At 40.1% G+C, this 144,179-nt stretch overlaps 3 protein-coding genes across 8 annotated transcripts; 2 read left to right on the forward strand and 1 right to left on the reverse strand.

Moving 5' to 3' along the window:
- Positions 1-18,498: 18,498 nt before the first annotated feature.
- On the forward strand, positions 18,499-120,540 carry gria4a (glutamate receptor, ionotropic, AMPA 4a). 5 transcript variants are annotated; one of them, XM_069689065.1, is made up of 18 exons: positions 18,499-18,888; positions 22,257-22,415; positions 63,157-63,396; positions 66,575-66,627; positions 66,883-67,014; positions 69,432-69,485; positions 70,446-70,604; positions 75,310-75,477; positions 76,288-76,392; positions 77,349-77,459; positions 85,520-85,726; positions 86,966-87,181; positions 88,132-88,292; positions 100,513-100,711; positions 104,060-104,307; positions 107,332-107,446; positions 112,055-112,192; positions 117,026-120,540. In XM_069689065.1, exons 1-18 carry the CDS (start codon positions 18,795-18,797, stop codon positions 117,188-117,190), a joined length of 2,724 nt encoding a protein of 907 aa, XP_069545166.1. In that variant the 5' UTR covers positions 18,499-18,794; the 3' UTR covers positions 117,191-120,540. The 5 variants fall into 5 exon arrangements, with proteins under 5 accessions (XP_069545166.1, XP_069545136.1, XP_069545147.1 ...); XM_069689035.1 differs by lacking the exon at positions 107,332-107,446 and adding an exon at positions 109,104-109,218 and having other exon boundaries at positions 18,699-18,888; XM_069689046.1 differs by having other exon boundaries at positions 18,699-18,888; positions 112,055-112,302; positions 117,026-117,117.
- Positions 120,541-124,120: 3,580 nt separating this feature from the next.
- On the reverse strand, positions 124,121-131,921 carry msantd4 (Myb/SANT-like DNA-binding domain containing 4 with coiled-coils). The gene is made up of 5 exons (XM_069690817.1): positions 131,882-131,921; positions 129,673-129,863; positions 128,525-128,620; positions 128,102-128,398; positions 124,121-127,125 (listed from the first exon to the last, which is right to left on the reverse strand). Exons 1-5 carry the CDS (start codon positions 131,919-131,921, stop codon positions 126,376-126,378), a joined length of 1,374 nt encoding a protein of 457 aa, XP_069546918.1. The 3' UTR covers positions 124,121-126,375.
- A 6-nt stretch (positions 131,922-131,927) lies between these two features.
- On the forward strand, positions 131,928-139,372 carry aasdhppt (aminoadipate-semialdehyde dehydrogenase-phosphopantetheinyl transferase). 2 transcript variants are annotated; one of them, XM_069688905.1, is made up of 7 exons: positions 131,928-132,281; positions 132,389-132,502; positions 132,894-133,014; positions 133,726-133,847; positions 134,671-134,832; positions 137,604-137,672; positions 138,713-139,372. In XM_069688905.1, the coding sequence occupies exons 1-7, from the start codon at positions 132,138-132,140 to the stop codon at positions 138,878-138,880; spliced, it is 900 nt and encodes a 299-aa protein (XP_069545006.1). In that variant the 5' UTR covers positions 131,928-132,137; the 3' UTR covers positions 138,881-139,372. The 2 variants fall into 2 exon arrangements, with proteins under 2 accessions (XP_069545006.1, XP_069545016.1); XM_069688915.1 differs by lacking the exon at positions 137,604-137,672.
- The last annotated feature ends 4,807 nt before the right edge of the window (positions 139,373-144,179 follow it).

Consider the following 144,179-nt stretch of genomic DNA (forward strand, 5'->3'; position numbering starts at 1 on the left):
TCATCAAACTTCTTCATTGCCGTCTGTGCCTTGTATAAAACAATCTGCAGTTGCTGTGCTTCTCCATTCATTTATCCAAGTGTCTAATTTGAATTGTTCACCTATCTATCGCAGTGCCAGTGTTCAGCGAGCTCCCGGTGCAATGATCATACAATGGGACATAGTTTGGCTCATTCTGATTGCGACAAATGGTTTATGGACGTTTTAAGTAGACTCTTTTAAAAGGCCGTAACAAATAGAGGCTTTTATTCATGAAATGAGGAGGAGGAAAACACCGCTAGAAATCAAAGTATACCGCTACTATCTTCTGTTTCTAAATCCTTAAAAAAAAAAAGTATTATTATTTTATTGAATGGATTTGTGATGTACTTGCAATTAAATGGGGTCTTAAATAGTATGGGCTGTTTTCAGTTCATGATGTTAATTATGATTATCTATTTATCAGCTGAAAAATACCTGCTCAGAGAGAGAAAGCTGATTGCACAGCAAATAAAGGTCATGAAAGGTTAGCGACTTCTCCCACTGCTCACAGCCAGTGCTCAGTTCTTAGTCAGAGCCGGGGGGAGGTGTGTGTGTGTGTGTGTGTGTGTGTGTGGGGGGGGGGGGCTGGAAAGAAAAACACGGTGAGAGAGAGAGAGAGAGAGAGAGGAAGAGAGAGAGTTTCACACGGTAGACCACAGACGGATGGTTGGCATTTAGCTCCACCCTACCTACGGAAATAAGTAATTAAGCATGGTGTGTGTGTGTGTGTGTGTGTGTGTGTGTGTGTGTGTGTGTGTGTGTGTGTGTGTGTGTGTGTGTGTGTGTGTGTGTGTGTGTGTGTGTGTGTGTGTGTTTCTGCATTCGTACAGTGCTTGCAACTGGGAATTGAGAATAAGTGATTTTATTTGAACAGTAAAAATGTCATGATTATACTTCTATGGAAACCCACTAAAAGCTCAGCTGGCATCTCAGAGATCAGAAGGGGTTTGAGGTTTAGGAACCAAAACCCCGTGGTTAGCTTTAGGAAAGATCGGGTTTGGGTTAAAATCAGTCTGTTACTTACGTTAGTGACGTTATGTGCGTAAGTTGTGTTATGTACATTGTTATGTACGTTAAATATGAATGTTAACTTACTCACTTCAATGAAAACACATCCACAGTCTTTTTTTTTTTCTTTCTCACACACACTAACACCTGTGTCCTTGGTGAAAGATTCGTGTTTGAGCATCCAAACACCCCCAGACTTCCTCCCTATGCTGACTTTATCGCTCTTATCGTCACCTGATGACCTTCTTGAGGTGGTAACTATGGCACCGATGCCAACAGCAACTTGTGCGTTTCTCTGTTATGCCAACGACTTTGACAACACGGCAAAAATTGACGCCCTGGAAATGAGAACGGGCTGTTGCGTCTGTTTTTTGTTTTTTTTAAATGTATTTTTTAAAAGGAATCGATTCTAAAGATATCTGATCACCGTACAGCAGTCATTTCCAGAAAGCAGCTCAATAAAATAATAATACTTTTTTCCACTAAAAACTAGAGAGTCTGTAAAGGAGTCAGAGTGAGAGAGAAATTAGGCTGAAAATTTGATTGGATTTGGATTCTTTAAAAGGTTTTACGATGTTTAATTCAGCTGTACATGGTGAATAATGTTCTCTGTTCAAGGTTTGGCACCCCACTGTCCAAACTGAAACACACTAGTTCAATGATTGATGTTGTAAAGAGTGAACAAAGATCCAAAACATAGCAAACTGCCCATCAGTTTAAAGAGCCTCACCTCAATAAGGAAAGGCTCTAACTTTAACTTAGCCAAACACTGCAAGTTCAAGCTTTTGTTTTGATTACTTTTTCTGTCGAGTCCACCTTTTGTATTTTCAGACTAAACCCTTCTGAAATATATATTTTTTTTCTTTTCTTTTCTTTTCTTCTTTGCATGCACGCCACAGAGTCTCTCTGTGGTCAGTGAGTCTGAGAGACGTGGGATTGCTTTTGTGGAAGTCCCCCAACACAATTACAGTGAGCCAGCGGTACACAGCCTCCTGGAAAGTCACAAGGTGATTTTGAAAAGACATTTTCATATTCAATCCCCTTTCCTTCTGTTTTACATTTCTGACATAAACTCCAGGGATCAAAGTCTATTGATGAAAAACTGTAAAAAAAAAAAATAAAAAAAAAATACTGACTTATAATCATAAACCATTAAATACTGAAAACCTAGATACTGAAGCTGGCCATTTTTTCAACAGAACGTTAATATTCTCAAGTATTAACGTGCCACTGGATAGATGGCATTGTTTCTGCTACATGGGCATTCGAGACAGGAAACAAGGAAAAAAAAAGAAGAAAAAAAAAGTGAATAATTAATTAATTCAAATATGCTAGATTAATACTTTTGTCATCATGAAGAAGTCTGTTCCTGAGCTAATTAGAGGAAGAAACAAGCGGATACCATATACTGTTAGAGACTGACTTTCCGCAGGGTAAAATCACTCAAGATATTTTTAGTTTGCACACTGTGGCCCTGCACTTCTTCAAGACACCGTATGCACCACCAACAAATAAACCGTATCTTTTCCTTTTTTTGTTTAACATCCATCGTTTAGTCATTAGACATCAAAGCAAAAGACTCATGAACACAGCAGATTGCATGTTAGGAAACTGTTTGTTTAGCAAATGCAGCATGTTGCCTTGCAAATACAGCTTTTATGTCACTTTCACAGAATGCTTCCAAGTTTTATTTCATAAACAAGAACAGACATTGCCTTGATTCCATGGAGCAGCTTATTGTGGCCAATGTTTATGTTGTCCATTGTGATTGTCAAGTTTGTATATTTTAACCACAGGCTTTCTTCTTTGATATTTGTTTCTGTCTCGTCCATCTGGTATCTCTTTGAGTAGCTTATTTGTGCGGTTGATTATATGGAGGATTGCCAGACTCGTCGTCAAACACATTTTCTTTTAATAATGAGAGGAAGTTCATCAACACAATTTTTATCTATTAAAAGTACCAGATTCAGACTGCAGAATCAGCTGTTGGTTTATGGTTCAGCAGCACGCTTTCCAGAGAGTAATTCCTCCTCAAACCCGCTGTACACACAGTAGTCTGATTTACTGATCCTAAAGTCTTTTAAGATCACAATGTAACACAATGAGCACAAGACATGCCACACAGTAGCCTACAAAGATAAAGATTGACATTATTATGCCTGCTGAAAAAAAGCATGTACCTTAAAACATTTCTACAGAGTTTTATACAGCAATTTGTCTCTTAATAGACAGTTCTCCATACAGAACGTGTGTTTACCGGTTAAGTAATTCTCTCAATGACACATTGTAGTTTCACCAGGAGAATTTTTTTTTATTTATTTATCTATCTAATAACAGAATTAAGTAATGAATATTTCTAAATTGTTAGTTTCCATGAAGTAAATTACATTCCACTGACTTAATACACTATATAAATACGGTCTACAGTGTTGCCATTGATGCGTGCTTGTGTCTAAAACAAACCAGGCAGTAATAACTTTGCCCCCAACAGACTGAAGAAATAAATTTAGGTGCAGACTCAAGTATTCGGGTGGGTCTATAAGTGCTTTTAGTGGATGATGACTGATGCTGCTGCTCCTTTTTACCTGAGTGCAGCCCCTATCTGTGTGGCTTTGCTCATGTATGCAAATTTGTGTGCACAAAGATGTGGAACTAACCTCCAGAGCTAATGGACCTCCATCAGAGGGTTCAGCCTGTGTAGATCTGCGACCTGGTGCTTCAAAAGGCTGAATCTATATAGGTACACCACTAACAAGCATGAGTTTGAGTCCTTTATTATAGTCAGGCATCAGTGGACAGATTAAGGTAACCAGTGATTAGGAATAACAAACTACTTGGTTTTGTAATGGCCCATTACTGAGATATAATAGGTCCTGTTAGAGAGCAGGGGTGCAGTTTTAATGTCAGAAGAGGGGTTGGGAACAAGAATGAGAGACATCCAGACAATTGACAGGAAAGAAGAGATGAAACAGGACACGCAGACAGAAAGCTTTTTTTACCAAATACAAGTGCTCTTGAGAAAGAGGGGTAAAAAATAGTCCAACACAGATGAAAAGTGACAGGTACAGCTTTCCTACATACCACGCCCAAAAGAGTTAAAGTGCTCCTTAAATATTTTGAGCCACTGGCAAATACTTCTCATGCCCACACACACACACACACACACACACACACACACACACACACACACACACACACACACACACACACACACACACACACACACACACACACACACACACACACACACACACACGCACATACGCACACGCACACGCACACACATCGACACAGTCCAAAGCTCTATGGATAAATTAAACACATTTACAAACACATGCACACCTAAGCTTTCTAGGAGGGGATTAGACACAACGTGCTCGCACCTTTACTTTACATGGATCAGATGGTGTTAAATCAACACACACAACCTCCATGGTGTTACTTTTTTTTAAATTCAGAACAGACCAAAAATAGCCAATGTGTCATGTTGAGAAGAGTTTAACTTTTTAAAGAAAGCACAAAAATAGTTTTGGAATAATTAATTGTGTTTATATTTTATAGATTTATACACAGATTGCTGATCACTCATGCATGAGCAAATATTGCCATGCAAGACTGAGCGCACACTCTCGCATACGCACCAGCTTCTCTTTGTGTCTCGCACATACACACATACAGTACATGTTGAGGCACGGGTAGAATACAGACATGATTTTCTGTTTACAGTGAAAACAAACAAGTGTTCCATTATTCATGTTGATTAGGAAGCAGCTCTGTTTCTGTGTTCCACTAACAGGCCAAACAAGAGGACAGGAAGAGAGGGAAAACAGCAATTGTGTTCATTACCATCAGCACATTCATAGTCAGAAACTTTCACAGACTGTACAACACACACACACACACACACACACACACAGCCACTTTCACCACTTGCCATCTGTAAATGACAGCTGAAGTTTGGCATTGTTGTGTTGAGTTGCTTGGAGCATTCTTTTGTCTTAATTGTGTGGGTTTGTCCGCGATACGGGCGACGTTTCCATCCAAACCGAGAGCGAAATTTTAATTCAGATAATCTGCAGAGGACAATTCGATGAGTGCATTTCCATCCACCACTGTTATGCAAATATTAGGGGTCGGTTTATTGAGAGTAATAGTCCAATTGTGTGCCGTTAAACCGCTGCGGAGGAAGAGGATGCATCAACATGACATAATTTAAGGATGACAGGAAACAATGTTGGAAATATAGATATGAAAATTATTTTGGTTTCATCAGTTTGAGTAACAGTTTTATATTTTATATATCTGATTAATTTAGATTGTTTTTTGGGGTCAATCTATTTTTGACAATAATGTGGCTTTGTCTGCTGATCACTGTCAGATGCTACTTTAAATCAAATTCCAGTCATTGACCCCAGGGCAGGGACCACATAGAACAATAGATAAATATAATTATAGAATCCAAATCTTAACTTTCTGCTGTAGTCACAGACACTCACTTTACATCTCTGGACCACTGTTGTGGTCCAGCCAAACATTTTGTATTTGTTATTTAACAAATTTATGATCACCCTTTTCTTTTCAGCTCAGTGGGAGGGTCTGTCGGATCTCTGTGTTTCATAAAGGTGCAGAGCTCAACCCTGCCTGTCCACGTGGACAGGTTAGAAAGTAATCAGATTACAGAAAAGACTGAAACTGATCGCCAAATATACTTGGGCGGCTGTTATTAAACTGGGCACACCGCCCAAGTAAGTCTATGTATGGGAAACACTGCATATTCTTCGAACCTTCCACGAGCAACTTAGAAACGGGTGTCGAGCAACGGGTAGGGAGCTACTAGTAGCTCGCGTACAACAGTTTAGAAATCCTCTATAATCTAGTTAACATTAACCAATCTGAAAATGAGTCGTGATACTTAATATCTTATTCACAGAATCGTGTTGTATGTGTGTTAGAGAATACAGAAGAGGTTTGTATTTGCTGTATCTTTGCTCCATGACAGTAGCAGAAATTTTTGTCAGCACTGGAAAAAAAAAAAAAAATCTCAAGGAGACCTTGTTGCGTGATCAAATACCAATATGTATGAAATGATCTTACAAAAAGTGGAACCGGCCGTCCTGACAGATCATGAGAATTCATACCTGGCATAATACAATCTATCAGAATCTGTCATCTGTCAGGATCATAACAGTAGGGAAGTAACCTTGAAATATCTGAATGACTGCAACGATGCTGGCACAAAGAAAACTCTTACAGTTTCCTGCCTTCTGGCAGACTGTTGTGAACAGTTCCAGCTAAATTGTGTTTCCCATTGTGAACCCAACCGTGCATACTGATGAACGGCAAGATGTTTGGAAAAGAAGAAAAAGAAACTGACCCAAAAACATGTGTGCTCACACGTGGCGGCATACATGGATATTTATTCTTCACGTTTTCACTTCAAATAGCCTAAAAACACTTCCACCCACACGCATGCTTATGAGTATTGTTTGTTAGCTTTTTATGAATATGTATGAGCACATGTTCTCTACCAAACACTCATGAGATCACCAACATTTCAGACATGTAGTATGTGTGCCTCTGTTAGGCTTTGTTCTTATGTGTATGCATCTATTTGGATTAAGTTTAGTTGAAGAAGAGAAAACCATTCGAACTTGTAAAGATGGAAGAACTGCCCTAAGAGAAATTGCTGTATGACAAAGAAGAGAGTTTTTTTTTTATATGCATATTCAACCACATGCCTGATACTTTCATTTGTTTTGTTTTGATGTCCAGCAAAGGTAGGAGCTGGACTAAGGCAAAGGCATTGTTAAAGTAGCCTGGGATTTTAGCATGAGCAAAACTTTTAACATGCAAGTTTTAATTAACATTTAATCTGAGTAACAATATATTATAACCAGAGAAATGATTCAGTATTGAGTCTTTTTCTGATCTTATCCACACTTAGTCTTTATTGGTTAATTCCATGATTAAAGTAGTGCTGTGTGGCACTGAACAATAGCGTTGACTAATCTACTTAATGCCAGGAGCCACAATTGTCTAATGCCTAAATTGCAATGCTAAATTGCATTGACATTACTCCTTGCTGTGAGTGTGAGGGGATGGGATGCAGTTTACTTGTGTGCATTTTCAAAGAGAAGATATACAATGCTTTTGTTGAATAGTCCAGTTACATGCATTATTACCAAAATATTACACTTCTTTAAAACATGACGAGCACATTTAGGCATTTAATAATCCCCTCATGCTTTTTTTTTTTTTGAGACATTATTACCGTTTTAATCACATTTGTGGGCTCCTGGTCACATTTACAAAGTTGTGAATGCTTTGGCCCAGCTGTCATAAACACTTTCCAAATGCGGTTTATCTATGTGCAGCAGTGTTGGAGGGATGGGCTGTGCCTTTTTCAGTTATCGTGACTTTGCTACCATTTTGCCCCTTTTAAAAGCAGCGGTTTGCTTACAAGGCACGTTTTTAGAAATTCACAATCATTGCCAACATTACTTGAAGGGACCATTACACATATTATTTTGTGCAGTAAATACAATTCCAGAGGGTTTCACTTACTAAAATTCAGAAGAAACAGTATACTAAAAGCATGATAAACTCTGCCAGATGACGTGATTATCATTAAAACTGAATTTGCTTGGGATTTTAGCAATATTTCTAAATCATTGAGAGGCCTGGATGTTGATCTGTGGGAGCAATGAAGATTGATTGTAAAGTTCCAGGGAATGAATTTTGACACACTTTGTGTCAACAGTGTCAGTGGGGTATATGTGAATGTCATTATTTTTTAGATTGTTTAAATGTGTAAGCTTGTACAGTCTGTGTTATATGACGGCTTATAACTCCCCCCGTTACACACATATACACCCGCGCACGCACGCACGCGCACACACACACACACACACACACACACACACACACACACACACACACACACACACACACACACACACACACACACACATGGAATGTCACATTTGAGGGAAGGGCTCTTAAACATCCAAAAATGTGTAATTATATGCACACACTGACATCGGTGTTAATAAAAATCAACCAACCCTGTGGTGCCAATAAGACTTGTAACACATACTTTCCAAACCCATCCTTGTGATCTCAATAATTAACACAAATTCAAGCAATCTCCGCAATTTTGCTATATTCCTGCGATAGTTGCAAAATCAAGCATTTGTGATCAAAATCACAAAAATCAATCACAAAAAAGCAACGAAACATTCTGGAGGCACTGACTTAGCTAGATCACAAGTCCTATTCAGCTGAGACAAAAGCCTTGATATAAACCCCATACCACTCGCCCATCCCCCTCCCAATCAAATAATTTCTCTGAGGTCAATTTTCAGCAGGCCCAATCACTTCATAGAAAAAAACCTATTCTCACTCCCTCACTTACTCACTTACCCAGCTGTATGTTTTGGGGTTAAGCCTTGGCTTATTACTGAGAGAGGGTAGAGGGGTGAATGGAACATGGAGATGGCCAGATGCGCTGTTTGTGAGAGAGGACGGAGGACTTTTGCTTTTAAATCTGCTCTATAAATATAAGACTCCATAAAGATGTATTAAAAGGACCTGAGGCTACTGCAGGTCAGATGATTTCCCTGGGGCAGATGCAACAAACCCATAAGATTATATGTCAAATCATGGGACTACATGGATAACTCCTGTTTATTCCCACATGAAAACCCATATATTTAACTATATGAAACTCACGTGCATTGCCATGCGACATCCATGGAATTAAATGACAAATCCATAAACCGCGACAGAAGAAGATAAACAAAAACTAAAAAAAACAAGTTCTTAGTTTCAAACATACAATTCAAATGTATTGACAAAACCATAAAAATGATAAAAATGTGTGCACTAAAATGTAATTAAGTGGGCAAATAACTCTTGGTTGGGCTGTATAAATACAGCATTCAGAATCTGACGTAGACCCTTCATTTGAAAATAAATGTATTTGCTGATAATATATTCTGATAAACTATGTTTCAAAGTGACACATCTTCATTGAGTAAAATGTGTGACATTCCCAAATGTATACAAGTAAAAGCTTAATCTTTATGTAGTACTCGTAAATGACTTCTACAATGTGAAACATAATTTCTTTTTTAACCTTTTTTTTTTGTTGTCTCCTATCAACAGCAAATCATGCAGATGACATGAAATGATGATATCTCGGTGACAAAATGCATTCCCTCCTTTTGGGTGAATAAGTACTAACGACAGAAAGAGGAGAGGACAGAGCCAGAGGTGGATTGAGAGACGAGCAAGAGATTGGGAGATGATCAGGCTAGCATGGAGGACAGAGAGCTAGAGACATGGAGGCAGAGGTTTGTGACCGCTATATTAGCCTCTGTGCTTGTCTCCCTCCAGCACCATTAGCATATCATTAGAAAACATCTGAACTCACAGATGTTGGACTCTTAGCCTGGCAGGCTTGCTGTGCGGCCAACACAAACGAGCACGTGCGGGCGTAGGCTCACTGCAAATCTAGCGCGCTCACGGGGTGAAACCACACACAGATACACACAGTGTGAACTCCCAGATGTTTTCTGTTGGCCCCTGGCAGGATCTGAGAAGAGGAAGAAAAAAAAAGAAGTTGGCACAGATCTCACTAAGAGACTGATTGACAGATACATAGAGAGATTCTGTGTGCATCCATTCGGTAAAAGCTTCAGTAAAAAAAATAAAATAAAAGGATGGATGTGCAGCCCCCACAACATGTGCCAAAGTCGGCCTATTTTTATGTTCTTACTGTATGTGTGCTCAAATGGAAATGGACTTGTTTAGATCCGTATTTATATTCATAGATAACCATGCATTGGCATCAGTGCACATTTGTGTGTGAGTGTGTGTATATGCCTGAGTGTTCATATTATCAAGGCTTTTTATAGCCATCTGCCAGCCTTTAGGGACAGTGCTGTCTATGATCTGTCAAACAGTTTGCTTTTAGTCTGCCTTGCCAGAACCCGGGCAGAGCATTTAGACAAGGTGTGTGAAGATCCAGGACCATCGCACAAGAGGGTAATCATTATCTGACAGGCACCCAGGGAGAGAGTTTAATGATTTTGGCAACTAGCCCAGCAAAGTCATTTGCCTACCGGCTCCATACCATCTCCACAAGGATTCCTCAAAATGGAGGTGAAGAGGGCAACTTAAGACGCATGCACACTCAAGTTCAGCAAGTGCAGGTCTTTGGGAAGTCACATTGAAAATTCAAATAAAACAATTTCAAAACTTACTTTGAAAACATGAATCATCTTCATGTAGTGTCTGTGTATATATACTAATATAATATATATATATACACGTGTGAGTGTACTGTATGTGCATGTGTATTGTCTATGCACAAATACTGCGCATGTGTTAATTAGGGTATCCAACAATTTCTTCACACATTAGACAATGTCACTCCGTGAAAACAACAATAATTTGCGTCTTGTTACGATAACGATGAGCTGCTTTAATCTATGTATTACTAGCTACCTCATAATTTTAGCTGCCCGTAATTTAGCCTGACGTTAATTCTCGCCCAGTAGTCATATTGATGTGGCACACAGCCACTCTATCGACTGAATCAAACCATAATACCATGTGTTTACAAGTCACAGTTTACTGGCACAGAGGGCTCTGATTTCACAGGTCTGGGAGAGAGCGAGTCTATACTTCAGTCAGTCATCAGTTTTGTTCTGCAAAGACCTTCAAAGTTGCTCAAAGGTTTGTGAAACCTCACGAACTGTGGGCGCTTGCTTCAGCCTTGCACTGCTATAGAACACTTTGCGCTTCAAAAAAAAAAAAAAAAAAACATAAGGGCCATCAAAGCCCTACATTGAAACTCAAGTTTTAACCTGTACATCTACATTTGGTGGGGTTTTTTTTTGTTGTCGTTTAGTTTGCTACAACACATTACGAGCAAAATAAGCAGTCAACACCATGGCTGAGAATTTTTGTTTTGGAACTACAGTGAAAGTCTGACAGTCTTAAAAACATGGGTTTGCACAGTCTGGTTTTATTTTTATATGTCCCATACCTAAGGAACCAATCCTGTTAACTTGCAAGGAGGGGCTTCCGCTATCATGAAGCTACCAGCTCTATTTGTTCTACTATTCATAGATGTGCACGGAGTGAGTGAAGGCAAAAGCATAGAGTTACTAAATTTCCCCAGTGTGGGATTAATAAAGTCTTATCTTATCTTTAAAGTATTAGAGGATTTTTTTTTTTCTTAGCAAGAACTTCTAAATATGTGATTTTGATGAGTTGAGTTTGGTTTTCAGGGGTTTAATCAATGCCAGAAGAGGAACTTCTTTTTCTGAAAAGAAAGCTGTACGTTATCCAATTTCAGGGAAATTGTGGCTTTACAATAGTAAATTCATTCATTCGTTACTAAAAATCAATTTTAAGGAATCAGCCTGAAGTCACAGGGGCTTAACAATAGCTGCTGCATGTTATAGATGTACTGTCACCCAGCTGCCAATGACTCGCATTGATCCTCACCTTACTTAGAGTGATGCGACGAGTCCCCAGCTGTAACTTCACACTGCAACATCAATTGATTTCTATCTGCTAATGTTCTTTTCGCCTGTTTCCAATAAGGTACAACATAGCTTGTGTGTGTGTGTGTGTGTGTGTGTGTGTGTGTGTGTGTGTGTGTGTGTGTGTGTGTGTGTGTGTGTGTGTGTGTGTGTGTGTGTGTGTGTGTGTGTGTGTGTGTGTTTGTGTGTGTGTTTGTGTGTGTGTGTGGGGGGGGAATACAGAAAATAAACAACTGTTCTTGGCACAGTGGGTCAAGTTGGAGGAAACGAAAAGCTTGGGGGCAAGAAGGAGATGAAAGGATAAGGGTGAAAGAAGAGTACAGAGAACTGGTAGATTCTGACATTGCCCTAATCATATGCTTAAGGAAAAGCAGGAGGGTTAAAAGAGGGATGGAAACTTGCAAGAATACTGTCGAGAGGATGAGTCATAGGGCACATTGCTAAGGTGCACTACAAGGCAGAAAAGCTGTAGGATGAGGAGGGTGGGGAAGGAGGAGGTGATGGGGAGGAGGAAAAGGACATTAAGATTGATGAGTCATCCCACGCAGGGGATGGAGAAAGAGAAGGATGGGTGAATGGATGAACAACCAGACATGAAAGTGGAGGGTTATTCTTGTAACCTTTCAAGCAGGAGTGGTGAGAAGTTGGTTGGATATCTGCTGGAATGAGATGGATGGATGGATTAATAGATGGATGAAGGCAGCAAAATAGTCTCTAATCACGCTAGCAGCTCTGTGAGGCTGCATCTACAGGTACGGTGGTGTTTAAATGGCCGGTGTGCAGCAGTTGTATATAATATTCATAATTACGTTTTCTGTAGTGCATTAACAGCTGAAACTAAGAATCGTTGTGGTTTTGTTCCCTTAGAACGAGTCCCTGATAGCTTCCACGGAGGCTGCCGTGCTGCGCCAACATTTTTCTACAGTAGCTCAGAAGGGACATGCCAAACACTGGATCTAGAGAGGGTCTTTTGCATTTTTCACAAGCTTTGCGGCCATCGTATAGATTCCCTACATTTTTGGAAGGGGACGATGAGGCGAGGCATGTTTCGTTGGTTGTGATCTGCAACTTCAGCACGAGATGCCACTAAATCTTACATACTGCTCCTTTAAATACAAAAACTCAATCAGCAGATGAACATACTCAAAAGGATAACATGTGGATGTTTTTAGTTTGTCATATTTATCATGTTGACTGTTTCAGTTTTGCGTATGCTAGTTGCTAATTATTACACAGTATTTGTCTACTGATGGCAGCGCTAACCAATCGACCCTCGGCTTCCCCTGTCTGCCTGTTGAAGTGTTCTTGGCCATGAATTTGAACGGTAGCTTTCTGTCATATGTTTGAACTTTGGCCAGCTGAGACTTGGCATTAGACTTGTTAATGTTTTCTCCAAACATGTACTGCTCTACTGCCATATTGATTGTAAACGTAATCTGATTAAAGACATTTAACAACATGAAATGGAGCACCGGTGTACAAAATGGGATCTGATTTGTCAAGAAATGGACCAAGGAAAGGTAAATATTTTCTCCACACTGCTATATTGTTAATATAGTTGTAGTCAGCGTAGAAAGCTGACATGAGTGTCAATAACCACATGCCTGTTGATGGATCTTTATTACCAAGGTGGCATATTGACCGTGAACTAAGCAGATGACTTCAATCCAGCAGACGAAGAGAATGCCTGGGAGGCAATGTATACATGGATGAATGGATTTAGGTATTAGATACAGATATATAGATTATTCAGCAAGATATGACAAGATGAGCAATATTTTTCTCCTGTGACATCATTCATATTGACTTGCTATGAGCAAAGAAGAAACGTACAGCCAGAGACCAAAGAACTACCCACTCTGTCTAGCTATTCTTCCTGTTTTAAATTCAAAGAGTGGTCATATCAAATGTTACTTTAATTCAAGTCGCGGTTTTGATTTTTTTTTTTTTTTTTCCAGTTTGCTGCACTTAGCTACAGGCCATGTGACAATATTTTTATTGATGAACTAGTCATGACATTACCTGTGAAGCATCTTTACTTTCCTTTGTCTGCCTAACTGTGTACTGTGTAAATTTTAGTCTCGTGGCTACAAGTTCCTCGTGTTCATTTCAACTCATCTGATTTATAAAGGAATACGATGATGTACTGCGTGTTATGCATTAGCAGTTGCATTTGTTTTTTGGCAGCTTTTACAATGAACTTCCCTGGTATTACCAGGCCCACATTCACCGTGAATATTTTTGTTTGTTTGTTATTTTTATTCTACCATTGTTCTTGCTCTGGCTTCGTATGCCTCTGTATTTGTTAGCGTTGCTACAACTGTACATATGGCTTCATTAAGCTCTACTGTTTTTGCCATTGTTGGAACAACATCTCGAAACAAACGCTTGAGTTCAACATCATCACCCTTAGCCAACTGCGCTGGTTACCGACTGGTCTGCGAGTTTCCAGACTATCACACCAACAGTTGAGGCTGTTGAACAAGGGAGAACCAAATGCAGGACGCAGACATCGAGTTAGAAAGAAGAGAAAAGGGTTGTTGCCTGTTCTACAGAGTGAAATTGGATGGAGGTGAGTGTTCGGCCATTAAGCGCTGAGGGAAAGCTGGTGGCTGGCGAACAGGTCAGAGTTGGATGAAGACTGAGCTGCGAGCATGGATGGATGAAGGCAGAGGACTGATCATCAGGCAGGGATATGAGCAGGAAAACGGGTAAAACAAAATCTTTTTTTTTTTTTTTTTTTTTCAAAGTGCAGCAACAGTGCTGGCACAGGTTCTGTGCTGAAGTATAAAAGAACAATTGTTTGGTGGTGTCTTTCTCTACTGATTACTTGAATCTTTCATTTAATTCCTCACAATCCCAATATTTGAAAAAGAATCCTCTCAAGGTCAAGATTCAAAGTGTATGTCACATAGGTTTCCTGTAGAGCCCATTATCCTTTATCCATCCTTATCAGTATTTATCTTTTATTTACAGTATTGTGTTGTTGATGGCGGGAAACTTATGCGCATTGTCATTTTGGATAACCCTTTTCCCAGCACAATACAGTTTAGATCATTTCCAATGAAAACTTTCCCACTGATGCCTCAGAGCATCACAGTAGAACTAGGTGTTGACAGTCTGACCCTGAGGGATGAAGTCACAGTGCACAACCCTGCGGATTTCACAGAAACCGCACCTGGTTGTGCCCCTGACCTGATGCACCTTTTTCAGTCTTAAACAGTGAAATTCTGCCTTTCTTGAAACAGGAATGCCACTCAAAACACCTCGCCAGGCTCATTGCCTCTTTGCTGTAGATATTCTGAAGCATTTCAAGGGTCACCATTGCAGATGACCCAAGTTTGACATCAAATTTCATGTGTGCCTTCCGCTCAAGTGCATGGTGGAATCCTAAATGCACTTGTACCAGTGGGCACAAGGACGTGCGAAACGTGATGTTGATCAAAAAACGTAACTTGGAATAATTACTGAAGAAAGTTGTAGCATTCCCCCGATCTGTGCTGCACTTCATTTGTGCACAACAGGAACAGTCTTAGAACTTTTGTTAACACCTTTGTGCAAACTTTTGACATTTTTCTCTTTGAAACACACCAAGCTGCAACTGTTATAAAGCTATAAATTAGTCACTGTTCTCTAAAATAATCACAATCCTTTGTAATAGTATTTTCACTTGATTACACACACGCATATGCGATTGTTAACATTTAGCCATCACTTTTGAGAATCCTTCTGTACTCTGTTGCTTGTTTTTTTTTTCTTTCTTCTTTTTTTTCTACATAACAAAAAAAAAATCTTATTATAGAAGTTTATTTTTTATGGTTACTATTATAGATGACTAACGGAGGAAAAAGCTGAAAGAATATGTCTCATATAACCACTGATGCCATAGCTTGACTTCTGATAGCATCTTGTGACGCTGCATCTAGAAAAGCGGCCTGCCTCCCTTTAAAGGCACCTTTGAACTCTCAACAAGTCCCCCACTTTAAAAGGAACATATATCCACGGGGAGGCCTCATAAAGGTTCTTCATGTACTGTACAGCAACTCTCTGCATGTGTGTGAGTATGAGAAAATATACATACACAGTTTGTCATATTAATTGGGCTTATGAAATTTTAATAGGAAAAATATCATTGAGCCTTTTTCACGGTCATATTTTGGCACGTCAGAGCAGAGAAAACACCGGTGGATTAACGATGGCTGTATTCCACTTCAGGGAGGTTTCTGCTTTTGTGCATGTTGGGTCACTGTTATGACTCACTGGGACACTTAATCGAACTGAGCCATCATTATCACAAGTCAAAATATCTGCTGTGAAAAGGATCTATTTATAGCACCACTTGCATTAAAATCTGCTATCCAAGAGTCGACTCTACAAGCATGAATAAAGCAACAGTGGTACAAGTCATTATCACATTCAGTGAGCATTCATGGATAAATAACAGCTGCATCAATGAAATGCCTTTACATATTTTTTTAATAAAATTTTAGATCGCCAGTGATTGTGGGCTAAAAATAAAACCGCAACAAGTATTCATAAACATCAAACTGATTTTGGTGGAGATGATTTAACCCTGTTAAGAGAGGCTTGAAAAAAATGGCTTCAGTTGATTGTTCCTTCATTGCATCCTGCACACTCTGCTAAGCAGCCTGTTGTACAAAGCATCCCATAGTACAGCGGATCTATCATGTCTGCAGACTTTGTCTTATTCCAGTACTGCCACAGTTTTGTAATACGTTGCAAGCAGGTGAAATGCTCCCAGCAGTACAGTTATACTCCTGTTTGTACTGGAAATTACAGCAGATTATGGGCCGAAGCCTTTCCAACATGCTCATCAGTTATTTTGCATCACGATTAGGAAAAAACAACTTCACCGTAATAGCCTACTTTTAAATTATAGTGAATAAGCAATGCTACTGTATTTCTCAGAACGTGAGAAGCCTTCCACACTTCCCATTACAGCCACACAGTTGTTAAAGTTTGGTGTAACTGTTTGTGAGTGTGGTTCAGTCTGCATTTAGCTACACATTTTTTGATATGATAATGATTGAAATGTGCATACTTTGCCAAAATGAGATGTAAGAAAAGATGCCACATACTATACAATAGATAAGTATGTGATTTTAGGCAGACACATTCATGTGCCATGGAGGCCAGGTAACAGTCACACCTGGGGGCACCTGGTGTTTTGACTAATTAGCACACCTTCATCCGGAGGGAAGTAACTCATCAGTGTCATCTCGGGGTGTGGTGATTGTTTTCAGCTCTACCTGCCGTCGCTGAGCTCTCAGCGGCACATGGTGTTAGAGCAGTGAAGGGGAGCCAGTTCTCCTCTTCACTCTTCTGCCCGTGGAGCGCAGTGTGACTTCAGCACCATGGACAGAGTCAGTCAGTGTTAGTGGACGTGAACAGAAATATGTCTGAAAATACTATGGATGCCGTATTGTTTGAGTACATTTTGAATATGTCTCAACCCGTGTTATCTTATTGTGTATGACATACTCTTGACAGTGTACAAGTAGTGCACACATGAACGTATGTTTATGATATAACAGTTTTTGGGCTTAATATGTAACTTTAAATTATAGTCGGAGCCGACAGGGCATGTTCTGTTATAGGAGGGGAACTGGGTCTAAATCTCTTTTTTTTAAGTTAATTAACATTCTCGTGTGTAAAACGTAAGAGATGTTGAACTTGCATTTTTTTTTTTCCAGGCTATTAGATTGTTTGATGTACTCGTATGCTCTGCAGGCAACCGGGAAAACCCTTTCGAGATGGACAGACCGCATCTTTCACTGGGACAAGCCGTGAAGCGTCCCTTTCGTTTTGCCATCTGGAAGAATGAAACCGTGCTCTCCACCGTGTAACTGCGCGATCCCAGACCGTCTGTCAGTTTTACCGATCTGCTACCGGAAGGCTAGATGAAACGATTCTGAACGGGATACGGCTGTAACATCACGTACTCTAACAGAACAAGACCTTCTTTGGGCAATGCTTCTCTTTTCACCGTTTTATTTTCCTATTTTAAGATACTCAGAACATCTCATTATTTCAGGCTCGTATGACTCTGTGCCGCTAAATGGTCGCGCTATCCTTGTGTCTTTTTTTTTTTTTTTTTTTTTTTTTACCCCCTCCTTTCCGTGGCCAGATGTTTTCGCTCATGAGGTCGTGACGTTGAAATAACGATGATTTTAGCAGGTCCCCAGGGCGCCATCAGCGTCCCGCAGCGGAAGGCGGCCTGAGGTTTCCCTCTGTCAGCTGGCCTGAACGCTGCTGCCTTAGTGGGACACGCACCAGGCTAGAGTCTGCTTTGACAGCAGAGCGGACCGCTGCGTAAAGGATGGATTGGGTTTGTAATGCAATTAGTTATGGGCGCAAGAAGCTCTGTTACTCATTCTCACTTTGGTCTGCCTCGCCAATCAGAACACAACAAATCAGCTGCACTCTTTTTTTTCATCTCCACTTTCATTTGAAACACTTTCTCTTGCTTGATTAATTTCCTGTGCGCGCACACGGATTTATTTTTAACACAAATGGAGGGAGTGGTGACAGTCAGATATAGAAAATATGAGTTCTGTTTGGCTTAATGCGGCCAAGCGCACACACGGGGTCCAGGGGGTGCGCGTGAACACGCATGGGAAACACACAGGGAGTCTTCTTACCCTTGTCTCAACAACTACCACCAACAAACCTTATCACAGGCAGTGTTACAGCAAGTTGGAGACGGTAGACTGGGAAGGACAAGTAGGAGATGTAGAGGAGGAAAGGTGGTTCAGAGAGAAACGGACCATCTAACCCAGAGCGAGAGAAAGAGGGGAAAGAGGAGGGGATGGGAGGGTGAGTGGGACAGAGAGAGAGAGAGAGAGAGAGAGAGAGAGAGAATGAGAGACGGCACGCGCATGTCCAGTTCCACCATGCAGACTGTTCTCCCAGCTCGCCAAGCATTCTAGCGACTTTCCCCACTCTTTCTCTCTCCCCGTCTTCACATGTGCACCGGACACACAGCTCTCTCCCGAGCGGACACTGCAGGGAAAGAAACGAAGGAACCCACCATGGAGTAGGAATACTACTGGGAAAAACGGGGGAAAGAAACCTCTCTCATCTTTCTTCCTTTTCACCTTTTTTCTGACGCCTTTGCTCTCTTTCGCATCTCCCCCTGTCTCTCGATGTCTCTCAACAGTTTTTGAAGGGATTGAAGGAAAGAGAAAAATGAGGATTATTATTTTTTCTTGGCACTTTCTCGGGGTGTATTCCGCCCTTTGGGGGCTGGCGACAGGGGCTTTCCCCAGCTCAGTGCAGATAGGTGAGTTGGAGGATTACTGATTTTACGCACGGACACTCAGATCAGACACGCAACACTGAAAACCAGTGGATCCTTAGCGGGCAGCAGGACCCTCCAAAACACAGCAACAGTAGAAAATACAAGAAATTCACTCAGGAATAATGGAACAGAAGAACACACAACTATAGAAACATTTTCTGCTGCAGCCTTCCCCTCTTGTGTTTTTTACCCAACGCATCCTGCTTCACTCTGTCACTCATACGGTTTATTAAGGCGCACAAACTCTTTCACTCTATGTCCATCCTTTTACTGTATTTGCGTGTATTTTAAAAGCTGTTCTGGGTTCATGAATGTTTCAGCGAGCTTTGTTCCTTCTAGTCTTCTTCAGTGTTTAGACACTGCAGCATTCTCTCTCTCTCTCTCTCTCTCTCTCTCTCTCTCTGCCCTTTTCCTGTTACCCGGTGTCAGTGCGGGATAAGCCTGTCTTTCAAAAGATCAGAGACAAAGTTAACTGAACCTTGATCATCTTTGTTTTGCAGAATGCATGTGGACCACACATGCACGGAATCTCTTTTCTTTTTTTTTTTGTATCTCTCTCTCTCTCTCTCTCTTACACACACACATTCATGCAGGGTGTGTGTGATAATGAATGCACTGCATCACTCCTTGTGGGGGGCAGCTGGGAGGTCCTATAATGAGATTCGGTTCCTTGACTCTGTCTCCCTACAGCTGCCAATAAACTTAATGCGCTAAACATTTTATGCTTGCTACACACACATCGTTTCAGTGATGTTCAAGCATGCATGGTTACATGTACACGGTGCACATGCAGTCATTGAAATGCACAAATGGTTTGTGCTATTCATTCCCACAGTTACAAATATCTGGCATAAGGGTGCACACATTTACACTGGCAGGAACACAGACACACATTGAACATGCTTGCTTGCACATACAGACTCTGTAAAATGTGTGATCTTGCAGAAGCACATACATGCCGTCTTCCCTCCCACCGCCCATCCTCCTTAAACACTCCACTGTACATGCACGATCATTCACTTGAAGAGTTATTTGCATATCTCTGCATTACACACAAGTGTAAAGTCAGTGGAAGCACAGACAGTTTAATTTTACATACTGCACATATGTGTGTGGGAGAGAGACAGAGACTGACACCGATGAGAATATGTGAAAAGTCTTTGAGAAATGGGTGCAATAACGTGTCATGTTGGGACATATCAAGACTCCTGAGCTGAAGTGGATGTGTGTGAACATGTGTGCTCTACGGGGGAATTCTACCCTAAAATGAAAACCACTTTTTTTTTTTGTCCTCAAAACCTACACTCCCAATTATTAATTATAAACAAGACAGCGTTTAATGTTATTAAGTTGTTTTTGCACATGGCCCACACACACTCCAGCTGTAAGGTCTCTGTCTATCTGTGCAGGTATGTGTCGCTAAGTGACATGGTATGTAGTGACGATTGCTTCCTTCAATATGTTGTGCCTCCCAACTCCTCCCCCTGTCATCTTTTATTCTCCCTCCCAAAGCAATGTCAAGGCTTCGCAGTCTCCCAGTGTAATCCAATTTAGTTGAATTGAGTCTAAATCCATTAAACTTAAGTCACATCAGTTAATTTCAAGTCATGAAGCAGTGTAGAAGCAATCTAAGGGGCGAGCATTTGAAAGAAAAAAGATCACGTTCATATCCACCACAATACAACAACAACAAAAAGGTTCATTCAGTTAATGTTAGACGTACAAAAGGACCTTTAGTTACACTGAAACATACATAAAAAGTTTAAATCTCCAGTGTACCTTGTGATGGTTGGAATCAAAGGCAGCTGCTGTACTTTAAGTCCTGAAGTCCACCCGAACTTCAACACACGTTTTGCTGATTGTTGCATCCTTTGGGTGTTTGAGCTTCACTGTGCAGAATGAAGCTGGCACAGAGTTTGACACTACAAGGCTCTTTTCAATTCAGCTGCTCAATGGAAAAATATTTTCTGTGCTCACCTTGAATTTCAGTTTCGCACCTGCTCATACAAGCACGATTTGTCGACATCACAACTATTTGGGAAGCAGATGAGCTTCAGCGTTTTAATGTAACTTACACAAGTGTGATGCGGAAAGTGAAAAGTTGAGAATCATAGCTGTAAAAAAGGAGTCTTGTATTCAGTTGTTTAACTCATAAAATAAAACCTTTTTACATATCCATAGAAGCTGTAATATCCAATGATTTTCTGAAGTCATATCAGATAAAAAAAAATAAAAATTTCAAATCAAATTCTTTTTATGTCTTCAATCATATTTGGACAGGATCTTTATGTTTTCCCAGAAGCTTTTAGTGTTTTGTGTTATTGAGATCAATATATGACTTATGGTTATTTCATCTTCTCTTGATCATTAAATATCTCATTACAAAACTCCTCCTCAGTATGGGTAATTGTTAACAGTTTCAAAAAGCATGGATCTAAACGATTGTGTTTTTTCTTTTCCTTTTAAAATTTTGCCAAAGGCAAATAGCAAATTTATATTACGTTTAGTCTATTTTCAGCTGATTGTAGCAGTGACTGGTGTTATATTACGGTTCTCGATATCTGTCATCAGGCTCAGGTAATGGAAGAGGTCCCGCTCTCGGCAGAACATGTAATGTGAGAACGCCCTAAAAAGATCCCGTGACTCTTGAGCTTTTTTGTTTCTAGTTTTTCTTAATTTCAAGCAAAGCTGTGTCTTTGTTTTTGTCATCTCTTTTCTCACATACTTTCAAGTGCTCATCCTCTTTTGAAATTTTGCAGTGGTTACCTTTATTCATTTACTTTATTGTTTCTAATCATCTCTTCTTTCCCCTCTCACACACATCTTTAACTGTACAAAGGAATGCTTTCATTTTTAAAAGCCAATGACACTTAGCAATTGCCTCCCTCTGCCTTTTTGATCACACGGCCCATGCTCCTCCTTTATTGAAATTACACTTTTTGATCTGGCCTTCCCCCTCTGTATCCTTTTATGTCCTTTCTCACTCATGATCTCTTTGACGGCTTTCCTGCCAGCTTAGTTGTTTCTCTTTTCTTCGTCAAAGAAATGTGCCGTCCGAGCCTCCACAAGTGAGTTTGTATTCATGTTTGTGCGTGAGAATGTGCTGAAAGACAAATGACTTCCTGTAACAAAGCTAATGAAGATCTTGGCTTTATTCTCTCTGTCTCCTCTGTTTTTCTCTGCCCTCCCCATCTATCTTTCTTTCCCCACATTACTCACCCTCTTCCTGTCGCTCTCCCTTTCTCACCACGTTCCAAACTGACCCCACTCCGCCCTATAATAACTCACTTCCTCTCCTCTCCATCATGTTCTTCGCCTTTCTTGACTTCCCTCTTTGTCCCTCTCTCTAGGTGGATTGTTCATTAGGAATACTGATCAGGAGTATACAGCATTTCGACTAGCTATCTTCCTTCACAACACCAGCCCTAATGCTACAGAAGCTCCCTTTAACCTGGTTCCACACGTCGACAACATAGAGACCGCCAACAGCTTCGCAGTCACCAATGCATGTAAGTGCTCAAACGTGTGTGTGAGACTCAGAGTGAAACTGAAACATGCATGCAAGTATTTTCTTTCTCTCCGTCTCTCTGTGCTCTCTTCATGATGGATTTACAGCCTCACTGTTGGATAAAGATTGGTTTAGTTAAGAAATCAGGTACATTAAAAGATCAGACTCCAATTTTATCATTTAGTCGTGCACAATGCAGCAGCTGAGTGGTCTTTGGCAAACTTAGTTTGAAAACTAACTGCAACAAATTGCCATTTTCAAATGTTGATTTCAGACAAGGTAAAGTACGATTCAAAAATCCTAAATGCAAACACTCCTACTGTGTGGCATTTTTCGGCAGTGTGGCTCATTTTGCTGACACTTATCAGACTGATACTTTGTTTCTCCCATGTCATTCACATCTATCCACATTATCCCTCCAATCTGCAAAAAGTTAATATTACTCATCATTAGTGTGGGAATAGTTGCAGGCAGTATTTAAAACGGGCCCTTTGTGTTCAGAACAGAGGGGAACAGATGGTACTTGTGTCCTCTCTGATCTTTTGAAGGATGACAGCTAATCTGTCACCATCCCTGTCTGTTCTCTGGGAGCTGAGATCGAATCTTTCACGCTACCCTCTCGACCTAGAAGCTTGTGAGAGAGATTTTGTGAAATTTGTGCTGGCAAGTTTGTGTTAACAAGGCCACGAGGGCAGCTGGTTGCCAACAGTTCAAAACAGCTCAGCATCCTACAGGTGTCTGCGTTTCGAAAGTTAAAAAAATATTATCACAGTAAAAATCCAGATGCAGTGGTGTGAAAAAGTGTTTGCCCCCTTCCTGATTTCCAATTTATTTGCATGTCTGTCACACTTAAATGTTTCAGATCATCAAACAAATTTAAATATTAGTTAAAGATAACACAAGTAAACACAAAATGCAGTTTTTAAATGAAGGTTTTTATTATTAAGGGAGAAAAAAATCCAAACCACACATGGCCCTGTGTGAAAAAGTGTTTGCCCCCTCCTGTTAAAACACAACTTAACTGTGGTTTATCACACCTGAGTTCAATTTCTCTAGCCACACCCAGGCCTGATTACTGCCACACCTGTTCTCAATCAAGAAATCACTTAAATAGGACCTGCCTGACAAAGTGAAGGAGACCAAAATATCCTCAAAAGATAGACATCATGCCGAGATCCAAAGAAATTCAGGAACAAATGAGAAAGAAAGTAATTGAGATCTATCAGTCTGGAAAAGGTTATAAAGCCATTTCTAAAGCTTTGGGACTCCAGCGAACCACAGTGAGAGTCATTATCCACAAATGGAGAAAACATGGAACAGTGGTGAACCTTCCCAGCAGTGGCCAGCTGACCAGAATTACCCCAAGAGCGCAGCGACGACTCATCCGAGAGGTCACAAAAGACCCCACGACAACATCCAAAGAACTGCAGGCCTCACTTGCCTCAGTAAAAGTCAGTGTTCATGACTCCACCATAAGAAAGAGACGGGGCAAAAATGGCCCACATGGCAGAGTTCCAAGACCAAAACCACCGCTGAGCAAAAAGAACATTAAGACTCGTCTCATTTTTGCCAGAAAACATCTTGATGATCCCCAAAACTTTTGGGAAAATACTCTGTGGACTGACGAGACAAAAGATGAACTTTTTGGAAGGTGTGTGTCCCATTACATCTGGTGTAAAAGTAACACCGCATTTCAGAAAAAGAACATCATGCCAACAGTAAAATATGGTGGTGGTAGTGTGATGGTCTGGGGCTGTTTTGCTGCTTCAGGACCTGGAAGACTTGCTGTGATAAATGGAACCATGAATTCTACCATCTACCAAAAACATCCTGAAGGAGAATGTCCGGCCATCTGTTCGTGACCTCAAGCCGAAGCCAACTTGGGTTCTGCAGCAGGACAATGATCCAAAACACACCGGCAAGTCCACCTCTGAATGGCTGAAGAAAAACAAAATGAAGACTTTGGAGTGGCCTAGTCAAAGTCCTGACCTGAATCCTATTGAGATGCTGTGGCGTGACCTTAAAAAGGCGGTTGGTGCTGGAAAACCCTCCAATGTGGCTGAATTACAACAACTCTGCAAAGATGAGTGGGCCAACATTCCTCCACAGCTGTAAAAGACTCATTGCAAGTTATCGCAAACACTTGATTGCAGTTGTTGCTGCTAAGGGTGGCCCAACCAGTTATTAGGTTTAGGGGGCAAACACTTTTTCACACAGGGCCATGTGGGTTTGGATTTTTTTTCCTCCCTTAATAATAAAAACCTTCATTTAAAAACTGCATTTTGGGTTTACTTGTGTTATCTTTGACTAATATTGAAATTTGTTTGATGATCTGAAACATTTAAACGTGACAAACATGCAAAAAAATAAGAAATCAGGAAGTGGGCAAACACCTTTTCACACCACTGTGTATTCGTCCACAGTGTCTCTCAAAGCATTTTAAAGACAGCATTTGGAAGAATCCCCAGTTCTCGACCAAATAGGCAACATAAACCGTAGCCAGGCGTAGCCGTTCCTCATCTTTGTTCAGACATATCTCAAAACTATTTTGTGTTTGACAATGAACAATAAAAGAAGAGGAACAATGAGTAAATGCAAGAATGTTCATATATGCAATCCTGGAAAGCATTTTTTTTTTTTTTATCAAAACACCAACTTAAGTTAAATATGTTTATTTAATTTTCTTTTTTCGCACTTTTTTTTCAGTTCTGTAGTGGTTATAACGTTGTTTGCATATTCACAAAACTCTGTTCCTTTAATCTGATTGGCGTCTTGGTGCCATGATCATTTTATGTTATAAAACAAAAGATTGCTGACATAATCATTGTTACTGTTTCACCTGTTAGGACGATGAGATGACTGTTTTTTGGCTGCCAGTATGTGTTCACCCCACAAAACTTTGGTTGTTTGTTTTCTAATATCTGCTGGGTGACACTGGTTTATGCAGCTGTAATCTAAAAGCTTACATTGCTGATAGGTGTGTGTGTGCTTGCGTGATTTTGCCCCAGTCTGTTTCAGTTTTGTGTTTAAGATGGGAACAATCTTCTCTCACTCATCTGCCAAACAGTGTCTTTTAAGTCGGTGCATAAAAGGAGATAGTCGATACTCTCTATAAGTTTGGTTTCTGAGAAGCGGCGCTGAGCGTTAGTGAACAGTGTGTGGTGCTTATATTTAAATGATCAAAAAGGAAAGCAACATGAAAGTCTGTCTGCAAAATGTGGAGGTGTTCAGTGAATGAGGTAGACAGCTTTTTGTGCTGAACGCTGAATTTCTCTCACAGGTATCATATCACATCCGCTCGTTAACACAGCCCGGTGGTCCATCCATCTTATTTTAGGGAAATATTCAAGTGATTGTGTTGTAATGTTTTACCTCCTTATCTCATTAAGCTTTAACAAATCGACTACTGAGGCTGTTAACTATAGGCAGGGCGAACAAAATCAATACAGTATTATACAACAATACAGTGCTTCTCCTCACAATGTTATATCAATGCGTATAACAAGAACAAAATAATGCTTCTCAAAAGAGTGCCTCAAAGTCTGAGAGGTTTGGAGGATCACCTTAGCAATGGATTTTTGTTGTGTTTCACAAGAGTAAAATAAATGTAGACGTTTAACATCACTGAAGGTTATTATTATGAAATTTACTGCAGCCAAATGGAAGTCACATTATAATCATAAATCAAAACTGTAATATAATTTCCAAGTTCATTTGTCTACTACCCCCACTGCATTATAGACCCACATTAATAAATAGGTTAGTTAATCCAACCCACAATGATTGTAAAATTAATAATCCATCTTCTACCTTCCACCCACAAATATCATAACATGCTGCATCTCTTTCTGTTCACTGTGTGAATGGTACACAATGAATTCACATCAGGTTTCTTTCTTATCATGTAAGGGGCGGAGTAGGATATCAGTGATGAGTAAAGGGGTGGACTCAGGGGAGAGGCACAATCATTTCTGACAGTATGAAACAATGCAGCAGGTGTTTTATAGCCTGTGTGCATTCACTGAAGCCTGACAGGCTGAGATATGTTTCAGTGACCACCGGAAACCTTCTTTTCTCTTTGTAGTCCCCCCCCCTTTTTTTTTTTCTTTTATACAATTTCTACTTAAATCCCTATGACCTACTTGTAGTTCAGTTAAAGGAGTTTCATAATTCGTATTAGTAATCCGAAAGCTTCGATAGATTTTGTTTGCGTCAGGTTAAATATGAGAAAGTATAAAAAGACGCCGTCATCTCAAATATATCTATTTGACAGAATGGTGCAGCCAGGGATTTTAAGTTTGAATATTTCAGTTTATGCATCATACAGTATAGCTTCAATGGAGAGCTGAAAGACTATGATACAGAATTTATATATTATACCGTCAGTGTGGAGTAAGAGGATTTTTCTCTCGTTAACAGAAAAAGACTGAAAACGGAAAAAGGCAGCGATATTTCTATTATTGTCATTAAATCAATCACAACCAACAATGAACTGATCCTCCTAACACATTTCTATTCGTCCAGAAACTATTACCAGAACAACAACAACAAAAAACACAACAAAAGACTTTGCAAACGGATCACCAGAGATAATATAATTTTCCCTGCTGACGGCATGAATGTCTACGTGACGTGTCCAGTAGCTAAAGAAACATTTTAATCTAAACCAAAGGTATAAACCTCCCAGGGGTGTTAAATGAAAAGTTAGGGAGTCACTAAGGTCAATCACATTGGAATTAAATGTATGGCAATTAACACTTATCAGCCTGGCTGACATGTTCCTTCCTTCCCATGAACTTTACCACTAAAGTTTGTTTTCAGTGAATCCCGTGTAATGTGCATTCACCTGTGGATGGTAAATAGTCCCCGATGAATGCACAATGCACTGTTTGAGTAAAGTTTGCTAACAGCTGCAATGTCTGCATGTTGAAATTAGCCTATTTAACAATAAAGAATTAGACATTTTTGACCCAATTCGAAGGGTTTATGTCTTCAATTGAAAGAATGGGCTTCGAGGCAAGTCGGACAGTTCTGAGAGATGGACTTGTGTTTTTGGTTTTCTTTTCAAGGGACTTGTTGACAACGAGAAAAGTATAGTAGCATATGTTCCTTCTCCCTTTGGAGAGTATGGTTCATTTTCTCCTTTATTTTACTCTTTTTCAGCTCAGCTTTCAACTGTCTTGCTGTTTCTCTTCCCGTCTTCATGTATCTACCTTTCTATCGCAGGTGTACGACACACGCACGCACGCACGCACGCGCACACACACACACACACACACACACACACACACACACACACACACACACACACTAACATCCAGGCATTGGAATATAAAAGACGGAAGTGGTCGGGAAATGAAGCTCTTCAGTGTGAACAGTCTGCTGTCTCTCTGTCTTTCCTAACAAGTGGAACCACTTCTCCCTCTCTCTCTCTCTCTCTCTCTCTCTCTCTCTCTCTCTCTCTCTCTCTCTCTCTCTCTCTCTCTCTCTCTCTCTTGCCCACCTTCTTTCTGCCTTGATCCATCTTTCCCTCTCTCCCTCTCCTCTTCTTCGTCACTCCCTCCTTTGTCTCCCCATCTCCTCAGACTCTCCCTCTCCTCCTTTTCTCCTCTGTTCTTCATCACGTCTTGCCGTCCCTCTCCTCTTCACAGGCGTGGTGAATGGATCTCTAAATTAATCCCTGACTCTTGCTCCGGGTTGTGAGCAACGCTCCGAATTAGAATAGGGAATTCTGCCTCTGACCTTGGCTAGTTCTTCTCTATTCTAGTATTCAGAAAGCGTGAATGGATCATAAAAATCCCTGGTCCCCATCGTTTTCCATATTCACAGAGGAATACAACCCACTTTCTTGTACCAGGGTCACACGGTCATACGTCCTCGGCTGCTGTCAATCTCCGTTGTTTTCCTGCGTGCGCATGCATGCGTGTCTGTCTCTTTGAGTACGTCGATACGTGCAGGTTTGTCTGACTTCGTTGCATTTGTGTGTATGCGTGTGTCGGTTTGATGAGCCTCACTGAGAGAAGCACACTATTCCACTGAGCTCGCTGCCGCAGCTCTATTCACTGGCTTATAGAAATTAATGCATATGGATTAGCGTGACCAACGGCTGCACGGTGTGTGTGTGTGTGTGTGTGTGTGTGTGTGTGTGTGTGTGTGTGTGTGTGTGTGTGTGTGTGTGTGTGTGTGTGTGTGTGTGTGTGTGTGTGTGTGTGTGTGTGTGTGTGTGTGTGTGTGTGAGACTGTGTGAGTGTGAGTATGCATATGTGGTGACATCTCTGTCTGCACAGAATGCATGTGTGCAAACCTGTGTGTCACTGAGGTGCATGAGATCATGTGAACTTGGCTGTGTGTGTGCTGTGAATAAAAAAAAAATCCATTGACAGAGTGTGATGAAGATAGACAGAAAACGATAAGGTGAATTAGGGATGGAGAAGAAAGAAATGGAGAGAAATGGATTTGTAACAAAGAGGTGGTTATGCCTGGTTTGTGGTGCCAAAGCAGAGAGACATAATGTTGTGCCTCCATGGCTGGAAATAAGATTTTATATATGTGGATAACTTCTTTTTTTTTTATTGATAAGCTATTCTATTCTATTGTAATGACGATGATGAGTGATTTGGTGTCGTTTGGTTCTTTGATTATTGCGGTGATGTATAACCTCATTTGCCATCTAGATCTCGTATAGATTGTCCCTATAGTGAATCATTTGCAAATCAATACTGTTTACGTGTTATTGACTGCCACAGATTGCATTTACACGCAGGCTGCACCTGATTATCTTTTCAGCCCGACTGAGACAAACTGCTGGAGTCAGAATCTCCTTCGTGTGTCAGTCTCGTTTCGTCCTCCCATTGTTGAGACTTAAGGACAAAATTAATCAACTCAAAGATGTGACCGCTATTAGACTTCTGAATAAGCCAACGGTTGTAACACCTACACTCAGGACAAATAGTTCCCATATTATCAGTCATCAATTACTACATTTAGTCTGATATAAGATTCTGATATGAAGATAATAAAACGTCATGTCAGCGTGACCGTTGATACGTTGATGTTTGGTGTTTTTAGAAGAAATCGTATAATTCAGAACTCTGTCAGCAACAGTACTGATGCAGTGTGTTTACGGGGGTGGGTGTTTCATTCAGTCAGGGTGATTGCCATGAAATGTGCAAACTCAGCGCTGTACAGTCAAAGAAACACAACAGGTTCATGTGTTAAAAACAATATCAAAACAGTAAACAGCTCAGATGTCATTGGAGGAGTTATGATGTGGAAGCATCAGCGTCTCTTTTTCAGAGGTTTAGTGTATCATTAAAATGCAGAGTTCTGGCAACAGAGGCGATGTTCAGACTGCAGACAAATCTGATTTTTTTTTTCAGATTATTTGCAGGTGAACAGATCGGATTAGGTGTGTCACGACATCACCAATTAATCAGCATTGGTTGCTGTGGTAACGACGTACGCACAGCTACACCGGTGATGCAGCTTTCCAACATGGAAGCTGCTGGCTGCTGGCTTCTGTCCGTGGAGTGTTGTTGTTGTATTTACAGCGCAAAAAACAACACTTTCTGATAGCGCTATGCTAGCGGTAGCATAGATTCTGCTCACTCTGTCTCTGTGAAAATGACGTTGTCACCGTGTGTCCGACTGAGATGCATCTGTAGAAATCCGATTGGAATTGCAAAATAGCATTTCATGTGGGGTTTTTTTGCTCTTCGATTCGATCTGGATACAATCTGGATATGACCAAAAAAAAACAAATTTGGGCTTGCAGTCTGAACACAGTCATAGAGAGCATTAGTCGCCATTTCTTCAGTAACACATTTCTTGCAAAACCATGCAAACCTCCTGTTCACCACGATCGCTGCCCTGATACATGTTGGCTGCATGTAAACTTATCACTTCTATATCGCAAAGTTAACAAAAGAATGTAAAGAAGGCAATCAAAGCTGCTGTAGCCTCATCCCTTGTAATACATGCTCGTAGTGTTGTTGTGGTGAAACCATTGATGACTGCAATGCTCAGCTATAAATTTAAAAGCTCTCTCATAGTTACTTGCAGATGAACTCTGACGTTTTAGTCAAGCAGTTAGACATTTCCTAGTAATACAATTATGCAATTGTAATTGTCAAAGCTCCAATTAGCTCAACTTTTTAATGACTCCTCACAAAGTGACCAATCACAGTTTGAGGTTGATTGATCGCGTTGTTTTCAGCGGCTCTTAGAGCTGTTGTTTTTTAAAGGCTTGTTACCAGTATGTCTCATTAATGATGACACGTGGTGAGAAGTATTCCCATGATGACAAGAAAATTGCTGTTTCTCACTCGAGTTGTTAATTGAGAGGGTGTTTACACACTGATGACCATGAAGACACACACGTACACACGTTGAGCGTTAGTGTGTGCACGCGTTAACACACACTTCCCAAGAGTTCCTCAGGGTTTCACATTTACTCCACATATCCAGCCTTGGAACTTTGATTAAATAGATCTCTGGAACAGGCAGCTACAACTCAGCAGCACACACACAAATAAATAAATAACATTTTGTACACAGTCTCCCTCTCGCTGTCTCTCTTTCTGACACATAGACACATTGATTTGCCAACCTGTCTGTATATTTCGGACTTCCTCATATACAGCATGCCGCTGTGCCTTTGCCTCGCTCATGTCTTCCCATTAAATGGCTCAGTCATCTTGTAGATGATTTGAGACGCTCAATAATAGCACCGTACTCTCATCTTCATTGGTGACGTTTTGCATGGTTGTATGTCTTCTTAATGACCACACTAGGGAAAATAGAGTGAAATGAAATTTGAAACCCCGGCAAGGCAGGGAGATTTACTTTGCAGCAAACCTTCGTTTATTCATGTTACTAGTGGTCGATGACTGTGACGGCACCCTCAATGCTTTTCCTGGAATCAAGATACATTATCTGGTACATTGCTAATAGCGAGGCAAAAGTTGATTCATTTCATTGAAACACCACAGGTAGCTTCCCTACAACGTTATTTTGTTAGCCACCAGTAAATAATAGGCCTAAAGCTGTAGTTTAGGTAATTAATATGTCGTAATAGTAGTAGATTAGAGATGAAAACACAGTGAAGAGCTACTGAGCACAATACAACCAAGGCATTCTGCACCTTCCATTATATCATGAGTTCCTGAGCCTTTGAGCTATGTACGGCAGATGGTGGTCATGAGGTTTTGAAGTTGCCTCGTGAATTAGTATCTTATCTTATCCAGTTAAGTACATCTAATAGACGTCATCACATACAGTAGGTGTTTGGACATATATTTGCATTAACAAACTACAGCAACTGGTTGAAAACAACCAGTTCATCCACTATAATACCTCCGGGGGTCATTCTAAGCTGCACTCGACCAGTTTACAAAGAGCTGCTGTGACTGAGGAATAATAATAGCATTAACACAGTGGTTTATATTTATCTTGTTCATCAATGATGTTGTGACTGAAACAGACTGAGTTTTCTTGTAGACCTGTGAGTGATCAGCTGTGCATGGAGCGCAGTGGACACCGACGGGTCAAACATGTTGGCACGCACTCGTGCGAACAGATGTGGTATTCACTGTGGCACGCCGACATGAGCGCTGCACCGACATGAAGCAGGAGGAATTCAGTGAGCATTCAGTGTGTTTTATAACTGCATTTTTTTGGGGGTGGGGTGGGGGCCATGTTCACATGTTGCAGTCCTCATACCACCCGTATTAATGAGTCACACTTTGTAAATGTTCATGCATCTTTAAAGGTATTCATTAATATTTCCGCTATATTTCAGCCTCACAGGAGTCACAGAAGTTCACACCCTTCACTTGTGAAGGAGTTCATGAGCAGATCACTCTAGCAGTAGTTCAAAAACTTCTGGACTCTCTACAGTATAGGAAATCCTGCTTGTAGTACCGTGTAGAGATAGATGTTTGCTTTTCATCATCTTTCTGTCCTTCGTGACATTAAGTTCAGGTCACTTTTCTGAACAGCAGGGATGGGCATTTCAAGCAAAACTACTGTTCGATATTTGCGGGGAACCAGTTGACTATTATTCAAACAGCCACTGCTTCACGTACACACAGGAAGAGAGAGAGACCCACTCACGCTCACCACCCACAACTTGAGCTCAACAAATACCATCAAACTTTGAAAACCCTCGGCTTTCACAAAGCTGATATCTTTCATCTTTGAGATGAGGGTTGTTCGCTCCTCACGTCTAACATCAAATTGACTTTGTATGATAACAAATCTCGTTATTGATTGTTGATCTCTTGATGGACCGTCTGCTTGGTGCTTCCCTCTCAATTGACTGTGTATATTTATGGTAGACTTATGATGCTTTACCTTGAAGAGTTTCTACGGTATTTTTTTGAAATTTTTCCCTGCAGAATTATTTGACAGTTTTAGCCTTCGCAAGTTTCTCCTGTTTGCATCAAAGTATCTAAGCTTACGCACTAACAAAAAATGAATTCCTTAATCGCAGTAAATGTCCTATCTGGTGTTGAAAGCTGTGATGCACAGGCAGGATTGGACTCAATTAGGACATTTTTGTTGTTGTTGTTTTTTTGTTTTATTGTGTTAATAGTGACTAACTAGGCAATAAACATGCAGACTTTTTTTTAAATACAATTTGTTAGACTAGATCGGTGAATCGTATTACACTCTATACAATCCTTACTCCCCTCTTAATGTTGTCATGCTTATGATTTTAGTCCTGACGTATCTGTTGACCCCCTGTGCTTATCTTGGGACAGCAAAAACTCTTTGAGTAGCTACTTTGTCCGAAATAAAATTGAAGAACTGATGTGTCTGCTTACAGGACAGCCAAACAAACTGAAATTGCTTGAGTGATAAAGATGAAATCAGAAATGGAGATCTGTATGGGATTTCATACCACACTTGATAAAAGTACTTTTCCACTCTGGCAAGTTGGTTATTTGCCGATGAGTTGTACGTGTACTGGCTTCTGCAGCTCTTCATCTAACAAGTCACCGTGGCTACGTTTCCTTTATCTATTATTCTGATGATCTGCTGCCAAATGTTATGATGTAGAACATACTATATAGCAGCATCAATGTAACATTGTAATTTTTCGATACCAGGTCTCCAACTCATGGCTCGCGAAAAACCAATAGCCCGCGACCCGCTTCTAAGTAGCTCGCTGATGCTTCGAACAATTTGCAGTGCTTCTGCCCAAGTATATTTACGGGCGGCCAAGTGAAGTTGGCAATCCATTTCAAATCGTTTTGTCTGTTTATTTATTTTTTAAACCTGTCTGAGAGAACGACGCTATCAACCCGAACAATTAACAAGTGGACAATCTCCCCTCGCTCCCTTCACGTGTGTCTGCCCTGCACCATGTCAGTGCAGCAGAGGTTGACCTTCGCCCTGAGTGAAACACACAGAGATCAGAGGACAGAAACTGCGACCGTCAATGTCGCAGCAGAAACTCTCATGCTGAGCTGAAAAGAATCCGATGCTCAAACATTAGGTAAATAACAAAAATACAATATTGTTGGCGGGACCGCAACAGTGGGGCGGAGCTATGGAGTCACTGAGTGAGTGAGAGATCAAAAGTTACACCGCAGTTCACCTGAATGCAGGGACTTTTCAAATTAAAAGCCATCCAGTTTCACACAGGATCCAGCCATGCACCAGCTTTTGACCTAGATATGTTTTTCTTTCGGGAGGGGCAGGGGTCTCAGTCAAAGGGCCACTGGATTGTCCCCGTTAAATCTTCTATTAGAACACTTGATTTGACACATTTAAAAAAGCTTAAAACCAAAGGGTAGAGCTTAGCTATGGTAACAAATGTTACTAAACATGAATAGCTCTCATACACTTTCATTTTGTCATCGTAGCCCTCAGAGGAAAGAAAAGTTGGAGAGTTAGGTTACATACTAAAATAATTACAGTGACCTGCACAGTCTGTTAACTTCAACAGGAATGTATCTTAAGGACATTCAATTAGACCTCTATATTTCACAGAAATGCAAAGGTATCTTTGCTTGTTAAGGTGAAAAAAGGACAATAGATCTGAGTTTAGGGAGCCATACTGATACTAAAGCTGCACTGAAACTCACGTTAATGAAATTCTTTTTTGTGGGTCTGCAGTTTCTTGAGGCAAAATGAAAATAAGTGAGACATTCTTATTGCAGGTTTTACAGACTACCAGCCCTAAAGCTGGTTGAGTTAAATCCTCCCACAGCCTACTGCAGTGTTTTTTTTTTCTGCCAAGTGATATAAAGTAACAATGAGAACAACATTTGAATTAATTTGCTGTGGTCAGGCAGAAAACATCAATCAATTGGATGGAGGATTTTTTTTTTTTTAATGTGGACATGATTTGCGGGTCAGCACCGCATTGTCTTTCTTGTTTGTTCAAGCCTCAGTAGTAATGAAGAGTGAATAATATTATTAAGCCATGCAGTATATCCTCCAGGTAATCTGACTTCGCTAGGATGAAAGGCTGACTGTGTCTCTTAACACACACACTGACCCATACCTACACACTTGTATGCACTCTCACAGTAAGATACTCTGTCTGTATAATGTGTTTCATTAAGACCCCTGTTTTCCCAGTGGGCATGATAGTTATGCTGTAAACAGAAAAAAAACAAATTGTCTGTTTCCTGTGTGTTTGTTTTTCACGCTGTGGCGTTTGGAAGATGAAAAGCATGAGAAGAGATGACAGCGGATTTTAAGTGTTGCGCGTTGCCTTAGCAAAACACAGGGGTGTTTATACTGAACAGAGCCATGTTCGCAGTAATTGTCTGTGACGTCTTTTTGTTGTTCTTCACTCTCTTGGCTTGGCTGCCGTTGTTTTCATGTCCTGATCAAATGATTTTCATTTGCAGATTTTCTTCTCTTTCTCTTTTATTCCTCTTGCTTTTTTGACAGTCGTAAGTATGCACTCGGACAATATCACAAACACAAACACAGAGCTTTTCTGTTGTCCTCTCCTCCTCTCTATATTTCTCACTTCCAATTTCACGGTCACCGTTTATCATTTGTTTTCACATCACTTACAATATTTCCTTCCTCTCTCAGGCTCCGCGGCTCTCACACCTTCCTCCTGTCTGTCATTAGTCATTCTCATCACTCATTAGCTGCTAAAAGGCTTGTGGTGTAGGACAATAGCTGCAATGTGGTTGTAGTGGGTTTATAAACTCAAACTGACACATTAACGGTGGAAGCGCTCACTGAACCTACACCTACATATTCACGTGTGTCACCTGCAGTATCAATCTGTCCCTCTGTTTGTTTTGATTTCCCTGTAACTCTCCACTTACCTCACCTGTGTATTTTATTTCATATATCTCCCACATACTGAAACTTGGAATCTCTGGAAATAATAATAATTTCACACAGATTTATTCTTAATTATGAAGCTCTCAATGCAATCCAAGTCTGTTTTTCTCTCTCTCTGCCTTTCTTGCGCACACACACACACACACACACACACACACACACACACACACACACACACACACACACACACACACACACACACACACACACACACACACACACACACACACACACACACACACACACACACACACACACCCTGAGACCCACATGAGTGTTTGTTTCCATGGATTTATGATGTGGATGAAAGGAAGGGCTTTAGTTAATATTGATGAGTGCTGCCACTCAGCCCTTCTCACTGAGGCTCACTTAGAGATGAGAGGCATGACCTTTACACACACACACACACACACACACACACACACACACACACACACACACACACACACACACACACACACACACACACACACACACACACACATTTGTTTCGGCACACACACCCTAAAATTGTGTGGATGCACACAAAAAAACCACAAAGTTCAATCATTGCTGTATTATTCAAGCTGAATTATTCCCACTCTTAAACTATTCCCACTCTCCCTTAATTGGAGTAACATACGTTGTTTGTGTACCCATGCAAGTTTGTCAGCATTGGTTAAAACCTTGTTTGCTCATCTAGAAGACTGAAATTCTGTCAAACGTTGAGGAGAGTGTCGGCCTTGAACCAATTCATCCCTAATGGCCCATTGGTATTCAGCAAGGGTAATAGATTCATTGGTAACCAGCAGGTAATTCATCACACTTACAAATAGGAAGAGACAGAGTAGGTAGCCAAAAAGCCATTAAACTGATCAGAGCAGGAACCGAGCTCATTTGAACAGAGAGAAAGGATCTCATGGAAATAGAAGAAAATAGTTAATTAGGCACCCCATGACAATTATCATAGGGGCAGATTCACATAAAGAGGCAGGGAAGGCAGCCCTACATGACCACAGGAGTATTGACACGCACACATACACAGACTCAGCAATGCAGTAAAAGCAAGCTATAGAACCTTTATGCCAGACAGAGATGGCTACTGTATATGTTCGTACGTATTCTTGTTTATGTGTTTACTGGCCTTAGAGGTCAATTTTTTTCTGACAGGATTGGTATTTATCTCCTTAAGCTCACTGGCTTACCTGTGTGTGTTCATGTCCGTGCGCGTCTGTGCGTGTGAGAACAAGGCAAGATGTGTGTCTGTGTTTCAAAAGTCACATCACAGGTTGCCCACTCACATTCTGGCTCTTCTGTCTGAAGTAGTGGAGTGCATCAAATAACATGCACACACACACACATACGCACACCATCGATCTGGCCCTTCAGACAGTCACGGTGATGGATGGACACTCCCTTGCTTCTATTTTTACCCCCTCCTTCCCCCAGCACTCTCTGTGTGTCTGCCTTCTTCATTTCTCAAGTATAGAAATCCCTGTATCATAAAAACAAACCAGTCTGTACAGGGAGGATATGTGAGATTGACTGCATTCCTGGTGTGTCTTTTCCACCCTGGTAGCAGCCCAGCAGGTTTTTCCTGGCAGGACCCCATTCAGACTTCGGACTGCTCTACTCGCCAGGCAGCAGTTAGCCTCAGCACCACATGGCAAAACTTGCAGCCTCACACAGAGGCTCCTGATGAATTTTTCTTCTTTAATCACACAGAAACATGTCAAAGAACAGTGAAAGACATTTGCAGACTCTTGTGGTGCTTTGATGTGCAGTGCTCAGAATGTGTCTCATTGTTCTTCCATCTCAGCTTGTGAGCAAAGGCAAAAGAAAAACAAAATTAAAATATGAAGCCTCAAAACTGCACAAACATCATCTCATTTATTATATTGACCAGCTGCCTATTTTAATGAAAACAACTCATCAGAGTCAGGATGGATAACCAAGCGCCATTCAAGGGGAATCAATGCCAAAGCAAAATGTAAATTGTAATTCCTTGTATTTTTCTGAATTTCAATGTAATGCAACTTCATAATTTTACTTCATTTCCAACGTGAATTTTATACTTTTCACGTAGCTGTGTATGGAGTGTTATCAATCTGGCTGATTCAACCTCTAGTCAGATGTACGTTCAGTAGAGCTATAGGTTATGAATTATGTGATGTCACTATACCACTATATACTCCATGTACTAGTAAAATAAACTACATAGCTGTCCTTTAGATAAAAATAAATAAATAAATAAAAGTCTGAAGGCATTTAAACTGGCATGTAATTAGTTCAAACTAATTTGAGTCTGGACCACAAGGCAAACTGTTAGTACTGAATTCAAATAGGCCATCACAGTTTGAATATTTGTTTTTTTTCTACCTTCAAATGCATAACAGTTTGTACACACCCACAGAGGTTTAATTAGTTTAAAAGAGGAAATACATGTTGGGGTGGTACATGAGCGTGCAGGGAGCTGCAAATTCAACACAGAAAATATGACATAACTTTGTTCTTTGATTGGACAGCATTTGCTCTTCCTCAACCAAATACAACAATAAAAAGCTGTCTATACTGTGTCACGTACAAACAGTAACAAATCTATGATACCTAAAAGACAGTGAAGAAAGACTAGTTTTGTGAATATAACTGCATTTTTGGTTAAAATTCTGTATCATACCATATGACATTTAAAGTGCAGTATTTTTTACTTTAAATAACACATCTTAATACTTCTTCCACCACTAGTTATGGTCTCCCTGCTATTGATATAGGTGCTCATAATTACCAATGACTGTGGTATAACCTCAACTCTGTTTACTGTAATCCAAAAGCTCTTTTGAACAAGGGGCTCCAGCTTAATTAACTCTAGCAGAATCCTCCTTACAATATATAAATTAATTAAGTTTAAACTTTGTGTGCCAAACATGTTCAGTCTGTGTTCTAATCACAGTGACACTTACTTAATCAAAACTCCATTTAGAGAGGCATTGAGTTGGGAAATCTAAAGTAGCTGAGCATCCACATTACCTTTTGGCAGTGCAGACGGAGTTCAAAACAAGGTCAAAGTCTTCCCATCTGGGACTATTTTCGTTGGAGGAGTCACCAGAGGGTGCTTACTAAATGGGATCACAAACTGCCTGGAGAATCCCACTGCTGTTACCCCTATCTTTTTTTTTTTTTTTTTCTTTCTTTCTTTTTTCTTTTTAATAGAGGGCACTTTTTACTGTTCGTTCCACATTTACCTAACGGTGTCTAGACTGTGTATCTAGAATGACAATAAGAGGATATGTTTGTATTTTTTTAAATTCTATTTTCCATCTGTCTGCAGTACATACTGCATTTTAAATTCCAGTACTTACATACCATTCACGAGCATCCGTTATTGACTGTCTACTGAGCAGCTGGAGGGAAAAAGTCCACTCTGAAGCTCTTCATTGCAATACTTGTCAAGGTAAAGTTAGTAATTACACTTAAAGAGCTCCAAAAGATACATGTGAAACTGTGTATGGTATGGGAGTGTGTTTGGTGTGTCAAGACAGAGCCTACTACTTCTCTTTATAAATTTTGCCCTGCAGTCTTTCTTTCTTATGTTCGGAGGAGGTTTTGGTGTTTGGTGAGGCTAGGTAGAAAAGATTTGGGTCAGCAATGCGTTTGGTCTGCTCGAGGGTGGAAGGGGAAAGGCTAGAGAGGGAGAGAGATAATCAGAGAGAGGCCGCTCTCCAAGTGTCAAAGGGCTTATAGTCAAGCAGAATCTTAAAACACATGAACTCGTGTTATGAGGTGATTGGATATTCTGACATTGCCTTCCTGCCACATAAACCTGGAACAGGTCTGCTGCCATCGATTATCTCTCCCTTAGCTTTAGAAAATACAGTTGTGTTGTCTGTAGTGCATGCATAAGAGTAACAATGATAACTGTGTGCACGAAGACACTGAAAGAGTCCGGAAAACGCTTCCACAGACAAAGAGCAGCTACTATGACAATCAGCTCTTGGTGGGGATTATTACACTGTGTCTTATCATGGCAGTGTTATGCAGATTGTGAATTATTGGCACCGATGCACATGCACTTAAACTCACTCTCCAGCTCTCTCATTCACACAACTACAGACATGCACACACACACACACACACACACACACACACACACACACACACACACACACACACACACACACACACACACACACACACACACACACACACACACACACACACACACACACACACACACACACACACACACACACACACACACACATGTCCCACTCTTTTCGCTCATTTTCCCACAGGCGCTAGTTCTCACACACACACACACACACACACACACACACACACACACACACACACACACACACACACACACACACACACACACACACACACACACACACACACACACACACTCAGTGACACGCTCAAGGGGATGATAGGATGATAGTACAGATGGCATACTCGAGTAATATTCTCCATATGGGAAGGTAATATTGTCAGAGCAGTTGTGTGGGGAGAAGGAGAAAGGAAGATTAGATCTGCAGAGGGCGAGAGATGCTGGGTTTCTGTTGTACATGGTCAAAGGATCATGCCCATAGGCCAAAGGATGCATTTGGCGATGTAGAAACATTTCTGTTTAAATATAATCAGTAGATAGCAGTAAATGTAGTTATAAAAATCTGTTATTTTTGCATTTTAAATCATCATCATGTTTTCATGTCTCTCCCATGACGTGGTATGTAGCTGAATATATATTACACAGCCAAGAACACTTGAGAGATCACGGGTGCAGTTGTTGATATTCCTTCATCATCTGTTGGGATGTGAGCATAGACCGTATTTAATTACAGACAAGGTCTCTGGGTCTGAAGATAGAGGCCAATGCGGAAGTGGCCTAAAGTGCAATACCACAGAAAGCCACTAGGGTATGGCTCCAAAAAAACCTCCAAAAGACTCCCATTCAAAAAACATCAACTCTCAATTGGTAGTCAATCATTTTTTTTTCTACAAGTCACTGTGGTGTCAGTAGCTACATTTACTCTTTCTGATCAGTGTCCTGTGCTCCTTCTGGAAACAATTACATAATTCATTATATAGTAGGTCTCAAAGAGAGGTATGTTTGGGGGCGATTGACATACCTGGAGTACAGACAGGTTTGCGCTACAGGCGGGTGGCCATGGTGTCCTCGGGTTCTCGGTCAGATCCACCCCTCGCGCTCCTGCCTAGCTCGTCCAAATATGGTCACTTCTGGCTCCAAAAAAACAAGATGGCGACAGCTTCAAAACAGCAGTTCCCAAAACAAAAGGTGGGTTGCTGCCTGGACGTGACACAACCAGCAACACGGATAGCGCTTGCGATACTGCAGCATCTCCATTTAAGTCAGACTTTGAACTCCAGTTAAACCTAAATATCTAAACCCCTTATTTGGGCGTGAATACAAAAACAAGAGTTAAATTATTCCCTAAAATTGCCACGGCAATACCCTGCGGGACTATTCTGTTTCAAAGTGAATTGGTGATCTGACATAACAACTTCAAAGTTTTATTTCACATTAACATTCGTTTCACCTTTTGCCAAACTGAGGGCATTTTTCACAAAATGTTGCTCAAAATTTTCTCTGTCACAACACCCCATATATATTCCAACCATTGTTGAAGCAACTCAAAAAGACTTCGGGGTATATATTGTAGGTTCTTTTTATAGAGCAAATCTATTTTTCATGAGAAGACTTCTGCATTTTGAGCTCCCTGGACTTTTTGAGTGTTTTCCTGCTGTGTATGCTCCATACAATGCTGACAACTGATATCAAATGAGAGATAGATGAAACAGATACCGAATAGATTGGTAAATATGTCTTTTGTTATTATTTGTAACAAGAAGGGATATTTCCTAGTCTGCAGATTATAGGCCGCACGTTACGGTATCCACTGAATCTGTGTTCCTACATTTGTGTTCATCCAGCTATCCATCTAAGCAGTTGTTTGAATCCTGCATTATTTGACATGCGTTTGCACATTCTTCCTCATAGTTCATTCTGTGTGTGCACTTGTCTGTCCTGTTTGTTTGTAGTTATCTGCATGTAAACAGCTTAGCCTCAAGAAAGAAAGAGGCTGAGTCATCGTCAAACGCAGCTCCTGAAAGCTTGATGTGCCGATAAGGCTCTGAATGCTATTTACATACACCACTGGGCATATATGTTATACATGCATCATCACACATATGCAGATACACAAGGAAACTTGTGTACCGCATAAGATAGAAACACTGTTTATCCAATAGAAATGAACAATAAATGAGTTCATCCCTGCAAACGAGATGCAAAAGGATGTCAGTGTCGTAGCCAGTTTGAGTATGATTTGTAATGTATGAATAACAAGTAACCCTTAGCTGTGCATAATGACAAATCCCTTGTTCAACAGAGTTGATCAACAGTGAAAAGCACTCTTCCACTGGTCTTCGTCATTAGTGTTCTCCAAGTTTACAAGCCAATTACTTCTAAATTGATTGTTGTCTGAACGCTGAGGGCTAAACCACCTATTTATGTATTTGCTTTGGTGTTTAATGTTTGTTTCACTTGCATGTGTTCTCTGTGGCTTTATTACTAATTAAAAACTTCAGTATTAATTGCTGCAATGTCTAAACTGGAAAAAAAAAAGAAAAGAAATCAACTTCACACTTTGCTTTATAGAATTTCTATTTGAAGGACAAATGTGTTTCAGACCGCTTTGGAAGTGGGACATTCTGGTTCTGTACGTCTCTGATAAACTTTATTAATTGTATTCTTTGGACAAATCTTCAGTATTAGATTCCCCACCCCAAAAATAAACAAATCCCTGACAAACACAAAGTGAAGAACATGTTAAAGAGAAATCTGTGTCCACTGCTGCACATTGTGACTCATTCTGTAACCACAAAAGCTGTACAATGCCAATGCAATGCAGCCATAGTCTATGTATTTGATGACTCGACGGCATTCTGGTTGTCATAACTATGGACATTAGAAACTACAAGCATCAGCGCTTCAACCGCTGATGTATCTACCTGAGGAGGTGCAGCAATTAAGGCAAGTGTTTTTGCACTCTCACCTCACTTTAAGACATTGAACACTGGATCAGCTGCTTCCAGAGATTGTACTGCTGCTCAGTGTTACTTTTTTCCTCATCTGTCCTTGTACTTTGTTATTATCTCAAATATATTTTTTTTGTTTTTGTTTTACTATAATTGATGTTGCTCATGACAATGTTGAACTCTGATTTTGCTTTGTGATCCTCTCCTGAGACACTAGCTGTGAATTCTCAGGGTCTTTATCCCGTAGAGCAGGGGTCTTCAATGTTTTTCAGGCCAACGACCCCCAAACTGATAGAGAGAGATATGGAACACTACTGTAAATATTGTATAAAATTGTGTTTTATATTAAACTGCGCATAGTGCCATGTATAAACATACCTTGTTATTGTGCATTCAATACTAAGCTATTCAAATAATACACATGCTCATATATTCATGTTTTTATTTTAAACATGTGCAAGGTATAGTGAGTAGGGTGGCCGTGCCACCGCCATTAATAAACATACCTTGTCAACTGATACCAATGCCAATATCAACATTGTCTGCCAATTGCATGATAATCATGCATACAAGCTATTCAAATTGACGTTTTTAGCAGCGTGCGTCCTTGTGTCTGGGATCTTAGTCAGCTCAGGACTGAATAGGCTCTCGGTCAATCACGGGGAACCTGAGAGAGCCAGCATGTAACATGCAGCCTTGTGATTGGCACAGCAGTGATAGGGGCGGGTCCTCCTCTTTGTGTGCAGCAGGCTCGGAGGAACAGGTCCAGGTTAATCTCGTGCTGTGAGTGAACCGGTGCCCATCTTGAGAGAGCTCCTGTGTGTCGCTGAATGTGTGCATTTCTGACTGAAAGATAACATCTTCTGCCTCCATTTATCCATTCGCTACAATATATGTTGGATTCATGTTAATGTATATTTAAAGACATTTAAATTTGTAAATTATTATTTTTTTTTTATTTTTTTTTTTAATATGAAAAATTGTCTAATCAACCAAAAGTTTCACGGACTCCCTGCAGTACCTCCGCGGACCCCCTAGGGGTCACGGACCCCCTGTTGAAGACCTCTGCAAGAGAGGGTTTCTCTTATTGGAAAGTTAAAACTAGGTAATACGGTTGTCAGTTCCTTCTTTTAAGCTATAACAAAAGTGCTAGCTGCTGTATATATTGAATACAAGCAAGTTATAATTTTTTTCCATTGCATTTAATCCCGGAGAGTCACTGAAGTTGCCCACGCTAAATAGCAGATATGTGGAGTGTTACATATTTTACTTTCAGTTTCTTTACTGGGAAGTTAACGAGCATTTCCTTATTTTTAATTATGTCGCTCTGCCTAATCATTAATTGGGTGCTTTAGAAACTTCTGTCTTCACTGGAGCAATAAATACTGAGTGAGAAGCTTTTCAAGGGCATCTCAACAATGGTTGTTGAGAGAAGTTATAAATAACTGCTCATTGCTTTCACCCTAACGATGCTCAAATGAGCCGCCATATCAGTCCTGTCTCTAAAATCTGACACCATACCAACTAGTTTACGTTAACATTTAAACATGTTTTGCATGGATAATTACCAACTGTTTTCTGTCCACTGTTGCTGCATGTTTGACCATTTTATTAAAGTATTGTTATTCTCCAGATAAAGGCATCAACAAAAGGTTGAAGTGTAGATGTGTTGTAAACATGCAGCAACCTCAAAACTTTTAAAGCCAGTTCACTGTCCTCTCTGAAAAAGAACAACATAAATCCGCATTCATGATTTGCAGACAAAATAGATTAGGTTCACAGTTATGTTTTAGAGGTAAATCCATATACTCATGTGGGCAGAGCAGAGTCTGTCCTTCACGTGTGTTTTGGTCGTGGTAGGACTTAGATGGCTGATAGCTCGTACAACCATGACTGCGTGGTCAAGTCTGAAGTGAACCCGTGTTTGTATAAGCATGACTTTTGTTGGTGTGTTGGTATATATATCACCAATGCAGTGAATTGTTAGCAAGTTCGTCTTTGATTATGCTCGAGTGTCTCGAGGGAAGGGGGAAATTTATGTGCATACAGTGATAGTGTATGAGTGTGCGCATGTGTGCGCGTCTGTTTAGCTTTCATCAGCAGAGGTTGACTTTTTGCTTGGGGACAAGGACTGTTCACGGTGCTGCTACCCTGCAGCGTGTCTGTGTGTGGAGACTCCCGGGGGGGGGGGGGGGACAGAAAGTGTACTTACACTCCGGGCAGAACTGTGGACAGTCCTTGGAGCAAGGAGAGGGAAAGGTCTTGTTCTCTTGCACACACTCTCTCTCTTCATGGCTTTCTTTCTCGTTTTACTTTTTTCATGCAGGTGCACTTTTTCTAAGGCTTGTGAGCCAAATTCGGTTTTGTGCCGGTCCGTAACAATTCAAACTCAAGGCAATTCCAATGTTTGTTAAAAAGAAGAAGTCTCAACAATAATCACTAATGTTCTATTTGACTTTTAAAATAAAATAAAGGCTTTAATTTTAATAAATCAAACATGTTTTCAAAGTCATAATCCAAACCCTACACCTACTAAACACATTGCAAGGAGCTACACAGATTTCTGTGAAGTGTAAATATTACCTTGATCAGTACATTATACCATTAAAACTGCGACAGACTGTAAACAAATTGGGGATAAAGTCACCCGTCACACACGCAACATCACTAGCATTCATATTGAATTGGAGAGTCCAATATAGAACATAATGAAACCACATACTTAGTTACTGACTGTAAGTGCATTGCCATCGGACATGCAAATTCCCTCATTTCCCTACACATGATGGACATTAGGTACTTTACTATAATATGGACCTAAGTCTCTCCCTTCCAGCTTTGATACGGTGCTCTGACAGAGACAATAAAAACATAAATGAGTGCTTAGCTTTTCTGTGACAATCCTGGTTTCAGCCTGAAACATGGGGTCTAAGAAGGGCTGGGTATTGGTCAGAATTTTTAATACCAGTACTGATACCTTGACTTTCATTTCATTTCAATTGAATTCAATTCAATTGAATTGAATTCAATTTTATTTATATAGCGCCAAATCACAACACAGGTTATTTCATGGCACTTAACACATTAAAGTCCTTAAAGCAGAACTTTACAACATTATACAGAGAAACCCAACAATTCAACAATTCCCACATAAGCTAGGAGGGAAAAACTCCTCTTTAAGGGAGAAAAACCTCCAACAGAGGGAAGGAAAAACTCCCTCTTAACAGGAAGAAACCTCTGACAGAACCAGGCTCAGGGGTGGGCGGCCATCTGTCTCGACCGGTTGGGGTGAGAGGAGAGCAGAGAGAGAAAAGGACAGCATAGAGATACAAGACATGAACTGTTGGTGGGGCTGACAATCCCAGAGCAGAGACATGCAGCTCCATGGCCGGGACATCTGCAAAATAAAGAACAGAAACTACGCGAGCGAGGGAACTGAATGGAGACAACAGACAATAAGAAAAAACTATGGGAGAGAAAAAGCATGAAGTTAATGATATGTGATGGTGATATATGAGTCTGATATGAGATATAAGTCTACAAGAGTGAGGAAAGAAGCTCAGTGTATAACAAGGCCTATAACAGCATAACTAAGGGATGGTTCAGGTCCACCTGAGCCAGCCCTAACTATATGCTTTATCAAAAAGGAGAAAACGAGAGAAATATGATCTCTAAATCCCGTCAGTACTCTTCTGCAGCATTTTGGATCAACTGCAGGGTTTTTAATGAATAATTTGGACATCCTAACAACAAGGAATTAAAATAATCTAGCCGAGAAGTAACAAACGCATGAATTAGTTTTTTTGCATCATGTTGAGGAAGGATTTCCTTGATTTTATTAATATTACATAGATGAAAGAAGGCAGTTCTGGAGGCTAGCTTTATCTGGTGGCTAAAGGACAAATCCTCATCAAAGATGACTCCAAGGTTCCTCACGGTGGTGCTGGAGGCCGAGACAACATCATCTGGAGTAACTATGACTTTGAAACCAGTTCCTCAGCGATACTTTTTTTGATACCAAATTTATAAGATCCATTTTAACGAAAGGAAAATTACAATACACATTACAGTTCAAATCTTACATTTTTATGAACTTCAGGGTGTAACCCAGGTTATCTTCTATAGCTACAATTTACAGCTATCCCCTAAATGCCTCACATGCCGTAGACACTACAGTTTACCAATGTTCCCTAAAGGCCTCACATGTTATCAGAAGATGTTAAGCTGCGCAGAATGAAGCCTCTAGTGCCAGTCACTGCAGTGCATGCAACCCAGATAGGTGTGTGGCCAAAAATAGTCTAAAAAGAGTGAAATGAGGCGTTCTAATGTAAGATTTATCTCAGTTGAAACTGAGGGATTTTTAGCTATGTGGGCAGCTAATGAGATGTATTCCTGTTTAAATGTAGTAAAAACTATGTACAACTATTTTAAAATAAAAACATACAAGTGTGGATGTAGCTGAAGTATCAAAGTTAGTACCAAATATGAGGCTAAATTATACTATATCATATCAATGCAATTTGGTTGGTTTCAAGAAAGTATCAAAGCTCAGTACCCAACCCATAGATCAGACCAATTCACCTAATATTGACTTACAATTGTACTCTGTGAGGAGAAGTTACTATGAATAAACTACCCACCCCTATGATTCAGCAGATTTTGCAAAATGTTAAATAGTTGTACTCAGTTTTTAGACTAACTTGTCAAAATTATTCCCCCGTGTCTGGGGATCATTTTAGTCCTGAACAATTACATTAACACTGGAAGTAGCATTACATTACCAGAGAAGTTTGTTCACAAGTTTTCTTTAATGATTTATGTGTTGGTTTTGGATTCCCAAACCTTCTGTCTTAGCCAGTCTGTGTTTACTCATGCTGGGAGTTCAGCAGACACAAACAGTAGCCACAGTCTGGAGACTAGTTTTGTGAGAATTCAGTTTTAGTCAACGTTTTTGGCACTCTGTGAAAGTGTGTGTGTGTGTGTGTTTTTTTATGTGGTTCAACCAGCCTTTACATTAGTGTGACTGTGCCTGTGTTCCTACATATTTTTTTTTTATATATATATATATTGTTTTTGTGCCATGTAACATATGGCTTGTTATACATTACTAGGGTAAGAAGTGCCAAGTGCAGATAGTCAGCTGTCTATAGAGGAAATTGTATTAATAGTAGCTTCGAAAGTACAGTATATGCTTATTTTGTTACTATTGACTGAGGAATAAGTACAAATCGTTGCATTTGGAGTACAAATTGTGAAGCTATAGTATGTAAATTATATTTAAAACTGTAAACAATTATGTTCATAGATAGTCAAAGACTTGACTGAAACATTGTTCTATTAAACTGACCAAATTTATAAGAGCCTATTTTGTTGTCACATGAATTTTTGTTTGATGACTTAAAGCAGACAGGTCACAGTACTGATCCAAATTCACAGAAAGACAGAGATACTTATGCAATCCCTGTGCAGAATTGATTTATTTACCTCTATCAGCAGGTCAGAGACTGCAGGTTGAGCTGTGCTACAACACTCCAGTGTCTGTGGGAGCAGAAGGCATATCACTGAATTGGAATAAATACAAACAAATATAATTTGTTAGTTCTAATTAAATAGCCGTCTTCGCTCATTCTAAGAGCAATTTGAGGCACTTAAGGCTTGTGTCCACCAAGCAACTCTTTTTTTAGCTAGCAGCAGCACTTAGCAGATGCTTGGCAAAAGTGCTCGCCATGGTTTCTTCTGTTGCTTAGAGACGATATGAGACTTCTCGAAGCACAAAGCTCTTTGGGTGAAATTGGTTTTTAACTTTAATCACACTGGCACATTGAGTAAAAATATGCCCAGCTCTTAGCACTTTAAGAAGCAAGCCTTTTTTTTCCTTGTGCAAACAAGGCAGTAAAGAGGCCAGCGAGGAAGGTTTCAACACACTGCTTGGGTATGTGCATGAATTTACTGCTCAACCTCACAGCAAACTTCAAACATCTGATGAATCCTAATCAGATAACACTATTTATATCAGTTTCAATAAATAGTCTAATTGCCACACTAGGTCATATAAGTGCTACTTTAATTGCAAATTAGTAATGAAATAGCTGCACATTCTATTCATGCCACTCATGGAGTTCATGGTATGTGGCCTACATATCAAACAGAGAATAATAAGCCAGGTGCTGTTTTTGCTGACTGGATGTGTACTGAATAAAAGACTACAAATAAGAAGGGGAGAAATCCCCTAAAGTGCATCAATCCAAAATGAATACTTTCAAAATGAAATCACTAAACTAAAGTGATACAAGTGACGCTTTGTAGACAGTTATTGACTTATTGATACATATATGTTGGGTTTTTTCATAGTACATTTTAGGATTGAGAATAATTTCTCTTGGCTTTTTAGACTTTCCTTGTAAAATTCACATACCATATAAACTAAGACACTCATCCATGTCTTATTGAGCTTGTAGCACAATGAAATGCTTTGCATGCGTTTCTACATTTTGTACTGCAAAACTGGTAGGATACCTGCACTAACCTGACCACATGTCTGATTATTTTTTGGTTTGAACAATGGAAAATGTAGCATTATATTTAATAGCCAATTCTACAATTATCCTCTCATTCACCCACCAATGGCAGTGGAGCTGCTGTATAATGGGTGGGTGTAGGAAGAAATTTGGAGTACCGTTTCCTGCTGAAGAACACTCAGACATGTGGACATAGAGAGGCAGAGTAAAACTATGAGGAGCCAAACAATGGACAGAGATGAAGAAAAAGACAGAGGAGACTGTGAGGAGGGTGAGATGGATGGACTTGGGGAATATTGAGGAATAATGATAGGAGCAGCAAGACACCAGGAGAAATGGGTTGTGGGATGTCATTTCCTCTTATATTACAACTCTGTTTATCTTGTGAGCACACTCAATCACTGTGGACTTACTTTGCTGGAAGAGCAAACACACACACACACACACACACACACACACACACACACACACACACACACACACACACACACACACACACACACACACACACACGCACAGGTGTGTGCGTATCTTCGGACATACACAGGTACCAGGGTGTTTTATTACGTTTTGGGACATTTCATCAGGTAATATTCCTCCAGTCCTTGTGGTTATAAGGACGGGAATAGATAGATGTACACACACACACACACACACACACACACACACACACACACACACACACACACACACACACACACACACACACACACACACACACACACACACACACACACACACACACACACACACACGTGCCTATGTGCAGTTTTTGGCTAGAATGTTCATCTGTCTCATCTCTGTCCTCCACTTTTCACACTTATGATGTCTGTCTCCCTCCTGCTCATTCCTATTCATGGTATACCCACACATTTTATCATCAGAGAAAAAGAGACAAGGTCAGAGATAAAAAAAAATAAAATAAAAAAAAAGAGATAGAGGCACAGAAACATTTTGTATTCTTTACAGCAGCAGCAGGCAACAGTCGCTGAACTTTAAGAGATATTATTCCCTGACGGTTTCTCAATCTGTCGTATTGTCTGGCTCATTATGCATCAGTCAGTGATAATTTTTTTGTTGTTGTCACTGCGCAAAGAACTTCTGAGATAAGATCGACCACTTTATGTTCTTTTTTTTTTTTTTTTTTTTTTTTACAATTTCCCAGTCAATACTGGAAATCAGACAAGAAACCTTCATTGTTTCTGAATGACATCTTTGGCATGCAGTGTAAAACTGAGCTATTGTTCTTCTGGAAAGCCCACCAGATGCAGGACTACCTTTGGCACCGGACACTAATCCAAATCCTCACTGATATATTTGAGGTTGAAATTACAAAAAAAAAAAAAACGGACACATTTGGAGCTGCCATTTCAGGACTACATCTGCCCAAATGACAGCGTCAGTTGTTTCAACAAATAATCAAAAAATATATTTGTTTCCATTCAAATGACAAAGCAGCCAGTAGCAGGTCTGAATTATAACTCATTTCCTCTGGGACCTAAAGAAGAAGTAAGTCAACATTATTGTAGAGCCCCAAAGTCCACAAGAGTAGGTTGGCGCTGATGGTCGCCTCAACAAAGTGTGATACTTTAGCACAGCAGACTGCGGTTCCTTTCCTGGTTCCCCTTGACAGTGAACATGGGTTTCTTTTAACCATGGCTATGATTGTTCCCTAACCTTAGTTAATTGTAACCATGATAACAAAGATCCCCTGACTTCAACAAAGCAGTTATTTAACTCAGAAACAAAATGTTTCCCTGAGCTCAACGCTGTACTTATTTCAACTCAAACCATTATAAATGTTGTTTTTGTTCTTAAACCAGGTGTCTCCAACCTTTTTTTCCTCTGAGAGCTACTTTGATTCTGAGGACTCTGAGGATTCAGAGGCGGCCGACCATGTCCGCCCGAGTCAGTCTATGTATGTAAAGTACTACATATTGTTTGAACCTTCCTCGGTTCCTACTGGGTCACGGGCTACTAGTAGTTTGCGAGCAACGGATTGGAGACCCATGTCCTGAACCTTTACCATAGTTTCACATCAGAACACCATTTCATCATTTAACCCTGATTGGTAAAGGTTTTAGAAAGCACAGACAAATGATTTTGTTCTGCTCACATGTTTAGACATTGGGTAAGGAGATCGCTCAAAGAGTTTCCATCTGTCTATGAAATATATTCAACATTTCATGAATGCAGACCGCCTAATAAATGTGCCTGAGAACATTTTATAAACGCTTCAGATACAAGATGAAGAACATGGAGACATGTTGGTGACAATGATTAGTTAGTTAATCCAGTAATAGTTTAATATTTGTAGCCATTCTGCTACAGCACACCTCTGTAATAATGTACCTATGACCTAGTTAGGTCTCTGTGTGTTTGCTGTACAGAACACTTATCATGTTTTCGCAGGCACTCTTAAGGCGCAATCACACAGAGGCATGTAACAACAGAGGCAGACACTTCAAAAACATCTATAGGTAAACCACGTCCGGCCAAATGGCTTTATGCACCTGGGGCTTTCAAACCCTGGTGTGAAATTAACAAGCTGAGAATATTTGAAGGTTTATGCACGGCTACAAAACTGCAAGGTAAATAAAAAGGAACATCACAAGAGAGAAGTGCACGTCAAGTATGCTGTTGAATTGGAAAGCAATGGTTTTTACAGATTCTTCTGAGTGACCACTCCCTCAGAGAGAGATGAAAGCTCCGTACTTACATGCAGAAGGAGTCTAGCATCGAGAATTTCTCCTCCCCTCCTCACTTTCTTCACTTCTCCTCCTTTTCCCCCTGTCTGCTGTGATGAATAGTTTTGATATCAGCCGTGTGTGTGTGTGTGTGTGTGTGTGTGTGTGTGTGTGTGTGTGTGTGTGTGTGTGTGTGTGTGTGTGTGTGTGTGTGTGTGTGTGTGTGTGTGTGTGTGTGTGTGTGTGTGTGTGTGTGTGTGTGTGTGTGTGTGTGTGTGATGAATGACTGTGTTCGTGCTGGACAGGCCCGGGGGGCTTTAGCTACTGTTAGTAGTGCTTAAAGATGACTGGAGTAAAAAGCCTCCCTGTCACATCTCTCTCTCTCTCGCTCTCTCTCTCGCTCTCTTTCTCTCTCTCACACACACACACACACACACACACACACACACACACACACACACACACACACACACACACACACACACACACACACACACACACACACACACACACACACACACACACACACACACACACACACACACACATGTATGCACACATAGATTATCCCTGTTTAAAGGATTGTGTCCTCAGGGTACACAGCACAGCACTATGACAGGTGACATGTAGTTTCCTTCTTTCTTTCCCTCTTCTCTTTCTGCTGCCTCTCTCTTCCTCCCTTTATCTTGTATCACTGTGGTTGCAGACCTAATTAATGAGGTAAAGTTTCTGTAGCGCATTGTCAATATTCTGTGTGCCGCTCCAATTGTGTGTATGTGTATTAGTGCACGCATGTTTTACCGGTATATCATGCGGCGAGCAGTTATGCTTTGGGCCACAATTTTAAAATCAGCCTCTTTTGCCGGGTTCAGTATTACAACATTGATAATATGCCTCAATGAAAACAGGTCCTGGAGACATTTTTAATAATGTTGCCATGAATATAAGCATTGTTTTGTTCCTAAAAGGTCATGAGATTTAGGAAGTTGGAGTGCTCATTGCAATTGCGGCTTAAGTGTTTGACAGAAATGATCATTTGCCATGGTGACACCTCGATTTTCTGGCTGTCACAGATCAAACTGAATACTTCTAAAACAACGTCTTTAAAAACTTAAGTCTAATAGACATGCCAATTTTACAAACAGTGGCAGCAGCGTGCCTAATTCTCTGCTTGTGGTTAATTATCTGGACTCGGCTGAAAATGTTGTGACAGGTGTACAGATTTTATATGCAGTTGATACTGGGTGGAGGCACAATACTTGGCAGGCTTCAGTTCCAGGAAATGTCTAGAATACTTGACTTGCGCAGGTTTGTGGGTAATACTTCTTTGTCGTTTTGACGGGAGAGCAACAACATCTTTGCCAAACGAGCCTGATGTTCCGAGTAATGTGCTGAGCTAAGAGATATGAACTTGAAACACTATATGAGATGTCACCAAAATTGTGTTCATTTTCATGACTTTACAGAAAAGGAAACAGAAATGCTGATTGGTCATATCCATGGCTCATTGGACTGAGATAGTACCGGCTACAAGCCACATCAATGTTCAGTCGCTTTTTCATGTAACTCCCCTGCCCCCCATTTTCTTGTCATTTTCCATTTTCACTGTTGACTAATGCAGAGAAATGCCACAAACTTAATATTAAGAGGTAATTTTTTAAGCCCATTATTTCCTTAATGTGCGGGGCTTCATGCCACATCACAACAAATTATAGAGTGAAATCCCAAACTGGCTATTAATGAAATGTCAATTTCACAGTCTTGTGCAATTTGGTATTTTTATAAGAGTGCTGCAAGAGTTTTGCATGTCTTGAAGTTATCCATATGACTGTTCATAAAAGCAGAGAATAGAAGACAAGAGATACTACACTCATCTTTGTGATCACTGTTTCTGTTCCGGCGGCTGAGGACTTTCCCAGCACAGATTTGTCTGTTTTTTTACATCACATCAAAACAAGCAAAAACATAAATCCGTTCAGGACGATTTGAACATACATATATATGATATACAGAGAGAATATGCACACAAATATGCTTTGTTAGAAAATATGGAGGAACAGCTTACTTATATTTGTAAGATGAGATATGTATTTACTCCACAGATTTTGTAGGGAGGAGGTCAGGGTTAATGGTGGGCAAATAAAGCCACAAGGTGACACCAGAGACTTAGTTTTTCAGCTTTCAGCATGTGCATAATATAATAACATTAGTTACAGGTAAAAAGATAGAGTGATTTTATTTACAAAGTAATAAAGTTGTGGGTTCTTTTTTTTTTTTTTTTTTTTTTTTTTACAACACTGTAGACATTTTCTTTATTTAATCAAGACTATTTTCTTTCTCTACCCTTAACCAAGTTCTGTGAGCACTTACATACTATTTATTCTTGCTGTTGTTCCTTCAAGTGGAAATTCAATTGAAGGTAGAAGACACTCTCAGGGAGCAATTTGCAGAAATGTTAAATGATATAATTTTTTTGTCATTTCCTAATTACAGTGAAAAAAAATCATGCTTCCATCAAAATTTCCTTAAATTAGTTGCATATAAACATAATTTCTCAGTGACAGAGTTGGACAGACACATAGCCCAATTCAATATCAATAACTGTAGAAAAATAATAGCATTTAAAAACAAACAGTAAAGCAGTGCCAAATACAAACACCTCCGAAGACTCTAGTTCAATGCAAGTGTCAGTTAATCAATCAAGAGAAGAAAACCAATCTGAGAAAGGAGTAAATGAGCTGTCAAATAATACTACAATTAAGAAAAACAAAGTGATGTGTGTGCAATCTGAGTAAAGTTAGCAGCAAGCATTATCCAATTTGTATTCCGAACATTTAAATCTTTGCGGACAATAAACCATCACACACCAGCCGCCTTCCTTGTTTATTTTGCTGTTTGATTGTTATTGGAATTCTCAACACAACGCGTCAGAGCCAAATCATGTTTTATCCTCAAGAGAAAGCTGAGTGGGGTAGCTATTTAAAGTATTTTATTTCTATGATGGCATAAGGGAGGAAGTGATATGTCAGCAACGATTAGTGTATTCACCAACTGCGACAACACTGAAGGCCACACAGGTAGCTGCTCCCCCTCTTGGGCACCTGTCTTCATTTACCCCAATCAGTACCCTTATTCTTAGAAGCTTTATTCATGAAGCCTGAGGGACAAGCCCTGGAGGAGGGGAGGAGAGGGGAGGAGGGAGAGCAGGGGGTGGGGGGATGGCAGGGACAGGTGCAGAGAAGTGGAAAGATGTAATCAAAGGGAATAAAGAAGTAACAGCAGAATGTGGCAGTTTTACCCAGGAGCCTTTTCTCCTGCTGTCCATCACTTCTGACCCAATATTCAGTCTGGTATTCAGATCCCGAAAAAATACTTTTTCTGCATGCCCTTTGAGGCAGCTCAAATAAAAATAGTAATTTGAACCTGAAAGTGTGTCTATGTACTACATTAGTTTACAACCCAACTCTCAGCACACTCAAACAGCTGTGAGCGCGTTTAATGACTAATTTCAAGCCTTTTCTATTCTGTCTCTGGCCTGCAGGCCAGTATTTTCCTACTTTCTCTTTTTGCTGGTTTGTGTATATCTTTCCAGACCTCTTCTTTCTCTCTGCAGCATCTGCTTTGGCAGACGTTACGCTCTCTTGTTACTGTCAGAGCCCCTCGTGGGTTTTGGAACTACTCTCTTCCTCTCTTACTTTTTTTTTTTTTTTTCCTCTCTATATTTCTTCTTTGCTTTCCTCACTGAGAACAACTGAAGCCTCCTTCTCCTCCCTGCTTGAGGCAGTTTTATGAATGAGTGAAGAAAGAGAGAAGATAGACAGAGATAGACAGGAGAAGGAGGCAGACAGAGGGATGAATGGCCTCATTCACAAGCACAGCGAACCAGACACACACAGACACAGCGCAGCACATCGTGCTCTATCACCCTCAATAATCACTGCCCTGTTTATGAAGCTTTTGTGGCTCAGTTATCTTGTAAACTGCAGCATGTTCTAGTGGACATGAGCTGATATGAAATCCATAAGGTGGCTGAATGCCCTTGCCAGACAATTGATTGTCAGGCTTTATCTTTTATCTTGTCTTTATAATGCTGCAGATTTAATGAGCACACTTGAGGCTTGGTGTCTGTAATAAAGCCTCAGCACACTGCATGTTGGCAGGTTTTATATTGCAAATGTATTTTATTAAACTTGATCAAAGCCAGTCAGAACCAAATCTAACTCTGTAGTTCGATCTAAGTTAATTTGTTCTCTCAGGGAAGGAAACTACAAAACAAATAAGTATTGTTTATGTCATTTATATTGCTGCGCATATGTCTCTGTTTTGATGTCCGCCGCTGAACAGTTGGTCACTGCTTAAAAAGCTCTCTGAAAGCCTTCTAATTTTTGTCTGTTATAAAATAATGAGCCTGCTCTCTTAAAGAATATCGATCTCCAGGCTTTTAGCTTGACAACATAAAATTGCTCCTTAGGATGGATGACTAGTTGTATCCTGGGTTGAAAATAATGTGTCCATGGTCATCTAATAGAGGAGCATTTGATAAACTGTTTTGTCACTAATTAAAAGCAGGATTGAAAAGCGATACTTTCACACAAATGCACGCTCTTTTAAGAGATGTTTTAATTATGTCCTCTACTGTGCATGGTGTTGGTACACCCAGTGCTACTGTTTTATAAGCCTCACATTCTATAAAACTCCTTTTCTAACCTCTGAGGTGCCAGCGTTTTTTTTGCGTCGAGATACTGCTCCATTGTGTCATAATCTATGTTATTGTATAGAGGAACAAATATGAAATCCATACAGTGACCGTGCTCTCTGCCAGAAACTATAGATCTCGCAACTTTCTCTTCCGTCTTGTCTTTATAATGCTGCTCCAAAACTGAGCTGCAGTGCACTTGTCTGTATAAAAGTAGTGTTTCACTGTCGCACAACTCTTACGTTGGTGTTTTTTCTATCAAACACAGACACAGTTAAAAACTAAAAGTGTTCTTCCAGGCTTCTCACAGGCTGCTATCAATACAGCATTTGGGATACTTTTAGGGAAATGCCGCGCATGTAGTCTTTAAAATTGCCTTTACACAAACCAAAGAATTAGGAAAATCCATTTCTGAAGGCCATTTTAAAAGACTTAATAAATGATGTACATATGTTTCCGTGTTAAATCATTAGCCATTATTTTACAACGTATATCATCAATGAATTACACGTACTGAGGTCTCTCGGGTTTGCCTCTGAACTCCAAACTTGAGCTTGAGCTGAGTGGTGCTATCAAACTCCAGAAAAAAATAGGCAGTTATACCCAGCATGCAAGTACCATCCACCTGGTGAGAGCTATTGAAATCATGAAGGCACAGAGAGCTCCCTATTCTTCTTCATTGAATGTTCAAGAAATAAATGCTTCCTACAAACCCAAGGGCATGCAAAGACATCTGAGAGTCAGAGACTCGATTCAAAAAAGGTTTCCTCCAGCTTAAAGAAAAGATATTGACACTGAAATACAATCAGACATAAATCATAAGAGCTCTCTGTGTGATCTTTTATCATAATGATTATCTTCAAACCAGCTGAAGCTTAGAACTCAGATACCCCATTCTGCTTTTGCTCAGTAGGATGTGTTGTAACCATGCAACCCTATCTCCTACAAATTATGGCTATATGCCATTAATTTGCAACATTATGCATGTTTTGGAGACAACATAATGCTGCCTGGATTATATTATATCAACATAATGAAGGAACGTTCTGAATTAACATGTCTTTAATTTGCTAATGTTAATAATTATCAGCAAACTACACACAGACTAAATATTAAATTAGTTTTCTTTATCTTGCATTACAAAACGTAGGAAGTAAACATTATTAAACCTTTTTATGGTTTTATTCAGGCCATTACATCGCTAAATTAGTGAAGATTATTCTTGGTTTAACACCGAAAAAATTGAGAAAACGCACACTACGCAATGTGTTTATTATCATTTAACCAAGCCCGATAGTTTGTCTGGAAGTTTGTAAGTGTTCATTTTAGAAAGTGTATTTCTGCTTTGCCACAAACAGACTCTTGAATTTAGCTAAGTATTAGCTGGCATGGCTGAGGCCTTGTAACTGCCTGCCATGTGATTTCTTTTAGAAATGTGCACTTAACTGCAGCCTTGTAGCATAATTTCATAGCCAAGAAAAGTTGCATGTATCAGTGGACTTGACTCTGTAAGCTGTCTACGATAGCTTTGCTAAGCAGAAATTATTATGAGGACAGCATAGACGTGTTTAGAAACAGCTTCAAGGTATTGTGTTAAATAGTGAAGGACACTTCTGTATGTGCATAAATACTTGTTCATGATATTGTTGTCACGACAGTCCAAGACAGATTTATTCCTGTCATACATAAGTGATTAATTTATGAAGCACCTTTTTGTCTGAGGCTTACAAAGCACTTTACAGATTTTGCCTCCCATTCACTCGTTCACACTCACACACCAATAGCAGCAGAGCTGTCATGCAGGGTGCTCGCCTGCCATCTGGAGCAACTCAGGTTTCAGGTTCTCGCCAAATTGTCCTTGTGCATGTGGACAGGATCACCAAGGGACTGAACCACCAACATTAAAGTCCGTGGGTAACTCATTCTACCATCTGAGCCTCAGCCGTGCACATCCACACGTGCAACTGCCAAACAGCTCTACTTAATATATCAGGATGTGGACTGATCATGAGTGTTAATTTATTTCATGCTAATGTGAAATTGTAAAAATGGTCTTATTCAAACTGGTGTATTGGTTTCCGTTACAGAAAAAAAACATACGTTTGTCATGTTTTCCACATGATCACATGTATGACACATGTTTACCACATGTTGTAACATATGATAACGTGGGGAGAATATGTGGTCAAGTTTTCACATTAGAATCTACCTGGGCTTCACACATGACACCATGAACAAGTTCCAAAACATGTTTCCCATATTCAAAACAAACAAACAAACATGTCATGCGGTCACGTGATCATATGAGTTTTTGTACATGTGAAACTTGTGTTTGAATGCGACAGGTCAGTCTGGGTAGGAGCTTCAGTAATTGTACAGATTCCAATGCTTGCTGCAAGATCATCTTCTCTCGCTTTTCTTGAAAAGGAAAACTCTTTGCTCTCTCGCAGTGATGAAACAGAATATATAACCCAAGAGCTTTCGTCTCAAGAGGGTACTCCTGTAAATGGGTTAAATGTGAAATGTCAATATAAGGCAATGGGCAGTAGATTCCTCTCTAATGATGTTGCTCATAATAGCTTATTATTGGCATTTACCTTTATCCCCCCCCCCTCCAAGTATTACCGTGGTGCACTGTAGGTAGCCCCGAGCAATGCCTGGAAAAATACTCCTTATGGCTTTTAAACTAGCTTGTATTCCTCATTTACTCTGGTGCTTCCTTTATTTTGACATTTCCCTGCAGGTAATGAGAGCTTGTGGTATTTTGCAGTGTTTCTGTGGCTGTCTGGAGAATGTATCTGCAGCTAGAAGGTTATTATTCAGACTAATGGGTGAGAAGCAACTGCAGCATCAGGGCCGAAAGTCTGACGGTTGTATAGGATGAGGGATTATGAGTGCGTGTGTGTTCGAAATATAGATGAATAATGTGGGTCTGTATATGTTTATTGCGAGTGGTGTTGTGCTGCAGTGCAATGACAGTGAAATCAGGTTTATCTGTCAGCATATATTCCTGCTGTCATGTGGAAAACAAACACGAGGCCTGTCTAAAGACATAAGCACTATACCGAGAGGCAAAAAGAGGGAGGCATGGTTGAGAGACATATGGGAGAGAGTAAACACAAGTTGAACAAAACCAGAGGCAAAGAGAGCTAAGATGTTAGTCTGTGATATATTGTGCTGTTTCGGAAATATATTTTCTTCGTTGTTATGCAAATTGGCACATTTAAATGTAAAAAAACAGGAAATAAAGTGACGTGCAGAGTATGCCCATGATTGAGAGAGCTTTTTAAATGCACAGGGACAAATAAAATGAATCAGAGAAAGGCAGGGATAGCTGCAGAGGGAGATGCAGGGATGCTGAGGCTGGATATACTGTGTGGAGTAATACATGCAAAGGAGAGACATCAGATTTATGAAGAGATATGCGCAGAGGAGGGGAGAGGTTTGACAGACAGATGGAGCAATTAGGAACCCCCCAAAAAACAGGATATTGTACATAAAAATCAAACATATGGAGATGGTGAGAGAACAAGCGAGAGGGGGACAACAGGAGGTAGAGGTAGAAGAAGTCCCAGGAGACCTATTGTGTCCAGGGCTTTTACTGTGGTGATGATGCACCATGCCGCTGGTCCCCTCCTCTCATTAAAGCTTTATGAAGCTAGCTTAGCAAACATTTTATTACAATGACGCCACTGTCTGGCACATTCCTGCCTCGCGGCGGGGTGGTGTTGGTGGAGAGGGTTGCAGAGAAACAAGCCCATAGATACATACATCAGATCGAGAAACATGGGGCGTGAGCTACAGAGAGGCAACGCCAAGATCAGAAAGCATAGATAGAAAAATAAGGGGGTTACGGGAGCGAGGAGGTGAGGAGAAACGGAGAAAGATAGAGTAGATGAGTGAAAAATAAGATTTGTGTTGCGTGCTCTGGGCCTGTGTGTATGGTTGTCTTGGTGTTCCTTTAAAAATAGAATGGTTTGGGATTAAGGCTATCAATATTCCTTTAAGTTTTGATGGAGGCCCAGGAGGTCGGGGGAAAATAAAGTTTTGTAGACAGTGATGTCACAAGCTGCATCTAAGCCAGAAGTTTCAGTCAAGTTTCAAAAAAGAAAAAGTTACCAATTGGCATGGGAGCAGCGCTCCAGACTGTTACTCAGTATGTCACTTCACATGTGCAATTTTTACTCTGATCCCCAAAACAGCGGATCCCTAAAACACCAATTAATCTAAAAGCAAGTAAATGGCATATGCCCTAGCACTGTTGTCAAACAAATTCAATTGTATGCTGATTTTCTTTTGTCCTTAGACTGTGTCACAGGCATCATTTATCTCAACCAAGAGCCATTTTTCACCAGCCAACTGTCATCATAGATGAAGAAGTCTAATTTTTCCTCTGTGTTTCAATTGGAATCGGTCTCTGTTTGTGGTTTGCTTAAACCCTTGTCATTTTTTTTTAAATTTTACACTCAATCTTCTGAGCACTTAAATATAATGTCAACTTCAGTGATTTAGCGTTCAAATGTTTGAGCATCGTAGGTACTATTTCTTTTGCCTCGTCTCGGTCGACTATAATGCTGTTTATCATACGGCGTGTCACCTCTGTAACCATCTATCATGCTGCTGTGTGCTCAGAAATATCAAATACAATCTGGAAATGTTGTTAAAGTCTCCTTGGAAGAAACTGAGAATATTGACTTTAAGGACACCATGACTCAGCTCCTGCTGAATGACGCATGCTAAGTACAGCTAGTATGCTAGTTCGCTGAATTGAAAACATTTAGCTCCTGTCATAATCGGACACTAAATCCCTGCCTTATCGCTTCCTGGGTGCAGGGGCCTCGGCTTTGTTTAATTGCCACAAGCCGAGCCGTCAAAGCTGCGTCTCCCTCAGTGTTTACCCCCACTGAGGCTTATAGCTGATAATGGAATTACTCTGAGTCCCAGGAGGAGGGAGAGCGGGAGGAACAGAAAGAGGAGGCAGTCGGAGATGAAGGGAGCGAGAGGAGATGAAGGAAGGTGGATGGTGGAAGCTGAGAGAGAGAGAGGATGGATGGAGTTTCTGCCCAGAAAAAAAAAAAAAAAAAAAAAATGAACGAGGGAAAGGTATGAGATGACGCGATGCAGGAGGAGATCAGAAGAGGCAGAAAGACAGAAAAGGTTGCAGAGTGATGTCCGACCGGTGCCAAAAGCAAAGCCTGCAGTCTTCCTGTCTCACTGTTTACTCCAGTGTGACGTGTTACGGGGTGGAGAGTGAATTATGACGCAGGATAGAGCTGAAGTTCATACCATGCCTGCTTGAAAGAATCTAGCTGAAAGGATGAATGGGACTAAAAAAAGAAAGGAGGGGAAGCAATGAGGATTAAAGAGAAAGTGAGTTGACAAAGTGAAACACTAAATAGTGTAAAAACAGGACGAGACAAGAGTTTCTGCTCACACTTGTCTGAATATGCTGGACTCCCTGGCTTCAACACCAAATGCTTTCTTTTATTTATTTTTTTGTTCAAACACAGTTTTGGTCGAACCACAAAGATGAACGTCAAACCAAAACAGAGGATAGCATTTTGTAGAAGCGAGGTAGCGGAGGACGTCAGCGCTTTTCTCTCTCCTCTCCTTCATGGTTGAAAGCTTTTGGGGTGTTTGGAGACTGAGTTGCAGTGTTGTAGTGGAAAATGACTTCACATTTGAAGTGAGCTCGCGGCTCGGTCAAGGGCTTTTTTTTTCCTTTCTTTTTTTTTTCTTTTTTATCTGCACGCATGTGTGTGCAAGGATGGATCTTGAGGATGTTGAGCTCTGAGCAGGTTGAGTTATTTGACTGTAATTCCTTTAACAACTGTATAAGTAGCCAAACCAGTTTGGGCTTGTGGGAACGATTTTGTGCATGTCAGAACATTTGAAAATTGCTTGCCAGGGGCTTATAGGTCAGTTTGATTTCAACCATGTGCAAACATTTGTGCTTGTAATTCATACCCACAGGTGGATGTATGATGAGGCGGCGAATGATTTTTGTTTTGGTAACTTCAATCTGCCTCATGTTGTTCTGCACGTAATAAAAGTTGTATTTTAGAGTCTTATAAAACGTATCGATACATTTTCAAGATCAAATCAGTTCATTAAGCATTTTTGGAAAACCAGTCTTGCACACGCCACTAAAAGATGCAGTTTATGGGTTTAATTAGGAGTAAGAAACCACTGCACTGTAGCACTGACACAGGCTGAAGTTGTCGCTCATTAAAATGGTTGACATGTTTTACCACGTTCCACAGTGTGAATTTAATGAAGAGCCATGTGTTCTTCTGCATTCCCCTCTCTTGTTCTCTTTCTACCATGTTCATTTGCAAAGTCAACACAAAGCTCTCCAACACAATATCACTGTATATCTGTATTTCCCTAATTCTTTATTCTCTTTTCAATTTTTTTTTTGTGTCCCTCTTCTTCCATCTGGATCCACCTCCCGCCTCTTCTCTTCACTCCTCACCTCAGTCTGTTCTCAGTATTCGAGGGGGGTCTTCGCCATCTTCGGCCTTTACGACAAGCGCTCTGTGAACACGCTGACATCGTTCTGTGGTGCCCTGCACATCAGCCTCGTGACACCGAGCTTCCCCACTGAGGGAGAGGGCCAGTTCACGCTGCAGCTGCGGCCGTCCATCAGAGGTGCTTTGCTGTCACTGTTGGACCACTATGACTGGAGCCGATTTGTCTTCCTCTACGACACAGACAGAGGTAAACGTACAGGGACTAATACAGTATGTTAACAAGGCGCATAGAGCTGATGTTACAACATTTTTTTTTTTAAATGCCACACAATTTGATCGCTTCAAATGTATTTTTATTTTCTGCATGGTTATGTGTAAGGCATTGAATGAGGTTACAGCATTCAGAAATATAAACTTCAATAAAAATGTAAAATTCTCTCAGCATTATTACTCTCTGGGTTCAGGGATTGGGAGAGAAACAGACTGTAGACTGTAGTAAATTAAAGTATGTTTTATTTTTTTCATTTTCACCTGTTACCATCAAAGTGCTGCAGAGGCATTGCTGTGACCAATACATCGCCTTACAACCTCTCATCTGTTTTCTACTTTATCTTCTTTCTTTGTTTTAAGGATAAAGTTCAGAGGAGGCTTTTGTATGCAAAAGAGGCAATCAAATAGTTTATATTAACTGTAGCCCAAATGAAATGTAACTGGAGAGGCATATTGTCTTTTTTTTTTCTCTGCCAGATAATTATAAATGCTGCTGTGATAACAAGAGCCAACTGGGTTGATCTGCTGTTTTATATCTCGGCTCCTAAATTCAAAACTCAGTTCTGAAAGATTAAAATAGATTTCTAATTAGTTTCAAAACACTTTTTGCATGAAGAAGTAGCTGCTAATTTGGGTTCAGTTTGGAACATAACAGCATTATAAGCTCACCACCTCATAATCATCTTTATAAAAGTCTATTTGCCGAGGATTATTTAGCCTTCATGTAACTCTCAGATTCAGCCTTGTCTCCTCAGAATTAAAGACCTTGTGTCACTGAAACCTAATAGGCTTGATAAAGTATACAGCTGCAGAAACAAAACGTGCAATTGGGCACTTTTCAACTAAAAAAACAAAGGTTTTGCTTCAGCTCTTGCAGCGTTCACCTGCCTATAATTTAAACATGCCATCATGCAGTGCACATAAGTTAATGGAGCAGGCACAGCTGACGCCCTCAGCCCCAGACCAGTATCATGGGAATGCTTGGCACATTATTTCTCCCAGCACACACATACATACGCGCACACACACACACAGACTAATTCCCTGCCACAGGGAAAGAAACACAGGTCAAACATGACACACAGTCCCCAGACCACGGTATAGTGGTGTGTCAGGGAATCAGTGAGCTGCACCATGTGTGTGTGTGTGTGTGTGTGTGTGTGTGTGTGTGTGTGTGTGTGTGTGTGTGTGTGTGTGTGTGTGTGTGTGTGTGTGTGTGTGTGTGTGTGTGTGTGTGTGTGTGTGTGTGTGTGTGTGTGTGTGTGTGTGTGTGTGTGTGTGCTCTCTGTGTGCTCTGTGTGCTCTGTGTATGCCTCTGCCAACCTCCCTGTGGCCCAGGTTGTCTGGGTTAGTACCCATGGGGGAGCAGAGGGAGAGACAGGTTAGGTGAGTAGAGAGGCTGGAGTGGCCAAAAAAGACACAAAGTAGGTGCGAGTCAAGGGAGGACGAGACAAACAAGAGGACGGGCAAAGGAGAAAGTGACAGGAGATGGGTGGCAATGTTAGGTGACAGGGGGGAGATTACAGAAAGGGCAGAAAGGGGGAGCAAAAGGACAGCCAGGATCACGAGCCTTTGGGGATATACAGTAACATATCGCAGGAGGAGGAGATGGGAGGCTTGAGAGGAAGGGGGAAAGGAGGGAGAAATGGAGCGAAGGATGGATGCGTAGAGTTTGGGCTGTACTCACCCGTGACTTGGCCAAGGCAGGGCCCTTCATTATAAGCTCCCATCAGGCCCTGCTGCCGGTAATGTGCTGGAAAATGGGCAGTAACGCTGTGATCTGTTTTATGCTCCCTGCTCTGCTCTATAGACGGCCTGCCGACACACTCACATACATACACACAAACTGAGCCCCACATGCCCCCCCACACAATTGCATCCAAAGAAGGATGCATACACGCACGTACTAAGTCATGCATAAATTCACACAGAGTAGAATAATGCACGTTCAGCTGTGCCAGCATTAAATTAATGTATTTGCAGACAGCACAAACAAAACGTACACGTATACAGTAAACATCTCAGACAAATGCAACCCTAAACACATACACACACACACATTCATTTAGGCACAGACACACTTATTCATGACATCACTGGAGAGGCTTCAGAGGTAATACTGGAGTTTGTGTCATTTAGTGTTATTTATGTGCATCTGTGTCTATTCATGCCGCGGTGTTTCAAGAGATATGCTCTGTGGGCCTTTGCTTATCAGTGTGTGTAAAGACTTTGAGTGATTTTTTTTTTTTTTTTTTTTTTTTTTTTTTTTTCCCAATTCCCATTCTGGCTCATAGCAGAATGTAGAAAAAAAACAACAACAAAAAAAAAACATATGTGGAGTTTTGGTAGAGATTTAATAGTTATTGTGATGAAAAGGTTGCTGTGTGCCAATATTATAAAGGATTATTCCTGTCATGTCGGGATTTTTTTTCTCATCATTGTAATAATCTCCACTTATTTTGAGCCATCAAGACAGCTGTTCAATGCTGCAATGCACTGTCACTCTTGTTGCCACCGGCTGCTCATCTGATCATAATCATTTTCAAACTCTAACATCACACTGAGAGACTTTCTCACCTTGTTCACGTCCATCATTTTGTAGAAACAGACCTTCCCTTTCTGGTGTTGGTTCCAGGCTATAAATTGATAAATGTCAGTGTGTGCTCAGATGTATTGCATTTGAATCAAATTTCACTGCTAAAAAAAAAAAAGGAGGCAGTGACAAATTCCGTTTCAATGAAATGACACTATCAACTGTATCATTCACAATGAAACTGACAGTTTATTGTTTTTTCACATGATTGTCGATCCTGATAAGCGCTGCGGGTTGGTGGATAAAGTGACATTGAAGCGAGAGCTGTTGCTTGAAGTGCTAAGCACTTTGCTCCCACTTTTGAAGAGAAGACAGTGGAGGATTACTTTGGTAAATGAAATGGGCCTGAAAGTAATGCACACCTGGAAACACTTTGCTGAGTTCACAGCATGTGGTACAAACACATTGTGGTAACTGAGATAAAATACAAGATTTTGCATTTACTGGTGGGAATTTTTACCTGCAAAATCTGCAGATTATAATTACTCCATTTCCCAACTACAGCATCTACCAAGTACAGCATTAATTCGCTCGCTCTCTTTTTCCCCTCTCTGTTGTTTAGGTTATGCAATACTGCAGGCAATTATGGAGAGAGCGGGGCAGAACGGATGGCAGGTCAGGACACACACACACTCTTGGATACCTGCCAAAAAAGCACACACACAAGAACGCTCACGATCTCATGCGGCCTACATGTCTAATTTACACAGCCACATACACAAACAGTTCACTCATAATTATATTTAATATTTTTGTCATTAATTCTTCGAACACGATGGTAAAACTGCTTCTGACCTTATTCCTACATGCTGTTTGTGTTTCTACTCATGTGCACATTTCCTGTGAATACGTGTGTAATTGTGCGAACAGGTGAGCGCAATCTGTGTGGAGAGTTTCAACGAGGCAGCGTACCGCAGACTCTTAGAGGACCTGGATCGCCGGCAGGAGAGAAAATACGTCATTGACCTGGAGCCTGAGAGACTACAGAGCATCCTGGAACAGGTCAAATTAACTGATCTATCTTAGCACATGACATTAAACATAAGACTGTGAATACACGCATGTACGAGCATTGTGGTACTGGTGCTGGAAAAATAATCTGGCATGTACATCTTCAATATGGGGACTGGGATATTTGAATATTTATACTCCAAATTTATTCCACGCAGCCAATATAGCTGGACAAAAATTAAATATGAAATAGTTAACAAATGAACAAACTAAATAAAAATAATCATGTTTCACAGTTTTAAAGTTTCTATTGATGTTTAGTTACTGTGATTCATACAGTGCTTTACTACACACGCTGTAGTCCTTTGCTACATGATATCACAAGAAAGAAAAAAAAAACACCATTATCTAACTGCAGCACATGAAGATGTTTGGCTCTGATCTGGACCACGATTGAGCCTGCTGGATTTTAGATCATGAGATGCTGCTTTAATCGAGGCCACACTGTATGTGGCACTGTTACTATAACTGAGATTACTAAAGATGGAGCACAGATCACATCACTGACCTGGACTTCACAGCACTCAACCCTTAATAATGATGTACAACCGTGCCACAGTGGCACATTATTACAGCCTCCCACCACAGAATAGGATGTGGTAAGTAATCAAAATGAGACCCTGTGAGAAAAATTGGAAACAATTATAGTTTGTATTATGTTACTAATTATTGTAGTACTGTCGAACGTTTTCTTTTCACTGTACTTCTAGTGTCGGTTTGCAGGCTGTCTGCTCCGCTCAGCGAGTTGGAACAGCACTCCTGATGCTTTCTGACATCTGGAAATAAACAAGATTTAAGATTTTCATCCAACAGCTCTATCTGTGTGATTTTAGTAATGACACTATACTGTCCACTCACAGATTTTGAGCATACATACACACACAAATGCATAGAGTACATCAAGGCTCTCTGCCACCTTACGCTTGTCTAAGTTCATTAGATTGTCTTGCCTGACGGTTGAGACTTGAGCTCTGACAGGTGGTGCAAACTTGTGTGTGTGTGTGTGTGTGTGTGTGTGTGTGTGTGTGTGTGTGTGTGTGTGTGTGTGTGTTATGTGTGTGTGTGTGTGTGTGTGTGTGTGTGTGTGTGTGTGTGTGTGTGTGTGTGTGTGTGTGTGTGTGTGTGTGTGTGTGTGTGTGTGTGTGTGTGTGTGTGTGTGTGTGTGTGTGTGTGTGTGTGTGTGTGTGTGTGTGTGTGTGTGTGTGTGTGTGTGTGTGTGTGTGTGTGTGTGTGTGTGTGTGTGTGTCTGCGTGCCCTTTGACTCAGGTTGGAGTGTAACATCCCATTGGTTCTGCCACCTGTCATCACATCTGATCCTCTGTCTCCACATCTGACAAACTCAATGACACACACAGCTGAACACACACCCACATGCACACTCAATAAGTTGTGCTTCACACACACACACACACACACACACACACACACACACACACACACACACACACACACACACACACACACACACACACACACACACACACACACACACACACACACACAATTACAAGTAGTACATACAAATCAAATACAGGCTGAACGCCGCAGGCAAGCAAACATACGAACCAGTTTTTAAATGCACAAATTTCTCCAGCTATGCACGCACACACAAAACACACACCAGTAGCAGCCTCCCAGACAGACAGACTGTTTCTTAATTGGCTTCTGTGGTGAGCGAACACACAGACACACATACATGTATACTGAGACAGGCACGCAGGCACAGACACACACTCCCATCACAGTGGGCTCTGCGGTGCTGGCATTGGCTGGTGTCCCTGTTCTGAGACAGAGACTGCTCTGTTTGTGTGCCCTGCCAGCTGCGATCTATGTGCGTGCGTGTGTAGGTGTGTGTACATCTGTCTGTGTCAGTATGTAACTGTTGATATGTGTGCGTGAGAGAGACAAAGAAAAAATGTGAACGATTTATTAATTAGCTTTATGCACCAGGTTAACATGAATATGCATATTAGTCCTTTTTTGTGGAAAAATTCCCAATATGCCATATTTTATTCGACGCTTCTATAAAGGTGTAACAAGAAGAAAGAATTTGCAGGTTTTAGTTCTGAGTGAATTACTAATTATTTTAATAAAGTTGGACCAGCCTGTCGAAACTCATCTGAGTGAGACAACACCACTAAAACTCCTTAAATGTACCGAGAGGTTGCAGAGTTGTTGCCAGCATGGTACCAAAGACTAGCCTAAGCCCCATCACTTCCTCTGTTTTTAATCAGCACAGTAAAGTAACACAGTCACACTCTTAAGGAAAGTAAGGGAGCAACAGATGGGAAGAAGTCTCCTTTATTTGCAGTTAGACTCCCCTGCCGTGTTCCCTAATTCTGTTTGTTTGCCGCAAAGCAAATTGCAAAGTAATAATGATTTCCCTCCCTCTCCCTCCAACTTACCAGGCCGTCAGCGTGGGGAAACATGTGAAAGGATACCATTACATCGTAGCAAACCTGGTAAGAACTCCTAATGGCAGGACTTTCAGATGTTATTTTGAGACATGTTTGCAACAGCATTGGTTCAATGTCTTATTTTAACAAGCTACATGAGGATAGTTCCTTTTTTTGATATAACAGGGAGTTCGGACAGCCGCTTGTTTGGAAGCACAACAGACCCATAAATACTAGCCACGACAAAGCTTTGAACATTTTTAATCTTTTTATGTCTTTAAAGTCAACATTGCGGGACATGTTTTAATTCCCTTTACTTTGATATTCACTTTGTTGTACAAGTTGTACATTTTCTGCAGTTACTAGCAGAAAAAAAATCTTTGGCAGTTCTTTTTTGTTGTCTTAATATTCCCACCGAAAGCCATTATTCCTATTTTTACTGAATTGGTATTTTACCATTTGCCTCTCCTTGAGAAAGTCAAAGCTGTCAGAGGCTGCTGGAACTCGGGTCAATAAATTAAGTATTGCTCCAACCTCAGACTCTAAAATCTGTTCACCAATGGTTCTCTCTGGGACGGTGAAGAAGGGGCCAATGAGCTCAGGTCAAGCTAAATGGGCTCCCAGCTTTTAGCAATTAGTATCCATCAGCTCACCATAACCCTCACACGTCTTTACTCTCTATCTCTGGCCTCATCCCAAATTGATCCCTATTCACCAGCACTTCCCTATGAAGTGTCAATCTCCATAAAGTTACATCTGCAGCTGTACAAGGATTAATTTGCACACCAATCAATTAAGTAGTGGAATAGATAATCAGGTGAACTCATCGTGTGTAGTATTGTGAGTATGGCTAATGTGTCAGCTGTCATGTCAGCAAAAGTGCACACTATGTGGGAGTGCTTTGTGTAGTTCCACTCTTCAGCGTCTGGACTGGTATGTCTTTTATGTTTTTTCTGCCTTTTTCAACTCCCTTCTTACACTTTTGTTCTTTGTGTCTTTCTTGCGTGCTTTGGTTTTCTCTCCCAGGGATTTAAGGATATATCTCTGGAGAGGTTCATGCACGGTGGGGCCAACGTAACGGGTTTCCAGCTCGTGGACTTCAGCAAGCCTATCGTCATAAAACTGATGCAACGCTGGAACAAACTGGATCAACGAGAATACCCTGGATCTGAAAGCCCTCCTAAGGTAAATATAACACATTGAGTGTGAATATGAATATATGGATTGGAAATCTGTGTCTGCCAGAGCTGTCACCGCCTATTTACCTGCCATTACAACTATTATGTGTGATATAATGACATGTAAATGCAGTTGTAGAATTAACATGCAGAGCTTCACTTGATATTCAGAAATCTTCTTCACAGATATTACACACACACTCGCATACATTTAGGGATGGTATCATTGGTGTGCAAATTGTTCTTTGTATCTGAATTTCACCACAAAAGCAACATAAAGAGATTTTGCAGTCAGGTATGCCGTCACAGGCTGATATGCTGTATTTGAACCATTCAGAGTGTGATGTGGTGCATTTGGCACTGCTTCTTAACCAATCAAAGCATGACGTCGGGATATGGAAGAGGTGAAAAGGCTGGTCTGTGATTTAGTGTCAAGGTTAGCGTGATGCATACAGATTCCACAGACTAAAGACGTCTGTTCTGCATGATATTTATTTTTCTCACTTTTTCTGAGCTTTTCCCTCCACATGTCACCTGTTCGGTATCCAAATTCACAATTGAATCCCTTATCTGTTAACCTAGTTATTTCTCCCACTGTACATCTCTTGTCTCTCTGTATAACCTCCTGTCTGTGTTCTCTTGCTAATTTCAGCCCTTTCTCTGTCACATTTGTGTATCTGTGTTTTGACTCCTCCGCCCACCCCTTTCTTTATTTATTTCGGTCTCACCTTCCCAAGCACGCCTCTGTTTACAGGGTACTGACCTGCAGGCAATCGGAGTTGCATATATTAACTGGAAATATATTCACTGTCCCATTAAAAATACATCATATTGCAACTCTGAGTCCTCTGATCTGTAGCTTGAAAAAAATGATATACATAACTAGTACTTAAAAAATCACAATGTTGTAACAACAAAAAGACAATGCAGTGTGTGTGTGTGTGTGTGTGTGTGTGTGTGTGTGTGTGTGTGTGTGTGTGTGTGTGTGTGTGTGTGTGTGTGTGTGTGTGTGTGTGTGTGTGTGTGTGTGTGTGTGTGTGTGTGTGTCTTTTAAGTGAGCAAATACATACAGATAGTCATATTCTTTCACTGTCGGCATATCATTTTTCACCCAGAAGCCAGTGTTAATTGACTGAACGTCATTTTTAGATTCACCTGATGAATTCTCATTAGCAGATGTCGGCTGCATGCGTCGTCCCTTACCATTTACACAACATTCAGTGTGTTAATTGGGGTACACCTATTATGGATGATTATGGCAGAAAAACACAGTGAACCTACTTACCGTAAATATGCAAAACAGCGGCGAACACACCTGCAGGTGGTCTGAACTTTCAGAGCTGTAAACATCCTGGATCGAGTGCATCCAAATATTTTCTCTCCATTCCAATTGCGGGAATGATGTTTCACCTTTGCTTTTTGAAAACCTAGAATAACAAGATTTTAATGATTCCAAACAATACCAAGAAGTCAAATCCCTCCAGTGACAACAGATACCTCCAATTTGCCCCTGTGTTGTGTAAAAACTGAGCTCAGTTCGCCTTGGGCCAGCCGGTAGCCTCAGGCCAAGTAGGAATCCGGTCTAATAATTTGCAGTGTGGAAATCACCATTGGGAAATGTCCCTTCTACACTGGAGACTCGATTTTGAGCTGCCTGCTTTTGGCCATCAATCAAAATTTTGTAACCGCTGGTGTGCCTTGAAATTACCTCTGGTGTGCCTCGAGATTTGGTTGAAATGTAATGAAAATGACGTGGCAAAGAAATATGTTAACTTCCTCCAAATTTTGCCACAATGCTTGTGATCGCACATATCCTCGCCAAGTTACAGCCATCTTTGTGATTTGTCCTCTCATTTTTTTTTTTTACACTTTCTCTGATTCCTTGATCAGAATATATCTAGTTTTATAACATCTGCGTTAGCATAATTAACAGATGATGGGGCTGTCTTTATCAATATTTGTCCTCCAATGTTTGCCTGACACCTGTGCAAAGCTCATTTTATAAATTGAATATGCTTGTCCAAATGGTTTTGAAGCTACTGTCTTAATATTTCATTTCTAATACTTTTCCTACTTGACAAGACAAATTAATGGGAGAGCTTGTGTTTGTCAGTGTGTCATTAATGCTGCCTCTGCTATATTATGCTCCTGGTGGTATTGTGTCATTTATATACAGTATATGCACACATGCAGAAGGTTAATGGCTACTCACAAAGTAATCCATAAAACAAAGGTGACATGTTTCCTTTTTTTTTGCTTTTAGACTAAAACCAGACATGTGTTGTCTTTAGTTTGACACTGATGTTGTCCTCTAATAGTGCCACATTATCTTTTGTGTCCTTGTGTTGATGTGAATCATAATGACCTAAAGATTGGTTCAAAATCTACCATCTGATTTGCATTATCCATATTCCGATATTACTTTATGATGTGGATGACAATCTTTATCAGTATTATTATTTACTCTGGTTTAAGATAAAACACGACTGTGTGGAGCCATGTTCGCAGCTTAGTGAAGCTGTACTGTCAAGCTGATTTTTAGCAGGTACAGTATAATGTTTATCATGTTAGTTTGTTAGCGGGTTAACATCTGCTAATTAGTAGTGCTGCTGCTAAGCAGTAGACACAAAATAAAGCTAAGGCTGATTAGAATAGTATTACAGCAGTTTTGCAGGTATTTTATCCTAAACAAGCGTACTTGACAAAATCAAATGTTGACCTCATGCTGTTGTTACGTCTATGTAATATTTACAAAAAAATGTATGAATAAATACTACAGTTTATTATTCCTGCAACATTGCTTATTCTCACTCAGGTCAGTTCACTTGGTGAAAAGCCTGAATGCAGATATGTACATTTTAAATTCACTGCATACATGTTTTATGAATATGTTTGAAATATAGGACATCCTTTCTCTTGCTCTACATCATTTATAGATCTGGTTCTTGAACTTATGAAACATCAGAGTCAACTTGTATTTAGCTAAATGTCTTGTGCTATTTAGAGAATCCACATTTACAGAGTAAAGTTGTTTTGACGGAGTGGATTTTAGTTGAACTTAGAGATTCAAACTGATCCTGGGAATTGTACCCTGAATTTTGGTTTTTATGAGCTACTACTCTTTCTATGTGTCCCGGAGCTGTTTCTGTCCTGCCCCTGACAGGAAAAGAAAATAGTATGCTAGTTGACTCAGTTTTGTTTTTGTTTTCTCCTTGATTTGGATCCTATCGTCGTCATCTGTCAGTCACTCGCCTAAAGGCTGCTTTAGTTTCAAAGGGGTAGAGATGAAAGTGGGATGACATGGTTGTGCAGCCTTCCAAAACACACCTTGTGGGATACAAATCAAGGTATGTCAGTAAGCGAGAAACTACCTGCGGAGGCGTGGAGAGCATCGGCAGAGTAGCTCAGCCGACTTCCCTCTTTCCTCCCATTCTCATCTCTCCACTTGTTTCCACCGTGATGTGAAGGCAACCCGCGGTGTGTTTGACTGCCTCTGTCTGTCTGTGTGTGTGTGTGTGTGTGTGTGTGTGTGTGTGTGTGTGTGTGTGTGTGTGTGTGTGTGTGTGTGTGTGTGTGTGTGTGTGTGTGTGTGTGTGTGTGTGTGTGTGTGTGTGTGTGTGTGTGTGTGTGTGTGTGTGTGTGTGTGTGTGTGTGTGTGTGGGTGGGGGAATTGCTGCTGAGTGTGTGGTTTTGTTCCCTGCAGCGCTGTCTTACCTATAATGACTTTGTCAAACAATCTGTCAAGATCACTGCCACTTTTAAGAATTTCATTAGAGAACAGATACCTCTGAAGTTTTACCTTTTCTGTCTTTCTTACTCGCTGTCATGTTTCATTAGTTCCTTCTAATTTGTTGTAAGTCATTTCGAAATGTTTTAGAACTTAACCCGATGAAACATGTATAAACCTTGGAAATCTAAATTTAACCATCAAATTTGATAAACAGCTTTATAATATGGTTTAAACATATTTTAATGTCATTTTAATGGATTTCAATCCTGTCCAGTGACTGTATTTGAAAACTGTAAGCCTGTCGAAAGCTGGCACATTTACAGTGACGTTACATTCACAGTGGTGTTGATTGATGTTCACTGGTGTTAACTGTGGAAGTCAAATAAAACTCAGAGCAGTAAAATAGGTTGTGGTATTGGTCAGCGTGTTTGCATACTGACCATGATGGTTTTTAAAGAGTTAAGATGGCCTAAGCCCTCATGTAGCAATGCAGTTATTGTGGTTAACTTGAGTATAATTTTAGGAATATATCCCATAAGCTCACAGGGTATCCTCGCATTGCCTTTTTTGACTTTGAAAAGTAACTCAGAAGATATAAATGGTGAATTTGTACACAGTGTTTTAGGGTTTCCAGCACTGAAGTGAGCGGGCTGCAATACTAATAGGGAAACAATCTAAACGTAGTTGCTTGAAATGCTGAAGTTGCTTCAATTCACTGTTAACTGTTAGCAAGAACAAACAAATATATTTAAAAGTTAGTTTATGTTCGTAATACGGTATAAATGAATGCCAGTAACAGTAAAACATGCCTGCAGTTTTTACACATTTCTATGCTTGTATTAGAGAGTTGACTAAAAATAAGTAAAAATTGAGTCTTTGACTTAATTTCTATCATATTTTGTACTTATGTATTTGTCACATTCTGTAAGATTCTCCCAAAAACGTTTAAAACTCATCTTCTCTGTTTTTCTTCATTTTACAGTATACCTCATCTCTAACTTATGATGGTGTCCTTGTCATGGCTGAGGCCTTCCGCACCCTTCGCCGCCAAAAAATTGATATCAGTCGCCGTGGCAACGCTGGTGACTGCCTGGCCAATCCAGCTGCTCCCTGGAACCAAGGAATAGATATGGAGCGTGCACTCAAACAGGTAGGCACAAGTTTGATGTTAGTATGTACAGTTTACTATCCACAGACTGGCAAAGGCTTAGACAGATGTTCACAAATACACACACAAATGCTTAAATGCAATCAACAAAACAGCTGACATGACACTGCTATATTTGGGGTGATACTGCAGTGACCTCCATTCACTTCTCAGGTACTAAACATCAACAATAAGTGTTATTTGTCTCTAACCTTAACTTTGTCATACTTCTAATTGTAATCCTACAACCAAGCCTCAACTCTGAAATACTTGTCCCCACAAAATACCTTGTGGTAGATTTTTTTGTTAGTTTGCAAATAATTTGTAAAACCTATTCCTATTATAGCTATTGTAAAAAGTCCTTGATAATCATTTCTACATGTATTCAAACATGTAATTAAAACTTTTATGAAATGTATTATTTGTGGTTTGATTTGTTTCGGCAATGGCCGTTTAATATGCGTGAGTACTAACCTTTCTATATAGCTGTTTTTATTCTTAGTGAGTGTCTTCCTTTACCAGACTGGATTCAAATGGCCTTCTTAATTACTGGGTATATACAGGAAACGATGCACTCATGTAATTTGGCATTATTGTTTGGAGCAAAATCTCTGATAAAACCCCCCTCTGCACTGTTACTGCTCATACAAACTCAATATTTTCCCAGCTGCTGCTTCCTGTAGAATTTAACAATTTGTGTAAACACTGCTTGTTTGGCTGCACTATAAATTAATACCTCAATTGACTGTTCAAGGAATGTTGTATTTTTTTATATTTGTCTGGTCCTTAGTATAATTTTTGCTATAAATTCAGGTACGCATTCAGGGCCTGACTGGGAACATTCAGTTTGATCACTACGGTCGGAGGGTCAATTATACTATGGACGTGTTTGAACTGAAGAGCAACGGACCTCGTAAGGTAAGCTGTTTTCGTGCCTTTAGAAACAAAGAGAAACCATTTGAATTTGTGAGATGACTTCTTAAAATCATATGACAACCAAATTATTGCATTCACATTTCAGACTGTGTGGCTGAAAAGCAAATATCAAAAGACAGTTGTCTTTCAACTGCATGTAAAAACACGTTTTTTTTTATTGTTTCAGCAAATGTGACACTTCAGTTTGAAATTTACATTTGATACCAATTGAAAGAATATATAATTAATGTTAGCGTTAAAAGAGAATTCCTGTAGTACTCACGGTATGTTACATTTTTCTTGTTACATCCCTCTCATCCAAAAGAAAAATAACTTATTTAGTCCATAATTATTGCCATAATTCTGGTTTAAAACTGTTTCTATGTGGTCATAAATACCTTTCGATAACTGCATTCAAACTAGCCATCACAGCTTGTGTTATAATATGTTTTTAGGGTGTGCATTGGTGAGCAACTTACAGACAACCTGGAGGAACATAAATAGTTAGTACATAATTTGTCTTCATAACAATAAAGAGCAGGAGGAAAAGGCTCAGGTTGAAAGTGTTTATAATTGCCCTTTCCTGGAAAAAAAAAAAAGCATACATGTAGCACCTATAATAAAGAAATAACATCATGTTCGGCATCTCAATTGTTCCTTTGACGGCAATGTGTGTTTATTGAAGGTTCTTGTCTCACTCAATATCTCTCAATATCTTCTACTGTTCCAATGGGAAATTTGCTGGAGAGCGCTCATTTTGTTTACTTTCTATTACTTTTTATCTATCTCATTTGTTCCATTTCTTTTTATGTTTGAGCTTTATCTTACCTAACTTGATTTTATTATAAGCCCTAAATTCCTTTTTTGCATGAATTCTGCTTTAAAGAATGACAATTTGTTACATTATATTTTCCTATTATTAGTCTTATTCATCTATTCTCTCCCTCTGTTTACCTCAGATCGGCTACTGGAACGACATCGACAAACTAGTGTTGGTCCAGAATGAAAATGCTCTATCCAATGACAGCTCACCAATGGAGAACCGGACAGTTGTCGTGACAACCATCATGGTAATGTACCCTCTGACTGCTTTCATTTCTCCATAGTTTGGGTACGGTTTGTGATTTCGGTGTACAGTAGCTCTCCTTCAGCACTGACAATCTTCTCTTCAGATCCACAACCTAAATTCACCAAAATCTGGCTTTCACCAGACCCTTCGTGTAGAGATGTGAAGTTTATGAAGATGGAAATTAGTGGAAATTCAAATGACACATCAGAACAGGTGATTAATACTAAATAAACAAGTTGTTTTTCCCCGAAGCAAGATGAACGGAGTGTAAAGTACAGGAAACAGGAGGGAAGATGGAAATCTTGGTTTTCAAGAAAGATGAGTTTCACATCAAATATAATGTATAAAGTCTTCACTGTGGTGACACTATGGGTACAGCATTATTGTGGTTAGATGAGACTGGATGCAGTAACAACCAATGTGTTGCAGACAGGGCTTTCCAGCTGGAGAAAAGTGGTTCCCAACCTGTGGTGTGGGACCCCTAGAATGGGTCACAAGATGATTAACCCCTTATGTCCACACAATTGCCCTCTGGCTCACACCATCACTGTTTCAATGTGCACTTCAGCAAATTATTATCATATATTTTTACAGATTGTCCACTCTTTTTTAATTTCAATCATTATTCAAATAAAACAAAATGGAAAACATTTTCTCATGATCATAATCAGTAGATGCAACCAGTTGTCATATTTTCAGAAGTCATTCTTTGACTATTTTAAGTTGAGCTGGAAGCTGACGTTTACCTCCATTAGTGGCCTTTTGGGATCCATTCAGTTTAAAGCCATTGAGGATGAAACACAACGCAGGAGTCATATGGCTGAGTTTTGTTAACATCGCAGAAAAATTAGGTTGGAGACGGATGAGCTATCCGAGTTGAAGAGAGCTCTCATAGCACAGCCAGGAGGGAGTGGCACTTGTCCAGCTGGAAGATTTCACTAATGTCTCATTAGTAGGCAAATCTAAAACTGACCTCAGATCACCATTTAGAAGTGACCTCAGTCCAGTCTCTCCTAACAGTTTTCAGATAGACACTGCTCTGCAACCCAGTTTAATGATTCCTCTTTCTTCGACAAACAAGGATAAAGGAGGGCTAATCGGTGGATTTGTGCACATCCTCTGCTTACATTTGATTTTCACTTCACCCATCTGCAGCCTTTTTATGGTGGCCATCCCCTTCCTGTAAATGCAATCAGTCTAATTCAATTGAGCATGCAAAATGATGCAAGTGAAAGCAACTCAAAAGACTAATTCCAGCCCAGAGATAAAACAAGTCACAGATGCTCGAGCTTTGGTTATTCAGTATTTTTGTTTCAAGGCACACTGCTTCAGCCAGCAAAGTCATTAATGTGACCAAAATATCTGTAGTTGTACTCACTGTGGTGCTCATGCAAACACCTATAAATGGACAACTGCACAAAGATTTGATAATATACAGTGAAAGTCTACAGTGCCTCCGGTGGCCACAAGCAGTAAAAACATGTCAGGTCGGCAATGAGGAAAACAACCACACCACATACGGCTGTGAAAAGTTTAGAAAGAATACATTCATCTGGATTAAGTGTCCCCTGTGACAGATCTACCTTCAGACATATATGTCTCAACTGTAGTGAACCTCAGGACAGTGAGCTGTTTGGTGCCTAGAGTCAGGTCAAAGACAAGCAAATACAAACACATCAATACAACTTTTTACCCTGTGACTAAATCCTACTTTGAATATGTGTGTAGTATCTTAATGTATCTTTTCTGTAGGCTGTTCTGCTTTTGTTTCTAATAACGTTGAATTTTATTTTGTTATAAACGAGATGAGGGTGAGGGTCAGTGTTACAGTGTACATGATTGCAATGTTTGTTCCCCCTCCCATTTCTGTCTATCATCTGACTTTTGCAAAACTTCTACTGTGACTACCACCTCCTATCTCTCTCCCTTTGTCTCCTCTGTTGTTCCTCTTTAACTGTACTCACCTCCTCCCCTACACCCTTTGCTTTCACCCCCATGCCTGCAACCGTCGCATATTTTCTCTGTGGAGGGTGACCTCAGCAGGCTTTGACTAACGTTAGCTCAGCCACCTCCTCCTCTTTGCAGCCTCTGATGATGAGGAAGCCTCTGCTGCGACACTGACGCCGAGTCTGCAGGCAGAGCTACAGACTGAAACACAGACTCGCCTGAGTCGCAGGCCCCGGGGAAAGACTAAGAACAGACAGACTGAGTTCCTCTAAAGCTCTGTTTAAAGACTTTATTTGTTTCACCCTTTTTTTTCCCTCTATGTATATTTTGGTTAAAAAACAGATGTTTTGTTCAGATATCATTGCTGGTTTGCCCTGCAGTAACAATCGCACAGAGAAGAGATAAAAAGGAGCTGCACTGCCACCATGTTTTAGTCCGTGAGGTGCTGGGTCACCTTACTTGCTGTGGTCCTGTCTTGCTCTCATGAGAAAAGCCACAGCTGGATGAAGGTCTGCGAGGGAATCTGTGGCTTCTGTTTGACATTTGGCCGCACTAAATCACTGGACTGTGGAACAGCACTGTTAATTTAGATCCTTTTCCCTCTTTCTGAGGACACTACAGTCACCACCATCTTCTCTGTTACGCTACAGAGCACCAGCAGGAGAAATTGCCTCAACAAAAGCTTTTTTTTTTCTACATATTTGCATTGTTTATGTTTTTTGGTTGTTTTTCATTAAGAGAAAGTGGAGGAGGAGAGCGACATATGGACAGGACTGTACATCTGTCCTGTATTTTTTTGCCCTCACATTTTGATACCGCTCTGCCGTCATCTTTATCTTTCTGCTCTGTCACTCTGTATATCCACTCAGTCATGCCTAGACTCTCAACTTTCCTCTCCTGTATTTAAGTTCCTCTGAGATAGTTTCTAAATATCTACACCTTATTTAAAGTGGCAGGAAAAAAAAGACGTTTTATTTAGTTCTGGGTAATACTGAAGGTATTTGTCTAAAGCTCAAGTAATCCTTTGATATTTAAAAGACACCATGATTTATGTCTTAACTTGCGCTTGGTGTTTCTTCCGCAGTGACATTGTAGTTGTTTTTTACACGGCAGACGTGATGTGTAGTATGTTCAAACCCCCCCCCCCAAAAAAAATACCCAACTACTCAGTAATATGAAATTGCCACGGACATTATCACGATATATACACACCATTTATGAAAACACAACTGCTGGCATGTATTTTCGCACAACAGGCAGAATAGTCACATGAGCATTTACCCAGACACAGCTTCTATGAGCAAAGAGCATTGATGGGGATTGACTGTTAGAGCTCCTTCAATTTGTCTTTTTTTTAATGTGTATTCATTCTACTTCACTTCAAATATTACCATTATGGCTATGACAATGTCTTTTTTATACTGCTTCTGCTCTGGCCTCAATTCATTGTAGCTCAAAAAACTGCTTTTACTAATTTTGTATGTATTTTGTATTAGTAAATCTGTTTCAATATCATATAGTATGAATATATGTGACTTCTACTCAGTTAAATTTGACCTTTGATATATTTTTTGATGATTGGTGATTGCTCAAACAGTGCAGGATGCTTATTCACAGTATGTCGGGGGAAAAAAACTGCACACTCAGTGTTGTACTTTCTCCCAGTGTATTTATAATGAGAGGTCAATATCCCTAATCTTCCAGGGTCTTCAACATAAGTAATGAACGCTCGGACATTGAGCTGCAGATAGGAAATGTACACAAGATAAAAAGAAGACATAATATAAGAAACATCGTAATAATAAGACACAAATGAACAAAATCTTGAAAATGTTGCTCATGGGAAAATGTATAGCTGATTGACTGAGTGGTTGGTGACTCATTGATTTACAGTTTTTGGATGGTTGGTTAGTTACCTGGTCGTACGACTAAGTATGAAGGTGGCTGACTTGTAGCTTTCTCTGCTGGCAGTCTGGCTGACCAGCAAATAACCTGTGTAACTGGTTGGTTTAGTGACAGACCAGGAGACATGGCAACCAACAAACCGGTTGATGGAGGGACTGTGTCCGCTGGTTGCAGGTTGACTGCAAATCACTGACTGTCAGACTAACTGCTCAGCTGCTCCCTTTTTAGCTGAATAGCTGGGAGATGATCATGCTGACTCACTGGCCAAATCTGTGACTCGATAGATGATTATGTACTGTAATTGCAGTAATTGCTTAATAAATGGACTAATTGACCAACCGACTGACTGAAACGGGCTGTGACTTGCCTTGCCTGCCTCTCTGGCCTTCTGACTGTATGGCTCGCAGGTGGCCAGTTAACTTGTGACGTGACTATCTGGCTTTTTCAATCCTGAACTGAGTGTCTGGTTGGCAGGTTGAAGGAATGACTGGACAGTTCGGTGACTGTCCAGTTAGAGCGCCTGTCTTTTTCACTGGCTGTCTAACTGGCTTACATAGCGAGTCCTGTCTGCCTTTTTGGCTCCAGTGTGAAGTTTTTCATGTCTTATCAGCTCCAACCATTTGCTTCTACAAAGCTGTTCTCCCTCTTTCACCCACCCATTTCCCTCCTTACGTCTGTCTTTTCAGTACATCCCCTCTCTCACTTGCGCTCTCCTTTTTTCTCCTTTTTTTTTTTGTCATATTCCGTCTTTCTCTTAATCTCTCCTTCACACGTTCCCCTTTTCTGTTTCTATCTATCTTCCATACTCCCTCCCAGCTGTTGCTGTTTATATTCTGATCTGCTCCTTCATCTTTCTCCTGTAGTTTCATAGAGCCAGTGCACCCCCCAGCCCTCCTTCTCTTCCCCATGCCCTCCTTTCTTTCCTTTCAACCTACTGGTTTTCGCTTTCATTTCCTCCTTTCCCCCCCCCCCCCCCCCCATCTTCTCACCTCCCCTTTCTTGCCATGCCCTGACTCATGATGCCACATTAGGTAACACCCAAACACGATGCTCTCCTCCCAGCAGTAAATACATGCACTAACCATTGGCAGTACCACCTTCAACCAAAGACAAAAGCAGCTGGAGCAAACTAATAACAAACCGTAAGGAGGCATTAAAGTGAAACAGTGCCACTGTTGTTGGAGCTTCCACTGATATATGTGTGTGGTTGCTTACATAATACTAAAGTATCTCAATAAAGTAGCCTTCTCTGATATAAAACACTTCACCTTAAAAGAGATAATCACATTCCCCTTAACACAAATCAAGTCAATTATTCCTCTTGAGAATCAGTGATTTAAGATGGAAAGAAACAAGCAAAAAAAGCACTCATGTTTACTTTTTCTATAGGACGTGTTGATGATTTGAAAGAATATAATCACATCCATCTGGTTACAGCATGAGCATCATTTTTATGTTCAGCTTGCTCACTTAAACTCCCCCATAGTCAGTATCAAGTAGACTTTTATTTTGTAGATGGTCTCTGTTTTATCTCTGTCTTTGTGTGAAAGAGAGCTATTTTCATGAAACAATGCACGAGACAGTACAGACAGCTCGGTGTCATTCAGGTAAAGAAATCCATCAAGTAATCTCTGCCACAAAAAAAGTTTCAAGAACAGGATTCCTCTCTAACAGTTCACATTTAAGTCACTATTCAGAGGGTATCAGCCGTGAATGTAACCTTTGGGAACCATTAAGTTTGTAATTACAACACAATGAAAAGTCAAGGTTAAAAATACGCATGAAGATGGTTGGGACACTTATAAATAAAAGACTAAATCAGGTTCTAGCTTTGAATATACTGGTATTATCCTTTCAGACATAATTTTCAGAGCACGTCCTCATTACCTCTAGTCCTCATCCCTACAGCATATCAGTGTTGATGGCTCTGTTAGAGGGAATTTACTTGAAACTGTTTTGCTGTTCATTAACGTTATGATTCATGTTGAGTCAATGGAATAAGTGCCCCAGGAACTGTTAATGCCTCTGATAATGACATTTAATGAGAAATGGTTTTGGATGTTCTGACACAAAAGGGCAATTTTTTTTATTTGATGATGGTGATAATGATGGTGGTGTTTGTGATAAATTGTTTCAGAAAAGAAAAATTCAGCATAAATTAAGTAATGAATTCTCATTTGAATGGTTGGTTTTGGAACAAATGTATTTTGTTTTTAGCAAATCTTGTTCTTATGAGTGAATCACGGTTTGTAAGTAATGATGTCGTGCTGGGGGTGTTTTTTTTTTTTAAGTTAGTCTTAAACTGTGTTTGTCTCATAACTCTTCATATCTAAATTTAAGATTATTGTCATTACTTTATATCTGTGGCTGCACAGAGAAATGGACATTCATCTCTTCAAGAATTATTTTTAAAAAAATCATGGAATTCAATTAGAATAAGAAACAAAAGTGCCTGTTTACAAATTATTTAACAGAAAGGAATCAGAGTTTCTACCTACCTAGTTATTAATGATGAACTCACTATTTCAAGTTATGAACAAGAAGAGTCATGCATATGCAGCTGTCTGAGGTTGTACTTTGACACAGTATTTTTATGTTCATCAGGTACTTTTTGTACTATGGTCACCATTAATTTAGTTTGTTAGCATGCTAACATTTGCTAATTAACAATAAACACAAAGTTCAGTAGAGATTGATGGGAAGGCCTCTACTTTTGCCAATTAAATCACAAACCAAAGTACTGAACTAATGCTTAAGAAAAGTAGGAGTATTTCCAAAGTATCCATTTTAACATCTGGATACATGTCAGTCCATTGATTATCCCTATTTAAAAGAATTTCAACTATATTACCTCTTAGTCACATACAAGTACACAAGTTAAAGGTTTTATTTCAAGCTCTTTGTTTACTGAAGAGAAAGTGAATCAACATTAAATCCAACTTGCCTCTGTAGGTTTTGTTTGTATTGTTCAGCTCCCGTTGTAAAATTGTTTTAATCCCTCTGCCTGCCTGCTTCTGAGCTCGACTCACTCTCAATGTATTTCAATTTCCTGGATTGAAGATTCTTCTGTCGATTCCACCCAGATCTGTGTCAGAGTGATTTCATTGCTCATTTGACCCCTTTTAAAACATGTCAGTATTGATTAAATTAGTATTTGATTAAATTGTACTTGTTTTCAATGTGAATCAATTTCCTGAATGAAGAATTCAATCCAAAACATGTTATAATTTTTTATTGTGTTTTATTATCTTCATAAACGGGTTCATAGCTTCATAGTGTTGGAGCCTGTTTGATTAATTAGATGAGATTAGTCTTTGATTAAAAAAGGGTTTGATAGCATTTTAATAGGCTTGGTTTCAGTTGGATTACAGGGTGAGCAGCCTCAGGCATAATATAATAACTCCTGATAGATGCGCTGTCACTCAAAAGCCTGTTTGTGCATTTCTTTTCTTTGAGGAGATCCTTGGTGAAGTAATGTGACTGCGTACTTGTGTGTGTGTGTGTGTGTGTGTGTGTGTGTGTGTGTGTGTGTGTGTGTGTGTGTGTGTGTGTGTGTGTGTGTGTGTGTGTGTGTGTGTGTGTGTGTGTGTGTGTGTGTGTGTGTGTGTGTGTGTGTGTGTGTGTGTGTGTGTGTGTGTCTCCTTCCTAATACACCCACCGTCTCACAGAAATCTCTTTACCTCTCACAACACATTATAAAAGCAGCAGTCTTCCTTCTTTTCTTTCGTTTTACTTCTTCCTCTGTATTTTCCTCCTCTCTGGTAAATATCTTCCGTCTCAGCATTTGTGTTTTACTAAGTCAGGTAAAGGTTGGAGTGATGTAGAGTGAGATGGAGCAAACAGTTACAAAAACATATGATGGGTGATTTGTGCATGGTCCTACATGTACAGTAAAATCAGTCTCTTATGATATGCATGTATTTTATAATTCAGCTCTCAGACGCTGGTTTCCACTTTGCCTTCGTGGAGTAGAACTGAATCTGGTCTGCAGCATTGCATTGGTGTATTTCATTGAGCTGTGTCCCTCTGGGTGTGATTAAAATAAGTAGTATAGGTTTCTTTTCAAATTCTATGTGCCTATATTTTCACTTTTTTATGTATGTGCTGTCCCCTTGTGCATTGCTTACAACCAAACTGCTGGTTCCTCTTGATCACTGCTGTCGTATTCCTCCAAACAATTGTCTTTCTGCCCTTATGCTGGTTTTGTAGGAGGGTCCTTATGTGATGCTGAAGAAGAACTGGGAGCTTTATGAAGGCAACGACCAGTTTGAGGGATACTGTGTGGACTTGGCTTCAGAGATTGCCAAACACATCGGAATCAAATACAAGATCTCCATCGTACCAGATGGGAAATACGGAGCCAGGGATCCAGAGACAAAGATATGGAATGGCATGGTCGGAGAGCTTGTGTACGGGGTAAGGATGGAAAACAATAGACTGGAAATAATGTTTTGGATTGATTTTGGTTCACCCATAGCCATCAGAGTGTGATGTTCAAATTATATCACAATAAAAGTACAACAAAATCTAAAATGTTGGCCTCTGAACAGTTGCATGGAATCAACATAATTCTGGCAGAGCGTTATTAAAATTTTAAGATTATAATCTTTGCAGAAAACATATAGACTGCAGGGTAATTACATCACACAATAGCTGAGAAATATTCAAAATAGCTTAGAAACTTTTCTCAAGCTCTGCATCTCTTTAGTTAGTGCGATAGTTTTCTGCATTGATGCTGTGTCATGAAGGGTTCACTTATCAACTTAGTCAATTATACCATTGACTTCCTTGCACAGTCTGAGATTTCACATTGCTGCCTGAAAACAAACTTTCTGAACATGCAGAAGACAATGTCAGTCCTCACTTTGAGGAAGAGCGAAAGTTTAGATGTTGTTGCAGAACAGTGACAGAATTAATTACCCTCCCGAATCCGTAGTGGAAGGTGACACAGCAGAACCGCTGCACTGACTAATCAGGTTTGATTTGCTCCAAACACTCCCCGTCCTTTCGGATGGCTCTTCTGCCACACGGAGAAAATACATACAAGATGTCCACAGCTTGTCGTCCACGTCTCTTTATTGTGTTCTCCTGCTTTCTAGATGTAATTTATTTCCTCTGCCTTCCTGTTTTGTGTTGGATGTTTGATTTGCCCCTGCCCTCTCCTCCTTGGTTTCCTTCCGTATCACTTCTGACGTCCTTGTGTTTGTTTTGCTGTTTATTCTCTTTGCATTGCAACATCTTCACTCCTTGTTGCGAATGAGCACTTGCTATTTGATATGCTGTTATTGTAGCTTTTTTCAGTTACGACTGCAGACATTTTTTCGACACACTCAGGAATTCAGAAACAGATACTGGGTTCACTGAATGAATGATGAATCGACTCTATAGAATTTGCATGTGTGTGTTTGTGTGAGCTCGGTAATGCAAATGTGTGAGACCTTGCTGACTAATTTATATTCTGGATGTGTCACTTTCATGCTTACATACTATATGAAATACTCTTCTGTTATCCTGTTTTCCCCCGCTCCCTCCTCTTGATTCTTTTAACCATTTTTTTGCTCCATCTTCTTCTCTCTCCTGCGATATCACCAGTCATTGCAAATTAACTGCATTATATTGTGGCCCAGCTGACCTCCCCACCCACCTTCTTTGCAGAAAGCAGAAATTGCAGTGGCCCCGCTGACCATCACTCTGGTGAGAGAGGAGGTGATCGACTTCTCCAAGCCCTTCATGTCCCTGGGAATCTCTATCATGATCAAGAAGCCTCAGAAGTCTAAACCAGGTGTTTTCTCTTTCCTGGATCCACTGGCCTACGAGATCTGGATGTGCATAGTGTTCGCTTACATTGGAGTCAGTGTTGTGCTGTTTTTGGTGAGTGACGTTACGTTGCAGGACTGTAACAGGAGAGTTATTGGAGGGTTGGGTTCAGTGATGAAAGAACATTTAGCTCTCAGGGTAAAACATACTTCTGTACAATGAGCTGCAGTCCATGTTGCTCCTGCGTATGCTAATAGGACACATTTTCTGTTCATTTAAAGTCAGTTTGCACAACATAGATAGAGAGGATGAGACTTCTTACATGACAGATTTCTGTCAGATGCCTTTTTCTGATAATATAATATGGAGTTATCGTTCATCTCTGCCGGTAAATACTTTTTCACTGCCTTTACTCCTTCAACTGAAATGTTGTTTACTGCATTGCAGAAAGCTTCTGGGCAGGTTAGCTAATTAAGGGTTTCCTATGTGGACAGAAATAGCACAACATAAAGCATATGTATGCCAGATATGCAAATACATCATGTGAAATATTAAAGACACGCTCACTTTCACATACACAAGATCCTGTCAGAATAACGTATGACACCAGAGTGTCTGAATATTCAAGGAAACATTTTTCTCTTTTACATCAATCAGAAAGATACCTTCCACATTTTCCTTTACATGATCTGTTATGAAAGATGAACAGATTTCTCCCTCTGTTATTTAGTCTGCTCTTCAAGCCTCTGCCCACCTATAGAACAAAACCACAGGTGATTTCAATAATGTGGGCTGATTGGACCTTTATCATCCAGTCTGGTGACATCATGCATAACTTTGCCCACCTCCACCCTGTATCAGTTATTGTTGTAAGTCGCTTGGGATAAAGGCGTCAGCTAAATGAAATGTAATGTAATGTAATGTAATGTAATCAACCCAAATAAGTGAAAACATTTGTGTGGGTGTCCAGGACGCTTAATATGTTTTAATTTATTGTTTTTATGGACCTGCTTTGCTCTTTCTTATTTTATGGTTTTCAAACTTACCTTCCTCTGCTGTCTCAGGTGAGTCGCTTCAGTCCGTATGAATGGCATGCAGAGGAGCCAGAGGAGGGTGCCACAGAGCAGGGCCCGACTGACCAACCTCCCAATGAGTTTGGGATCTTCAACTCCCTGTGGTTCTCACTGGGAGCCTTCATGCAACAGGGCTGCGACATATCGCCACGGTGAGGAAGGAAAATCAAGCGTGTCTGAGACAATCCGAGTTCATTTGTGAAGGGAGTAAGAGATAGTATTTGAGGCTGTATGCAGGATGTGTGTGTGTGTGTGTGTGTGTGTGTGTGTGTGTGTGTGTGTGTGTGTGTGTGTGTGTGTGTGTGTGTGTGTGTGTGTGTGTGTGTGTGTGTGTGTGTGTGTGTGTGTGTGTGTGTGTGTGTGTGTGTGTGTGTGTGTGTGTGTGTGTCTGTCTAACTGTCTGTAATGTTTGAGTGCTCCAGTATTAGGCTGTGATGACAATGTGAATCACCTCTGTTAGCACTTTGGGGGCCTTCACTGAACTGGACTGATACGCCAAGACATTGTGGGCTGCACACACAAACACAGAAACATAAAAGTGAGAAGAAAACACCTGCACACAGTCCAGCGGTCATGTCCATATGGGTCCGTGATGGTGGAAGATTTAGCAGTTTGCTAGGTGTATATGAATTTTTAATGCGCCACTGAAGAGTCCAGATGTATTTTTAGAATATTTATAAGAAAATGGCATTTTATTATTGATAACCTGAGAATGCAGTTTAGTGAAATATTCATAGCCAGCATCCTCAAGACCTTTAGGGAGCAAATCTAAGGAGAGAAGGAGCAGCAGGGAGAGCTTCACACCAAAATAAAGGAATGAGAGGAGTAATAGGTGATGAGCTGAAAGAGGAGAAGAATCTGAGTACTTGTGCCTGAGAGAAAAATACAAACTCTGCCTGTATGTGAATATAAACTTCACACGTTAAACTCAAGGTGGAGATGAAGCGGTACGGTTATGTTGTAGGACAACGACGAATGGTTACAAATCCAGATTTCCTTTTGATACATACATTTTTTACTGTGTAGCCCTAACACATTGACAGTAACAGCATTAATATATAACCACTTCCTGTCCAGTTGAACATGTTCTTCAAGGAAACAATTTTTGGTAAGTGTTCAGAATAATAAATGTTTCATTTTAAGGCTGTTTATATAAAAACAGTTGGTCATTTTATTATTAAGACTACTCCCATCTCAGCATTTATACATGTTCAGCTATTTTTTTTAAAAAGTATTACTGACAAAATATTATCCCAAAAACGTATCTTTTGTTTTCAAAACTAGTTCACAGCACGTATCCCTCAAATATTTCCTCTGCATCCATATTAGCTTTGCTTATTTGGCAAAAGAACAGAAGTTTCTAATCAGCTGTCCAAACTTTACTTTCTTCCTCCAATTTTTTGTTTTGTTTTTGTTAATCTGCCCTTCTCTTTTACTCTGTCATCCATCTCTTCCTCACTCTCTCCCCTTCCCGACACCTTTCGTCTCCCTCTCCTCCCCACTTCACTGTGACTGACAGGCCAATTCTAGCCCCAAAACACGAAACGGAAAACACTCGCACCAGCTGCACGCACATACACTCCAAGGCACACAAGCATACAGGACGTGCACATGAATACACAGACTCTTTCACACACTCTTTTTACACATGCAGAAAAGAAAAACAACACCCCATGTGCAGTTTCGCAACAATCCCACACACGCATGCAGACCTCTCCATCACTTGCAGGCCCTGTGCATAAGCTACAGCTGTCATAGCGATAATGTGATACTTAACATGAAGCCTGTGTTCGTCATATAAATCACTCGGTCCTGTCACTTCCAATACAGCACAAATCCTTTTATAGACCAGGATTACAGCAGTCATAAATGCCGGAATATATTATTACAATGAGAAATATGTCGCTTATATCGTTTTTATTCTTCTCCTTTCAATTTTATCTCCTGGACTTTTGATGTGTGTTTTGATGTTTCAATGCAAATTTAAGTCTGAGATGTGTTTCTCATAAAGGTTGCCCATATGGTAATAATTTACCATATAAATGCATGTGAAATTAAAGTGATCGTAACACATGTATCACTATTTCAGTCTCATGAGATAAACCATATTCCAGTGACTGGTATGTATGTTGTGTGGCTATATTCCCACCGATGATCATAGAGAAAATTGATGGCAACATGCTGTAGATTTAGATCAGGGTATGTAACCCCCTATTGTATACACAGGAGATCTTTGGAGATGCATATCTCTTAGTTGTAATATTGACAATATAGGGACACACTGGGTGCTGAATTCCTGCTTCCTGCTTCCTAATTGGGGGGGAGGTGTAAGAGCACTCAAAAAACAGCTTATGGTGGCACACAAAAAAAACAGCATACTCACCTTAAACCACAAATCTATTTAAGACAACACTGCAATCCCTATACTGTATAAATATGTGTCAGTGAGTCTGCATTATTTTGCCACTAATTATTTTTAACAACAGCTTCACTCCTACATGCGATAAATATTTAACAACAACATGCATCCTCTCCCTTTTTTACTAAAAAGAGACTACAAGCTGAGAAACATTTAGTTTGTTGGACTTTTATGGTGAAAACAGTGTGCAGCACATAATGAGTCAAGGCGCGCTTAAGGACGACAGACAAGGTATGAAGCTACCGTTTTGCTGTGTACACACAAAGTAAGGGTATTTGTCTCTGAATGGCTTACGCCGCTTGAGTCGTGAGGCTTTCTGCTTTCATAGGATGTATAGTTTGTCAAATTTGATTCACAATGGGCCAAGGCCATTCAAAATGCAGCAGTATTTCCAGTCAGCCCATATCTAAGGCCCTTGAAAAGACTAAAATCAGTATTTTTGCAGGAACAGCGTACACGTATAATCTGTCATGCTCTGCTCCCTATTTTGTTCGACCTGTGCATCTACTGATACACTGTGCTTCACTGCATCGTGATCATCATCACCTTACTACAGGATTTAGTGAGCGTCACCTCCGCTGACCCAATGCTGTCTCAAGGAGGAGAATTTGTTATTTTCATGTGGGCTTAAGTAAATGCTGCAGGGAGTGATGAGGCTTTACTGATGTGCTTAAGCGCATCCTCTTTTTCATGTTTCCCCCTTCTTTTCATTTAATATTGTACTTAGAACTAGAGATTGAAAACATGTTATTGCCTTGAGTGTGCTGCTTATTCAAGTTGTTGTGCATGTGACAATAAGGCTCTTGATTCGTGAATTATTAATATAGCTTCACATTTTAGCATTCCACATAAACTGAGTTAAATTTACTATTATGTAAAAGGATAAATACAAATATCAAGACATAATGGTCCAAGTCACTGGAGTCATTGATATAAACAGGAAATAAACCAGGCTTTTTGACTTGAAGTCATGTGATGGATGAGCCTCTGTGAGGCTGTGCCCTGCAAAAGATAGTAGTTCATGTCACTATAATGTCATATCATTTTTATTACTCCTCAGTTTGATTCCTTTCATCTTCCATTCCCTTGTTCACCTTTGCAAGCAGGCAAGCAGGCAAAATCAGATCGCTTATTCCAGTCACATCTCACAGCCGAAATGTGCATTAGCTACATAAAGACAAAGATACAGTATCATCATATCAAAGAAAAACATTACTGCTGTCCTGCTGCAACTCCTTCATGTCTCTCATATGTATCCAGTATTTCATGTTTAGCTTAATGGACATTTGTCAACATGCTATATACGATAGCATATTCATGTTTTTTATTTCCTCAGTTTATCTACCCTGCCTTAGATATGCAGTAATATCTACAAACAACATCATGAACTAATTACTCATGAATGAGAACACATAATTGAGTTTCTTGCTGTCTTTACTCAACAGACCAAATCTGCAGGGTCTCAATTACAGAACATAAGAATGTTCTGTGTAAATTTAGGCCAGTAATATAGGTACAGTTTAAAATGAAAACCAGTAGTGGAGCTTTAGAGTCGTGTGAAAAAGTAAGAACATTACATGGAAACCGTTGTTGTTGTTGTTGTTGTTGTTGCTTTTTTTACATATTTGAACAAGCAAACGCTTGATCCTCTTTGAAACAGTCCCCACAGAAAAAGTAGCTAAAATTGAACCAAACTACGCAGAAAAATAGCTTTTTCAATAATTTATTTAAATGTATTAACAGTACTATACAAGGTGGAGAGGAAGAATTTTAATATAGCTCATGTTAATAGTAAGTATGTTTGTTTAATTTGTTGGAATATCATGAAGCAGAATGCACCAGTAAATTTATCTCATATCATTGAATACGATGATGTCATCAAAGTGCAAATTAATGAGCTGTTTTAAGTGAAGTCAGTTGAGACATTAACTAATAGCATCTACACCTTCTTTCAAAACTGTATATGCTGGATTCCTTCCGTTATTCCTATAACTGCTTTATTTGCTATGCACATTTCCAGCTCAAGTCATTAAATCAAGTTAATGGACACAGTCATGTCAGTCACAACTCACAGAAGAATTTTTCAGTAAATAATTATTACATTTTTCATCTCCCAGATGTCTGCCCTGGCCATGGGATGCTCATTTTTTGTTCTGGTTTTATCCCCTCTCACCTCCACTCTGCCACCTGTATTGTTCCCAAGCAGCTGGCAGGGATCCGAGTATTGAGGTTGACATTTACTGTGCAGTTGGAAATAAAGGGAAGGAGGCAGCCTCTACAGGAAGAAATGTTCCTCCAGACTGTTTGAATACCTTTTAGTGTACTGTATATATTTTTGTTCTCCTTTGCAGTTTGCCCGGTTGGCTCTTTACAGTGTATTTGTGTTTTTCTGTTTTAAGTACCGCATCTCTTCTGTCCTGTATTAGGTGTTGTATTATATGAGCGTCTCGCAGTCAAGTGCTCCATATCTCGACACTGGTTGTTTGACTCCCTACGCTCTGTATGTGTGAGACTGTGTGTATTGTGTACTGAGCTGCCATAGTAGGTCCATTGGTATTCAGCGTGGGTTCCTCTTTCTGTGGTGCAGTCATCTCTGCAGTCTGGGAGACACAGTAGAACACACACTCCCATTCAGCTCTTCCGCTTCCTCCCTTTCTCTATTTTTTAATCTATCTATCTATCTATCTATCTATCTATCTATCTATCTATCTATCTATCTATCTATCTATCTATCTATCTATCTATCTATCTATCTATCTATCTATCTATCTATCTATCTATCTATCTATCTATCTATCTATCTATCTATCTATCTATCTATCTATCTATCTATCTATCTATCTATCTATCTATTTCTCTTTCTCTCTGTCTTTCTCTCTCTGTCTGTCGGTCGTGTTTTCTCTTCATCTTTCCGTTTACTTTCTTTCTCTCAGCCTCAATCTCTTTTTTTTGCTCTCTAGTCATCCTCTTTGTCAAGTGACATTTTCATAGCTAGAAATAGCCGTGCACACGTACGGTGACGTGTTTGCATGCATATGAATGCAATCACTACCGTATCTTAGAAACCCGCACACTCCTTCCCTTTTAAACACAGCGGCTTGTGTTTCCTTCACCTTTCCACTCAAGCACAAGGTAATGGGTGCCAGCAGACATGAACATATTTATACACCCTCACACATTGCCACAGTGACCTTGATAAGGCATTTTCTCCACCCACCTGTCATCTTTCAGCCCAGGCTTTTGGGTTTTTAATGTCAGTGACTGACCTGCTCACAACATAAAATGTGGGAATAGAGTGACGGACAGGTCGGTGATGGCACAGCAATTATTTTTTTTTTTTAAAGTAGTAATTCATAAATTGTAGTAAAGTGTGAGGGCCTACATTGGTGAAGACCAAGTGCAGGAGAGGGAGAGGTAAACTGATCATCAGTGAACATCTCAAAGGGATTGGATTGGATCTGTCTCTGTCAATAAACATCTGAAATTACAGCTTTCTTCTCTTGTGTGCGAGTGTGTTGGGGTGTGTGGTTGCATGTCTGTGTATATGGGTGTGTGTCCACCGCTTGCTGAGGGCATTTGTGCACTTCTGGAGAGCATGTATTTGTGTATGAGTGTGTGTTTGTGAGTGTCATGTGTAAGTATTGATCAACTGGCTGTGGGTGTGTTGAATAGTTAATGGAAGCAACAGATCCAGCTAATGGCATGACTAACTAACTGCAGTGGGGCACTGAAGCTTACTGAGTAATTAATGATTAGTCTCAAGGTCACTGATTAGAACCCAGTCATGCTCACTGACTGACTGTGTTTATGAATTTCACAAGTAATCCTTTGCATAAATCCTGTAAAGAATTTGTTCAGTGCTACTCGCTCTCAGCGTCCCGCATCTTTTCTGCTTCGCTTTTACAATCCCTGTTATTATTTTCTTGCATTACGCCTTTCATTATCTGCCTGCTATACCTAATCTTTAAACTATTAATCAGATGTTTTTCATTCTCTTTTCCTTCGCCCTTTATTCCGCCTTCATCTACTGTGAAGTATTCGTGTATACTGTGACGTATTCTCTCAATGACTTAAACAATTCACTTTCTTTCACACCTGTAGTCATTGTCAAGAAAAAGATAAAACAGATAAGGGACAAGAATAAGGGGTGTTTTCTATATGTATTTCTGTCTGGATTATTCACTCTTGACTCCCAAACATTCATGCTTAATTTCCCAAAACATCAGCCACACTTCTAACTGACAGACTTGGCATTTGTTAACATGTCTGTCACCATTACTTGATGAATTTGGAGGTGTTCAGAGACATCTTAGATGGAGCTGTACTGAATAATGAAAGTAACAAGAAATACTGTATAATGCGTTACTTTTGCTGCTGTTTTCAAATAGCTTGCCTAAAACTGATCTTCCTTTCAACTAAATGAGAATATAAAACACATGCAAGATAATATGTACATATATATATATATACACACACACACACACACACACACACACACACACACACACACACACACACACACACACACACACACACACACACACAGCCTAAAATACCAATCACTTCCGTCAAGTAAAGAAAATCCAGATTGATTGGATGGAAACAAACAGCATAGCTCAGAACGGTGTGGCAGTGTGGGCGTGTATGAGGGAGAAAGAGGAACAGCATGCCATTAATCTTTCACACAGAGGATTGGGGAGGCAATCTGTTGGCTATCATAGATGATACATGACCCGCTATAGAATGATTCACCTGTTGCATACCAACACGCACGACACATCTACACACACGGGCGGCACACTCATACAGACGCGTCACATAAAAAAATCGAAGACGTCACTGCCAAAGAACTCCCATGTACACCAAAAGGTATTCGTACAGCAGCAAAATACACTACACATATGTGGAGACACGCACACACACACAGTTGTTCGCGTGCATGCTTGCGCACTTTCACCCATCATCTAAATCATGCACCAGAAGGCAAACATGTTCTTTGACTTCGTTCCAAGGCCAGATATTAGTTAATACCTCCCTCACCCTTTTTCATACAGACACACACACACACACACACACACACACATTCAAACAAATCAAGGTCTTCACATTTAGAAATAGACAGGGTGTTAATCATGTCGCCCTCAACCAGCCGATTTTCCTTTCCTTTGCCTATCAAGCCCCATGAGATGAGATTAAAAACTGCACATACAATAAATGGCCTCCCCCAGTGATGTGATGGGGTCAGTGGCGTAGTGCAAAAATCTGGGACCTGTACATGTGTAGACTCAGTGGCCTGCTAATGTTATACAGTAAAACAGTCATGTCTTTATGATAACTAATAAATCAGTGAGTGTGAAACTATGCCTCTGTAGTTGGGATCATGCTTAATCAGCTTTAAACACTCTAAAAGTCTAATTAATCTTAAATCATTTCAATTTTCAGTGTCATAGTGTAATAACTTCCCGAATCTTTGCTTTAAGGTTTTACAACTATTTCTGTGACACATTTTTAAACTTCATTAAACCCTGAGCATAAGGAAAAGGTGGAAGGCTAGCTTACTGCGACCCCTATAACAACAAAGGATCACTGTATCACTGTGTTTCATAATAAAAGATAATCAAATAAGACCTCACTGGAATCAGGTTTAATTTAAGAATGAATTTAAGATGAAATAATAGAATTAGATGTTTTTTGTTCACTTGAGGTTAATTTTGTCACAGGTTGTGCATGTTTGGTGATTCATTCAGCTAACTGTACAAGTATAATATAACCTTGTCTCTAGCCAAAATAAATTAGTTATAGAAATGTACTGTATGCATTCAGCCGCTGCAGGTAAATTTATGAGCCAAAGAAATTAATCCGTCAAAGAATACAGCTGGAAATGCAGCCTAGTGTTGATAAATGCAGCATTTATTCAGTTGGGATGACAATTCTATTGCCAAAAAAAAGAGAGAGTACTCTAATTATCTAATGAGCAACTTAACAGACTGTGTAAACATGCATTAAAGAATTGGAATTATTCCCAGGTTTCAGTCAGAGGCTGACTCCTGAAAAGCTTTGAAAACAGGCAGCTTAAGTTCCTCCATGATGTTACGGGATTGTTGATCAGCTCTAAATTATGTGATTTAAGTTGTGCAAACACTAAACCATTTGTTTTTTGTTATAAAGTTTAACTGCTTGCATATTTACACACACCAGAACTTAAAGTTTTGATTTGCTTTATTCAGCAGTCTAAAATCTGACTTTACTGTGCAAACTCAATAATAGTTAAATAAGTTAATTGTCACATTTGGAAAGCTGCTTTTGTGTGAAATGTTAAATTCTTCCCAACTATTGAGTCTGTCATGTACATTTTTGGTATTAATAATGTTGGTTATACTTAGTCTGTTTACACAATTAAAGGTCATTAATGTGTGCTTCAGTTAATTTTTTTTCTTTGAAAATGTCATGCCCTTAAGCTGACAAGAAGCTACTATTATTCAGCTGCTATTTGCTGTAAGATGTGTGGAGAATCTTTGTAACACTTTTATGCTCTTGTATTAAGTATTTATAAGCAGTATATAGACCTTGAATACATGATTTAAACACAGTATAACATAGTATTACATGAACTTAAGGGCATTTTAAGGACATTTAACATGTTAATGTAGAGTCTTTTTCAACAAATACACCTTCTATAGACGACACATATTTCATAGTATTAGAACTGTGTTTTACTACATTGTTAATCATAATCTGCTCGTACTCTAGTCAATACTCACAGCCCACTGGAGGTGTTTTAAAAAACATTTTAAAAAAAAGACTGCTTCCTAATTGTCTATTAAATGTTTATAATGCTGAGGAATGCAAGAAGGACCAATTCAAAGGGAAACGTGAGTATTTTCCTTTAATTTGGGGTTTAAATTACTAATCAGGGTACATTTTTTTAAATCGGTTCAGTTGTGAGCGAGGGTGTTTCAGTGGCAGCTGCAGAACGTTCTGCAATCTAATACTTTGAGACAATTGTAAGCGGCCAATGGACATTCACAAAGAGTGCTAGATTTTGCTACTGACATTCTAAGATTTCTAACACTAAAACTTCAATGGATTGCTGAAGTGACAATCCCAAACACACGAATCAATCTGTGCCCCTGCTCTCAGGTTCAATGGGTTGATGGAATGGAAGCTGAATTTCTGTCACATTTTGGTAATATTATGATTGTTAGAAACAGACTAAATAGTAGGTGCACAGCAGAAAAGTGTACTGCTCTTTAACGTGATCTCCATCTACAGTCATACTTTTTAGCTTTACCGTGCCTCACTCCATCAGGCCAGATTCAAATGCTGTCAAAACTCATTTACCAGCCAACCAATCAGATCACATGCCCCTTTTGTCCTCGTTAGGAGATCCTGAGGATGAAAATAACTATGCCGTCCATGTTCCGATGTGCTCTGCAGTTGTGTAGATTGTCCAGATATGTCCTGACCCGTTTTAATGATGTTTTGCCCTCCAGGGTTCTGTGCTGGTTACGTGAGTGAAAACCATGAATTGTAAACTCAGAAATGCTCCAAAAAGTTAATCAAACTTAAACTCTGATTTTGTCAGAACCTTAACAGAAATCAAACACAGCTTGAATTAGTAAGAGGTTAAAAAATATTGTGACTTGTTTAAATTTTGGAGGGTGCTTCTACTATAAAGTATGCCGGAGCTATAGGGCTCCGAAGCTGGCTGGGTTTTTGCGACGAATCGCTATCAAAAGTCATGGAACTCTACCTGATCAAGAAGTTTGAAAAAAAAAATGTGTATGGATATCCTAATAAGTATGAGCAATAGTATAAATGTGCCATTTTCATTGGCACACTGAGTAACAGCTGGCCAAATCAAATATTTTAATATGTAGTTAATTCCAGGACCCTTATTTTCCATTGCTTTTGAAAGTCTACATTTTAGTATTGAACTTTTTCAGTATTGAACTGCTGTCAATCCACCTTAAAGTTTCATTTGGTTAAAAAAAAAAAAGTTTCTCGTCTCTTAAGAAATATAAAACAAAACCTAACAACTCTTTCTCACGAGAATCCATCACAGTATATGCCAGGTTCATTAATTCAGGCAAACAGATCAATGCCTCAAGGACAAACACTATCAATTCATATTTGTGTGTGTGTGTGTGTGTGTGTGTGTGTGTGTGTGTGTGTGTGTGTGTGTGTGTGTGTGTGTGTGTGTGTGTGTGTGTGTGTGTGTGTGTGTGTGTGGGTTAAAAGTTGTGCTGGGTTTTGAACAGCAGCAGAATACGGAGTTGCTCAGAAAGGTGACAATTTATGCTGAGTCAGGCATCAATGCACCTCTCCACTTTTATCTCTACAGCACAAACTCCTTAAAACTGAGCCCTCCTAAAACATAACTCGCATATCGCTGCTTTCGCATGAGAGTAGTGCTACCGCCAAACAGCCTGTCCAAGAAATATTAGGCCTCACTTTGTAATTGCATTTAAGAGGATATGATTATCACTAAATGTCACCATCATCAAATGTTGTTGAAATGGCAATAATGAATGTTTTTAGTAATGGCTCATATTATTATGTATATAGTGAAATAATTTGCTCATAGAGCCCACGGATCATTTTCACACAATTAAGTAGTTTGCCTTAGCTCAAGGTTTTGAGCATCTCTTTTTTTTTATTTAATGCTAGTTTTTGTTCCATATGGATGTATAAATAAGCAACTCAAAAGGTGATGAGTCAGTGTCGTTTTTTTCCCTACAACCAAAGCAGTTATACATTCAGTTATTGCAATTTTTAAGAAAATAATTAAGTGAAACCAGTAAAGTTTTAGAAAGTACTGCCATTTGATGGTTTGGAAGATTTCTTAAAATGAAAATGTCTGTCACTGACTGTGTGTGAGTAATCAAGGGATAAAGTTATGCCGAATGCTGCGACTTCCTGTTTCTGTTTCAAATGAAATGCCCTCATTTCAAGTGAAAAATGTTACATATCCAGACATAGTTTGGGTTTTTAATGATTGTTCAAGGTGGCACATTATCAAATCACTGATTTCCTGAGGAACACTAATAACGTGGAGGTATTCATAGTTCCTGTGAATGTTACATTCAACTACACACTTTACTTGGTTCAGATTAGATTAGACCTGCCAGAGAAAAACATGTTTCTTTTCATTCTCTTTGAGTGTGATGACTCTTTTACATTTAACACTGGGCAACTTTTAGTTTATGTCTCACAGTACCGTCTTCACTCTTTTTCTCACTCTTTATCAAGATGTTTTATGTTGCTCTTTCTTCCCATTAAAATCTTAAGGTTTTTTACCGATTGCAACACTTAAAAGAAAACTCAACATCACCGTCTTCTACTTTCTCTTTTCTCTTATAAGCTCACTCTAGCTTGCCCTCGTTCCCTTTACTCAATGAAAACAAGCTCAACAAACCTAAACGAATTGACATTTACTTTGATGATCTTGCTCACAATTGGTAGATAAAGAGAGTAAACGTGGAAAAAAGGGAGAGAAAGAGGTTGAGAGAGAGATGGAGAAGCGCCCAGATTGCAATCTGTTTCATGTAGCCTGTGTTATTGTTAGTGCTGAATTGGTTTTGGGGTTGAAAGACAATTGCTTTGGCAGCAATGTCAGTTTTACAGTCATTCACACAGTGGTGTGGAAATGCTTTGTGAAACTAAAGTGTTTTGTGTTGCATATCTTTGACTCGGTAACTAACGTAATTATCTTTCCTTCTCGTTTCTCTCTTTCTTTTTTGTTTTTCTATCTCTTATGTTATTTTGTTTTATCCCTTGCACATTCACCTTCATCTCTCTTACCTACTCCTCCTTCTGCTAATTACTCATGTGTAATTTCTTTCTTTCAACTTTTCCTCTCTCCAACTCTCACTCCTCACTCCCCTCTGCCTCTTTTTTTTTGTTGTTTTTTTTTGTTCTCCCTACCTCAACCCCCTCTATCTTCTCTGCAGGTCCCTGTCTGGACGTATTGTCGGCGGTGTGTGGTGGTTCTTCACGCTTATCATAATTTCCTCATACACAGCCAACCTGGCTGCCTTCCTCACTGTGGAGAGGATGGTGTCACCTATAGAGAGTGCAGAGGACCTGGCCAAACAGACAGAGATAGCCTACGGGACACTGGACTCAGGTTCTACCAAGGAGTTCTTCAGGGTATGGACTCATCGCTCTCTGCTCATTTATTTGATTCCTGGTGAGGTTTCAGGCTTTTACTGTTAAGTAAAGATAATTTGATACCGAGATCAGGCTGCAGAAAAGCCAGAAAGTCTCAGATGAGATGTGGGAGGACTATTTTAATCCTGCTGGTCTCACTCTTATTAAAAGCCCAACCACCTGTGATCACACACAAAATCCCAAGGTTTCAGGTATAGCATACATTACATGATTTACAGAGAAGCGTACATAAGAGATGGCCTCGATAGTACTTTCCACAACAGCCAGATAAAATTTTACGTTACCTTATGGAGTTTTGCCACGAGTAGTCTAGCAGGGAAATATTTTGTGTTTCTATGTAGCGCGCACATAGCAGCAACAAAAACAACGAGCAACAGAATCTTGAAGTTATCTCTAAAAAAACTTTTAATCCAATAGGAAGGCAGAGTTATGAGGGCAGTATTGTTCCCTGTATTGAAGTAAGCAGTAACACTCTGCTCTGACTGAAGATGGGACAAGGACAAGTGACTAATGACAGTGTAAATGGATTTACAATAGTCCAGGTGGGAGGACGGGAATGAATGAATCACTTTTTCCTCATCTTGAATTGAGAGAGGCTTAAATTTTGAAAGAGACACTAAGCTGATGTGTCTGGCTTTCACTTTCCAGCTCATTTGTTTGTAAAACTTCAAGGCTTCATCACAGTTCACTGAAAGATTTTGAAAGAGTACGCTGAATACTAGCAAAAAAAGGACCTGTTTCACCCATGTGGGTTGCAATTATATAAATACTCCTAATACTACACACACACGCACAAAATGCTGATGAGGACCACATTTTTCTGCAGACACGGGCAAAGATCCAAGTCACTATATGTCCAGAAACAAATCTGCACAGTCACATGGTCATGCTCCATGGAAGAGTTGTTTGTGTTCTTGAGCATGTTGTGTGTATATATATCAATCTACAGTTATGCGTTGTAAGAGTGCCTGCACCAGTACTTGTATTTGGGGACATGGGGGTGCCAGAGGAGGAAAGGGGAGGTTGTGGCAGACAGTTTGTGCTCCTGTGAGTGGCTCTGGCATCATCAACATAACGAGCAGGCTGAAATCTGTGGAGGGTGAAAAAGCAATTTACTCTCCCACAGCTGAGGGGGGATTCACCACCACCATTAATTATCTTTGTGTGTGTGTTTGTGTGAGCGTGTGTGTGTGTGTGTGTGTGTGTGTGTGTGTGTGTGTGTGTGTGTGTGTGTGTGTGTGTGTGTGTGTGTGTGTGTGTGTGTGTGTGTGTGTGTGTGTGTGTGTGTGTGTGTGTGTGTGTGTGTGTGTGTACATTTTGTATGTATGTAAGCAGGCATGTATGCATATTCAGCAACATATGTATGCTTTTCATATGTAGGTTTGAGTGACATTTAAAAGTGTGTCCATTATGTGGCTGCTTGAAGGTGACTTGCCGCATTCATTTCCTCTTCACAGCCACACTTGTTAAAGAATCTGGAAAGAGTCTTAACGTATTGTCACACATCCATCCCTCCAAGGCCAGTCGCTGCTTTTTACGTGAGCAGCATCAACTGACTGACTGTCTCATTGGGATGGAGGGAGGGTTGGAGGGATGGATGTAGGGATGGAGGGATGGATGGACGGAGGAATGGATAGATAAAAGGAAGGAAAGAAAGAAGCACAGAAGGGCTGGAGTTCTAAAAAGGGGGATGGTGAGAATCTACGATAGACTTCGGCAGACAGAGTAAGAAAAAAAAAGACAGAATAGAGAGAAAGAAAGGGTATAATGGAGAGGGGTGGGGTCTACTTGCCCTCTTGGATATGATTGACATTATTATGGGATAGGTGTCCGTCACGCACTAGCAACACCCTCACTCACACACACACACACACACACACACACACACACACACACACACACACACACACACCATCCCCCGGGTGCTGGTTTCAGTGGCTGAGGCCGTGGCTTGTTGCTTGCAGAGCGACAGAATAACACTTTATCACCCAGAGAGAAAGAGAAGAAAGATACGGGACGCTTGTGGAGGATGACAGTTTGACTGCGCTGCTTGTTATTTTCACTCTTGAGTACACACAGTTCACACAAACATATTTAAACTGGTGCACACAACTGCACGCACACACATATGCCTGCTATATACACGACACAACGCAGTGAATAGTATCATGCCAGACAGATGTCCTCTAAAGATCTTCTGAATTCATAGCTGCACAGCTGATTAGTGTAGCACTATTCTAGTCATAAACTCACTTAAAGTAAGATTGATGCTTGACTTGTCAAGGGAGACATAGTATTACATTTTAAATGTGGTTATAAATGTCATTATATACCAGAGAATCAAAAATGGAAGATGGAAGACACAGTCCTCCATCAGAGGTGCAATTTTATTCAAGGACTATAAGTGGGAAAATCAGCCACAGCACTTTGCTCTCCATCATGAGAAACTGTAGCAATAAATGAAATGTAGTAAAAATACATTTAACAATGTTCTAACACAGCATACTCTGTGCAAGTGCGATCTCTGCTTTATCACGACTTTTTTGGTGGGTTTTTTTTCCCATGTCATTGTGTCAGCATAATGAATAATGCACTTTGTTATCTCATTTTTACATCTTACATTTTTTTCGTGTTTTCTCTGCAAAGGCAACATGTTGATTTGAATAATCGTAACTCAGTCACACCATTCATTCCTTGTCATTCCTAAAACATCAATCTCTTTAAATAGGTCACAAATACTGTATATAGTTTGAGTGAATAATTGATTTCTTGACTATTTTCAGTGCCAGATCAATGAATATTTAGTGATTACATATTTACAGTTGAAGGTGTACATCGGACTGACTCAAAAACTAGTGTAACTGTGTTCATGGTAATGAAGGAACATAACCAGTGCAACTCACTGCTATGTTTTCAAAACAAACAATGTCAAATGTACCAAAAAGCCAATCCATTGCCTCTCCCTTACAGAAAACCCCATAAATTTCACATTTGCAAAAATTCATGTGATCACGTGACCACATACACATGTGATTATAGACATGTGAAACATGTATTTTCCCCAATGGAAATGTGGTTTTAGAACATTTTCACATGTGTAGTTTATGTGTAAAGCCCACATAGAGTCCCATGTGAAACTTTTTTCCACTTATTTTCTCCCAAGTCGCATCATGTAATCATGTGGAAAACGTGGGAAACTTATGGACTCACTTGACAAAAAAATACTTGACTCTAAGGGATTAGATTTGGCCTTGTACAGAAGCAAAATGAAGTCCATTTGTTCCTAATCAACCTGTGCTTTCTCCCATTACCCCTCCTCCATCCCAGAGGTCCAAAATAGCCGTATACGAGAAGATGTGGTCTTACATGAAATCTGCCGAGCCAACTGTCTTCACCAAAACCACAGCGGAAGGCGTGGCAAGGGTCCGCAAGTCCAAGGGGAAGTACGCCTTCCTCCTGGAGTCCACCATGAATGAATACACGGAGCAACGCAAGCCTTGTGACACCATGAAAGTCGGAGGGAACCTGGACTCCAAAGGATATGGCATTGCTACACCGAAAGGCTCACAGTTAAGGTGGGTGGAATAGTGTAACAATAGGAAACAGTAACGACGGTGATACTGTACTATTGCTGCGATATTCCACCTACCCTGCTGTGCCTTTTATACTAAACCAAGATCAACCTGTCAGTGCTGTCGGGTGATAATTTCTTAACCACAAAAATTTTAAACTGCCTGTAATTGACCATTTTTGGATATCAGTGGTTATTTACAACCATTTGGGCAAAAAAAAAAAGTTAGGTTATTGAATCAGAACAGTTTATATATTTATTAGTTAAGCTACTAAAGCAAAGAAGCAATTGTATGTTTTCACCCAGCAACAGCGACATAGATTAATGTGTTAAAAATTCAGATTATGTGTTTCATCATACTTTCTCTAGTTCCCTTATTTCTTTCTGTTTCTCTTGTTGGCTGTCTTTTTCTTTTTTTTATTGTTTGTAATTCTTTCAGATTGTTTTTGTCATGCTTTTCCTCACTCTCTGTTAACTTAGAGAGCATGTCACCTCCATTTCTTTGTGCTGTGACGCTGGTCCATGCATCCCTTTATGTTTTTATCCTTCCATTCGTATCTGTTGCTCTTTCAGTCCTTCTTTTTCTCCACAGGGCCACCTTTCAGGTAACTCTGTCCATTTGTCTGCTGTCTCTCATCTATTTGTTCCTTGATGATAACGATGATGATGATGATGATCAGATAGATTTATTGAGTATGACCATGAGGAGGTGCAGAACCTCAGACTGCTGCCACTACATGCAGAGCTGTGGGGGGATTTATAGACAGACAGGAAATATAAAGTGAGGAACAGAAAGCAGAGGGGCCTGGTCAATGGGGGGATCTAGAAAGTAAACATATTGCATGATCCCGCAACAAAAATACTGAGTCACAAACGAAATGAAAAACAGTATATCAATTCTTGAACAACTTAAATTGGTAGGTAATTGAACAATGCCAAATGAAACCCTAAATAGCAGAATAATCAGCAGTATATAAAAAAAAATAATGCACAACAGTGTGCAGAAACCTGATTAAAGAGAGCATAAGATGGAGGAAACTAATGAGAAAGTGACTGAGTATAAGTCCTAAAGTTGGTTATTTGATGTTGTTTTTCCCTCAGCAGACACTTGTTTCTTTGGCTTATTAACTTGAGCTTATAGTAACAGTCCCAATAGGTTTCATTGAGGTGTGCTAGCAATGCAAATAATTCATTTTTCCGGTGACTGTAACAGCATTATAGAGACTTTGTCTTCCCAATGTGACAAGTGCCTGCTGAGGGAAAATAATTGAGTAAATCAAGCAAAGCTGGACCACTTGCTCTCTCCTCTCCTCTCTCCCTCCATCTTTCTCTGTCAGCATTTCAGATTTTCAGATATGTAAGGCACAACACAAACAGCGCATCAGCCTCACATCCTGTCCTATAACTTTCCCCTGTGTGTGGTGCAAAGTTCATCAAAACCCCAGTCACCCAGTAGTACACCTCTTATTATGTATAATTAAAAAAAAAAAAAAAGGGGGGGTTTCCGTTTATGAGGGAAAAGTCACAGACAGCAGGTGGATAGGTTCCATTTAAAGCCCCCCCCAAAACACATTCCTGGGACTATCCACGGTTGTTTCTGGCTTCTCTCAATCCGCGGAAACACGGTCGTCCAGACGCACACACACGGCTGTGAGTGTGCATGTCAGGTAAGCCTGCCTCTCCTCCTGGTGCACTAATCAAAGGGCTAATTTGATTTGATGACGTTAATGAGAAGCATGAATACTCTGATGATTAAAATGATTATAAATAGTGATGTATGCTGTCTGAAGTATAGCTACTTTTGATATGACTGTGACTGTTATTATCATGAAGCTCAGACATGTTTGAACTGTTTTCATCCATACTTGTGTTGATGAGATTAGTCATGGCCTGTTGATCAGATCACCCCAGAGAACACTGTCTCTCTCTGGATCTCTTGATTATCGTTACTTAGGAAATTATTTTGAATATCTTAAGCAGTGAACAGAAAGCCATGTCTTTTAAAAAATTGATTTTGTTGAGTGGGAAGAGGCAGCTCTTACCTGCAGTTTAACATCTGAGATGAGATAGGCGTACAGATAAGAGAGGTGTACAGAAAAATGGGGGGAATAACAAACAAGTAGGCAGTGAGTGCAGCGACCTTTTTTGTAAAAGATGAGCCCGGTTGATTACAGAATCTGACAAACAAAAGTGTGGTCAGGTGACAAATGTGGCAGGAGGTCCTGTACTGGCTGCTGTAAAAAAAAAAAAAGCAGAGATGCACCTAATTTAGAAAGAGCATACATGGAATAGATAACAACATCACTCAAGCTCCTGCTATTGACGGGCCTTGCACCACATCTAAAAAGCGGAAAAACTGCTGATTCACCTATTTCAACAGGATATAGGAAAGTTGATTTTAATAACGTACAAAATTACCTAAATTATACCAGATATATTGAGCTTAGCTTTGCACACACTGCATGACTGCCGGATATTTCGCCCCGTGTCCCTGAATTGTGTTTGGAGGTCAGTTGGAGGGCTGTAAGAAGCTGGAGCCACACAACCACACGCACGTACACAGACACGTACCTTCTAGTAGGAGGGTAGGAGAACAGCAGGAGGGAACAAGAGCACCATCAGCAGGCTGCCGAGACCTGGTTAACACACTTTATACCAGCAATCTGACACTCACTGTGGAGCATCCTCTGTTCGTGCCGCCTGATACAGGAGAGCAACAGAGAGGAGACGACAGCTATGTAACAAGAATTATTGTTAATACCAAAAACTACCACATAAATAGAAACAAATTTGAAGAACATCCTCGCAGTGGGAAGAAAGTCAAAGAGAAATAGTGAGAGAGAACGTTGCCCGGGGTGCGTCTCTCCCCTCTAACTCACCTTTGTGCCTTCAACCCCCCCCCCTCCCCTCTTCCTTTCCCTTTCCCTGTCCTCCTGGCTGTGGTCCCCGTCCATCTTGTCTGTTTGTCCCTCCATCCTCTGCTCTGACCAAACTATCTTATCTGTTCCTCCCTTTTTTTTACATAAAGAAATGCGGTCAACCTGGCCGTGCTAAAACTCAACGAGCAGGGCCTGTTGGACAAATTGAAAAACAAGTGGTGGTATGACAAAGGAGAATGTGGCAGCGGGGGAGGGGATTCCAAGGTTAGCCCTCTCTGTCTGCCCCCCCCTACCACTAGGTGACGGGGGCCGCTCACTAGCTAAGCTGCTCGCGACGGCCCCCGTCCTGGGTGTGTGACACATGCATCTGCCCCGGCAAAGAGTTAAGCAGCGTAAAGGGAGGGCAAAAGTAAAACTGTAAAAATCTCCCGAGACAGCCTGCAGCTTCAAAAATAGGCACAGTGTTGCATCTGTTGTCAGTGGTGTGTGCCTCTTTTTTATATGAAAGGTTTGGACACAGTGACAATAGTTCCCTTGAACTTGTTGAGACATATAAAAGCACAATTATTATCTGGTAAAGGAAACGCTCCAAAATAAAAAAAAATTTTTTTTTTTTAAAGAATCAATTGGCTGTGCATTTTAGAGACCAAGAACAAAATTGCCTGAAAAAAATCAATATGTCATATGATTTATGTTAAATCATAAGAAAAATAATTTCATTTTCAATATAATGCAGGAAAATACTGTACGTCCCTTTCTTGGGTGAGTGCCTGCCAAGATAAATCAAGCACATTTCGTAATAATAACCATTCCAAATGGGCTTGGCACTGATCTGGTAATGCCCATCTGAAAGGACAGCATGCAAGGTAATGGGAAGATGTTTAAGTGATGGATAGCTGGAAAAATAGAGAGCAATTACTGTCAAGACAGGAATATTTGCCCCCTAGTGGCAGCTCTGGGAAGAGGCGGGAGCAGGAGGAGCGCTTTTAGTGAGAGTCAAAGAGCAAGAACAACAAAATGAAACTTATCAATTCTGCAACTGAAAATCTGCATGAAGACATAGCAGATGAGAAAGGTTTAACAAAAAGAAAAAACAGATGCAAGTGAAATTATTGCTCAGATTGTTTAAGGCTCGGGTTGACTGGAGGCAGACGGGAGGATGAATAATTGATAGAAGCAGAATACAATTACAGGATAAAGTTTCCTTCGGGTACTGTTTGTATGTCTGCTTTCAACAAATCTATTTGGAGTTTCTTGTTTCAGTTCAGTTATCTTACTTGTGCTAAAGACCTTGTAGATATTTTACTGGATAAGTCAATACTTTGACCTGTCGGCAATGTGAAGTCATAAGATTGCCAAAGTCGTAGGAATTTACCCTCTAATGACCATGAATGTCCCAATTTGACAACTATCCATCCAAAGGATTGTCAAGATATTTCGGGCTAAATCGAAGCAGCCTGGCGATTTATCGGGTCAATAAAATGTGCAAAAGAAAAGATAGAAAGGGGCTTTCTATGGCCTTCAAAGTCTGTAGAGTTTATGAACTCCTCAGCTTCACTTGCAAACCTGCTGCTCACTCTCCCAGTCGTAGCACAGAGCTAGCCTGATGCCAATAGTCCTGGTTTAACAGTATTTGCCTCTGCTTTAATATCGGATCGGCTGGGGCAGCATGGATGTGTTACCTGAAGTGACAAAGGTGGGTCCCACTCATATGTCTGTAGCTCGCCTTAGCTCCTCGCTCCCCCCAGCCCCTCCTCAACGAGCATACACACATGTACTCAGTGGGATCCATGCTAGGTTACTTGATCTAAACAAAAGTTGTTTTTTTTGTGACTGAGCTGTTCAATGCAAATGTGAAATACTCTAATAACATAAAATAACATGACCTATGATGTTATTTATGTTATTTTTACACGCGAAGAACCCCAGTAAACCTTGCAGTTTTGAAACTGAGCGAAGCAGGCGTCTTAGACAAACTGAAAAACAAATGGTGGTATGACAAGGGAGAGTGTGGACCCAAGGACTCTGGAAGTAAGGTCAGTCTCACGCTGCTGTGGCCCGCAGAACGCTAGCCTGAAACTCATCCTGAATACGCTCCAGATTACTGCAACTACTGTTTTATAGCATAGCATTTTAAATACTTCTTCAATTAGCCTGAAACATGTCTAGAACGTGCTCCACATTAGACTTAACTGACAGTGATTTCGTATTGCATTTTATTGCATGCTTCTATTTTGATGGTGGAACACATTTACCTAATTTTACACCAGAAAAAAGACAAATTCTTGTTCAGTTTCTGTAGCAATCTGTGGCAATCCCATTTCCATTACAGTTAGTATTTGAAATGTTTGAATTTGATCATCAGCCAATTTTCACTTTCATGTTTTTATTTTAATCCCATACAGTGTGCTAGGCCATTGTTGGTAGCCTAAAACTCATGAGGGTAGCACTTTTTCTTGAGCATCAGATATAGGAACTTGTTGCAATTACAGGCTCTTGCTTTTATATTTGAGATTTAATCAGGACTTTCTTGTTATTTCCATAAAGTTGAGTATTTCTGGTAATGCTTTATTTCTGATCCAAAGTTTCATAATTTCCTTTCATAATTCCTGGAAACAACTCCTTTTGGAACCAGTAATAGGTCAAATAAAGCACAGATATCAGGGTTAATATCTGTAAAAAAAAAAAATTAAAAAGTTTTTTTGTTTTGTTTTTTTACCAGATAGCTGAACATGCAAAACTGTCAATTTTGGCAACAAGTGAGAATAGAATTCAACATATTTCTGTAGAAGAGATTACAAGATACGAATAATTAAGATTACAACTACTTGGATTTACGTAGAGCACTTTGTTCCTATGGAACTGCTTATGAGTGAATCAGAATAACTATCTCAGAACTTTTCCTGTATTTTTTGTATAATTGGAACTAAATTATTGTTATTTTCAGGAATGTTTTGACAAAATAATCACAGAACCATGAGATAAAGCATTACCGTGTTTTGTGGTAGCATTTCCATTCAAATGTTACAGCTTAATTTATACCGCATATCCCAACGTTAAAAACATTCATCAAAGTTATTTTCTAAGTATGAAAAAAGTTGTTCGAAAGGAACATTTTTACAATATAAAATATGGAAGTTATTTTAAATTGTTAGTGTGTGCTACTGGAGCCTTTACATTTGATTAGAACTAGAGCAAGATGTTATCACCGCTCAGATTAAAACCTGCTCTGTTATTCATTTAAAAGTGATTTATACTTGCTGCACTGACACACCTAGAAATGTTTTGTAGTTCTGTTGCAGAGATGTAGTATATGTGTGTAGTAGCTGTGGTGGCAGTAGTGATGATTGTAGTTTGCTTTTGTAGTTTGTGGAAGTAGAATGCAGTAATGTGATAATTCATAATGATATTATAAGTTTAGTAGTGTAGAATAGCACAGTTGTAACCATATACAAATTGTCTCAATATTTTTCTCTGATAGTCTCCCTTTTTTTTTTTCTAACTCACTGTATCCTATTTCTCTCTGCTTTTTCCCACCTTTACCTCTTATTCTGACCATCCCTCATCTGTAACTTTCCTCCAACTCACATCCTACTTGCCTCTCTTCTTCATTAACCCTCCCTCGTCATCCTGCTCCACTTCTTCTTTACTTTTCATTTTTACCTTTATTCACTTCCAACACTTTATACACTTTTGTCCACCCACCATTTATTTTCTCCACCCTTCCCTTACATCAATCCTTTCATTTGGCTTCAACTCCTCTCTCCCTCCCTCCCTCTCTCTCTCCCTTCCCTCTCTCTCCCTCTCTTTTCCTCCCTCTCTCTCTCCCCCTTCCCTCTCTCTCTCCCTCTCTCTCTCTCCCTCTCTCTCTCTCTCACCTCTCTCCCTCCCTCCCTCTCTGTCTCCCTTCCCTCTCTCTCTCTCCCTCTCTCCCTCTCTCTTCCTCCCTCTCCCTCTCTCTTCCTCCCTCTCTCTCTCCCTTCCCTCTCTCTCTCTCTCCCTCTCTCTCCCTCCCTCTCTCTCTCTCCCTCCCTCTCTCTCCCTCCCTCTCTCTCTCTCTCTCTCTCTCTCCCTCCCTCTCTGTCTCCCTTCCCTCTCTCTCTCTCTCTCTCCCTCCCTCCCTCTCTCCCTCCCTCCCTCTCTGTCTCCCTTCCCTCTCTCTCTCCCCTCTCTCTCTCTCTCTCTCTCTCCCTCTCTCTTCCTCCCTCTCTCTCTCTCCCTCTCTCTCTCCCTTCCCTCGCTCCCTCTCTCTCTCCCTCTCTCTCTCTCTCCCTCTCTCCTCTCTCCCTCTCTCTCTCTCCCTCTCTCTTCCTCCCTCTCTCTCTCTCTCTCTCCCTCTCTCTCTCTCTCTCTCTCTCCCTCCCTCCCTCTCTCTCTCCCTCTCTCTCTCCCTCTCTCTCTCTCTCTCTCTCTCTCCCTCTCTCTCCTCTCTCTCTCTCTCTCTCTCTCTCTCTCTCTCTCTCCCTCTCCCTCTCTCTTCCTCCCTCTCTCTCTCTCTCCCTCTCTCTTCCTCCCTCTCTCCCTCTCTCTTCCTCCCTCTCTCTTCCTCCCTCTCTCTCCCTCTCTCTTCCTCGCTCTCTCTCTCTCTCTCTCTCCCTCCCTCTCTCTCTCCCTCCCTCTCTGTCTCCCTTCCCTCTCTCTCCCTCCCTCTCTCTCTCTCCCTCCCTCTCTCTCCCTCTCTCTTCCTCCCTCTCTCTCTCTCCCTCTCTCTCTCCCTTCCCTCGCTCCCTCTCTCTTCCTCCCTCTCTCTCTCTCTCCCTCTCTCTTCCTCCCTCTCTCCCTCTCTCTCTCCTCTCTCTCTTCCTCTCTCTCTCTCCCTCTCTCTTCCTCGCCCTCTCTCTCTCCCTCTCTCCCTGCTGCCCCTCTCTTCAGGACAAGTCGTCCCAGGCTCTGAGCCTGTCCAACGTGGCCGGGGTCTTCTACATCCTTGTGGGCGGCCTTGGTCTGGCCATGCTGGTGGCCCTGGTTGAGTTCTGCTACAAGTCACGGGCCGAAGCCAAGCGCATGAAGGTGGACCTTAGCCCCCCCCACTGCCCCAGCCCCTCCCCCAGCACCCAGAATCTAGCCACTTATAGGGAGGGGTACAACGTGTACGGCTCCGAGGGGGTCAAGATATAGGGGTAGGATTTAGAGGCTCCCATATAGGTGGGGTAATGGTGGTGTTGATCATGGTGATGGTGCTGTAGATTTTGTATTGTTGAGGCTGTCGCAGCAGCCCCACGCAACCGTGTTGTTCTTCATGTGGTGATGAGGATGTGGTCAAGCATTGTGGAACCAATGTACCTTTTTATGTTTTGTGAAAGCTTATTTTGGCCGTTTGTTTATTTATTTATTGGCCCAATATTTTCTTAGATTTTTGGGTTAAAATTTGGTTTGTGTTTTCTCATGGCCATTTCACCCCGGGCTAGATTGGGGTTTGTGTGACTACAGATTTGGTTCCATCGTCTTTGGCTGCAGATGATGATGATGATGATGGTGGTGATGATGACAGTGATGGTGATGCTCTTGGCTAATGACGTGACTAGGCACCTGCATTATAATTTTAGTTCATTGTTACCAACATATTGACAAAGCACGGATGCACAACTCCAATGTTGCATAAATTCATATTTATTTGAATTATGGACATTTTTATTTTCCGTTAATCTGCTAATTCTTCTTTCAATTAAGTGATTCTTTACGATCCACTTTTTTAAATAGATAAATGTTCTTGTTAATTCACAAATAAAAACAATTACAGTTTTAATTTTAATACTACTATACACTGCTCTTCTAGATGCAAACAAAAAGGGAACATACTGATGTATCGGTTCTAACAATATTAGACATACTAGACAAGCTCAAAGCTTAAAAACAATTTGATCAGTCATATGTTTCAGTATTTTCTTGGCTAAATTATGATAAGGTTTCAGGGATAGTCTATTTTGGTATTTCACTATCTTGAGAGCAATAGTTTGTTCATGGTGGTCCTCATTAAAATCAGTGACTGCTTCTAGCTACAAATTAATAAGCTACGTTGTGGACACCAATTATCGTGAATTTGGGTCTCACTTCGAATTTTTAATCCACAATGTGATAGATATCTAATAAAGAAAAATATTATTAAGATATTTCTATGTAGGTGGATGTCCAGCCTTTCACCACAATTTCTTAGAACTAGACTTTTCAATCACCCCTCTGGCACCACTGCAATGCCAGAAAAACATATGGGTGAAGAAGGTTGTGAAATGGGCACGAACTCTGTTCTTAAGGACAGTTCAAACTGATTTAAGAAAACGTCTGGTCTTCTGACAGCTCGAGCAAAGTTTCTGCTGCATAACATCACTTGAAATACTGATTTAGTCTTGTCTATTCATGTGCCATGTACATTGTATAATCAGCAAAGTAACAAATGAAATGGCAAGGCAAATTTTTACCCAGCAGTGTTTTTTAATTGCTTTACATTTTTGTTGGATGTTATTCAACCAAGATATTTGCCAATTGATTCGCAGTATAGTCAGTTTAAATGAATTATTGTTAAAACATTTAACTAATCTTTACTTTCACCTTCCTAATCTTGTTCTCATCTCATTCAGTTGACTCAGTAATAACAAAGAAGGCGGTCAGGTGTGGTCATAGTTGTGCATTTATTCTTATTTTATACGCAAATGCAGAGCAGGACTAGTAGTATTTGCAAAATACATATGAATTTAATTTACCAACAACCAACCAGGGTAAAAAAAATAATAATATGTGCCTCGTATCTACAGTTAGTTTATCCCCTCTAAACTGACCTTTCTGAGGTCCGGTGACTAGTCGTCAACCTTGTTCATTATCCATATCCTTTAGTTTGTCATCCATAAAAAGGAGTTGTGCACCCCTGCTGCAGACGGTCCAAACAGCCAATTTAACTTATTCCAGCCCTGACAACTTCAAAACAGCCCAGTTACTTACTTAATGTTAATGCAGAGGAATTATTGATGAAGCAAACACTTCATATAGAACGGCTACTTAGTGATGTTGTTGCAAAAACATGACTCATGTTTACTGATGTAAAAGAGCAATTAACTGAAGTGATTGGATACACTGAGCTTCATTTTATTGGTCTGCTTAGCAAACTATTCAGAGGCAGTATAAATTCATATCTGACGATGACCTTGAGATAAGTGGCAGGATAAATGCCCAGGACGCAAAGATAAAGACCGCTCAATGCAGGACATTAAGTGTTGCCTATTATGCCAATTTTAGATTAACTATAAAGTTTGCCAAAGATATAACATTTTGAGAGTGGACTCTTTTGGACCCCACTCAAAAGCAATAACGCAGATGTTAACAGCAATTGACACCATAATTCTAGTTTGTTATTCACCAACCAGATAAGCTTCAAACTACATCAATACCACTCAAAATGTCTTGAAAATTATAGGTTCCTTGAAAATTCCATGTGTCCTTTTTCAATTCAGCATGACAGCAATTATAAAAATAGAAAAAGAGAGACTTTTGTCCCACTTTTTGGTAGTTTACTAAACTGTTGGCAGTTTATAAATGCAGAAAAATAGGATGAAGTATTATTTTGACATCCTACAATTGATGAACATAAATTTACTTTGACAAGACTGTATGATTGCCTTTCATTTATGTATTATTTCAGAAATCAATGTTGAAACTGAACCAAATTTTATTTTCTGGAATTATTTCTCGAGTTTGTTCTTTCTAGACGGTCGATGCTTTCTTTGTAATATCCTTTGACTAAAGTTATAGCAGAGTGATTTTAAGAAGTCTCCCCCATTACGGCACTGACAACTCCCACTGAACTTAAATGTTTTCAAGAATGTACACACATCAGTCTGAAAGGGAAGCTTTTTGGCTGTCACGGAGATATGGCTTTCATCCAGACAGCAGCAGCACAAACTTTACTGAAACATCACAGAGTAGCCTGTCTGTGTGAAGTGTCACCCGACTCTGAGCAGTATAGTCAGTCACTCCCTCTCTATAAATCTGAAACCTTAAAAGAAAAATCACTCCTTCATGTTTTCCTTTTGTCTTTTTCAAAGTCCTCACCTTCCCAATCCTATCCTTTCAAATCCACACCTGAATCTCCCAGATTACTCAAACCCAGAACCCAGAAGTGCATGGTCACCTATGAAATGCAGATGTCTACAACCCAAACCCTCTTGTCTATTATGTACATGTTGATTGTTGCCTGCTTTGCTTCTGGTTACTACTGTACTGTATGTTACTGTTGCATTTGCAGAGTGTGGTAGCCTTTTAGCGAGATTTGAATGTGTAGTTTAGGGTGCATTCACACCGTGTTCGTTTTAAGTAATTTGATTAAAGTCTAGAGCTTATCTGCTGTTCAAACTAACAGCCCCCTTTCCGAAAAAAGGTGCACACTGTGGAAAATGTAAATAATAACAGAATGCGATGATTTCCAAATCATGTTAACCCATATTTAATTGAATTTAATATTCATATGATTGAATTGAAAAATATATGCTCATTTTGAATTTGATGGCATAAACTTGTTACAAAAAGTTGGGCAAGGGACAACAAAAGACTGGAAAAGTTGTGCAATGCTAAAAAACACCTGATTGAACATCTCACAACTAATTGTGTTAATTGGTAACAGGTCATTAAGATGATTGGTTATAAGAAGAGCTTCCCACAGAGGCAGTCTCTCAGCAGTTAAAATAGGGAGGGGTTCACCACTCTGTGAAAGGCAGTGTGGGCAAATAGTGCAACAGACTAAGAATAATGTTCCTCAATGTAAAATTACAAAGAATCATTCACGCTGAACAATATATACAGGTTTTAGAACAATGTATGTTGCCAGCCAGGCAATGTTTTTTTTTTTTTCAGGGAAGGTCTTGCTTATTTCAGCAAAACAATGTCAAACCACATCCTGCTCGTATTACAACAGCATGGCTCCATAGTAGAAGAGTCCAGGTTTTAGCACATTAAGAAATAAAATTATGACAAAGAAGACCATGAGCTGTTGAGAAGCTGAAATCCTATATTAGGAAAGAATGGGACAACATTTCACTTTAAAATTCCAGCAACTGGCCACCTCACTTCCCAAACATTTACAGTGTTGTTAAAAGATAATGCAGCACGGTGGTAAACATGCCTTACATTTGCTATTCATCACATTCTGTTATTATTTACATTTTATGCAGCGTCTTAATGTTTTGGAAAGAGGGTTGTATTATCATTTATTAATGTGCTGATAATATTTATAAGTAATAAGTAGATTTTTTTTCAGGTTTAAAAATAGTAAAAACAAAAATCCAAACAACAATTTTTAAAAGCCCTGGGTAGTATCTTTAGGTTGCTTGTTTGTTCCTGATAAAGTCTTTAATCCAAAGACATTCATTTGATAATAATAATAATAATAATAGTAATAATGAAAATACATATTTATAACATAACATATCGATAATCCTCAATTCCTTTTTAGATTTTTTTTTTTTTGCTTAAAAAATTACTGTTGTTGATTAACTTGATATTGAACTAATCCATTATTTGATTGCTTCAGCACTAGTTTTCTTATACAATCATATTAACCTTAAAAAAGCACAAAAATGCTCAAATCGAAACTTTCTCAGTAACATTTAACCTATTTGTGTGATTGTGCCCTCAGACATTTGTATATGTTAGTGTACTTGTGTGTAGTGTTTGTACAGGCACAAGCATGTGTGTTTTTGTGCATGTGTTTGTATAGAAACTTCGATGTCTTTATGCGAGTTTTTGCATTTGTTAAACAGTTTCTATGTCTATGAGATGACTTTTTTTTTTTAAACAGCATCTCCACTCTGCTATCTCCACCCCTTTCTCTTGTCCGCCCCACCGTGTCTCCTCATATAGCTGTCTTTTTCTGAAGCCATGCGGAACAAGGCCCGTCTGTCCATCACAGGAAGTGTAGGGGAGAATGGCCGCGTCCTGACGCCAGACTGCCCCAAAGCTGTGCATGCTGGCCACGCCTCTCTCCGACACCCCGGCCTTGCAGTGGTCTCCTCTGGACTGCCCTGAAAACCAAAAACACCTGCCGTGCCTTAACGACACACAAACATACAGACTTTGACAAGGACACAAATACACACTTACACAGAATTACAAACATACCATTCTCACACACACACCCACACATGATTATATTACAGAAACTCCAGTACAAATACTCTGATATAGAGATATACATTTTTACACACTTGAATACACAAACACACACTCAGCGTCTTCATCTTACGTTCCTGCTGCCACTGACTTATTTTACAAGAGACAAATGAAGTACAGCTGTGGAGTGAACGGTGTAAAAAAAAAAAAAAAGAGCAAAGGACAGCTATGACGTCACACTTTCCTGCAGCATTCATTTTTTATTTTCTGGGAGGACACCATTGTGATATCATCAAACCAACAGGAAAGCCAGCACAGATTTACATGAACTGAAGTATGAGCTGTGAACATGACCACAAAACTGATCATGATGATGATAGTGATAAAGATGATGACCACAGCTAACGGTGAGGGAAAAAAAAAAGAGACAGCCAAACAACTCTGTTCCTGCTTTGTCTTCATTGGACAACCTTGGCTAATAAGCCACACCCCTTGACAACGCCTTACTAAGACTACAAACATTGTTTTCATCATCATCATCATCATCATCATGGTCATCATCATCTTAACTTGCCTGCAAAGACTGAGTGCCAGGTAATATAACCCTTAGAAGACCAGAAAACTGTAAAGCTTGAAGGTTTGGACTGTGCAAACCCGCTACTTTGCCGTGGACTGTTCAAACGAATGAAAATGCTTTCTTACTACGCATACAGAATGATTTCTCGCCCTGAACCAGTGAGATAATCAGCCAATATAGAACAGAAGTAACCTCCAAACACTTGTGGCTGACCACAGCCATAAAACACACATGGGTTTGTAAAACAAAAACATAGTACTTAATGAAGTCCTTCATCAACAGCATCATCATGACAGTAAAAATGCTAAATAGAAAAGTGATGATTAGTTTTCGAGGAGTGGCAAAGGTGAGATTTAAGCTGTATATTCAGTGATGAAAATTTAAAAAAATAAAAAACACATGGGCAGATCTCAAATGGCTCCCTAAACAAAGTGCTTCTCAACCTGAACACTGGGACCTCACCTAAGTATACATGAAAAATGATGGAGGAAATGAGAATAAATGCAGTGTTTAAAATATGTGTAATAAAACCTTTGAAATTTAGGAACAAATTCAGAATCCAGGTACTCTTGAAAAAATCATCAAAATGGCCCGGCAACCGAAAAGACAAATCAAAGTTCATCTCTCTTTGCAGGTTTGCCCGCCGTGGGGCAAGTCGAGTGGCGAACCATTTGTGTCATTGGCTGTGATAAGGTTGAGAAACACAGGTCTATGCTGGCTGTGCTTCATTTGACTCGAACTATAAAAGGCCTACCGGTATATTTTCCGATTTCTCTAAGAGTGTAGACTGTAATGGGCAGTTTGGTTGTCATTTGAGATCCTCAGTCTTTTCCAGTGGCCGAGGAAAGGTACCACATCAGAAAGCTTGCTTTTTAAAACTGTTGTAAATAACTGCGTAGCAAAACAGAAGTCACCTGTCTGTTTTAATCATCTTAGATAACAATTCATTGCAATAATGAATATAAAAGAAAATGACACTACTTGTAATTAAGATAAAATCTTTTTTTATAAATCTACATATTATATATAATACAAATAAATATATATCTATACGTCTATAGAGAGCTATAGAAAACATTGATCACTGATTGTCAGAGGCCATGGCATACATTCTGTTATATGGCTGTTTTTTGATAACTTGAGAATATTAATATGCCACAGTCTTTGTGTGTCCTACTCAACACTGAATGTCCATCTGGCACTCACACGGACACAGACATAGAAACGCACACACGTTCATTGTTGCATACACAGGGTCAGCTCAGAGTGATCCCTCCAGCACCATTAGTTATTCACCACTTTTCCTCGTCTGATAGTGTCTTTACCTCCAGATCTTCTCTTTGTGGGCTGCAAAGGGCCCTGAAACAATGTGTAGATGCCAGTATTCATGACTGCAACCCACACACTGACGATACATTTAGGTAGACCTCTAGAGAGGAAGGGCCAATGTGATTGCTGTACTATTGAGAAATAATACTGTCTGACATTTCAAGAGTGTAGCATTTGTGTTCATTTCATATCGCCTCTGGGCGTTTCGTTATCTGCCCTCTCACCGGATAGGAGATTCAAAGCCGACACGGGTTCAAACTGAACAGGGTTTGCACATGAATCAATCTTACAAAAAAAAAAAAAAAATCTGTTATGTACTGTGGCCGCTTGATTTGGGTCATCTATTGAAGCCTAGGGGATAGGCATTAATATCTGATTAATATCTTGGGACACAACAAAAAAAATATTTTTATGGGTTGACATTAGTGCAGTTCTTTTGTTGTATTACAACTTAAGCATGATGGTGATACTTGCACAGGGATTGTGTCATAATACACTCTGATACTGTATGTGAGAATGAAATGTTTCTGTGTGATACTGTTCCGTCCTCCCCTGCGCTCTCGGTTCCTCCGCTAACATTTTCTGTTATGTTTGTCCCACCCTGCCTCCCACCCCTCAAATCTTAATTGTTCCTTCTCTTGTTTTGTCTTCCCCTCTCTAAGCTCCTCTCCTACTGTACGACAGAAATCTCTGTACATAGTGCATATCAGTGATGACAAAAGACATTATTTTCTGCCCTGATACGCAGCAAGATAATAAGATGGAGATGGATTGAGAACTTGAGACACCGGTTGACAATCTGAGTTTCCTCGAGCTCTTTGTTCTGGACATTGCATACCTTTTGCATCGTAACCTGCTAAAACTCACACAAATACCTCATCATGTATTAGTCCTGCATCAAATATATTCTAGTCAAACTCAACAGACAAAAGCATAAATAGAAAGTTATATCTTAACAAGAACTTTAAACAGCTCATTCGAAACAACACTTTATGGCTGGAATAAACAAGGCAGACAATATCCAAACTCTTCCTCTCCGCACAGGGGATCAGTACAGCAGTACTGCGCCAATCCAGCATGAGAAAACTGTGGAAATAGAGTGTTTCTCCCGATGATCCATTTGGGAGGAGATAGTTATCGCTGATCGAACTATCACCAGACCAGACACACCAGGCCGTTAAGATGTACATGATACTGTTGTTTGTTTTATTGCCACCTCCAGCACATAAGATTTCATGCGTAGACGGCAGAAAGCAAACTGCTGGGCTGCCAACACTCTGGCTTTAACACTCTGTTTCTTTCTTCCTTTATTTCTTTCTTTCCATTGGGTTTCTTTTTCTAGTAAAACATCAATGCTGAATATGCTCTCGCTCTTTGTGGTCATTTATCCACTGATTTTCTTCCTGTACTGTGTAAAGCAAACAGCTTGTGGGCCTTGTTTACAGCCAAATCATGGAAGGAATGTTATTTATTTTAACCCTCGTGTTGTCGTTGGATCAAAATGACCCGCAGCTGTGTTCAACCAAGTTCTATTTTATTTTCATATTTTTTTGGGATCATTGGTGACAAGGAGGCTGTGAGGGTTTCTTTAAAGAATGATGACCAATGATCCCAAAAAATATAAAAATATAGAAATAAAATAGAACTTGATTGAACACAGCTGCGGGTCATTTTGACCCAAGGACAACACGAGGGACATTCAATGGATAACTCGTCTCATTTTATTTATTTTAACAATTTAGGGTCCACAAAGATACAAGGCTTTGTATGCAGCGCACATGGGTAACTACTGTAAAAAGCCTTTCTAAACTGAACATAAAAGAGCAGTCAGTGTGTAGAAAGGTTTGGTCTCTTACTGGAATGCCAACTAAAGCAGACAGCTATGACTTTACTAGTAATGGCCTCAATGGATAAAACCGACTTATGCTGTTACACAAATATAAGAGAATCTTTTGTTTCCACTCCAAAAACTGGTATTCAGGAAGGTTAAGCAGTGATAAAACTTGGTAATCAATAATGTAGAAATGAGATCAGAGGTAGTCTGACAGCTGTACTGCTGCAAGGTACCTACATTTATTGAACACGAAGGAAGTCAAAGTGTTACACAGGTCTTTTACAGACAAAAACTCTTCAGCCATGCTCGATCTGCGAATACACCAAGTCCTCAATATGTGAATACAGTTACAGAAATAGAATAATTGATGAAAAAATGACCATCATATCTCAAATGCTCTAGGTGCAAGTATAAAACATCTCCCTGGCGTAACACCGGTCTGTCATCAACACACATTGCAGAATTTATGTGAGAAAAGGAGAAAAATATTTCGCAAGTACTGATATAAATGTGCTCTTGTAGCAACGACAGTGTCACAGTAGACCTTAAAGCCAGAACGTACAGTTGAGTAATTAACAAAACTAAAAGTATAGCCATGCCAGACTTCCTGTGGAGCTGTACTCGGGGCTGGCACACCAACGCCGTGGGCTAAATGTTAATCAGTAAGATTATGACAGCATGGCTAAAATTGATATCAGCCTAGTTGATCTTGTTTATTGTTGTTGTTGGCAACACAGCAAGAATTCAAATCAATAACTCTGGCTTTGAGATGTCTTCAAGGACAGCTGGATTTGTAACCCTCATTTTCTGTGTATCTGTTCTGTGCGTGTGTGAAGCCTGTGTTGCACAGTCTGCTGTTGTAGATCAGATGTTACCGGGTTCAAAATTCCCTGCTGTGATTTTGTCATTTGGGCTCCTCTTTTCAATCCTTGGGGATGTAACCCTTCTAATGCAGAGCCATCACTGACAAGCATTTCCCATTATTTCCCATCTCGCTCTCACAGACACGCACACACGCGCACTCACGCACCCACACCCCCCATGCTGGGTTATTACTGACAAGTATTTCCCATTTACCCTGAGATGCAGCAAAATAACAGTTTTGGGGAGGTTCAGCCAACCTTTTAACCTTACACCTTCATGTGCACATACACATATGTACACACACACACACACACACACACACACACACACACACACACACACACACACACACACACACACACACACACACACACACACCCTTACCCCTTCAATCTGCCTCTTTTATCATCACCACAGAGGGAGAGCAGCCTTTTCACCTTTTTATTTTCTTTGGCTCGATTCATCTCATTTTCATCAGCCTCTGTGTTTCCTTCTCTCAGATCTGCATTACCCCCCTTCTGCTCAGCCCCTCTTCATTTCTTCTCTGTTCGCTCTCTCTATGCCTCTGCTCCTTCTCTTATCCTCCCTCATCCTGTCATACTTCATTTCTCTAGTTTTGCATCCTGCACTCATGGGAATCCATCTCCAGCCCTAATTTAGCCTCCACAACCCCTCTCCCATCATGACCACCTCCCCTGCACTCTCCATTTCTTTGAGACGTCTCTCATGATCGGATAGAAAATTTAATTCCAGCACTCTCAGCGCATACAAGCAGCTCATCCCTGTGCTTCTCTGTTGTTGTTCTTGTTGTTGCTGTTGCCGCTGTTGCTGTTGCTGCTGCAGCTATGGTCTATTTATTTCAAGTCCGTTGAGAAGTCTGGTTACTATAGAATACATACAGACTAGTCAATCAGATACAATATGAGATGACAGCAAATGAACATGCAGCTGGGATTCTTCAGTTGATTTATTACAAATATAATTTTCTGAGTGATTGAAGAATAAATCAAACAATAAAATTGTTATTCAATTAATGGCATTTGGAAAATATGACTAAATATTTTCAGCTTAGATTCAAGAGTGAATCAAATGGAACTGATTAAAAGTTGATTACAAAAACAAAGAATTTGTTTCTGAATGATTATCCCAACTCCATTCACTCACAGGGAAAAAGTTAATCACCACCAAATATTCCTCCACCCTGTGATGAATATATTTGACAATACTAAACATAAATTAAGAGTCAGAGTGAGTGCTGACCTTCAGGCTCAGGTCATATTAGATACAAGTAAAAGTCACAAACTCTTCATCTGCAAATTTCCGAGGACATTGTCGAGAGGCTGACAAAGGAGGACTTGACTTTAGAAATCTTTTTTTGAAGCTAGGTGCAAAAATCAGTGTAATGTGCTTTTTTTTTAAAGTTCTTATAAGGCCCCTTAAATCCAGAGCCGAAAGAACCCAACAGTTTTATTTTTTTTCTGCTGAAAGTGATGAATTTGCTAAACGTTTTAATGGCAAGATCGCAACATTTACCCCATTTCATTTAATTTTCCTAACAGGGATGACAGTAATACGTAAAGTAGGCCATAATAAGTAAATGTAAAAATTAATACAATATCAGAAAGGAAATAGTGTAGCGTTTTTATCTTCCTCTGCTCTGGCCGTGTCTTGGATAAACACACGTAGTGTGGACAGCCGTCAGTTAAATCGCTGCCTCGAGCGCTGAGGGACTCTATCAATACAGTGAATTTTCAGAGTTCTAAATCCAGAGAGAGCTAAAGAACCTTTTCATATAAAGCTTTTATCTTACTGGCAGACAAGAGTATAACCCTGGGACAGAAAAATAAACTTGTTTTTGGGATTTCATCTCTGCTTGTGAATGTGTGTTTATGTGTGTGTGTGAGCTCAGATGATTTTAGAGCTTCAAAGAGGCCTCACTTATGAATTTAAGTGCTTGAACTGTATGTTTTATTTCTTCTGTTTAGTTTGTTGGCTCTGGTTTTGCGGTAAAAAAAATGTGTAACTACGCTTCCATGCTACTGAGACACAGATAAACATTTTAAGTGAAAAGCAAAAAAAAAATTAAACACGAGTGTCACCAGGTTACATCAGTTTGAGAAAAAAATCCTCAAAAGCTGGATCTTTAGAGATTCAGGGTTTGCGTGGCCCATCGGTGCCAAAAGGGATTTTTAACGCCTGTCTCTTTTATTAGCCTACGCTGATCTGGGAACCGCTGATGAGCTTCCTGAGGTGCATCAATATTGAGGAGACAAAAAGAAAAAAAGGATTATTTTCTTATTCTCTTTACCATTATTCTTCAAAGGCAAACATGAAAACATGAAGGCATGAGACAGACCGCAGTTGTTCACCGTCAGAAGTACTTTGGAGCTTGAAAGTGGACCACAAATTTTATTCACCTCTGACCATCACAAAATTTGTTTGGAAGTTGCATTTCTTTTTGTCAACAAACTTTTACAAAACTAATAACGTAGAGTCAGAAACCATTACAATATATAAATAATATTACATTCATTGTAGAGGTAATATCATAATAATAATTCGATCAAATATATTCCGTGTTTAATTGTATTGGATGAAATAACCTTCAGTACAAGAGCAAGATAGACTTTGTAATAGCCCATAACACTTTGAGAGTGTCTTCGACGCCATATGTCTTTTGTGCAAGTACCTTATTACGACCAGCTGCGTATTAAAGTTCATAAACAGCAGATTGCAGGAGACCCAACCTGGTATCAGGACAAAGCGTGTGACATACCCGTCTGTCCACTTCACAATACCTTGGGTTCAGGCACCAAATCTACTTGGTTAGCGTTAAGCAAAAAAAATACTTCGTAAGGGCAAGGAAAAAGTTGAGGTTTGGCTTAAAATAAGTAATTTGACAAAATATTAGGTGAGCCACATAACTTAATATACGTTAGGTAATTACGTTACGTTACATATTAAAAGTAATCCACGTTGACTTTTGCTATCCTGGGTGAAAGTCCTGGGTTTCATCACATGACCTCAACATGCGTGGACTGATGGGTGTATAACAGGCTATTCCGTATTACCAGACTGGGAGAACTTTTTTTTGAAATCGCATTTACTGTTGCCATAACAACAAAGGTTATATAAGAAAATCTTAATAGAAACAATGAAACCTAAAGGGCAGCTAATTTAGGCAACATTCCTGAAGGTCATTGTGGTGGCGGGGTGTGGTTAGCTCAGCTGCAGGGGGTAGAGAGGGGGAGGAGTGGTTCGGGGAACGGTGCCGGGCAGGTGTAATGAGCACAGCTGAGCCGAATAGGGACTGATGAGCTCTCCCCTATAAAGGGAGCAGGGAAGAAGGAGGCTGGGGGAGGAGCGGTTGTACAGAGACATTGGTGTATGGACCGGGCAAATAAAGGCATTTTACACCCGAACGTACGACTGAGCGTGTCATCTGTGCCCAGGAGAGACCCCGGTAGCACCAACCTTGCTACAGTCATATTTCAGGGTAAAAATTTGAGGGAAAAACAACTTATGTGTTTGTCTGCGTTGGACTTGTTCAACACTTTACAGTTTATAGCAGAACTTCTGATATTATAGTTATAGTTCGGAATATTTTACCTAATTTGTCTAGCATGCACACCAAACAGCCGTTCACCACAAATTCAGGATTTCTTCCACAAATCCTGATGGCAAAAACACACATTTTAATATGCCTTATCGACAGACCTTATTGAACAAGTGTAAATTCTAAAATAATAGTGGCTGAATTCCTGGTATATTTTATGACGTCTCATTGGTCATGTTATTAGTAGAATCTGAGTTTTTTTTTTTTTATATATATGACATGTCTCCATGTCTGTAAAAAAAATAAAATATTAGTACAACATTTACTGTGAATGATATTTTAAAAACAAGCACTTGACAGCAACACAAACAGCATAAAATCTCTGTACAAAAACAGTTTTGTGCTTTTCTTTTTTCAAGATTGGAAGCTAAAATGATAAAGGCGAGCACCGTGCAGTGCATAAAATGGCACTGATTTGATGCATAATTGCAGAGGAAGATATCATCTTTAACATATACCATTATAAAACATTTCTAGACAATATGACAAGTCAGCATTTAATGTCCTACACTGCACATTTTGTGCATTAGCATATTTGGACAGATACTGAACAGCTGTTAAAAATTTGCATTTTATAAATCAAGTGTGGCAAACAAATCCTACATTTTATTATCATGGCATCATTTCTGTCCAGTCACCCTTTTCATATAGACATGAAAAGGCACTGCTTATGCATGATGGTCATAAATATTCCTGCTCTCCATCTTGGGTGTCCCTTTGGCCAAATTCAAATCATTAAGTGCCTCTCACCTTCTTTGAGGATACGTGTGTGCGAAATCTGCTCTTGGTGCAAATACTGTGATCGTATCACTTTTAAAAGCATCCCAGAAGATGATGGAAATCAAATTTAGTCCTTGTTTTCAGCCATTCTCTTTCTCTTATTAGAGTTTTACTGACTGATGGTCTTTGTGCAGCTGCATTCTCTCTTTCTCCACTTGCAGGCGCTCTCTCTCAATCTGCAGCCTGCCCGCCTCAAATTTGAAAAACTGCAGTCTCTCTTTCTCCAGCTGCAGTCTCTCCCTCTCCAGATTTAGCTTTTCTGTCTCCAGATCAACCACTGCTATCCAGCCTTTGCTTCTCTTCTCTCTCTCCCTCTGTCCATCATTAGTAGAGGATAAAGAAGTGGAGGAGGATGGCGGGCCTTGTTGTGGTGGCAGGTTAAAAGAGGAGTCGATGTGCTCTGATTGGCTGACAAGCAGGAGCCTCAGCCTCTCTCTCTCCACCTGTAACCTCTCCCTCTCCAGTTGCAGTCGTTCTCTCTCCACCTCCATCTGACAAAGTCGCTCCTTCTCCACCGCCAGACGCTCTTTCTCCACGGCCAGGCGTTCAGTCTCCACAGCCAGACGCTTTTTTTCCAGCTCGAATCGTTGTTTCTCAACAGCAACCAGAAACCCTGCACCCGTGTTCTCAAGACTGCTGAGTCCACCCAGCCCGTGAGCCGGCACTCCCATCAGGCCGCCAGCCGGTGGCAGATCTCTGTTGGTGGTGGAAGTTGGGTCCTTGGAAGAGCTGAGCATGTCGCTGTGGGAGTAAACGTCACCAACATGCCCCTCTCCACGTGACTCAATGTCGCTGAGGAAAGAGGGAATATCATCCTCGTCCATTTCTCCATCACCTACCTCACCGTCCAGCTAGAGGGAGAGAGTGAAATCATTAAAGGGGCACTCCACCGTTTAACACATGAAACCGCAAAAACAGCTACACAAGGTGGAAAGATGCATCATGGGAAATGTAAGATCCTGATTCCTTCTGATTGTTATAAATTTGTATATTAATGTCAATCAATTAAATTGTATTAGCTTTTTTATAAGCAAATCATTTTATTATACTTTTTGATTCAATATTCTGTATCTCAGGTTGGCTCTGAGATACAGAATATCATCATTAACACCCCCAAAACACTGTGACTCAAATGGATGTTTTTTTGTGTCTGATCGTAACATGGTCTGACACACAAACCTATTATCTCTCTTACTATTGGAGATTGTCTGGCAGGTAATATGAGGTATTTTATTAGACTGCGGTGCAATAACACTGTTAAGAAAGGACGTTTTCAGTGACTTATTGTGAAACACCTGACTTTCCCTCAGGGGTGATTAACGTGATATCTCAAGAATTTTATCTGAAAACAGACCTTAATGTATTTACAAAAATTAACATCAAAATGTCAATCTTCAATTACATTTTAATTGATTCACACAATTTTAACTTAATTTGGTCTCTATGTTGTGGACCTACAGGAAGCCAATCAGCAGACAGGATTAACAAGAGCCACTTGAGCTACATAATGTGCTGGATAATCACCGTGATGTATTAAACATCTACTGATGAGGACATGAATTAAGATGATTAACAAATTAGTAATAATTGTATGTCAATGTATGCCACTTGTCTGCTCATAACATGAACAGTGTGAATGTGAGCCCTGTATCAAATAGCATGAACATGTTTTGGAGAATAATTTTTCAAAGGTATTGAATAGACTAAAATTGAATCAAAATATCTAATGACTGTGTAATAACTAAGCCTCTGTCTTGTCATGTTGTTGTTCACACACAGGCACTATGGTGGCACCATGACGTAGATGATTGAGTTTCTATTTCGTACTCTGTAGTCACTAACGTCGTCCTCCATCTTGACACTTGGCAGCGTAAACGTGGCTGGCCCGCTCGGCTCACCGAGAGCCACCAGCTCCGGCCAGTCGCAGTGACAGTCCTTTGGGAAGCCTGAGAGGTCAAGAAGCTGGTCACATCCCGATCCCAGAGAAGCTGCCTCATGCTCGGGGGAGGACTGTTCGTACTCAGTCTTCATGGCCACAGAGGAGGATGAGGAAGAGAGAGAGAGCTCAGCCTGCAGCTGTTTTTTCTTCGTCAGCGCTCGCCAGTCCAGGTAACGACGCTTCACCTGCAGAGGAAATCAGGAAAGAAAGGAATTCATGTGGAAGAGAATAGAGATGGTGGGCTATTTAATAATCCACACTGGATGAATATGATAAATGTAAAAGTTTGATTTGACCAGAGGCAAACACACCTCAGCAGCAGTACGTAGCTCTCCCTCTCCCAGTGAATTCACTCCTTGTGCCACTTCCTCCCATGCCTGCCTCTTCAGCTCATTAATGGCTGTGTTCTAATCAGACCCGCAGGGAAGAGAAGAAGAACAAGAACCAACAACTCCTTTAATTTAACAACTCAAACGTAGATTTCTGTCAGCAGCGTAGCTTTGCAGGCTCCTGTCAAAATAATGGAAATGACAGTTTTCCTTAAAACATAACAAAGCTGCCACATCTATCAAAACTCTCCATTGGGTTATAAGCCCACCAATACTGGATTGTATTAGTGCTTTTCATAAATTCTGTTTCCATTTGCATATAGTTTGTATGATGGGGAAAACAGTTATGATACAAGTGAAATCATCTACCATTAGAAAGACATTGGGATGCACGACCCCAACACTGGGCTGTTAGTTACACAACTACTGATTAGCCAAACTGGAGAACAACATATGATCATGGCATATTAGCTGAAATTTGACACAGGTGTGTAATGTGCAGGACATCTTAAGTTGAAAACCAGACATGCCAGTGCTCTCTGGTGGACAGTGGAGATAAAGAAGATACTGCTTATATGCGAGTTTAAACATATCTTGACACTTCTGTGCCAGAGTTTCATTTTACTTACTAGCCAGGATACTGTATATGTTGATATCAATACATCAGCCAATATTGGCAGACATTTTCCTAGCGTCACTCTTTTTCTCACTCAAAATGTCTTGATTGGAATTTATATGAAGCAACCTGGTTTAAAAAATGTCCTTCACACATTAAACTCTGATGCTTCAAAGAGGGAACGAGGGCAAAAAAAAAAGTTGCTAATTGGATGCAGCAAGATTGGAGAGTTAGCTAAATGTTTGCTGCTGCAGTTCTTGTTCATCTGCATACCTCTACTCACACTTCAGAAAACAGAGATCACAGAAAATTGGAGCTTTGTTAGGACTTTTTTTTACAGTGAGCAAGCCCGTAAATGAAGAGCGGGTGTAGTGGATGCGGATTCAGTCAGCAGAAAAAAAAAAGATCAACCTGGGTGACATACAAAATATCCTGCACTCCACTACGAGTTAGTCACTTGTTGCTGCAACTGTTTGAGATAATGAAGTCTATGATTTGGAGAGGAGATCAATACCTGCTGTCTGGAGAACAACACGTCTCTTCTCTTGTGGATCTCCCTGATGAGAATCTGTGTTTCTCTCACACTGTAGTTGCTCTTCCTCTTCCTCTTCAGATGCTTCACCTGCAGGAAATCCAGCTTGACAGCAAGGAAGGGACAGAAACCCCCGGAAATGCACAGAGACAAACTGGAGCAAGAAGATACAACTGGGGGGGGGGGGGGGACAGAAGAAATGGGGGGGTGGGAAGCAATGGAAACAGAGGTGGAAAGAGAGACAGGTCACAGAACAAAGTAAAATGAAGGACTCCGTCTTCAGATGGAGAGTGTGGGTGTTTGTGATAGAGGTTAGTCTTTGTCAGCACCTTTTCATCAAAAGCACAACATTTTTCACCAGGGGAGGAATTCCTCTGTGGCTCGAGCAGTCCCTGTGAAGTTTTCCACCTGGGAGATGGACCCCAGCTGTTACACTAGATGCTGCCTCTGTCAGGAAATGTGAAACTTGGAGTTAAGGAAAAATAAGCTGGAAAGAAGTGCGCTGAGTTGTAAAGATCACACCAGGTAGTCTGGGGTAGTAAAACCTCGAAGGCTGTCTTTGAGTGGAGGGTTCACTTCTTTTTTTTTTTACCTTGATAAGGCACTGATTTAATGCAGCCACAGAGTTTTATTATGGCAAGACTTTCAGGGTGGTCCGCCTTTTATTCTCTGGATTCGACGGCTGCCTGGTGAGTTGACTCATGTAAAGAAGCATCGCAGCCGGAAGGGATGATGTACTCCTCCTGTAGGTGAAACAGAGAGCAGGCAATATCATTTGGTTTGTTAAATGACCCCAAAACCCCAAATTTGTTCATTCCTTAGAGTCCCAATTTGGAATAAGAAAAGGTCAAAAACAAACAAACAAAAAAGGTAAAAGAGAAGAAACCGCAGAGGAAGGATATTATATTGATGGCAGACATGCAATAGGCCTCCTATGTGTCTTTCAGTATGGAGAACAAACTCATAATAATACGTGAATAAAGTATATTAAACGCACTATGTAAGTCTCTCACCTTTTTAATTTAAAATTGTACACATGTTTTACTTTTTTTGTTATTTATCTTTTGAAATTAGGCCACCTTCCAGATGCTTTTTTTTATTTTTTTTTTTTTTAAATGAATTTCATCTGTAAAGATAATTAATCAAATTTTAAATAAGGGATATCTGGCTCACTATCTGTCACATCTGTCAATGTCAGACACAGATTTTGAGGTTGTAAGTGACCACATCGTGAATATGCTGCCAGTTGTCAATGAAATCCTCCTTCAAAGGTTTTACTCTGCAGCACACCAAACATTAATCTAGTTTGCAATGTGTCATTGTTTGATAAGCAACCAATAAGTTCTACAAATATAGGCTACATTAATTGTGAGAATTTTTGTCCTTACTGCATTATGTATGGCTACATTAATGGTAAGTAGGTATAGCCTATTTGGCACGAATACATCGTTAGCCTACAGGCAGACAAAATACCTGCTTGCGTAATCTTTGCTTGTAGGTTACTCCCTTTCAAAAATGTCAAATTAATACGTCTTTTTCGAGGAACATTAGGCTTTGAGTATTTTTTTCTGACCAGAGGAGCACAACACATTTTCATCATTACAATAATAAATACAGTGCTGGATCAAATCTTCCCACCACCTTTACTTAAACATTTTGTCCAACATATCATGAAAATAACTCACCTTACGCACAGAGATACACCGCAATCAAAACAGCATCGTTGCAATACAATTTGAATGCTGCTTTCAAGGCCACGTCAGAAACGAAGAAATCTGATGTTCACGTTGAAAATTCGAGGAGTAAAAATGTTTTCATTAGAAAAATGTACCTGGACCTTGCAATACAATTGATTAGTTGTCTTATTTTCATGCAGCACAACGCGTTTTTTTGTTGTTTTTTTTCCCCCATTTGGTTGCCTAAGAAAGAAATGCAATTTGGTTTCAATGGTGTAGCCTGCCTAAAAGATGTTTTATTAAAATTGGAGGATTACGATGCAGCATCTTTACAGTCAGCAGGCTTCAGTGATTTCCCTCTAAAATCTTATATTTCTAGTGACGAAAAAAACCCGCCGTATTTATTGAAACTCCAACACGGTTTATTCATACACTATGCCTCAAAACACGTGAAGGCACCGTCGGTGGCGCACCGATTCGATTGCTGCTATTGGTCAATTTTGCACCGCGCCCACTTATGACGACATCGAATCTCGCCCGGACTCTTCCGGGCATGTGCACGGCCGTCAAACACAAAATGTAAACAGAAAGCCTGCGTTGTCCTGCCTCACTTTTTGGTCAACAGCCCTCGCTCGTTCGCTGCCGCTGGAGAGAACCGCGAACACCTGAACGTCGAAGGTATAAAAACCCGAAAACGTAAACTCCGCATGCTAACTCCCAATGCTAACGTTAGCTTACTATAACAGCTGGTGAAGTTGCGGAGGTGAGGAGATGGGCTCTGTCCGCTGGGCTTTCCGCTGCGGGTCGTGGGTACCGAGCAGGTCCGAGTTGCTGCTCGCTGCTCGCTGCATCCAGCGGGAAGAGAAACACCGGATCGGACAGTTTGTGTTCGCCAAAGACGCCAAGTCGGCTTTGGTGAGTCTTGACTCTGAACTTCCGCCACCTTCAGCAGGTCCTGTCGGATTATGACCGACCAGAAGGTGCCTGACACGGACGCTCGTCTGCCTTTGTGACCTCTCCAGGTGGGCCGGTTGTTACTCAGGAGGTTCGTGTGCGAGAAGATGGGGATCCCCTGGTCGGAGATCCGCCTGGAGCGATCAGCCAGAGGGAAACCTTACCTGGCTGCACCACTGAAGGTTCACGCCGACCCTCGTCTCCTTGAGGGATTTCATAAAACGTATGAGTCTTAAATTATAGCAAGTGAACTTACTTTAACTCGGCTGAACTTTGGACATATTCTAAATATCCCGTTGTGCAGGATTTTTGCACACAAAGGTTCAGCAGGTTTGAACGAAGTCCGGCGGTGAAATAACACTTTGGGTGATTAGGTTGTCAAAGTCTTTGGAGTCTTTCTGTAATATAACACGTCTGCTGTAGAAGATCACTCGGCTCAGTCAGCAAAACACAAGTTGTAGCTGTCAGGAGACCAAAGAGTCGCTAAAACATATATATATATATATATATATATATAACTGATAATATTTACTATTTGAACATCGGATCTCTTTCCCCTCCGTCTGCCTCCAGGTCAGTTCAGATTCAGGTCCGGTCTGGAGCTTCAACCTCTCCCACCAAGGAGACTTCGCTGTGCTTGCTGCACAGCAGGGGGTGCAAGTCGGGGTGGACGTCATGAAGACCACAATGCCAGGTAGATACCGGGGTAACACATGAACATAGATGTATATATTGATTTCTTTGTTGTTGTTGGGGTTTTTTTTCTCCGTCACTTCACTGTAGTTTCAGAATAAAATGCCCCCCTCCACCTTTTGAGGTGGATGAAAACAGACGTTGTTACAGACACGAAGAGCGCAACAGTTTTTACATTAACTTTCAGTTCTAATTGATTATTTCTATATATATATATATATATATATATATATTTAATTAGCTTAAGATAGACTTATGTTTGAGTAGTTCTCCAAATCAACCACAAGGGGCCACTGTTGCCCCATATATGTAAAAAAAAAAAAAAGTATAAACTGAGGCTGCCTGAGTGAGCAAATTTGGATTAATGCAAGTGTGTGTGTGTGTGTGTGTGTGTGTGTGTGTGTGTGTGTGTGTGTGTGTGTGTGTGTGTGTGTGTGTGTGTCATCGTCAAATTCAGAATATGAGATATTTTGGAGAGAACACACCAAATTGAATTAAACTCAAACGCTGTGTTTGGATAATTATCGAGGGGCTTTATTTCTTTCTCAGTTTTGCATCTAAAGCTTCTCTTCATCTCCCTTTCACCTCATTCTTCTTTCCCATCATCTCCCCACATCTGTTTCCTTCTCTCTGTTTCTCCGTCCTTCTTTCTCCTTCCTCTTTACTTACTTTCACCCCCCCCCCCTCCTTCCCTCCCTCCCCTCCCATCCAGGTAGCAGCTCCGTGCCGGAGTTTTTCCGCATCATGACTCGTCAGTTTACAGGGTATGAGTGGAGCATCATCCAATCAGCCGGCTCGGAGCAGCAGCAGCTCGCCGCGTTCTACCGCCACTGGGTAACCATGGCAACCATACTACCCTGTCATCACATTGCAACGCTGCTGGGTCCCGCGGGCGGTGTGTGTGTGTGTGTGTGTGTGTGTGTGTGTGTGTGTGTGTGTGTGTGTGTGTGTGTGTGTGTGAGAGAGAGAGAGAGAGAGAAGGAAACGGGGAGAAAATAACATTGTCAGTGTCCTTTGAGACAAACACACATTGGTACATTTTGCACATATGGTACATGTGTGATCTCAAGTTTATCTAGTTTTTCTGTCTCTTTCTCACGCTCTGTCCAGTTCCTGTATCCTGTATGGCGTGTCCTCGTCACACAACAGTCTTCTCCTTCTTGTTCTCTCGTTTTCTTTCTCGCAGACGCACACGCACACAGATGGTCAGCGAAAGCAACAGTGGCGCTAAGTAAAGATGTTGTGAGATTGAGAGGGTGGCACAGAGACGTCAAGCTTTGATATCACCACCACGCTGTTGACTAATGGTAGAGCTCAACGGTTGCCATAGCGATTAGCCTTGTAATAGTGTTATTGTGGCTTATTGGCTGTGGAGCAGGGTTGGTTTTGGCTGGACACACAGGCGCACAAAGTCCCTCTTTTGGACACACACTGTTGAACATGTGTGCATAGATTCCCATCTGTTGTGGTTTTTAAGTTGTGCTTCTCAGCCAAATTACACCACACGCACAAACAGAAGCACACACAGACTAGACTGTCAATCTCGGCTTTGTTAGACTGAAAAAACGTCCTTTTTTTTTTTTTTTTTTTTTTTCCATTATGTGCCCGCGATAATTTTCTGCTTGCAGCTGATAAGGTTTTCTCCCTTTCCACCAAGGCCCTGAAGGAGAGCTTCATCAAAGCCATCGGCACAGGTCTGGGCTTCAACCTGCAGAGGGTGGAGTTTCACCTGTCGTCCGAACCGCTCACACAGGGCCGTGCGCTGCGTCAGACCAAGATGTATCTAGACGAGGAGCAAGAAGAGGACTGGATATTTGAAGTGAGTCTGGTTAAGAACAAGGTCCAAAGAGAAGCAACAAAAAAAAACACCTACCAGGATCCTTAAAACTCTACATGGCGTATTTCTGGTACATGCTTAAATTCATGTTAAATTAAAAGGAACAAAACAAACTGAGAGCAGATTTACAACTATTTCAGTATAGTTTCTGAATATTGAAAACGTGCAGACTTGGCCAGATCCCAAAGAGTATGTTTCCCATGCTCCCAAAATGTTTGACAAGACACGATATTTCAGTCTCTTTCATTTTCAACAAACTTGTAAACTGAAAAACTGTTGGAAGTAGTCTGTGTTTTCTCCTACTGATCAGTTGCCAGATTCAAAAGGCATTGTGCCAAACTGTTGTATTTTCTTTTCTTTTTTTTTTTCTACCAGTGTCATAGCTTGTTATAGATGCAGTGGGCTTTATTCACACTTTAGATAGTGTTCAAAGTTGTCCACAGTTTGTTTTGTGGTATCTCAAATGTTTATTTTAAACACAGAAAGTCTGAACAGAAATTTTACTTCGCAGTACAAAGATGAAAATGTTCATTTCCAATTGTTTGCAACAGCCCTTCAAGCCAAATGCAAAAGACACACGCATACATTACTGGATGAAAACTGCAGTTAGCTTTTGCAGAATATGTGAAACAAAACCAAAAACATATTTTGCAATTGCAACCAAAAGATCACTGTTGACCTGAGAATCATCAGTTGGCAACAAAATCAGGTCGTGAGGGGAGTTAAGAAATGAAAAAGAAAAACGTGTGATGTGATCAAAAGCTATAGAGCGGCTACTGAATGTATGTTGTGAAAGAATTGCTTTGTCAGCTTTTTATGAAGTGAGGTTTTTCTTTTGCATATGATTTAGGATATTAACATTTACAGAACCAGTTAAAAGCAGCTCTTGGGAAATCAGTGAACCTAGCGTGGTTCAAAAGGTCTGGCTGCTCCTTAAGAGCATTTACAAAGTGGATCGCAGGTGGTCTTACAGGAAAGTACCCACGGGTGATTGCATCAGAGGGGCTCTCGAGTGTCCCTCCAGCCCTCCTGATACCATGACAAGCCTCCATCAGAGCAGAAGAATCATGTTTCCATCAATCCTCATCATTTTTGTCTTGTGCCTTCCTCCCCATATTATTCCTCTCTTTTCCACCTCCTCCTCCTCCTCGTCTCGCTCGCCCCTCCGTGCCCAGTGTCTGAGGGATTAACAAGTGGCTGCTAGAAGGTTACTACTGGTTTAAAAAGCTGTCTCTTCTTTCCATCCCTCTTGAGGTCACGGAGGCCTAATGCTGTTTTAGTGTCTTGTGTTTTCACACCAGGGAAAAACGGCTCCTATCGATCTCGGGCACATAGTGAAGTAACAGCAACATGCAGTATGTTGGATTTGATGGGGCACAAATAATGAAAAGCAGTGGTGGACCGCTTTACATACTAGTTTCTTATTATTATCATAACAAAATACAATGCTAAAGATTAAACGAGTGGTTAACGACCCCTTACAAAAAAAGCAGTGGCTAAGCGGGACCCCTCATATACACCAAACAGAGGTTTTCTTCTACCTTTTAATCATCAACGACCCCTTGGATTTATTTTGTGATTCTTAGGGGGGGGGGGTCAACCTACAGGTTGGGAATCACTTCACCAAACTACACAACCGTATATAGTTGGCTCCACCCAGTCACGTTTTACATGCTTAATGCTGCACATTTAGGTGTAATTACTCAGACACGAGCTTGATGATGTACAAACAACCATTCCAGGCTGGACCAACACATCTCAGCGAGGCTGGTCATATCTCTGTTCGCCCTTAAGAACAGCAACACGTCATTATTTATGATCAGTAAATGACTGCCGTGACCTTGAGAGGTCAAGTGAACTCGAAGTGAATTGACTTTGTTTTGTCTTGCATACAAATAGGCCCACTCGAAGCTCTTAAGTGCTTACAGTGAGGCGAGATGAGCGGGAATGCTGCCACGTCCTCTGGCTCGGACATTGAGGGACATCATAACGCACAATCTGCACACACTCACAAAGACAGTTCTCTTCGAACAGTGAAATGATAACACGCTCACATTTAAACGCGATAACATGTTCTAAAATGTTTGTTGTTTCTGGTTGCACAAACCCACCACGGGTATTTGGAAGTAGAAGTTATAAAGTTTGAATGGATGTATTGAGCCTCAACCGGATGGATTTACAGTGGATGTGGGCAAGCTGAGAAATGAATGTTCCCTTTAAAATGTAAATACAGGAAGCAATAAGATTAGTAGCATGTTTTTTGTTCAAGCGAAAAAACCCACAGTAAAAAAAGAAATCAACATTATTTTAAGCAAGGCTGGAAAACTACAGATTTGCTTCACACATTTTATGCTGTAAAATATATTTATTTCCTCAACCTTTACAGTGAATATGTGTACGCTCATGATGCGTCATGGTATTACGGACCCCATTTTTGCTCGGGAGGTGATGTGTAACTGGTGAGCACAGTGGTTATCCGACTTCATTCCCTCGCCTTACAAATCATGCAAACAGTTACGAGATGTTCAAAATTCATTTATTCGAGAGATAAGGCACGAGTGGACGCATGCAGCATGAATGTATGAATGAATATGAGATAAGGGTGCACAGATGCAGTATTTTTCACATTGTGTGAATTTGCTCCTTTTTTTTTTTTTTTTTTAATTTGGTGCACTATGCACAATTTTTTATTTGCGTGCGTGTGTGTGTGTGTGTGTGTGTGTGTGTCTGTGCGTGCGTGCGTGATTCTACAGGAGAGCTTGCTGGATGCTGATCATCATGTTGCCGTAGCGCTCGGACCAGCAGACAAACCAGGCTCCGCAGTAAGGACATGTGACATTTATTATACTTCACAATCAAAAACCAACATCACCCTGTGAGCTACAAGCAGTCCGTCCACCGATCCCATCCCAGGTTTTAGCGGCCGCACAGCCCTGCACGAGATGTACATTACGTACGTGTCTTGCCTTGCTGCTGCTGCTGCTGCGCTTATTTTTCACGTGGGACATCTGCGTTTCCCAGAAGAAAAAAAACGACATGGAAAAGATCAGTGATCACATGTGAACTACGCAGTCATTGCAGAAACCCAATGTAGGCTCGTGCCAATTATTTAACAGGCGAAAGGCTGTATGTGTGGGTGGCTGTGTGTCTCGCACTGAGGTAGTTAAAAAAAAAAAAAGAAAGGAAAAAAAGATGTTACTGCTTTTCAGTTACAACTCTTTATTTGTCTGACCTCAAATATTTATCGATGACCTTTATCAAAGGGGAAGTCAGTGTATAAAGATAGGGCTGGCAGTAGCAGCGCTGCAGCGGACACGCTGGCAGTGTGGACACGCACGAACCTGCTGCAACAGTACGGCGAGGGGGTCGCCGTACCGGAGGCAATGTGTCAAAGGCGTTAGTGCTGGATTAACAATATGTAATTTATCTCTTGGTGGAGATTGGCATAACAGTAGCAACAAGAAGTGTTCACCAATAAACCTCCTTTATGTACAAAAGCACGCAATTCAGGAAATTAGCATATTCAAACAAGGTTAGCAGGAGTCACAATCGATAGTCTGAATTAGACAATAGTGGGGAAATAATTAGAGAATTAATCGTTCAGACGGTGAATAGAACATTTCTTACAAGAATGTAAATAGTTCTAATACATTTTTTATATTTTATTTAATAAGGATACCAACCAAATCTAAGTTTAATCTTCTCCAATAATGAGGATCCATTTTGGTATTTTTAGTGTTGGTCAGACGTGATGTCTCTTTTGCCTTTTTTCCATCATTTTGCAGGCTAATGGATGAATGAATAATATTTTTTTTTAGATACAGCCCAACTACACACTAACTTTCTTCTCTCTTTCTTTCAGACACTTTCTTCATCTCTTCAACCCCCCACTACATTTACGCTGCTGTTGTTCAGTGAGCTCATCGCCTCGGCTTCGCCTCTGACAGAGGAAGACCCCGCCTACTGGGATACCTTTAGGATGAAGGCTGAAGCTCCACAGAGACAGAGGGATACACACACATCCACATAACCACCTGTCTCAGTGATATTCACACCTGCCACACACACACACACACACACACACTTTTCAGAAGTGCCTGAAAAGAAACACTTTCACTGACACTGAAGCTGCTCTCTTATTCAACATAAGTCACGTCAAGTTTATTTGCAGAGCTGTCTCAGAGGACTTACGAATCAATACATCATCTGACACCATCTACCATTAGATCCTTGGCTCTGGTGGGAAAAAAAAATATTCAAAAAACAACAATATTGTACAGTGCATCCAACATTTATTATTGATAAATTATGAATACTCTTTAAATATCCTTAACTTCTTATATTGGTTGACTTTGTGTTTAAAGTGAGACGAAGCGAACTTTTACAAATAAAAACAGATTCTGTAATTTCCGGATACAGGCTCCAAGATTCTGCAATTGACTCCTCATTACTGATGTTTGTACTCCCCACCATCCCTCACGAAAATATGTTTTTTCAATATGAATGTATTTGTTCAAATAAAGAAAAGGAAAAAAAAGAGTTGCAATGTCTGCAGGGCACTGGTGAAAAAAAAAAACCTGATAATTCACTCTTTAGTTTAAAGATTGATGTTTCTCACAACTTATATTTATTTCATGTGCTTTTTCAATTCAATTCAATTCCATTCAATTTTATTTATATAGCACCAAATCACAACACAGGTTATTTCATGGCACTTAACACATTAAATTCCTTACAGCAGAACTTTACATTATACAGAGAAACCCAACAATTCAACAATTCCCACATAAACTAGGAGGGAAAAACTCCTCTTTAAGGGAGAAAAACCTCCAACAGAGGGAAGGAAAAACTTTAAAACAGGAGAAATATAATTTACAGTCAGTACTCTTGTTGAAGCATATTTGATCAACTGCAGGGTTTTTAATGAGTAATGTGGATGTCCTAACAAAGAATTACAATAATCCAGCCTGGAAGTAACAAATGCATGAATTAACTTTTTTTCGTCAGGATTTTCCTGATTTTATTAATATTGCATAGATTAAAGAAGGCAGTCCAAGAGACTTGATTTATCCGGTGGCTAAAGGACAAATCTTTATCAAAGATGACTCCAAGGTTCCTCACGGTGGTGCTGGAGGCCAAAACAATGTCATCTGGATTAACAAAGTGATTAGAGAAAGAGTTTCTGAGGTGTTTAGGACGAAGTACAATAACTTCCATTTTGTCTGAATTTAGAAGCAGGAAGTTGTTGGTCATCCAGTCCTTTATGTCTTTCAGACATTCTTCAAGTTTTACTAACTGATTTGTTTCATTGTTTTATAGAAAGGTATAGCTGAGTGTCATCTGCATAACAATGGAAGTTTATGCAGCGCTTCCTGATGATATCTCCTAATGGAAGCATATACAAAGTAAAAAGTATTGAGCTGAACACTGAGCCTTGTGGAACTCCATAACTAACTCTTGTTTGTCTGGAAGACTCATTGTTGACATGGACAAACTGAAATCTATCTGATAAGTAGGATTTGAACCAGTCTAATGCAGTTCCTTTGATTCGCATAACATCTTTCAATCCCTGTAATAAAATCATGTGATCAATCATATTAAAAGCAGCACTGAGGTCCAGAAGAACAAGTGCAGAGACAAGTCCATTATCTGAGGCTATTAGGAGATCGTTAGTAACTTCCACCAGTGCTGTTTCTGTGCTATGATACCCTCTAAGGCCTGACTGAAAATGTTGAAACAGCCATTCCTCCGTAATTGATCACAAAGTTGATTTGCAACAACTTTTTCAAGGATTTTAGAAATAAACGGCAGGTTGGAAATTGGTCTGTAGTTTCCTAAAACAACTGGAATCAAGAGTAGGCTTTTTAAGTAAAGGTTTAATTGCAGCCACTTTAAAAACCTATGGTACATAGCCGGTTAGAATAGATAGGTTGATCTGATCTAATATGGAAGTACTAATTAAAGGGAAGATTTCCTTGAGGAGTCTTGTTGGGATGGGATCCAAGAGACGGGTAGATGATCCAGATGAGGAAATAGTTGCAGTTAGCTCGGAGTTCTCAACAGGAGAGAAATGTTCAAGGTACAAATCCGGTCCCACGGATGCTTCCAGGGCTGCTATGCTTAGCAACATATCAGTGACAGTGGCAGGAAGGGTCTGCCCAATTTTTTTCCCCTAATAGTAACAATTTTATTCGTGAAAAAGTTGATGAAATCATTACTGCTGAGAGCTGAAGGAATAGATGGCTCAACAGAGCTGTGACTCTTTGTCAGCCTACACTGCTGAAAAACCTGGGGTTCTTGTTTTTCTCTATTACAGTTTTTCACGATCGGTAGGACACATTTCTTGAAACCTTCCACCCTTTTCTATAAACTGTAAGCACAAAACCCAATCTTCAAACTACATTCACAAAACCTCTAAATCTTCCTGCAAAACCCAACTTTCGCCTCAAAACAGTTTTATCTGTGCTCAAAACCAAACTTAAGTTTTCAGATCATGTTCCAAGCCAGTCAGAATTAAAACACTATATTGAGCAGTCCTTACACACTGCATCAAAAAAATATACAACACAATGTTCAAGGCACGCAGCTCTAGAAAACATTGTTTTGTTTACAATGCAGCGAATTCATTTTTAATTTCCAAAAAACTAAATATTTTGTAACTCAAGGGATTCAGCATTTCTGTACAATGTAAGATATAGTGGTGGAAAAGGACAAGGACAAAATGTCAAGGAGAAGATGTTCCGTTGAATGACACGATCAATGATGCAAAGGCTAACACTGTTAATTCCCTCCAAATTTTCAACATGTAACTCTGCTGTTTCTGTCTAATGGTGTTGTTTTGAAGGACCATATAAACTATGAAGGCCTCTTACTGCTGGGAGAACATCAGTCAGTCAGGAGTTGCTTCATTAATATTAACATATTCTTCCTGCTGCAGCCAGGTTACTGAGACAGAATAAATCAATTTGATGATCGGTTATCAAATCATTTACTTAGAGATTTAGACGAGAGAGATCTGATATTTAATAGCTCACATTTAATTGTCTTTTTTTTTTCTTTTCTTTTTTTTTTATCTATTAAATTGTTAGGATCGATCTTTTTTTATTTTTTTTTTTATTTTCATTGATACGTCTGTTGTTGAATTTTGTGTATTTTTTAAATGTAGGTGGTTTGGTAACAGACACAACCTCTATGGAATGTTGAAAGTTTTGGGGGAGTGACAGCTTTAAAGAAGCTGCAGAGGAGCGTGTAAGACTGCAAGTCTGCGTCCTGGCCTCAACCCTGGGATGTCATGTTTTAGGGCTGTTAAGAGACACGGCCATGTTTCTAGAAAGAAGAGCTGCACCATCCAAAGTGGGATGGATGCCGTCTCTCCGGACCACACCAGGTTTTCCCCAGAAAGTGTTCCCATTATAAATGAAGCCCACATGGTTTTATTTTAATTTTTTCTTCCCTGTGGTTCCAGTGATTGTTGTGAGTCCAATACAGACTGACATAAAGCGTCCAGTAACTACTGCATGTTCTATTTATGATTTTTTTTTTTTTTTTTTTAGTCCAGCTCTTACTCTCCTGTGTGTCCTTTCGTCTGTCCTCTCTCACATGTTCATGAGTTTAGCTGCGCAATAATTCCTCATTTTTAATCAATATTCAGTGGCATTCCGGATTATTATCATATTTTCGTATCCTTTCATAAACGACATAAGCTAATTAATGATTTCAAGCAACATCAAATGAATGACACTTTTTTTTTATTGTTTCACATATTTTAATAAATATACATAATTTCAAGCATAACAGTGAAATATATTTTTTTTACAAAGCCATAACATCGTACTAAAATATTGATATCTCTTTCAACCATACTGCCCAGCTTGACAAATGCATTTGTGCATCTGGGAGGCTGCAGTGAAAGAGGAGAAACGAGGTAGCAGGGTCAGACTGGAGTCACACAGGCTTTCTGCAGAGAGGGAGGCCATTTTTAGTTGCCTCAAGTTGACTGCCATGTCAAAGATGAGACCACAGGAATATACTTTTTTTTTTTTTTTTTTTTTTTTTCAAATGTTGGCTGGAGACAAGAGTGCTTTGGGCATCAGACTGTGAGTTTAGCCCGAGGTGAGAGATGAGCCTCACATCAGCCTGCTGTTGCGGATAAGAGCAGTTTTTTGTTGTTGTTGTTGTTTGAGTTTTTTTCTAGAAGAAGAGAAGAACATTTTGTGCTACATTTATACTTTTACTGGCATATTTGTATCATTTTAGTCAGTTTCAAAGTTCCATAAATGTTTTTAAGCTCTGCTTTACAGCCATTATTCCAAAGAGTACATCAGAATCGATTCACTTCATCCTTGAGTCCAAGGGAATGTTTGTGCCAAATTTGAAGAAGGTCCTTTCAGGCGTTCCTGAGATATCATAATCACAAGAATAGGACAGATATGAGGCCACAGTGACAATGAGTCAATGAATCAGTGACAAAGGTAAAAACCTTTGACCACCAAAATTGAATTACTTAATTGTTGAGGCCAAGTTAACATTTGTTCTAAATTTAAAGACATTTCCTTTTGGCATTACTGAAATATCATATTTAAGAGCATGGGTCATTTGCAGAGAAAAATGTTCCTTATGATAATATTACAACAAGGTTGCATTTTGATGTTTTGTTGAGTAAGAAAGGTAACCAATATGCTCTCATATGCAATAGTTTTAACTGGTTCAACCTACATTGGCCCGCATATCAGTTTTGTTTTGTTTTGTTTTGTTTTGTTTTGTTTTGTTTTGTTTTGTTTTGTTTTGTTTTGTTTTGTTTTGTTTTGTTTTGTTTTGTTTTGTTTTGTAGAAACTTTGGTCTGAAAAAGGTAGGTTGCTCTTATATTCAAGTGAGTGTTTTCAGTCTGTTTGTGTCTGTCCGACTTAATCAACCGTAAAAGTAAAAGTATTTACATAACTTGTAGGAGTTTCTAAAAGCTAATTTTGCTGCTATTGAGGAAATTAATTCTTGGCAAAGTACATGACGTCTCCTAACATCTTCACCACAAAAAAGCTAAGGATGATAGCATTCTGTCTTTAGCATTTCAATTTTAGTATGGCTATGCCTAAATACATCTTCAGAGAGCTGGAAACCTGGTTGTAGACACTTAGTCTTGGCTGTTTTTAGTCAAGGCTGATTTGATAAGGATGAGTACTGAATGCAGGATACGAATATCCCTCGCTTACCTTTGATTTCGTCATACTACAGTAACTCGTGCAAAAGTAATACAAATTTAAAGTGTAGCATACAGTCCAAAATGTAAAAAATTACTGACTTACTTCCTTAAATTCTCATGTACTTACTTAAA

Source organism: Brachyistius frenatus, unplaced genomic scaffold, assembly GCF_029030835.1.
Source record: "Brachyistius frenatus isolate BFR_SWC_R1_liver_20210118 unplaced genomic scaffold, ASM2903083v1 Contig_1, whole genome shotgun sequence".
Lineage (NCBI taxonomy): Eukaryota > Metazoa > Chordata > Actinopteri > Embiotocidae > Brachyistius > Brachyistius frenatus.

Coding starts and splice junctions, on each gene's coding strand:
- msantd4 (XM_069690817.1), bottom strand. CDS start 131,921: ATGCCCGGAAGAGTCCGGGCGAGATTCGATGTCGTCATAA. Junction 129,864..131,881: donor GAGATTCGATGTCGTCATAA/GTGGGCGCGGTG, acceptor CCCCCCCCCCAG/TTGTATCTTCTTGCTCCAGT. Junction 128,399..128,524: donor AGCTACGTACTGCTGCTGAG/GTGTGTTTGCCT, acceptor TTTCCTCTGCAG/GTGAAGCGTCGTTACCTGGA.
- aasdhppt (XM_069688905.1), top strand. CDS start 132,138: ATGGGCTCTGTCCGCTGGGCTTTCCGCTGCGGGTCGTGGGTACCGAGC. Junction 133,015..133,725: donor CATGAAGACCACAATGCCAG/GTAGATACCGGG, acceptor CCTCCCATCCAG/GTAGCAGCTCCGTGCCGGAG. Junction 137,673..138,712: donor CAGACAAACCAGGCTCCGCA/GTAAGGACATGT, acceptor TCTTTCTTTCAG/ACACTTTCTTCATCTCTTCA.
- gria4a (XM_069689065.1), top strand. CDS start 18,795: ATGAGGATTATTATTTTTTCTTGGCACTTTCTCGGGGTGTATTCCGCC. Junction 18,889..22,256: donor CCCCAGCTCAGTGCAGATAG/GTGAGTTGGAGG, acceptor CCCTCTCTCTAG/GTGGATTGTTCATTAGGAAT. Junction 75,478..76,287: donor TGGAGCGTGCACTCAAACAG/GTAGGCACAAGT, acceptor CTATAAATTCAG/GTACGCATTCAGGGCCTGAC.